Genomic DNA, 144,179 nt, shown 5'->3' on the forward strand with positions numbered 1-144,179 from the left:
TCCCACGTGACCTCATCTCAACCAGATTCCGTGGGCAAGACCTTGTTTCCAAAAAAGATCACAGTCGCAAGAACCAGGGCAGGGGACTTCAGCCCATCTCTTTGGAGGACACAGTCTAACACACAACATTGCCCATTGTTACATGTGAATATCCTTTGATGGAATTGTACGTTAACCCATTTTCAGTCAATCGTACCTCATCATAAAAGAAGAGACAGAGCTCCCAGTGATCTCAGGAGGGTTCATTCTGCCTTCCAGCTGACCTCGTTCTGCACATTTCTCTGCTGCTGAGATAAGTTACGCAGGCTGCCCACACCCACACGGTGAGCAGCTTCCTGAACTCGGGTCTGGAGACCCCAGGCTCCCACCCGGTTCCCTTACGGCACCTGTCCACAGTGAGCCTCGTGGACACGCGGGAGGAGAGCACAGGCAAGCAGGGGGGAGGAGGAGAGAGACCCAAGAACACCATTGATCCACTTCATTAAACTTGCAAACAGCGAGGTGGGCAAAGTGTCTGCAAAAATACGACAAACGAAGTGTTCTAGACTTAATTTATAAAGAGCTTGTGCAAATCAAGAAGAGGGGAGGCCCCACAGGTCGACGTTCAAAGGACGTTCACAAAACAAGACATGTAACTAAGCATGGTGTTTTAGATGCTGTATTTTACTACCAAAGTGAAAATGTAAAAGTATTATCGTATATGTTGCATAATAACTGTTATATAATAGCTTGCATATATTATATAACAATTATTATATAATATATATTATATGCGTTAAGTGCATATATGAAACAGGGGACCAGTCCGAGGCATAAACACTCTCAGTGAAACTGTAAATTGGTACAAACTCCCTCAAAAACAAGCAAAATGCATAATGAAAAAAGTAAAAAGTGTTCAGTTCACAGTCACTGAAGGAAATCGTCTGAGTCCTGCTACCATCAAGAGAATAAATCATGCTCGCGTGTTAAGCTTTCAGCGGTGAGTAAATATATGGAAAGCAAGCCTACTCAAATAGCAGAACAGAGGGGCAGAGTATGGGAGAAGTTTCAGAATGATTCCCACCTTTGAGTCCACTTCCAAAAAAAAATCTGGAAGTCTCTTCCAGGAGGGTCATCGGCAACATGTACCCAAAAGAAAAGATGCTCAAGAAAATTCGCTTATGGCACATTATTTGCAAAATAGAAACAATGAGAAACAAAGCAGGAGCGATAGAAATGGTGGCGTGGTCACGTGGCACAGTCTCACACCCATGGGCTAACTGCACACCCAAGAATTTGCGTGATGTGGGAAAATGCCAAAGTGATAATGTGAGGCGGAAAACCTCAGAACACAAGATTGTGCAGACAGCGTTAGCTTATCTACATAAACAACGCTCAGAAAAAAGATTAGAGGGGCGCCTGGGTGGCACAGCGGTTAAGTGTCTGCCTTCGGCTCAGGGCGTGATCCCAGTGTTGTGGGATCGAGCCCCACATCAGGCTCCTCTGCTAGGAGCCGCTTCTTCCTCTCCCACTCCCCCTGCTTGTGTTCCCTCTCTCGCTGGCTGTCTCTATCTCTGTCAAATAAATAAATAAAATCTTTAAAAAATAAAAAAAAGATTAGGAAGAAACAAAGACACAATACAATAGCATGTATTTTAGGTTTTGGCTTACAATTGATTTTTATAACTTTTTTAAATGTTCAAATATATATATAAATCTAAATAACTCACATAAAAATAAATTTGTACTCAGTATTTTTGTTGAAGCTGGGCTCTGGAAGGGGAGCGGCGGTTGGGGGCGCAGGGCTGCGACAGGTAGCAGACAAGGGCAGAGGTGGCCGGCTTCTGGTTCTGCGGGGTGGGTCCCGGATGTGACACGGGTGGACGGAGGCTGGGAAGCACAGGGGCAGCCTCCCTCCCTCCCCATGCAAGCAGGACTCAGTTGTCACCAGCTTTGCCAGTGTCAGCTCTCCCCTCTCCAGCTCGGACCAATGCCCAGGCTGGCCAGGAGCCCAGCACGGCCAACCAAGCCCCGAAAGGTAGTGTCACAGAGGCGCCCAGGGGCCTGTCTCCTGGATCGAGAGTTGGCTCGTTCTTTAAATTGGGGCGAAATATGCATAACATAAAATTTACTCTTTTTACCATTTTTCAGTGTCTAATTCAGGGACCTTAAGCACACTCCCTGTTGCGTAAACTGCCACCACGTCCATCTTGATAACTTTTCATCTCCTAACACTGAAACTTGGACCCGTTAAACACTCACTGGTCATTCCCCTCCCCAGCCCTGGGTCCTCACCATCCTGCTGTGTGTTCCTGTGAATGTGGTTCCTCTGGGACCTCGCAGACGTGGCCTCAGCCAGGATTATCTGCTGGGTCTGCCTCATTTCACTCAGCATCGTGTCGTTGAGTTTCATGCATGTGGCAGCAGGTGTCAGAATTCCTTCCTTTTTAAGGCTGAGTGATATTCCAGTGCCTGCCTGTCTGTCTGTGTCAGGTATTTATCTGTTCATCCATCAGTGGGCACTTGGGGTACTTCCAACCTTTCTCACGATTGTGAATGATGCTGCCGTGAACATGGGTGAGCAAATAAGACCCCACTTTCAGTTCTTTGTGGACCTGCTGGGTTCTGTGGCCATGTGTTAAATGTTTTGAGGAACCACCATACTGGTTTTCACAGCGGCCATATCATTTTATATTCTCACCCGTGGGGCACAAGGGTTCAAATTTCTCCACATCTTTACCAACGCCTGTTATTGCCTGGGTTGTCTGTGTGTTTGGTTTGGGGTTGTTTTAAAGATTTTATTTATTTGGGCAAGAGAGAAGAGAGAGAGCACAAGCAGGGGGAGCAGCAGGCAGAGGGAGAAGCAGACTCCCCGCTGAGCTGGGAGCCTGACATGGGGCTCGATCTCAGGACCCCGGGATCATGACCTGAGCTGAAGGCAGGTGCTTAGCTGACTGAGCCACCCAGGTGCTCCCGGTTTTTTCTTTTTTTGTAATAGCCATCCTAATGGGTATGAAGTGGTCAGTCATTGTGGTTTTGACTTGTATTTTGAGGGGCTTGGCTTTTATGAGCGCTTGTCTCCAGCTCACAAAAATCCCACGAGCCTTTGCCAGGTGATGTGATGGGATAGATGCAGGGGGCAAAAACAGAGGCAGGGAGCCCAGTGAGGAGGCCACGGTCCAGGTGGGAAAGAAGACAGCAGTGGACGTGGAGAAACCGATTGGATTCGAGAATGATTTGGGAAGTGGGACTGATGAGATTGCCAACAGGTCAGATAGGGTGTTTAAAAAGAAAGAATGAAGGAAAACTTCTAGGTTTTGTGCCTGAGGCAGTGGGTGGGTGGTTGGACCACCGACAGAAATGGAGGTGGGGGGAGGTAGGAAGAAGAGTTTGATGGGGACGGAGAATTTTGTTTGGCTGTGTTGAGTTAACCGTCCCAGGGGGATGGTGAGTGATAGCATACACGTAAGGACACAGGCTATTCTGAGAAAGGAAAGGTTACACCAACCCGAACAGCCATCAGGATGCCTCCGTCTCACGCCCAAACCAGCCCTAACCCGGTGGAAGAGACTCACACAAACACAGGATGAGGTCGGATGGGACGGTTCCGCCCAATCGCACCCGCAGCTCGCACACCTGCTTGACAGGTAGTTACTCAACTGGATCTGAGCAGGCAGACAGGCCCCAGGAGCTCAGAAAGATAGAATTCCTTGTTAGCTTCAGACCCCCGGCTCATCGTAGCCACTTCATAAATGGCTTTCTCGCCGGCAGGTGGACCCCACCTGCAAGGTCCTCCTCCAGATGGAGTCTCTGGACATGGCGGGAAGGAATCCTTCAGGCTCCACCCCCACGGGGACGTCTGGAAGGGTCTGCAAGAAAAATCCCGAGGGAATGCTGGTCGTGATCCCTATCTGCCGTCTACACTGCCGTCCCACTCCCTGGCTGGAGCCCGAGGAGTCCGTCCCGACAGGTAAGTGAGCTGAGGCTCGAATTTCTGGTAACTCTCAGGGTTGTATCATCATGGAATTTTTTCTCTTATTGTGAGGTAACATTTACATGCAGTGAGATGCCCTGGTCATAAGTGCGCACGTGATAAACACAGACACCAATGCGATCGTCACACCAGCGAGACATGGAATATTTCCATCACCCCAGAAGTTTCCTCGTGCCCCTGCCAAGGTGGTCTGCGCCCGCCGTAGGGCACCGTGTCCTGGGTTCTGTGACTATAGATTAGTCTTGCTGGCTGCCGCATTTCATCCAATGGAATCGTCCAGTATATGCTTTTTCTGTTTTTTGTTCCTTTTTGTTACTGAGCAATAGTCCACGCGAGCTGGGTCTACCGAAGTCTGCTTATTCTCTGACCTGGCAACAGACACTTCGGGTGTCTCCAGCTTGGGGCTAAAACCAATAATGCCACTATTCCCATTCTTGGCAAACCTCTCACGACTGTGTCTTCATGTCTCTTGGGTGGATCCCTAAAGGTGGGCACGTCGTGGAATTTCTGAAAGGACCTTAGAAGTGTCGCTTCCCATCCGATCCCAGATGCCCTCCACCCATTCTGTGTTGACACCATCGTAAAAACATAATCCGAACGTTCGCCTGGACGCGTCCAACCCACTCTCTCCAGTCAAGGAGTTTTACAGCCTCTGTGTGCACACTGCACTCTGAATTTAATTAACTGTATTGAGGAAAGTGACACCAGGACCAGCTTATAGTGGCTGTAACACTAAGGGGTTTATGGCCACATATTAAAACCAAAGCCACAGGGACATTGGCTTGGAGCCAGGCGAATCAGCCGCAAGAAGGGTAAAGATGTGTTGAAAATAAAATTTAATTTTCCAGCTGTGGTTATGAGCAAGCCCTATTCTGGCTTCACCGTGGGGTCACAGCCTGACAAACGAGGCAGGCACGGAGGCCGCAGAAGCCTGGGCGTGCGGCGGGCCGAGGAAGATTTGGCAGCCCCTGTGTGGGCTACATCCCTAACGAGTTCAGCCGCAGAGAAGGGTATGACGTTGGCGTCCTTTTTGCATAAATCCTCATGGTCACAATCAGGGGAATCACCTGAAACCTGTTTTACTAAATCGCTTTGCACAACACGTCAGGCCCAGCGGGAATTAATTCTGTTCTCAACGTGGAGTGAGGATGTCACCATCCAGGCAGGCCCCGCGTCTGCGGCAGAGCCCGTCCCTGGTCAGAGCAGCCGTGTGGCTGATTATGTGGCTGCTGCAAGCCTGGCTGCTGGACTCATGGTCCCCCCACCTGTGGCCAGGACATGTCCGTCTTCTGCAGATGGTCCTGCACCCCCCACCGTGGCTTCTCAGCCCCACTGGCCTTTCCCTCCTCCCTGCCTGCCATGCACCACTGTCCTTCCAGGTCTGCCTGAGATGCCAGCTCTTCCACGTGACCCTGCCGGCCCCCCCCCCCCGCCTCCCCCACACACCCAACGACTCCCTCTCCCCATTGCCGTCGGCCCTGTATTAGTGCACAGCTCGCCCGCCGTGCCCCTCATCCGTCTCCATTCTGCACTGCATGAGTTTGCCGGGCCTGCCGTCACAAGGTACCACCCGCCAGGCGGCCTGACCATCAGAAATACTGTCTCACTGTCTGAAGGCCAGAGTCTGAGACCAAGGTGTCAGCAGAGTCACGCTCCTCTGCAGGCGCTGGGGGACGATCCCGACGGCTCCTCGGCTGGTGGTGACCTGACTCCAGCCTTCCCATGGCGTTCTCCATGTGTCTGTCTCTTCATGTGGCGGTCTTCTTATGAGGACCCCAGTCACACTGGATGGGAACCCACCTGATTCCATCATGGCCTCATCTTAACTAAGGAACTATATCTGAACAACCCGGTTTCCAAACACGAACACATTGTGAGGCACGGGGGGTTAAGACTTCAACAGATGAGTCTCGGGGGGGGAGGGGGGACACAATCCATGAAACCTGGAACAGTTCCTACACACGGCAGGTGCCCTATAATGAAGTGTGTTAATCGTACACCGATGGGGCACCCAGGACGTGCCAGGTACGGGGAGAGCAATGAACAAAGTGCTCAATGACCTTCTTCAATCATCTGAATTTATATGAATGTCCAAGAGCAGAGATGCTCCGTGCTCTCACGGTCCTCACTGTCTCCTTGCCTGGACCTTGGCTCAGCACAGACGACAGGGAACGTCTGTAGCCCTACGCGCCCCTCCCTGCAGCACTGTGCTGGGTGAGGTGTGCGCACCTCTCCAAGAGGTCAGTCCTCGGATCATTCCCCTGGAACCTTGCAGAGAGACCGCAGAGACACAGCCCTCTCTACTTTGAGTCGGGTTTGATTCGGAAGTCCCATGGGCTTTGGGTTGTACCGGTGAGAAGCGGGGCTGGTTTGAGAATGCACTCTCAGGGAACGGTCCATAAGGCCGCCCTCACTTGATACCACCTACAAGTTCAGGGGCCCCTCAAGCCACCCTTAGGTTGAATGATCTGCTGAAGGACTCAGAGAACTCCTAGAAAGCTGTTCCGCTGATGGTAATGGTTTCGTGCAGTGAAAGGATGCAGGTGGAAATCGGCCCAGGGCAGAGTCCAGGAAGGTTCCAAGCACAGAGCTTCTGGTGCAGAACATGGCTAGCCAGGGAAGCGCCTCTGAGCCAGGGATTTCACGGGGCGCCATCACGTAAGCTTGACCAACTGCCTGGTGGCTGACCCCAGTCTCCAGCCCCCCTGGAGGTCCGGCTGAAGTCGCAAGACCCACAGCTCCCACCCTAATTCATAACTACTATTTGGTGTGACCCAAGGCCCCTGGGGAAACAAATACACGTTGATCAGGCATGACATTCCGGGGGCTTTGAGATCACCTCCCAGACCTGAGGTACAAGGGCCAGACTTCTTACTGGGCAGTTACATTTTTTTAATGACACAGTGAGGGATCCATAGATCCATTGGACAGGGGATTTTAGCGAATTACATCATTTCTATTGGGTGGGACAGGGGGACGGAGGAGCCCGCGTGAATGGGTGGTGGTGGTACGGACTGAAGCAGCCAGTCTGGGGAGCACTGGCCGTGATCACCACCACTATGTAGCAGTCCTGCCCCAGGAAATCTGTCCCACGGCGCTTCTCTCATAGTCCGCAGGGCACGTACGGGAGGATGCTGCAGGATTACTGATGATGCCTGGGAGATGGAAGCCACCTGTGTCGCCACCACGGGCGGGTGGACGGGTGAAACAGCGGAGCGCGCGGTATGGCGCAACACACCCATTAGGGGTTGGCGGGTTCGATGCATCAACACAAACACGGGTGATCGGCATATGTTCATGGTGCCCAGTGAAAAACATAGAACAAGAAAAAGTGGTAATAGGGCACAAAACAATCACATAAATTAAAAACCCAGGCACACAAAACAAAATGCATTTCACAAAAAGATACACATTGAGAGAATATTGGCCCATGGTGGGGTGGGAGGAAGGCGATGGGAGTGGGACGCGGCATTAAGATGGACTGAACACATGAGCGCGAACACAGACCGGGAACGACCGTGCGCCACGACCAACTTCACTCCACCTGAACTTAGAATCTCTCCCTTACTACACTGGACATTCAGGTGAAATAAATAACGTCTTAGGTAACCATGAACAACCAAAGTTAACTTCAGAACATTTAGAATATCCCATGCCAGAGTCGTACGCACCATTCTGTTGTGTCATGTGAGTGTCTCATTTCATTTCACTATATTATTTTATTTCATTTTTTAAACATTTACATTATACTTACTATGTGCCAGACACCTGCTGGTTAAAATATTAACTAATTTAGCAGCAGATTTCCAAGATACAAGACCAATCAATCAAAAAATTCAGTTAAAATTCTATATATGAGCAATGAACCATCCAGAAATAAACAATCCCATTTACAATAGTGCCAAAGAGAATTTAAAACATCAGAATAAAATTAAAGAAGTGAAAAAAAAAATTTACACTTTATACTACAAACCCTTGTTGAAGGAAATTAAAGATCTAAATAAATGGAAAGATATCCCATATTGATGGAACTAAAGACTTAATATTTTTAAGGGGGCAGTGCTCCTCGGAGTGACTTACAGACTCAGCACAGTCCCTGTCGAAATTCCTCCTGAATCCCTTCTTTGAAGAAATTGACAAGATGATCTTAAAACGCACGTGGGAATTCAAGGCACACAGTATTGCGAAAACAGTCCTGAAAAAGAGCAAAATTGGAGAACTCACTTGTCCTGATTTCAAAACTTACAACAAAGCCGCGACAATCAGGAAAGCTTGGTGCCGGCGTGGCGTCAACAGAAAGATCAGCAGTAGGACTGAGAGTCCAGAAATAAACTCGTACGTCTGTGGGCAGTTGATTTTGGACAAGGCCACTAAGACCATTCAGTGGGAAAAAAATAGTCTCTTCAACAAATGGTGCTGAGCGTATTGGACCCTTCCAGCACACCAATCACAGAAATCAACCCCAGACGGATCAGAGACCTAACTGCAAGAGCTCAAAGAGTAACACTCTTAGAATAACACAACGTTGTCAATTTTTGTGACTTTATATTAGGACGGATTCTTAGTTATGACACCAAAACAGTAAACAACAAAAGAACAAATAGATAAACTAAAGCGTCATCAAAATTCAAAACTTTTGTGATTCCAAGGACACCATGAAGAAATTGAAAAGAAAATCCACAGAATGGGAGGGGGAAAAAAGTGCTGATCCTATATTGAACTGGGTCTGCCCTCGGATATAAATCTAGATCTGATAAGGGACAATATCTAGAACACTTGAAGAACTATTACAACCCAATAATAAGCAAAGGACCCAATTTAAAATGGGCAAAGGATATGGTTGTCTATACATTCTATATTTTTCCCCCAAAGGAGATCTATAAATGGCCAATAAGCACATGAAAAAAATGCTTCATTAGTCATCAGGGAAATGCAAATCAAAACCATAAGGAGGTAACATTTCACATCAGGTAGGATGGCTGTCAACAAGAAGTCAGACAAATAACAAAGGTGGGAACGTAAAGTGGTACAGCCACTTTGAGCAGCGGGCTGGCCATTCGTCTAACAGTCAGACGTGGAGTTACTGTAGGACCCAGCAATTCCACTCCTAGGTGTATGCCCACAAGACACGGAAGTATATGGTGATGCAAAAAGTCATCAGGAACATTCACAGCAGCGTGACTCATAACAGCCGAAAAGTAGGAACGGCTCAAACGTCCATCCGCTGGAGAATGGATAGGTAAGATATGGCAGACCCACGGGGTTGAGTTGAGTTCGGACACGAACAGGAATCAAGTACAGGCACATGCAGGGGCCTTGAAAACATGCCGAGTGGCGGAAACTTACCACAAAGGACCACCTGTGGTGTGATTCCATCCATATGAAATATCTGAAAGAGGCTTTTTGGTTAACAAAAACGTTCTAAAATTGATTATGGTATTGGACGCACAAACAACTGAATGATACAGGGGCGCCTGGGGGGCTCAGGCAGTTGAGCATCCGACTCTTGATTTCGGCTCAGGTCATGATCTCGGGGTCCTGAGACTGAGCCCCAAGACATACTCTGCGCTTGGTGGGGAGTCTGCCTGAGATTCTCTCCCTCTGTCCCTCCCGCTCATGCTTGCACGCTCTCATTCTCTCAATAAATAATAAATACTTTTTAAAAAAATAAATTAAAAAATAAAAACCATTGAATTATACACTTTGAATCAGTGAATTCATAGGTATGTGAATTACATCTCAAAGTAGATCTATTTAGAAATAGTAATTTAATGCTTCAAGCAAGCCCACCATGCTCTGCGCTTTAAGGATCACACAGACAGGCTGAGGGGCATGAAGCCCATCGGCGCGGGCCCCGCTCCTGCGTCTTTATTCCCGTATCTGCTAGCGCAGCTCACACCGCCCACCACTCACTGACGAAATGCAGCAAGATAGGTAATGAATGGATGAAAGTGGTCCGTTTCCTTCCTTGTATCATATACCATATAAATGATGGATGGTCTAAAGAGTTCAATATAAAAACCGAGCCAACATCAAGAAAGAATTACAGGGGGAGTCTCGAGGGAGAAAGGACTTCTCAGGCATAACAACACAAAACAAACGGCACCAGAGATGAATGGGATTATACCAACATACTGAAATTAGGAGGAAAAAAAAAACATGAACACAATTAAAAGTGGAAAGACAGAGTGGGAAGAAACATTTGCAGTGTGCATGAAAAACAATGGCTTTAAAGGCAGTTCTAAAACTAGAAAAGTACCAAACATGTACGATATTTGATGTCTTCATTAAAAATATAAAGCAATGCAAAGTGAAGTGTTAAAATTGAAATTTCAGGGCACCTGGGTGGCTCAGTTGGTTGGACATCCAACTCTTGATTTTGGCTCAGGTCACGATCTCACGGTTCTGAGATCGAGCCCTGCGCTGGGCTCTCTGCCCGTCCCCCTGCTCACGCTCTCTCAAGTAAATAAATAAATCTTTTTTTAAAAATTGAAATTTCGAGGCTCTCCAAAAGGTAGCACCCCCTGTGAGTATAAGTGCAATGACTCGGACATTGTCATTCAACTGCTCACAGAACAGAAAGCCCCGTAGGATTTCTGGAGCAGCTCTGGGGCAGAAGCATTGACAGCGCACACAGTGTTTACGGCTTGGACTAGGAATCTCACTAAGCAACTTATACCCAAGTAGCAAATCAGTAAACACACAAAGGTGTAGATACAGATACAAGTTACAACCAGAAACGAGAAAACTCCTAAATATGTAAACATAAGTATACAGTTAAACAGACCGAGAGAAGCTCGTCTGACAATTCTACGTACCAGGTAAAACGCTACTGAATGGCCTCGGGAAATGCAAGCAATAAAACATTACGGGGCAGAAAGCAGGAGCCGAATCTGAAATAAGTAAATACAGAGACAAATACGCAGAGGGAGAAAAAAAAAATACCGAAAGAAGCAGCGTCTGGTGCCCGGCAGGCCCTCGACAACCGTGCGTGGTGGGGGAAAATGACACAACAGACACGCTAAGATGGGAATGCCGGCTTAGTGGAGGTGCGATGGGGGGCAGTCTCTGTTTTGTCCACAGTTTTGTGCATTTCCTCGATTTTCTGCCATCAACACGAACTGACCTGATCAGAACATCACGTAATTCGATTTTAAAAGTCTGTAGAGATGTCGGGTGGAATAAAGACTGAGAGCTGCCTGTATTCTCAGAAGGAGGTGAGAACAATCAAATACAAGTCCAGACTAAGCAGAAGCGGAACAGTCAGGTGTCGGGACTGGACGAGGAAATAGGCTCTTGGTCTCTAAGGAAGGAGGTTAAGGTTCACTTTCACCCCTGTGCGGCTGTGCGGACCCACAGCAAAACGTTTCGGTGGGTTTTCTTTCTTGTTTGATTCCCAGTCAGTAGTTTCTGTCCCTCCTGTTGGAAGAGATTATGGCTCCTGGCTCATGGCAGGTGTTTCATCCGAAACCAGGGGAGCACCTCAGAGGCCAGCGCACCCCCGTGGACCCCAGCGGCAGGTGCCGGCCCTTCAAGGCCATGGGCCTTCAATGGAAAACACTCCTGCTCCACGTTTGAATTAGGCTGTGCGCAATCCTGGATTATTTCATTCATGGTGAAAAGTCCTTAACGATGCAGAGAGGGACCCAAATTCCTAGAGAGCAAAAATGTGTTAAATGTAACCCTGAAATCAAACACCCTCTCAGCTCGGAGAGCCAGGCCATGTCATAATCTGTTGACGACAGTAACCAGAACGTGCCTGGAGAACGGCTGGGGCATGGATAATAACGAAGATTTAGGATCATGTTTGAGCCAAACGAAATAACGTGATTCGTATTAACCAGCGGCGTGATGCGCCCAGTCGCTCTGTCCGGCTTCTCCCACCACATACTCCAGAGTCTCTTCTTTCGCTCAGATGTAGTTGTGGTCCTAAAACTATGGTTTCAAAGTCTAGATGTTTGGGGAACCATAAAGCAGTGCAGCCACTTCCCCCTCTTACTCCCCCCCGAGGGCGCCCCCAGTAACCCCCCATGTAGCTTCCTGTAGGGTGGCATTTTCCTAGGACTCCGGATGTTTGTTCCCGCCCCCGAAGAGCAGGACCTTAGACCAGAGCTGACACGAATATTGGTGCTGAAGTGGGGGTTCCCTGCTTTGCTTTGCACGTGCCCCCCCAAGAGGAGCCCTGTGTGACATGTGACGCTTTGCAAACTCGCAACCCGGGGGGCAGCAGGCACTGGAGATGAGCCTCAACCACTCTCCCCCCAACACCTTGTCTTCTATCTGCCGTGACCATCAGTCTGTCCGGCCCCGAAGGCCTTGGCAGGAGACGCCACTCAGGGACCGGAGCTCCCACAACGGGAAATGTATTCAGTATGTGTCCTGCTCTCCGATATTCTTCCCGAAGGGGTCGCAAGCACGGCGGGGTGGCAGCAACCTGAGGCTGCAGGAGTCAGAAACTCACGGAGGTTTCCGAGCATCAGTATCATAGCCGGTCGTCTTTGCTTCACTGTCAAAACGGCCACAGGAATATCGAGGAAGAAGTAAACATCCCCTGGTGGCGATTGTGGGCTTCGAGAATTCACAGAGAAGATGTAAGAACACAGCTTGTGAGCTTTATGCCCCACAGCAGTCCAGGTGCCACTGTTCGCGTGAGAGGTCACCCCTACGCAGATGGCAATGTCAGCAGTGCCCCCGGAGTTGTGCGCCAGGACAGCCCTAAGATGTGACCTCTGCCTTGTAGCAGGCTTTTCCCACGGCCCCTTGAGGGGTAGGGTTTGGGTTGCTTGGGGCCTGACAACACGCATCACAGACCTGCCGGCTATCACCCCAAGTAATGGAGGCTTCCATCATGAGGGGTAGGGCCAAAGCCCAGTGCCATTACAAAGTAGGAGCTGACCAGTAAGACCTCAGCCCAGAAAATCGTGATATTTTAACGCTCACAAACTGATGTCAACGGTAGAGGTCCTAAGGATCAGCCAGAATCATGTGCAGATTCTTTCAGTATATATGTATGCATATGGCGACAGAGAGAGAGAGAATTCAGATGCCATACAATTCGCCAGTTAAAGTGTACAATTCAGTGGTTTTCAGTATATTCAGTTTTGCGTCCATCTCAAGTCAAATTTTAGAACAGTTTCATCACCCCCAACAGAGACCCTGTACCTTGGGCTTCACCCCCCACATTACCTCCACCCCTGCCCCAGGCAAACACTAATTTACTTTCAATAGATCCGCCTGCTGGGCACTCGAGACAGAGGGCATCATACAGTAGGTGGTATTTTGTGACTATTTCTTTCTTGTACTTTGGAAGTTTAGCAGGTTTCAGTAACTCATTCTGTGTTATCGTTGAAAAGGAGTCCACTGCATGGATAGAGCACAGACGACAATTTCATCAGTAGACGGACACTTGGCTTGCTACCACTTTGGAGGGATGTGCATTTATGTACAGAGTTTCTGTGTGTTCATTTCTGTTGGGTGCAAACCCAGGAGCAGAACTTCCAGGCTAGAAGATAACTCTATGTCTACCGTTTTGAGGAACTGCCATAGTGCTTTCCAAAGCGGCTGATCCATCCCACGCTTCCACCAGCGCTGCATGAGGGTTCCGATTTCTCCCTGTCTTTGCCAACGCTCTGTGTCATCCGTCTTGGTGAACGTGGCCATCTTGGAGGATGGGACGTGCTTGCTCATTGAGGTTTTGATACCCATTTCCCTAATGGTTATGATGTTAGGCATCTTTTCGTGTGCTTTTTGGCCATCTACGTATCTTCTGTGGAGAAATATCTGTTCAGATCCTTTCCCCACATTTTTTAATTTGGGTCATTTTTTTTTAAATCAATTATTACTGAGTTGTAAGAGGTTTTATGTTCCTGTCAGATACAAATCTGCAAACATTTTGTCCCGGTCTGTGGTTTGTCTTGTCCCTTTCTTGATGTTTTCATTTAAATTTCCAAAGTTTTTGATTTTGATAAAGTCAGATATATCTTTTATTCTTTTCTTGCTTATGCTTTTGGTGTCATATCTACGGAACCCTTGGCTAATCCCAGGTCATGAAGATTTGCTCCTGTGTTTTCTTCTAGTTGTGGTTTTAGCTCTCACAGGTAGGTTTATAATCCCTTTGAATTAATACCTGTGGATCATGTGAGGAAGGGGTCCACTTTGTTCCTTTGGCTATTTACTTGTTCCAGCATCGTTTACTGAAAAGACTGTTGTTTCCCACTGAATTGTCTTGGCAGCCTTTTCTAAATCAATTGACCATAAATATAACCGTTTATTTCTGGACTCTCAGTTCCATTTCCTTGATCCAAATGTCACTCCTTATGCCAGTACAACATTATCTTGATTACTATAACTTTGTCATAAGCTTTCAAATGAGAAAGTGTTAGTACCCATTTTTATTCTTCTTTTTGAAGAGCATTTTGCTATTCTGGGTCCCTTGCATGTCCATATGCATTTTAGGACTTCCGGGGTGTGGGGGGGGAGGTAGGGATTGCATTGAATATGTAGACAGTATGAGTCTTCTAATCCATGAATATGGGATGTCTTTCCATTCTTTAGTCTTTTGAACTTTTTTTTTCAACGTTTCATGGTTTAATGTGTATGAGTTTTGAACTTCCTTTATTAAATGTACTCCTAATTATTTTACCCTTCTGATCCTATTATAAAAGGAATTGTTTTCTTTATTTTAGGATGGTTCATTGATAGTGTAGAGAAATACATGTGATTTCTGTGTGTGGATCTTTCATCCTGAAACCTTACTTAACCTCATCATTTGTCCTAATAGGTTTTTTTAAGTGTATTTTTTTAAATTTTCTAAATACAAAATCATATCTCTGCAAATAGAGTTGGTTTTATTTCTTCTTTTCAAACAAAACTTTTTTTTTCTTTCTTAACTACCCTGCCTAAAGCATCCAGTACAACATAGGACAAAAGTGGTAAAAGCGGCCATAATGGTCTTTTTACTGATCCTAGTGGGAATTTTTTACCAATAACTGTCATAAGTAGAGGTTTTTCGTAGATGTTCAATATCAGGTTGAGGAAGTTCACTTCTATTCCTAGATTGTTGAATGTTTATATTATGAAAGAATATTGGATTTTGTCAAATGCTTTTCCTGTGTCCACTGAGATGAGCATATGGTCTATGTCCTTTATTCTCTTAATGTTTTTATTATATTGATTTGTTTTCATATATTAAACCAACCTTACTTTCCATCGTAGTTGGTCATAGCCTATCTTTTTAATATGTTGCTGGACTTCATTTATTAAGATTTTGTTAAGGATTTTTCATCTCTATCCATAAAGGACATTTCTGTTTTTGTGATATCTTTGTCTAGTTTTGGTATCAGGGCAATTCTGGCCTCATAGTATTAGTTAGTAAATGTCTTCCTCTTCTTATTTTTTGCAAGAGTTTGTTAGGCATTAGTGTTAATTCTTCTTTCAATGTTTGACAGAATTGACCGGTGAAGCTATTTGGTTGTGGGCTTTCCTTCATGGGAAGTTTTATTGCCAATCAATCTCTTTACTTGCTATAGACCTATTCAGATTTTCTATTTTTTCCTGAGATGGTTTTGGTGGTTTGCAAATTTCTAGGAATTGGTCTCTCTCATCTGTTATCTTGATTATCTCTATAATTATTCACAGAATTCCCTTGTGATCTTTTTTATTTTTGTGAAGTCACTAAGCACACCTTCTCTTTCAGTCTTGATTTCAGTAATTTGACTCTTCTGGTTTTTTCTCTTGGGCAGTCTGTGTAAGGTTTGTCAGTTTTGTTGATCTTTTCAAGAACCCATTTTTGTTCTGTTGATATTCTATATTGATTTTCTATTCTCTATTTTATCATATTTCTTTTCTATTCTTTATGATTTCCTTCTTTCTGCTTGCTTTGGGTTTTGCTTGCTTTTCTTTTTCTTGTTTGTTAAAGTGGAAAGGCTGTATTGGTTTGAATCATTCCTCTTCTTTCTTTGTTTTTTACTACTATAAATTCCCCCTAAGCACTCTTCAGCGGGATTCTTTAAGTTCTGGTATGTTGCATTTTCTTCTCACTCATGTTAATATACGTTTGATTCTGTTTGTGATTTCTTTTTTTTGCCCTACATTATTTAGAAGTGTGTTTTTTATTTCATGTCTCTCTGAGTTTCCTAAATTTTCTCCTGTCATTAATCACTCATTGAATTCTACTGCTGTTAGAAAGTGTACTTGGTATGGTTTCAACCTTAAATGTATTGAGGCATTCCAGTTCCCTGAGGCCCCCCTTTACAATCCTCTGGCCAGAGCTTAAGGCTTTGGTCACTGCGGTCTGCTGGCCACCTCTGCAATCAGGACTGCATGTGGGTCCATGTGGACAGAGGACAGGAAGAGAAAAGTCCCCAGGGACAGTGCCCTTTTGAGGGTCATAGTTTCACTGACTATAGAAGGAAGCTCCCTCTCTGAGTTTGGGCTTCTGCTGGCCCCTTCACCAGTCACCACCTCTAGGATTGTCCGAGGGCCAGGATATGAGAGAATGGGGAAAACAAGAAGGAAGAAGAAAAGGAAGCCCAGGGCTCTGCTGTGCTTTCTGGGAATTAGGAGTCCCATTTTTCAACTTTGAGCCAGAGCTAGCAGCTTCCCCTGAGCGCTCTCTGCCTGTGCCCCCACAGCTCACAGGTGGGAAATTTCCAGCTACAGCCAATCCAGGCTGTGACACTGGAGGGGGAAATGGCAAACTCACTCACCACTGAAGGTCCTTTAAATCCTGATCTTCTGCCCCAATCTGCCCAGCACTTTTTTCTTCTGAGGGTCCTCCGGTAGCTGCCCCGTGCATTCTGTCCAGGTTTTGTAATTAGATACAGCGAATAATACAGGTGAAGTGTTATTCCATCTTATCCAGAACTGGAACCTGAGGTGGATGTTAGAAACCAGAAGTAAAAGAGAAACACAGAGTAGTGCGAATCCAGTATTTTTACTGGAAAGATAATGAAACCCACTGTCTACTGCTAGTGGGGGAGCCATGTTTCTTCATCTACAAATGATGGCTTCATTACCCTCATCTAAATTGTATGCCCAGGCATATCTTTATCTAATTCTGCTTGATTTGAAAGAAGTATTCATAATTATTGGAATTTTCATCTGGTTCTAGACTAGATTGAATGACTAAACAAATGACTCTTAGGGACGTGTTCACTTTTTAAAGATGTTTCATGACCCAAATACTCCAAAATCCTGCTGATTCTACAGCCGAGGTCCTTCGAGGATTATCTCAAACCCACAGTCTTAGATATTAACTTCCATTTTTGACAAGAAAGTTCATGGCAATGCCAACTCTAAGAACGTTGATTAAAGGACACTAGATCACATCTTTAGAGGCACACGCACTGATTCTCCCTATTGCTTCTTTAAGAGCTGGCCTACCAAGACACAAGGAGAGATCAGAGAACAGAGATGCCACAGCCCCACTTCACTGAAGTGCAGAGTTCAGGCAGTGGATCCTGTTGATTCCATCAGCCTCAGAAGATTTGGTGCAGGAAGGGAGTCAGGAAGTGCTTTTTCTTCTTTTTTTAAAGATTTTATTCATCTATTCGACAGAGACAGCCAGCGAGAGAGGGAACACAAACGGGGAGTGGGAGAGGAAGAAGCAGGCTCATAGCGGAGGAGCCTGATGTGGGGCTTGATCCCATAACGCCGGGATCACGCCCTGAGCCGAAGGCAGACGCTTAACTGCTGTGCCACCCAGGCGCCCCATTGTCAGATACTTCTTTCCCAACCTGGTTTGGTTTCAAAGGCTTATGCTCGTTGGGAACATAGAGTTTGAAGAGAGCTCTTGAGGGAAATGTGGAGACAGAGTTTCTCTCAGATAAAAAAGGAACATCTTTTGGGTGTGTGGGGTAGAGGCTGCAGGGCAGGCAGGGATGCTCCAGATTGTGCCCCGACCTCAGAGACACTGGCCACGTGATGTCCCACGGATGTGGATCCCAACCCAAACCTAGTTCAGAGGCAGCAAGAGAGCTTCAGATCTGAAGGGTCCGCGGGAGCTGGCAAGGGGGTGTCTCTGCCATCAGCTGTCTTTGCCCCACCTGGAACTCCAAAGGCGAGACTCAATTTCTAGAAAAAGCTGCAGTGGGAGAGTGCCAGAAAAATGCCTCTTGTATTCCCACCAGCCAAGTGGAGATAAAATTAAGTTGATTTAAAGACACTGAAGACATAAAACATTTCTGGCACACCCAAGTTGTGGACCGAGTTTCCTGTCCATCACCCCCCACCACTGCCACCAGCCAGCCACACGTGCGCAATAATAAATAGTAAACAGAGACATAACCTTTGTGGAAAGGAGGATTTTCAGCAAACATAGGAGGCTGCCAAAGCCAGGGAGTCTTATTCAGCCAAATGATTACAGCTTGGATTTTATTTCTAAGCATCTTTTTAGCATTATGTTGTCACCTATAATAAGTAGCCTTCTTGCACAAGGGGTAGAAGACCCTAATTGGCCCTGGCGAAGGGATTTTTCATACGTTTCAGGAGGGAAAGGATGAGCAGCATACGCAGTTACGCTAATGGTTCCATTTTTTAAGACGCTGAGTATTGTTTCTGTGCTGTTCTTATTTTATTGCGTGCAGATTAACAATTGTTCATCCCAAGCAGAGGGCTATGTTGGGCGGGGGCGGGGAGGGTGCATTTCATTTACTGGCAGCTAGGAGCCTCCATGATAGGTTTTTCTCTCCCCTGCTGAGGTCAGTAACCAGCTCCGATATGATTTCTGCGGAATCAGTTTGCTGTGATTTGTCTTGTCCTCCTGCCCAACGTTAATGATACCCCCCAGTGAGTGCTGGGCTAGAGTACAGAGCTTATCTCAATAGAGGAAAAATGTATTTCTCCTTATTTGATGGCCCTTCATTTTGACGTTCAGCTCCCTCTCCGCCTTTCCAGGGTCTGTAATCAATAGTCACGTGGTTCCAGGTCCTTTATCTGGGAGAAATGGGGAAACCTTGGAGGTACTTTCTTTTCAGACTTCAGAATCCAGGGTTAATGTAGGGACAAAAAGGACTTTATTCTCCTTCCCTTTCCAGTGAGATTTTCCAGTGAGATGCACTCTCAACCCCTTATTTTAAAATAGTCCTTCCTGGGGCACCTGGGTGGCACAGCGGTTGGGCGTCTGCCTTCGGCTCAGGGCGTGATCCCGGCGTTATGGGATCGGAGCCCCACGTCAGGCTCCTCTGCTGTGAGCCTGCTTCTTCCTCTCCCACTCCGCGCTTGTGTTCCCTCTCTCGCTGGCTGTCTCTATCTCTGTCAAATAAATAAATAAAATCTTTAAAAAAAATAAAATAAAAAATAAAAAAATAAAATAAATAAAATAGTCCTTCCTTCTAGAAATCTGCTGGATTTCTCTCGCCTATCTTCTGAGGAATTTATATGGTTCATCTTATGGAAAGATAGCTCTGCCCGCAGGTTACCAAAAGTAAAAGCTAAGTTCAAGCAAATAACTAAAACAAAAACAACAGAACTTTTCTCCAAGAGCAACTAATTTGTTGTCCAATTCAGAATGTGGATAGTTGCCCGGTGCCCCCAGCTCGCCAGAACTGAAGGATTGCACAAACCCACTGTGTGGGCTTGGGCTTGCGGCCATACACACGTGAAGACGTCCTGGCCTCTAGCCTGGCACAGACTATATTCTGTAGTAATGGTCATCAATATAAAATCAGGGTCAGTACGTGAGCCTGTTGTCAAAAATGCTGATATTGGGACTGCACTATGTGGAAAGAAAATTAAGTTATCGCCTCTGTTGACCAAAACAATGGAAAAGAATGGGCACACTGAGGTCGGCACATGTGGAAATGGCCATCTTCTCCCCATGGCTTCACGTCACCCTCTCTCTGTGCGTGTCTGGATGCTGATTTCCTCTTCTTACAAGGACACCAGTCAGACTGGATGAGGGCCCGCCCCTGTGACCTCAGTTTACCTTAATGACCTTTCTCACGGCCCCACCTGCAGATGCAGTCCTGTTCAAGACCACGAAGTGTGACTTCGGGAAAGGCACAGTTCAGTCGGTAAGAGTCCCATCCCTCAAGCCCCTGCTAAGCCACCTGGATTTACTATCTCCATTCAGGATGTCAGGATCTTAAATATTTCCTGTCTCGGAGTCCCTGTGTTGAATTTTAAGTGCGAGCAGGAAAGGCTTTCTTCTAATCAGAGCTGGGATCAGGCTACCAGGGTTAGGCCCATGACGAAGACGAAGATACAGAGCAGAGCAGACAGAGGTGTCGGTCACCCTGTCCCACGAACGTCAGTTACTCGGGGTCCATGGTGGGAGCAGAACAAGGCTCACCTCCGTAGGAATCCTGGACCCTGAGTCCTTGGGGAGCCGGCAGGTGATGGCTGCTCAGCCTGTCCTGCTGACCTTTATTTGTCTGATTTCCTCCCAGGAGCCTCATAACTGGGCTGGGGGTAGAGCACCTATGGAGACGCTGTCAGCCCAGCCTCCGACCACGAGGAACAGAGGAGCACCACGCTCAGGGAACGAAGGTAGACTTCAGCCTTGCACTCACGTTCCCAAACCAACCCCACGGACACCCTGACTTCAGACTCTTGGCCTCTGGAACTGGGAGACAGTACACTTCTGTTGTTCAAGCCACACCGTTTGTGGTGTTTTGTTATGGTGGCCCCAGCAAACTAAAACACACAGAGAAATTGTTTTTAAATTGGATCCTTTCTCCACTCTGCTTAAAATTCACCATCACACTTAGGATAAAATCCACCCTCCTTACCAAGGCAGACAAGCCCTGTGTAGCCCGGCCTTTGATGACATCTACCCCACTTTATGCTTCTTCCTGAAATGCAATGCACTCCAGGCTCACTGGACCCCCTTGTCGTCTGCAGACATACCAGATCCTCTGCTACCTCAGGGCCTTTGCACCAGCTGTTCTTGCCCCAAGCCTTCTTATCATTTTGGTTTCAGTGGAAACACCACCCCCTCTGAGAGGCCACCCTGACAAGCACATATGAGACGGTAATTCCCCAGTCCCCCAGGCCTGTCCCAGCCCCATCCTGTTTCATTTCTTGCACAGAAGTAAATGTGGTCTGAGATTATCTTGGGGATAAAAGAACTGAAAGGAAACATGCCAGAATGTTACCAGCGGTTCTATCTCAAGTGAGATTATGTGTGGCATGATTCTGACTTGTGGCTTTTCAGAGCTTCCACAATTAACACGTATTATTTTCTGATCAGAAAAGAGACAACGGCTGCTCGAAAACATGGTCTACAATTTCTGGGCATCTCTGCTTTCAGCACAGTGCTGTTGGCCAACAGAACGTTTCCCTTCTACGTCGCTCACCAGCAGAATCTCCTTCTGGATGCTTGTGCTTGGTTGCACAAACACTTGCTTAGAATTCTTTGATTCCACATCCCTCCAGCCAGAGCGAGGCTGACCTTAGTGAGCTGTCTGTGACCAACAGGTTGAACTAGAAGTGATGCTGTGTGACTCCCAAGGTCAGATCAGAAAGAGCCTTTTCTCTTTGGACGCTTGCTCTGAAGGTTTCTGGAGGAGACCAGATGCCATGTTAGAAATAGAGCGGCTCTGAGACCACCATGCTGGAGGGGCCACCTGCAGGTGCTCCGACCCCCAGCTCCATCAACCACCAGCCTGAGGAGTGACGCCGCTGGATACTCCATCCTGGATGTCCGTCCCCACCCAGTCCTCCGAGCATCAGCCACCATCTGGAGGCAACAGCATGAGTGACTCAAGTGAGAACTGCCTGCCAAACCCTCCTCCCCACCTTGTCCTCCAACATCATGAGCAAAATAAAACGAGTGCTGTTTTACACCCCTGAGTTTTGGGGTAAATTGTTTTTGCAGAAACAAGCCATTTCTCCACAGAAAAATATTGATTTCCCAGTCGATTCAGCGGACCTGGTAATGCCCGGTGCTGCAGGAACACCAAGGTGGCACACCCAGGGTTCCTGGAGCTGTGACGGGAAAGACTCCTCTAGGACGACCAAGTAGGGTAGGTCCTGCTGGATTCCCTGCCTCAGTCAAAGCTACAGCCCCCGCCCCCCACGCTCAGACCGCACTCATGGAGCAGGCTCGGCCTCAATCCAGAGGACTTGGGGCCGAGTGAGGCAGGAAGGACTTAGGTGACTCTCACCCAGCAAGGTGAGACTCAGCAACGTGTGTGTGGCTCCTTCAGCCTGACCTTGCTGCATGACATTTTTGCTTTGTTCCATTGGATTCTGAGAATCTGCTGAGGAGTCTTTTGCCAAGCAGCTACCACGGCAGAGTGAAAACCACAAGGACTTTGTGGTCAGACAGCTCTAAAGACAGTTCAACTCTGCTACTTTACTGGGTGTGCATTTGGCTGCAATTAAGAGAAAATGTGAACAACGTGGGCTCTTTAAAGAGAGGATTATTTTACTCACAGAAATCTGGAGTAGGCAGTTGTCAGCATTGCTTTAGCTGCTTTAATAATCCCATCAGGGACCCAGGCTGTGTGAAGTCGGAGGCTCATGATTTTCCTTCTTTCCCTCCCTCCCTCCCTGCCTGCCTTCCTTCCTTTCTCTCTTCATGGTCACAAGATGGCTGCAGCAGCACCAGATATCACATCTGCTAACAAGGCAATGAGAAGAAGTGTGAGAAGTCACGTGAGCCACATTCCCCCCACCTTCTTTTCCCCAAAAAGCAAAAGGCTTTTCAGAGCCACATGGAGCAGTGTTTTCATTAGGTTTCATGGGTCCAAATTGGATCACATGGCTCCCTCTAACTACAGGAGGGGCTGAGGAATTGGGAAGCAGCTTTGTCTTGTCTTAATCATGAGTCATCACTTGGGGCTGGGTGCATTGCGGCCTTAAACTCGAGTTCCTGTCAGCAAGGAAGAAGAAGATGAGAGTTTTAGAGACAGTTAAAAGTATCTACCCAAGCCACATGACCACTTTCATGTCTAGTGACTCTCAAGGCCTGTGAGTCTGTAAAATGGAACACCCGGTTCTCAGCATCCGGCAGGCGCCTGGCTTACTGAGGATGTCCTGCATGGAGGCATTCCTGGAAGAAAGCCATGCTGCCTTATCGAAATGCATCACAAAATGTCTAGAGTTAGCCTGGCGGTGTTTTACATCGTGACAACAGAAGTGTTCACAGTTCTGGCCCTGAGACCAGCAATCTGCTTCAGAAGGAAATCATGACAAATCTGCATACTGCGGAGAAAATTTCATGCTGCAAACCACGACCACGCGGAGCTGAGTGGGCTGGGGACAGCAGACGGGATTGCAGCCCCAACAGTGCGTCTCCCAGATCTCTGCTCTCTGCGTCTCTATGGCCCGTAGTTGCTGCGCCCAGCAAGGGCTACCGAGCCCCACAGAGATCTCTCTGCATTTACTCAGTGCCACTTACACATTCCCTTCCTGGAGTTTTTTCTACTTTTTTTGTAGGATCGCTATCTATGATCCTAGGAAAGGTGCATCTAGACCAATTTCCGTGCTGAAAAACCAGCTCACATTTTGCCCAGAGCAATGTTATCAGAGTTGTTTCACTTCCAACCCTAACTCAGATGCATTCTCCCCTCCTTGTCGGATCTTGTCATTAATCAAGCCGATTTTCTGCCGCCAGCCTTAAATTGCTACTTGCTGCGGTCTCTTTGCCCCACAGAGAAATCCCTTTTACCACCGTCTCCCGAGAGGCTAAGTCCTTGACTCCTAACCAGAATAAAGTGACTCGTTAAACTAGTCCACTGCCTTTCAGAATGAACATGGCCACATAAGACCGTTTTTCTATGTCTCCTCCTAGAAATCATGCATAAAAAATAAGGAGAACTTAAAAACCCCATAAACTCCATTTTCGGGGAAACCAGAAAACAGATATAGTCCACAGACTTCGGAGTATGTGCTCAGACTGACAACCAGCCAGGACGGAGCAGAACTAACCGTGGGGGATGGAGGAAGTGGGGACTGAGGGGGTGCTGGTGGGGGCTGAGGAGCACATCAGCTAGCCTGCACGTCCTAAGATGAGGGGTTTGCCCGGAAACTGGACAGACAGACGCGGGCACCAGGCTGCGAACAGTGCTCTTTCATCTGGGAGGTCCGTAAAGAATGGAGCTCATGTTTATGAGAAGTAGCCTAACTCTGGCAGAGGGGAAGGAAAACCCACCCCGACTGATGAATTAATTCTGCCATCCCTCAAGCACTTCCTGCTGACTGTCCTCCCAAATCCTTCCTCTCCTTTTTCCAAGTTAACGGAGTTTCAGCCGGCACAGGGCCACCCATGTGGAAACTACACCTCCCAGAGTCCCTTTCAGCTTCATGTGGTCATGTGACTCTTAGAGGCCAATTAGAGGGTTGTGAGCAGAAAGGAATCTCCCTGCCTCCCTTGTGGTCATGTGACTATTAGGGGCCAATGGGAAGTGAGCAGAAGGGACTGTCCCAGCCTCCCTCTCAGCCCCTGTGGTCATGTGACTATTAGGGGGCCAATGGGAAGTGAGCAGAAGGAAAGTGCGTCGCGTCTGGTGTGAGGGCGAGCCACTTATTTCAGACGTCTCCCTTTTTCCAGTCTTTTCCAGAGGCTGGAATGCAGGTGCGGTAGCAGTGCCGCTTCCAGTGTGTTTGCGGCGGGCAGGAGTCTAGGGGATGAGGGAGCAGCAGGAGGGAAGGAACGTGGTCTGGGGTGACTTCATGTAGTATGGGGCACCCCCGCCTCAGCCGGGACGGAGAACCGCGGACTGGTGTGGGAGAGGTGAGCCTGGGTCCTGCTGGGGCTGTCGGTCTCTACGTCCTTAACCCGCAGGCTGTATATGTATATACGTACACGGAAGCTGGAGTGGCAACCGTGAGGGGTTCCGTGGGAGTCCTCGCCCCAGCCCGAGGGCTGTCAGTCACTCCTGGTGCACCCCACGGGAAGACCGGTGTCCCGGTCCGGGCCCCTCCCCCACCTCAGAATTAGACAGTCTCTCTGGAATCCTCCCACTACGCAGTTGCCAGTCACCTTCCAAAGTTGTTCCTCATGCAGGAATCTCAAGTGTCAGGAGCACGTGCCCAGAAAGCCCCGGCTGTGCAGAAACAGGAATGTCTCGGCAGCAACCCCACCGTGAGCTTATCCCGCGTGTGCCCCGCCTCTAATCTAGTCCTTGTACCTCACAGGGCGCAGCGAGGGCCTTTCAGGCTCCCTGGCTTTCTGCGAGCACCGCGCCCTCTGATACGCGACCATGTCTTGCTCACTGTGGGAACGCAGCAAGAGCTCCTGACCAGCGTTGTTTCTCATCTCGCCAGTGAGGCCCTGGACCACTGCAGGTAGGGTCTTGAGGTCTGGGGAATCTTCCAGAGTCGCGCACGATGGGTAGCCAAATGTGTGTTCACTGACTTTCTGAAAATCTCACACTCACATGACTGTGAAAATGGTTTCTATCTGGAGGGTGCGCTCAGTTCAGAGAACAGGCACTCGGCGCTTACCTAAGGTGACCAGCCTGTGGTCCCCCAAACGATGTTTAGGGAAGAAAGTCGTCTTTTCATCCCCAAACAAAGCTTTATCCAAATCATCAGTGTAAAAAGAGACAAAATCGGGCCTGACTGTGGTGTTTCCAAGGTGGTTCTGAACCCATGTTACCCACTTTCCTTCTTCCTCAGCAAAAGTGGGGAACTGAAAGTGATGGAGGTCCCAGCTGCCCTACGGTCTGCCAGGGCCCACTTCATCCTGTCCCCTGAGCAGAACCCCTAGGCTAACTGCTAACACACACAACAGTGTGGATGAGTGTCACAAACGTTTTGTCAGTGAAAGAAGTTGGACGTGATAGAAGGACATACTGTTTTATTCCGTGGGCGTGAAATTCTAGAACAGCCAAATCTGTAGTGACAGAAAGCAAATCAGTAGCTGTTTCTGGGGACTGACTGGGGAGGGGACATGAGAGAATGATCCGGGTAATTGAAAAGTCTGTATCTTGCTAGGGGTTTGGCTGACATAGGTGTTTGCACTTGTCTGCACTCGTCAGATCAGAACGCTTAAGGCTCTTGCATTTGACTGTGTGAATAGTTTACTTACAATAAAAAAAAGAAACCAACAAACAGTGAAGGCGGGGTGAATAAGTGGCCTGTTGTAGCCAAGCAGAGGGAGGGTGTGGGGCTCCGCTGAGAGCTAGCCTGGACAGGTAGGCTGGAGCCGACCACGGAGCCGTGACCAGGTGACCAGACTGTTTTGCCAGTAAATGGGATGCACTGGAAGTTGTCGTGTAAGAGTGTGATGTGACCAGAACTGTGTGTGGGGAGGATTGATTATTTTGTCACGACCTCGGGTAGGCACATCCCAGCTTCTTGCTCTGAACCTTGCTGCTCGTTCTGGCCAGCACACATCTGAACATCTTTTCTGTGTTTGGGGAATCAGGCAGAGCTGCCCTTCAGCCTCCCCCCAGACAAGCTGAAAGTGCCAGCTCCTTGTTTTCATACCTCCCAGGCTGCCGGGCCAGGGCTCGTGGCTCCAGTTGCAATCAGAGCCAGTAGGCAAAGGAGCAGGGACCTCCTGGGAACAGTCTGCCAAGAGTGGCCACCACAGAGCAGCTTGTCCAGTGTCCAAAGCCCCTGTGTTAGGGCCCAGAGAGGCCAGTGGGAGAAGCAGACCTGTCAGTGCCCCGAGGTGGGGGCCGCAGCATCTTCCAGCCAGTGTGAACTGGGGTACTGTTCACAGCAAAGCAGCCCCAACACCTGCCTCTTAAGCCTCACGGAGATCTGTGGGCTCCCTAAAATCCTCTTTATAAATTCCTTTTCTGCTTTAATTAACTAGATTCCGTTTCTGTTGCTTGGAACTAAAAACCCTAACCAAAAACAGTCCTCTGCTCTGAGTGTTAGTTCCTTGGATCTGTGGGTAGCCATGGCAGAGATGAAACGGGGAGGACAAAAGTTGGGATCTGAAACCCAGCCCTCTCATTAGTGCCCTGGATAAGCGCAGTGAGATTTTTACTCCTGTCCCTGGGGCTCCTCGCCTAAGAATGCATAAGCATTACAGCAAATGACTTGAAGACCTCATCTAGCTCCAGAGACATGGTGGCGTGGTAGCTGACAGGTAATATCTGATATGACTTGGTGTCTCTACCTGGAGGACTGTCCCGTGTGGAAAGGTGGTGCCGCTGTCCCCCTGCCGCAGTACCCCTACCCTGGGGCATGTGGAGCCCCTGGTAGAAGCAGTATCCACCAAGAATTCCAGCAGCAGACACAGCAGAGGCTCTCTACCGTCGGCTTTCTCCTTTGTAACATCCCTTCACTCCAAGACTTTGGCCCAGAGGCGAGAGGTCAGGATATTCATCTTGCCCTGTGGAGAGCTGGGTCCAGCTTCACTAAGCACTCAGCTTAATTTTCAGAACTGGGAACTGGGAATTCTTGCTCAGACACATGTGGCTGTAATTCAGTGAAGGACTTCACCCCTTGTTTGAGGAACTTCATCAAAATCAGCTTACCTGAACAATAGATTTCCCAAAAAGATCCTTCCAACTGGGCAATGCATTTGCTTGTCAAGCAACTGTGTATTTATCCAAACTCCTTCTAGACCCTTGTGTTTTTTTTATTTAAATTGAATTAATTAACATATAGTGTATTATTAGTTTCAGAGGCAGAGTTCAGTGATGCATCAGTTGCATATAACGCCCAGTACTCTTTATATCAAGTGCCCTCCGGGCCACCTCAGTGGCTCAGTCGTTAAGCATCTGCCTTTGGCTCAGGGCGTGATCCCAGTATCCTGGGATTGAGCCCTGCATCGGGCTCCCTGCTTCACTGGGAGCCTGCTTCTTCCTCTCCCACTTCCCTTGCTTGTGTTCCCTCTCTCGCTGGCTGTCAAATAAATAAATATATCAAGTGCCCTCCTTACTGCCCATCACCCAGTTACCCCATTCCCCCCACCTCCCCTCCAGCAACCTTCAGTTTGTTCCCTAGAGTTAAGAGTCTCTTATGGTTTGTCTCCTTCTCTGATTTCATCTTATTTTATTTTTCCCTCCTTTCCCCTATGCTCCTCTGTTTTGTTTCTTAAATTCCATATATAAGTGAAATTATATGATAATTGTCTTTCTCTGATTGACTTATTTCACTTAGCATAATACCCTCCAGTTCCATCCATATTGTTGCAAATGATAAGACTTCTTTTTTGATGCCTGCGTAATATCCCATTGTATATATATATATACCACCTTTTTATCCATTCATCTGTCGATGGACATCTGGGCTCTTTCCATCGTTTGGCTATTGTGGACATTGCTGGTATAAACATTGGGGTGCAGGTGCCCCTTCGGATCACTATGTTTGTAAAAAGACAGTCTCTTCAACAAGTGGTGTTGGGAAATTGGACAGCCACATGTAGAAGAATGAAACCAGACCACTTCTTTGCACCTTACAAAAAAATAAACTCAAAATGGTTGAAAGACCTAAACATGAGACAGGAATCCATCAAAATCCTAGAGGAGAACACAGACAGCAACCTCTTTGACCTCAGCCATAGCAACTTCTTGCTAAACACACCTCCAACGGCAAGGGAAACAACAGCAAAAAATGAACTATTGGGACCTCGAGATAAAATGCTTTTGCACAGCAAAGGAAACAGTCGACAAAACCAAAAGACAACCAACAGAATGGGAGAAGATATTTGCAAATGTCTTATCAGATAAAGGGCTAGTATCTAAAATCTATGAAGAACTTAGCAAACTCAGCACCCAAAGAACAAATAATCCAGTCAAGAAATGGGCAGAAGCCACGAACAGACATTTCTCCAAAGAAGACCTACAAATGGCCAACAGACACATGAAAAAATGCTCCACATCACTTGGCATCAGGGAAATACACATCAAAACCACAATGAGATGCCACCTTTCACTGGTCAGAATGGCTAAAATTAACAAGCCAGGAAACAGCAGGTGTTGGTGAGGATGCGGAGAAAGGGGAACCCTCTTAACACTGTTGGTGGGAATGCAAGCTGGTGCAGCCACTCTGGAAAACAGTATGGAGGTTCCTGAAAAAGTTGAATATAGAGCTACCCTACGACCCAGCAATTGCGCTACTAAGTATTTACCCCAAGGATCGGTCCTTGTCTTATTGTGCAAACCGAACCTTAACTATCACATCAGGAACTCTGAGCCATCCCAGTGTGGTCTCCCCATCGAAAAACCCACCCTAAACCACTGAAGACACATAGTGGGCTATATGGTGGCCCCCAAAAGATATTTCATGTGCTAATCCCTCAAATTTGTGAATGTGACCTTATTTAGAAAAAAAGGGTTTGTTGATGTAATTGAGGGACTTTGAGATGAGGAGATCATCTTGAATTATCTCAGTGGGCTCTAAATCCAATGCCAAGCACCCTTATAAAAGACACACAGAAGAGGAGAAAGCGTTGCAACCACAGGGAGGAGGACTAGCGTGGTACCATCACAAGGCCAGAAACACTGATCACCCCAAAGCTGGAAGAGGCCAGAAACAGATTCTCCCCGGGCGCCCCCTGCTGGATTTTGGACTTCTAGTCCTCAGAACTGTGAGAGAAGAAATTTCTGTTATTTTTAAACGACATAGTTCATGGGAATTTGTTACGGCAGCCATGGGAACCAGCGCGGGGGCTAAGAGTCATCTCTCAGTTGACGTATCTGAACCTGAGCTCCGGGTTCCTCCTGAGGCCACTGCACTCAGGATCTTACCTGAGTCGGTTACCTCCTTCCTTCCAGCTGCTCAGGCTAAAACCTTGGACACATTCTTGCTTTCTCTGTCTCTCTCACATTTCATAGTCAAACCGTCAAGAAATCTGGTAGCCTCCACCTTAAAAGTAGGAACCCAGAATCTGCGCTCCCCCCATCAGCTCCCCTGCTTCCATATGCTGGATCACTACAGGGTCCTCCAACTGATCTCTCTCCGTTCTTTTCTGTTTCTCACTCACACATTCTCGTACATTCCATTCCATCCTCCTCATTGTCCGTTTAATACCCCAGGGCCTTCGCACAGACTGCTTCATCTCCCTAGAGCACACTCCCCTGACAGCCGTATGGCTCAGCATTTCTCTACCTTCAAATTTTGCTCAAAGGTTACTTTCTCAATAAGTTCTCTCTTGACCACTCATCTAAAGTACCAACACTTCCCCCAGCGTTCCCGATCTTTCTTATCCTGCTCTGTTTTTTCCCTATAGCCCTCAACACCTTCTGTCATGCTGTGCCCTGTATTTCTGCACCATGTGTGTTTATTGTCCATGTCTCCCCACTAGAATGTAAACTATAGGCCGACAGGCATTTTTACTTCCTTTATTCCCTGATCTATCACCCAGCCAAGTGCCAGACTCTGAGTAGGTGCTCAATAAATACTTGTTGAATAAATAAGTGAAATAAAGAAAGTGCCGGCTATTTCTTTCATAATAGAGAGCATTTGTTGAGATCACAAAATAAATGAAGTTGTGTGGTCATCAAAACTTATTGTCTGTGCTGTAGCATTTTGAAATATGAAGATATTCCACTTTACGAAAATGGTTGTCATTTTTTTCATCTTATCAGCTGCATTTAGAAGCCTCCCTACTCTAGATGCCGTGGAAGACTTAGTGCTGGCAACAGCAGCATTTTTCTCCCTAGTCTGGACCAAGATAATAATTGTCACAGGGCACGCTGAGGACATCCGTAACACTCAGAAAGGCTAGGTGATGCTGTGCAACAAACAGCCCCCGGATTTCAGTGCTTAGAACAGGAAGGGTTTACGTCTTGCTCCCGTGAAGTCCCTGGTGGAACTCAGTGACGTCCCGGCAGCTGCTCCCGTGTAAGGGTTCATTTCTGCTCCTCCATCGTGAATGTGCTCCCAGGACCGTTTTGGCAGCAGGGGAGATGACCCGAGCCTCTTCTGCAGGCGTTGAATGCTTCCACCTGCAAGGGACTTGTTTCTCTTCTGCTGCATGCCATTGGCCAGAGCCAGTCACGTGACCTCAAAGGCACAGGGTCCAGAAACGAAGGGAAGCAGAAATCCTGACGAGCTCCGTCATGGATACCCCTGCAAGTGGAGCGAAGTATCTTTAATATATTTTTGAACTCTTTGTTCCTATCTTTTGTCTGTTTGTAATAAACTGTTGGCGGTTTTTATTAATTTGAAGAAACTCGTCAATGTTTTGCTTCTAATATAAGTTGCCAACCCAGGGTTGCAATTTGTCTTTTGACTTTTGATGTTTTTATGGTGGTTTGTGCCATGCAGAGTTAGGCATTTTTAAAACCTTTTTATTATAAAATAAAATTCTATGCATGGGTACAGAAAAGCACACAAAAGAGATGTATAGCTTAATGAGTGATTTTAAACCAAACACCCTTGTAAACAACACCCAGGACAGGAATAACCTCCTTAGAAACCATCCCCATCTATCCCATTGCCCCTTCTCTCTCTTCACAAAGTGACCACTCTCCTGAGCTGTTGGGTCATCACCTCCTTGCATTTCTGAATAAATTGGTCACCCAGTGCCTGTCCTAGGACACTATGGTTCAGTCTTGCCCATTTTTTAAAAATCTTGCTAAGCCTCTTAAGTCTCATTTAATGTCACGATTACCCTTCCATCCTTTCTTTTCTTGCAATTTACCTGTGGAAAGTTCTGGGGTATTTTTGGCTGATTGCAACCCCACAGCACAATTCAGCATGACCGTCTGGTCTCTGTGTTTCCTGCAAATTGACAGCTGGATCCAGAGGCTTGATTAGGTCCACGTTTCATCCTTTTGGCAAGACTCTAGGTGGTGTCTCTTGTCTGCTTGCATAGGCTAGACTCTCCAGTACAATGTTAACTAATAATAGTAAAGGCAAGCATCATTATCACATTATTGATTTTAGTGAAAGCAATTCTAGGGGGCTGCCATTAGGAATGACGCCGGATTTTGCGCTAGGATAAATATGTTTTATTACGTATCCATGGTGGATAAGGTAGGATGTATCTATCCCTGTTTCTTTGAGTACTTTGTTTTAATTGGAATGGATATTGAAATTTTTCAAATGCCTTCTTAGCCTAAAGTAAAGATGATCTTTTCATTTCCTTTGAATTATATTATTTTATTAGATTCCCTCAAATTGAATTGTTCATATATTCCTCACATAATAACATACTTGGTCATGATGGATTTGAAAATGTTACTAGGTTAGTTCATTAATATATTTTTATTGAAGTTTAATTAACATTACTCAGCCATAAAAAAGAATGAGATCTTGCCATAAATGTATTTTATTTAGAATTTTTGCATTTGCATTCGTGAGTGAGAGTTTATTGTTACCGTTACCATGTCTGCTCCCACTGCCGTCCAGCGGGTATTAATGTCAAGGTTATGCTCTTTTCATCAAAAGAATTTGAAACATTTCCTTCTTTTTCTGGGTGTATGCTGCATGGCTGGAGAGATCCTCTAGGAATTGCCCCAAGAAGGACTCATAGAATGATGTTTTTGTAGTTCTTCCATGTTAGAGGTATTTCTGTGGGTAGCCTTTCTACTTTCAGGACAGTTTGCAGGGATGTAAAATCATGGCTTTCATCCTCTTTCCGTAAGACTGTTGTAAGGATTTCTCTGTTCCACCCTCTTGTCTCTCTCTCTCTCTCTCTCTTTTTGCTTTAAGCATTACTATAAAAACATCTGAGATCTGCTTGGATTTCTTTCTTCCACATGTCTTCCTTTTCTTGCGTGGCTGCCCAAAGGAGGCTTTTCTGTATCTTGGAAGTTTAGTGACCAGGCAGGAACGTTCATGACCTGCTCCAGGGACTGTAGTGTGCACTGTCATCACAGAGGCTCAAGCCTTGTTTTCAAATGTTTCAAATGTTTCAAAGGCATTTTCTAGAGGTGTATCTTCAAATATTTCTTCTCTGCCTTTCGGTTTCCTTCTTCAGGGACTCCAGTTACAAAGTATATAATTTCTTCTCTCATAGCTTTTTTATCATCCACTCTGTGCCCCATTTTAAAACTGTTCTAGATTTTTTTCTTTTTGTTTCTGTCCTCTACTCGTGAGGTAGGCTACCACTTTGCTATTTTTTTTAAGATTTTATTTATTTATTCGACAGAGATAGAGACAGCCAGCAAGAGAGGGAACACAAGCAGGGGGAGTGGGAGAGGAAGAAGCAGGCTCATAGCGGAGGAGCCTGATGTGGGGCTCGATCCCGTAACGCCGGGATCATGCCCTGAGCCGAAGGCAGACGCTTAACCGCTGTGCCACCCAGGTGCCCCCCACTTTGCTATTTTATATTAGTTTTAGCTTTGGTAGTATCCCTTTTGCTCCCTCCAGCTCCACCTGCATTCCTGAGATGGTTTTCTTTCTTCAACCTTTCTCCTGAGTTCTGTCAGCTTTCGCTTTACCTTCCTTCTCTATTTTGGACATTTTATTTTCCATCTCCTTTATTTGAGATTGTGTCCTTCAGTTTTTAAAAACTTATGGTGAGATGTTTGTTTGCAGATACAGTTTTCACGTGAATGCTGTGATGCTGGAGGCAGGGTAACGTCATTTCCCCACCCCCAAGATAACCCCATCCTGAGTGGGCCCTGTGAATACACTGTGTTATGTAGCAAAGGGGAGGGAATGTTGCAAACGGAATTAAGTTCGCTAATCAGATTACCTTAACTGTAGGGATATTTCCCTGGATTTTCTGGGTGTGCTTAATGCAATCACAAGCACCCTTAAATGTGGGAGAGAGAAATCGAAGTGATCAAATACAACAAAAAGTCAACTGGCTATTGCTGACTTGGCAGCTAGAGGAAGAGGCCATGAGCCAAGAAATGCGGGTTCCTCCAAAAGCTGGAAAAGACAAGAAAACAGCCCCCCCCACCGGTCCTCCAGATGGAACGCAGCCCAGTGACTCCCATCTCAGACATCTGACCTCCAGAACTATAAAGATAATAAATTTGTGTTGTTTAAAGCCACTGATTTTGTGGCGATTTTTTATAGCAGCAATAGGAAACTAATACACATTGCAAAATGCCTTGAGCATTCTTTGTAAATGTTTGCTGCTGTTTTTTTCTTTTAGTTCACGTACGTAGACGTGTGTGTTTATATAGACATATATATACACACGTGCATACAATTTACATATATGTGTGTGTGTGTGTGTATTATTACTGAATGAGTTAAGGCAGAGAGGTCCTGGCAGCATCAAAGCCCCACAGGCGTTCACAGTGCCAGGTCTTGCTCGGGCACTACCCCAAGAACAGAATGCTTCCTGTGACGTGACACATCTTCATAATTCTTCGTGCAGACGTCTCCAGACCCGAGCGGTTCTAGTGGGGGCATTTGTCCATCTGTTTCCTTCCTGCCCACAACAGAGCCGCCGACAAGAGGACCTGTCCGTCAGGGTGTGTCTCTGGCCCTCCAGAACTGTGTTTCTGCTGGTGTTCTCCGAGCTCTGTAGCATCTGGGCCGCCACCACTCAGATCGGTCCTCAGCGGGTCTCCATGTGCTTCCGGCAGCTCTTGTCACAGTGCAGCTGCTTTCAGGGGTATCTGCCTTCATGTTGAAGTTCACCTTCAATGCTGAAAATGAAGTTTTGCATTTTTTACTAGTTATTATTATTATTATATACGTTCATAAGAGAATTCTAATCTGAATTCTTAACAAGTGTCCCAGTTGACCAAAAAAAATCTTTGGGCCACACTTTGAGAAACACCTAGAAAATTTTCATTACTGAATGAAGAGACCTGACCCTGAATCAAAGACAAGCTCAGGGGTCCAGCCAGATGAGTACCTTACATCATGCTTGGCAAATGCTAATGGCTCCATAAGCATACTGCGTGGGGTTTTTTCTAGGTCTTCTGCTAAGGAAAATCCTAGAGGCCAAGTATTTTTTGTTTTTCAAAAACTAGCAAAGATGTTAAGTTTAGCCCCAGCCCCTAGCCAGTTGATGCAGTGTGGGGACTGTCAGTGAGAAAAGACCCAGGGAAGGTCCACAGGCTCTGTTTGCCTAAAAATATCTCTTAACCAATCTGCACTGCTTGAAAAATCTCAACAGCCAGTGGGCTGAAAAATGAGATGGGAGGAATTGTCTCCAAAGGCATGTGAAGATGCCCAGTCAAAGAGAATAGGACTGTATCCCGCCCTGCCATCAAACGAGAAACAGCCTTTGTTTATGATAGCAACAAACCAACCGCTGATGAAAGGTCTTTGATTAATTCTTTAAACATTTGCTACAATCTGTGTTGTACCAGTGACTATATTGTCACATTCACCAAAACTGTGGAGGCTCCTCTCAAATTTATTTAGATAATAAGTACACACGTCATAACTGATAAAAGTATGTGTCCTGTGAGTAATGGCATGTTTTCTGTACTTTTGATCCAAGTATCACTCAAAAAATATCCTGCCATTACTACGCTGGAAAGAGTTATATGTATGCTTGGGTCCTCTCTGACCTTGTCCGTTGGTTATTCACTTAGATGGTGCAATGGGCTGAACTGTGTCCCTCCCCCAAAATTCAGGTGTTGGAGCCTTAACCTCCAGTACCTCAGAATGTGCTTGCATTTGGAGACAGGGTCTCTTAAAAGGTAAATGAGTTAGAATTATGTTCTTAGTGTGGGCCCTGACCCATTAGGAATGGTGAGGACACAGACACGCACAGAGGGACGACCAGGTGAGGACACAGGAGAAGACGGCCATTTACACGATTAGGAGAGATGCCTCAGGAGCCACCCACCCTGCCGACACCTCAGTCTCAGACTTTAAAACGAGTGGCTGTTGCTGCAGCCCTAGCGTGTGGGCTTTGTTACGGTGGCCAGCGCAGACTGATACGGGCTGGTGGTTGGACAGAAGCTGGGCTCCGTCAGAGAATATGTCTGCAAAGTGTTGTTTGACTTTATCCTTGGAAAATTTGTTGCCCTGACCGCAATCCCCCATTCTCATGCTTTTCTGTGACTTCTTTGTAACAGACTCTTAGGAAATAATATCTTGAAACCTAAGACTGACATGAGTGAATAAGTCTGACAAGTTCACGTCAGGATCCCAACAGAGGCCCGCCTTTCAGATGGGCTAATGAAGGGGGTACTTCCAGGTTCTGGCTTGGGTTTCTGTAAAATTCCCAGCCTAAGCACCCGTCCTTCCCTTCCCTCAGCAACGGAGTCTATGGACGCAAAGGTCAGCTCGGATTATGGGCCGGTTAGCCTAATACAATCAATGATTGTGTCTCTTCCAAACTTATTTCCAGCTCAAAAGATGGGTAATTATAAGAAATTTATTCTTAGCTAAGAAGGAGGAAAGCAATTATAATGATTTTTGCACACATTTGGAGAATATCAATGCATTCCCCCCAGGTGTGTGGAAGTAAATTAGCATTTCCATTAATATTAGTTAATGTGTTTAGTATTTATCGAGCGCCTTCTCTGCTGTGCCGGGCAGTGTGCTTGGTGCTGCAGATAGGAGAGCTGGTGCCTGGCTCAGTGGAACTTAGGTTCTCGGGAGAGAACCAGGCACTCATGAAACAAAAACAGAGACATTTCACAGACTGCGACAGGCACAGTCCAGGAGAAGACACAGGACCCCGAGAGAGGGAGGCAGCTGGGCCAGGCCGAGTGGGGGCCCAGGACGCGACAGCGTCGGAGAAGGCGTGAGAGCAGGATGGAGTCTAGCCCAGCCTCACTGCATGGGCTGTCACAGACACCTAGCCTGATAGCTAAAAGCAATGAGGGAACCTTCGAGTGTTTCTTTTTGAACAGCTCCACTGAGCTACAGTTGGTCCGTTGAAAGGGTACCGTTTCCGTGGCTCTTCTATATTCATGAATCTGTGCAGCCATCACCATGGTCAATTTTAGGTCACTTTCCTCATTTCAACAAGTCCTGTCCACCCCAGCAGTCACCCCGCTACCCCCACCCCACTCCAGTCCAACCCCCGTCCTGTCTCTATGGGTGTGCTGACTCTGGACATTCCCCTTAAACAGGATCCCACGGCGCGTGCTCCTTTGGGTCTGGGTCCTCTCGCCCAGCCTCACGTTTTCCATGTCCGTCTGTGCTGCAGCGTGGGTCACTGCGCCATCGCTTGTGGCTGAGTGACACTCCACTGTGTGAGTGGACCCAGCACATTTTGTCCACCGTGCATCGACGGACGCCTGGGTTATTTCCACCGCTCGGCCGTGGTAGACAGTGTGTGAGCAGGGGGTGTGCGCGTCCATGTGCAGGTGCACTTCTCGTGGGCATCGAGGAAGGGAACTGCTGAGTCAGACCCTAACTGTTTCATCGTTTGGAGAGCCACCAGCCTATTTTCCGCACAGAAGCGCGAGGCTTCCAACTTTGGCACATCCTTTGCTGACCCTTGTTACCATCTGACTGTTTGAGTCTGTCTGCTCTGGGGGGCGGGAGGGGGTGTCACGTTGTCTTTGGGTGGATTTAAGCCAGGACGTGCAGGGACAGCCCAGGGCTGCTTGTCTAGGGGTGTCGTCCTCAAACCTGGACGCCCATCAACATCAGCAGGGAGATCCTGAAAACACAGAAGCCCGGGCCTGCCCCACTGTCTGATTTGGGGGGTCTGAGACTGCATTTCTGGCAGGTTCTCGGCTGCCGCTGCTCCAGGGACCACGCTCTGAGAACCGCAGTGGTGAAGCACCGAGAAAGGCGGCAGGACTGGGCCGGCCTGAGAAGTGAGTTGGAGATGAGGGAAGAAAGGCAGAAGGACACACAGGGAGGGGAGGGGAGAAGGAGCCGCAGGAAGGGCAATGAGGAGTCGGCGCTCGTCCGTGTGGACGTCCAACCGGACAAACACCTGCGACAGGTGTTCACAGCAGCTTTGTTCCAGGTCGCCCCAAAACCAGAAGCAAGCGAGATGCCCCTCAGTCGGTGCTGGACACACAGGCTGTGGAATATTATACAGCAGCGAGAAGAAACAAGCCATGGAGCCACGACAAGCCGTGGAGGAACCTTAAATGCGTACGGCTCCGTGAAAGAAGCCAACCCGAGAAGGCTGCACATGGTATGGCTCCAGCGACCCAACCTTTGGAAAAGGCAAAACTATGGGGACAGTAGATGATCGGTGGTTGCCGGGGGTGGGGGGAAGGAGGGATAGAGCAGCTGAGCCCAGAGGGCTTTTAGGACAGAAAAATCACTCCGCGTGGTACAGTGCAGCGGATGCATGTCGTTACACACCGGCCGAAACCCGCGGAGCCCTGGGGTGTACGACTCCAGGAGGGAGCCCCGTTGTGGGCTTCAGTTACTGACCACGTAGCGATACCGGTTCATCAGCTGTAACAAACGTACCCCGCTGAGGGATATGTGAAGCACAGACTGTGGGGGGGCTCAGGGGAGCTGCCCACCCCGGCCTCCGCATAGCAGGGGGAAGGAGGGGACATGCGGACACAGACTGGGACGTCAGAGGACTTGGAAACGGGTGGCTTCCATTCCCTCAGTGGTGAAGGACACAAAGTCATTTTCTGAAAACAAGGGTGGGAGTGGAGTGGGCTCTGGGTACGGGGTTGGAAGACAGATCAGAAACAATCATGGGGCAGTGGGCGAAGGAGCAGATGAGAGGAGCCTAAGGGAAGGACATGCCAAAGTGCAGAGAGCCTTCCCCTTCGCCGGCGCCTGCCAGGAAAACCTCATTCCACTGCCGCCTCCGGCTCAAACTGGGTGCTTCTGTCAGCCCCGCGGGTGCCTCGGGCTCTCCCCTGCCGAGCCCCCGCCCCCAACAGAGCTGAATAGCCACCTCGGGAGTTTCCTTCTCTTTGAAGCTTCCAAGGGAGGTGAGAATTCCCTTCTTTGTGTTTTTCCTAAATGGGAAGCATCCTTGGGCACTCCACTTACCACGTGATTATTCGTGATTATTCGTGTTGGTGACTGTTTCTACTCAGGGTAGGGCTGGGGCAGCGCCTTCGCCATGTTTTTCAACCAAGCGTTGGGCAAAGTTGAGTTATTACCTTGGTGTTTTGTCAGGAATCCAAGTATTTGCCTTTCGTTAATTAACACAGTGAAAATTTCCCTGTGTCCTTGACAACAAACATGAACTCCGTGAAGGGTTCCCTCTGAGCTCTGGTGTTACAGAAGAGTCACTTGGGCTCTTTCCCTCATTAGTTCTCAGAATAAGTGGTGCCGACTTTTTTTTCTTAATTTATTTTTATTGAGATTAAATTCGCATAACAAAATTAATCGTGTTAAAGTCAACAGCTCTGGCATTTAGCACGTCCGCAGTGTTAGGCAACCACAGCTCTATCTAGTTCTAGAACTTTTTCATCAGCCCGAAAGGAGACCCCAGCCCCATTAGCAGTTATTCCCCACTCCACCCGCCCCAGCAACCACCGGTCGGCTTTCTGCCTCTATGGACTTGCCTCCTCTGGACATTTCATATAAATGGACTCCTAGGACATGTGGCCTCTGGTGTCCGGCTCCTTCCCCTGAGCATCATGTTTCCAAGGCTCATCCATGTCGTAGCGGGTGTCATGTTTGTTTCTTTCTATGGCTGAGTAGTATCCACTGGATGGATTCCATTTTGTTTATTCATTCACCCATCGGTGGACACCTGGGTTGTTTCCACCTCTTGGCTCTTGTGAATAATGCTGCCGTGAACACACATGTGTGATTCCCTGCTTTTTGCACAAACGCTGCCCTGCACTGTCTCCCCAAATACGTCCCCTTCCCCCTGCTCTCTCTCCCCAGAGCACCTCTCCCTCTGCTGCTTCAGCGGCTGCCAAGGCTCTGAAAGGCAGGCTCTCAAGGCCTCGCTTCATCCTCAACTAACCCCCCACCCCCATCCTTCTCCTTCCAGACTCACCACCAAAAGCCCTCACCAATCCCTACGAGAAAGGAGATGGCGGTCATGGTGGCCCTGCCGCTCCCAGTGTTTCCACATCTTTTTCTACATTTTCCTATTTACACACCCAAACATGCAGCCGAGGAAGATGGGGTGTTTGTGTGTGAGAGCAAGTACCTTTCACTTGGTAACTTGCTTTTTATTTCTTAATGCTGCGTCTCAATGTTCCATCACGTTAGTACACACAGATGCACCTAATTATTTTTAGCTGCTGCAAAATAGTCCAGAGCACCGGTCACAGTGGCATAATTAGCCACTGATCTGTGGACGGACACGTAGGCTTTCCATTTTTCACTATAGCAAGTAATTTTGCAGTGAACATTGTTTAAATGCTTCCTCATCTAAAGCGTTGCTGTTTCTTCTGGGTCGATACTGGAAGGAGGTCTCCCGTCATTGGATATGTGCGTTTTTAATTTTAACAGAAGCTACCAACTGCACCCCCCCCACATACCTGTTCCAACACTCCTGCCGGAAGTCACCTGTGTCCCTGACTTCTGCCGACATTCTACATCATCCAGCTTGATGTGCTTGCAAACCTAGTGGGGCAAATAGTATTTAATTCCTCTTTTAATTTGCATGTGCCTGATTACCAGCCACATAATTGTTTTTAGATTGGACTAGAGTAGTGGTCCTCAACCAGAGGTGACTCTGCCCCTGCAAGGAACAACTTGGCAATGTCTGGAGACATTTTTGGTTGTCACCCTGGGGGAGCAGAGCTCCTGGCATCAGGTGGGCAGAGACCAGGGATGCTGCTACACGTCCCGCTGTGCACGGAGGGCCACGCAACAAGGAAGGCCAGCAGTGCCCGAGCTGAGCATCTCTTGTTGAGAATGCCTGCCCAAATGCTGTGTTTTACAAAACCGAGCAGAGCAGCTGTGCCATGACAGTGAGAAAGATTGCTGAAAACAGATCATGTGGCTTTTATAGAAATGATGATAATGAGACGTTTCCCAGCAAAACCTCATCTCCTTCCCCAAGTATTGAAACATCGCCTTCTAGAATGAAGTACACGAGACACGCGGGCGGGCAGGACCTCCCAACCCTGGTAATTAGTGTATGACCACACGTTACTTCTCGTCTCCAGCTTCAGGTGGTGGGGACTGAATCGGTAGGTTTGGTAGTTTTTGAGTCACTCCCTGTTGCCATCCCTTCTGTCCCTGCCTGTCCCTGTCCGACCATCAGGACTGGGCAGATTCCCGCATCTGGACAACCCCCAGCATCCCTCCCTTTATGCGCCTCACCTTTATTTCATAGGCAGGTCTTTGAAAACACCTATTAAATTATTCAACATTTCCTGCTACATAATGAAAATTTATTCCCCTCAACTTTCCAAAAGCATTTTTGGAGTAAGAATTAACTGTTTAGGAAATAAATATTTATGCATATGATTCCTGACCTCTGCCTCTCTACAAATCGCGAAGGAAAATTCTGCACAAACTCGACAAAAATGAACCTGGAAAACAAATTTCACTGCATAAAAGTCCCTAGGATTAACGTCAATGGGCTGGGAGCTGCAAAGGGCCCATCTCCCTTGGTTTTCTTTAATAGAATTTCACAAATAATCAGATAAACAAACATTAAGAAAAGAACAATAAAGAGCCAAAATATTTGCTCTTTTGTAAGCTTCTGTTAAGAATGCCATGCATATGCCAAAACTCATCTTGCAGTGATGGTCTAATAAAATACAACGGCCTCCAAAAATTTAATATGGTTTCGGCTTTTTGCTCCCATTTGATGCATGCAGGAATGTTAGTAGAGAAAGCAGGAGGGCTGAACATAGGGTTACCCAGATGGCGCTCGGTTGTGTGGCCTCAGTCAAGACTGTTGACAGTTTACAATGCTGAGTCCTGGAGTGCTGACCCTCCAGGTTGAGTTGAGACCATCAGTGCTGCTTTAGAAATGGATGGGGGGCACTTGGGGACACATTGGAAGCAGCTTCCCAAAGTTTGGTCTTACACGTGTGTCAATTTGCAGTTGAGGAATTTTCCTGAATGTCTTAAATATTTCTTATTTGTTGATGCAAGACATAAGTGCCCTGGGTTAGACTGCATCATGGTGTGAATTCTTTACTCCTGTGTAATCGTATATCCACATCCTTGCTGTGGCACCCTGACAGGCAGAAGATCTCTCCATGACCGGACACAGGGCTTGGCCATACATCCTGTTGTGGTCAACACGGTGAGGTGCAAAGGCTCAAAATGGTCTCATCCAGTCAGACTTGCCCTCTTGCACTTAGCCATCCCCATGTGGAGAATGTGCCTCAGGTATCCCTGAAGAATAAGAGACACCAGAGCGACTGGAACTGAGCACATACTCAGAACCAAGCAGAGCCAGACCGAGCCTGGATCAAATCCCAGCCAAGCCGCAGACATGTGAGCCAGAAATAAAAGCTGTCACTGAATGCCAGAGAGTTTGGGGATGATTTGTCACGCAGCGTTATTGTGGAAGTAGCTGACCAGTACACACCTATAGTATTCTCAAACTCGAGGGGTGCAGAGATTTTAAAAGTTTAATAAAAGAAGGTCCCAGTGTTTAAGGAGCTCACAGTCGAGTGGGGGAGCAGACTTGTACACAGATGCACAACACGCACAGATGCTGTTACAAATGTGTGAGCCATCGAGACCCAGAGATGGGGTGCAGGGCTGTGCTCCTCCTGGGAGACCAGAGAACCCTTCCCTGGGCAGTGACTCGGACTGAGAGTCAACAGGCCAATCAGGGAGGGGAAGGGCCTTTTAAGCAAAAAGGAAGTGTGTGCAGTGTCCATGAATCTGCTCCCATTCAGCCTGACTGGAGCATGGGACGTTAGGGGAAAGAATACTGGGAATGGAGTTAGAATTGGGGGGTCGCGCCACCCTGCACCCCATTGTAACCACAGCATCACCCGCCCCCACCATCCCTGCAAAAAAACCTGATGTAAAAAACCTGAAAATGATTAAAAGACTTTGAAGCAGTGGAAGAAAAATTTGACCTGAAATCCGTATAATAATAAATGAAATCCCAACCTTAAAAAATGCTGGAACCTCCAGATGAAGCCTGCTCGTTAGGCTCTGCCTGCTAGAGACAGACCAAGGATCTCAGAAGCAGCATCACCCAGACTGACAGGCTCTGAAAGTCAAGAAAGAATTGGAAAGAAAACCCAAAAGGATAAAAATCTCGTAAGTGGGCTGAGGTCTCCCAAGCAGGGAAAAAAAAAAAAGAAATGACAAATGTCAGTTGACCAAAATGTAAGCTTCTGCACTCAGGGCAAGGTTCCCGCTCGCCCTGTCTCATGCACGACAACAGCTCCTGAGGGGCTCCGTGGTCAGGTGGCAGGACTGAGAGGCAAGGGCTTCCAGCATATTCTGAACCACAGGAACCACCTTGGGAATTTTAACCATTTCACGTTTTTTTCTTAGTGTATCTGTTAGGGCTCAGCCAGGGGAGCAGAGCCACTGTAAGTGTGATGGGACAGGGGTTTACTGCAGGCGTAGGACCTTATGCGCATGTGGGTGAGCTGGGGAGATGAACAGATGGAGGGCAGAGGTGGGAGATCAAAGGAAAGTCATTCTGTGGTCCCCCAAAGCACAGAGCAGACAAATGGCTCCTTGGGGAAAATTCAGGAAGTCACGTATGAGCTGCAAGTTGAGTGGGCTGCACTGGGCAGGCTGTGGAGAGGACTGGGACCGCGGGCCCGTGTGGCTGCTGTTACTCCAGACCCGCGGCCAGGAGTCTGCAGGTGGTGAGAGTGGAGGGTCGGTCACGTGGAGCCCCAGGCAGTGACTACAAGGATGAACAGAGGCTCATGCCTGGGTCACCGGGGAAGCTTTTGGTGCAGAAGCCGAAGTGCTCAAGTCAAACTGGCTTCAGGGGTAGAGCTCATCCCAGTCCAGGGGTTCAACCCTGTCCTCAGGCCCGGCCCCATCGCCAAGCTCTGCTTTCACCACGTGGTCCTCTCTCTTGGTTGGGTTTGTCTTGGCAAACAAGAAACATGACCAACCGTGGCCGCACATCACAGGAAGAGCCACAGAGGACACTTCTGGCAAAAGAGGGCCCTGGCTTGTTTGCAGCTACGGGAACCCAGACCGGCCCTGGAGACAGAAGTTCCGCAGGGAGGGGAGGGTGAGTGCTGAGGCCTACGGAGGAGGTGGGGCGAAACGGGAATTAGAGCAGAAGCGAGACCTGCGCTTGTGTGAGACCACGGGCAAGAAAAGGGAAAGAAACAACATTAATATATAAAAACTGATCTGACATCTATGAAACAACTAATTAGAATTCGTAGCAGAAGGACTAACCCTGACAGAGCAGTAACAGCGACACCAGAGCAGCTCGGAGCTTTGCTGGGCCTCAGCTGGGAAACGCAGAAGTGGAGAGACCGATTTCTCCCTGTCCTGTCAGCAGCTGCAAACGCGCCAGGCGCACCGTGAGCACTGGCGTGGGGGTTACAGATAGATTTTAGCAGGAAGGCAAAGTCCCAAAGACAGAATCTGCAAATGATGAGAGCGGGCCGAGTGGTCAAGCTGGGGACGCATATGTGCTACGGTAGACGTGTACCTGCTGAGGAGGCCGGTGTTACGAGGTTGGGAGATCATGAGAAGTAGCGCTCACCCCTCCCAGTCAGTCTTGAAATCCCAGCCAGTGACCTGCGGTCGCTGGTTAAGGGTGCAGATGCAGCCGTGTCAATCAGTAGTCCCTGCCAGGACACAACAGAGGGTGCCTCCATGTGGCTGCGGGTCAGGCTGTCGCGGCTGTCAGTGCTCAGTGCACGGTGCTGCGGCCGCCAGGGGTCCATGCCCAGGCATCCATCCACGTGGTGTCGCTGCACAGGAGAAAGCCTTCACACCCCTGGGGTTCAGGTTGTCCTATGGCTTCAGTCGGGCTCTAGACCCCTAAAATATGTTCAGTTCAAAAGAAGTAAATTTGAACTATAACTGAGTTGAGAAACAACAGACTCCACAGAGCACGAACTGATCTGGGCTTTTGGTGAGAAATCCTCTCTCCTTCAGGCCCCGTTTTACCCACTCACGCCTCTGAGATCCTGGCCTGTTGTCTGAGAGGGGCTGTGATTCAGTCAAAGCCCGGGTGCCTGATTGGGGCAGCGCGGAACATTCCCAGCACTGGACTCGGGCAGGCCAGCCGACCCTCCCCGTTCGTGGACTTGGCATTCAGGGATCTGCATACTCACTAAGATTGATTTGAAACCCCCCATCAGTGCTCACAGCACCTCTGTGCTCGCCCAGGAACACATAGGCCAGCAATGTAATGGGGTACCCGTCAGTCCGCTGGCATCACCGTGTGGGGTCACCACACATGGGTGCTTACAGAGCAGACATTTGTTGCAGTCTCGAGGCTGCAAGTCTGAGATCAAGGTGTCGCAGGGTTGGCCTCTCCTCGGCTTGCAGTCACCACCTTCCCGCCAGTCCCTGCGTGGCCTTCCCTCTGCACACAAGCGCCACTGCTTTCCCTGTGCATCCCAGTCTCCCCTGAGGACACCAGTCAGGTTGGACTGCGGCCCATCTCGGTGACCTCAGTTTAGCCCAATCGCATCTGTAAAGGCCTGTCTCCCATACAGTTACTTCTGGGGTGCTCAGGGTTAGGACATCGGTGCGTGAACTTGCAGAGGGGACACGGCCCGGCCCCTCCCGTGGCTCCTCATGGTCACGTGGCGCACACGTTTCCAGCCGAGGCTGAACAAGGCCACGCTCTGCCTGCTCGCGGCAGCTCTCTCTCTGTAAACGAGTGTCCTTTTCACGGGCTCTTTAGTGCACCTGATTCACATTTTTGTGCTTTCTGCTGGGAATTTTGCTATTAAAACGGTCCTCGGGGTCGGTGCTGAGGTGCTGACTCGTGTTTCCAACCTCAGCAGGCTGCCCCGCGCCTTACAGACAAAACACAGGTGTGAGGTGAGCGTCGTTCAGGCCGTGTTGTGATGCCATTGTCCTGAGGTCAAGCTAACGCATCCACAGTGTGCCCTAACTAAGGTGTCCGTAAACACAAACACACATATGTAGCTATTGACAAACACACACAATGTAACTATTGACTGGCTGACAAAAATGGGACCAGAGGCTCGCAGGAACTTGACCCTGTATTTCCCCAGGAAAAAGTCCCAAATTTGCTAATTCGGTGCTCACGGTCACCTCATGGGACACCACTCTGAGTAACTTAGAACCGACTGAAGCTTGATGCCCATTCAGGCTGAAGGAGACGCGTTGAACTGCCTTTCGGCTTAACTTATTTCACTCGTTGCCTACCCTCCCCCGCCCCAAACCCCTCAGAGCCTGAATGTCCACATATTTCCATAACCTCCCTCGTGGAGGATGCAGAGCCTCCCCTAAAATCAGTATTGGACAGTCTGTTTCTTTAGAAGACGGAGCATTGGGGCGCCTGGGTGGCACAGAGGTTAAGCGTCTGCCTTCGGCTCAGGGCGTGATCCCCGTGTTATGGGATTGAGCCCCACATCAGGCTCCTCCGCTATGAGCCTGCTTCTTCCTCTCCCACTCCCCCTGCTTGTGTTCCCTCTCTCTCTGGCTGTCTCTATCTCTGTCGAATAAATAAATAAAATCTTAAAAAAAGAAAAAAGACGACGGAGCACTAAGTGAAGAAAGACTTTGATCACAGGTGTCCGGGAAGCTGCTCATGAGCTCCTTCTATTCGTGCATCAACTTGTCATTCAAATGCGAACCTTCTGTGTTTATGTATTGTTTCTTCCCCATAAAAGAAGTAGGAAGCACATGATGTATTCGAGAAGAAGAAAGGGAGGGAGGGGAAGGAAGGGACTCTACACGCAGTAAGTCACCCACGACCAAGCCCCACTGTGGCTGACGCAGCCCTGAATGAGGTGTGTCGGGGCAGGGCACTCCTGGCCAGTCTTCCTGAAAGAAGGAGAGCTAACCCTTACCCACGATGCCTCAGTTGATCAGGACAATGATGCAGAGAGCAGGTTACTGTCCCTGTCTTAGGTTGGGTTGTCCGTAAAGCAAAGCCTGAGACAAAGATTTGGGTGCAAGTATTTTATCTGCGAGTGGCCCCAGGGAGGGGGGAAGCGAGACAGAAGGAAGACAGATAACCAGGTGTGTGAATGTGAAGGTTCTTGCCGTGAGAACTCTCGGAGAGGCTGTGCTCAACATCCAGAAGTGCCCTCCCCCCAGTAGCCAGGGAGCTGGGGTGTTCATGCAACACCCCCTTTCTGCACTGGCTGAGGGTCCCTCCAGGGACCCTCCTGTGGCACGAGAGTGGACTCAGGTAGGGGACACAGGAAGCTGCTAGTGAGTGTAAGACCTACCCGTGGGGACCCCTGGTAGGGCCACGGGGATGTGGATGGGGTACTGATGTTAAAGTTTCCATTTTATGGATGAAAAATGGGAGGCAGCATGTTCAAGTTTACCCAACGGTAACCGATTAAAGAGGATTTCTTCCAAGTTGAAAGGAGGGCGTGCATCCCCTCTACCCTCAGATCCTAGAACTTTCCAGAAGATTCTCTCCTTCTTGTCCACCTGGTGGAGGATGTGGGTTGCAGAAATCTCCCCAGCATCTAAACTTCTGCTCTCTTACCAACTGCCTGCCCCCCACCATTCAGGGATTTATTTCCTCCAGAGCGACATGAAGTTTGGGGATGTTGACTCCACAATATTTATACCAAATTTCTCTACCTTCTATCTAGTCTTTAATTCTTTAAAACCCGAAGCTTGGTGATTTGATTTGATTTGATTTGATATTCCAGTTTCCCATGGGCTAGGGGCCTCAAGGGAGGTTGTTGGGTTATAAGTGACAACGTTTGGGGACTAACAGAGAAGACAAACATGGGTGACTTCTCCTCACAATCATCCCTAAACACGAGTGACCTCATGTACCCCTTACCAGCTACCATCCTTCTCTGCAGATTAAGAAACAGATTTGGGGCAACGTAGAGTGGCCCAAAGTCACAGGTAGCATAGTGTCGGAGTCCAAAATCTGTGACTTTCCACTTGGTGTCACTTGGATATTTCTTGAAAAGACCAAAGGATCATTCTCCCAGGTAACTGGGCTTCTTCCTGTAGCCCGGTGCTCAAATTACAACACAGAATCCGACCCAAAGATGAGCATTTGAAAACCGGACTGTCATGGGGAGTCTGGGCGTGCGGGTGCCGCACAGATCGTTGTCAATTCCGACACAATAGCAGGTCTTGAAGCATCCACGTCCTTAAATCCACGTTTCCGTCCCTTTCTATGTGTTTTTCAGCGTGCTGTAATTCTGCTGTTGTTGGCTGTGGTTGAGGTGACTCTGTCCTGGGGGAAGCACCAATAATTCCAACGCAACAGTGGGCCGCGAAGCATCCGTGATGCACATTTTGGATGTGTATTTTCTTCCCACTTGATCTGTTTCCTCTAAGTATTCTCTACACACTACTATCTACTTTTTTGTACCGACCCCAGTTTCCCAAGGGTCTTGGTAAAGTGTTATGTTAACAAAAAAATACGTCCAGTAAACATATAACAAATAAACTAATTCATCAGTTTTCTGGACCGAGATGCCTCCGAGCAAATGCGGCGTGTCCCACAGCGAGACTCCTTATGTGAAGGGTGCTCTCGGCGCTTTTCTCTTTATCGCGTACATCCGCACACTCGTGTGGGTGTGTTCTGCGTGGGGCCTCGGGAGCCCCTGCAACCCCGCGCTGAAGACAGAGCGTGCGACCTGAGGGCAGAGAGCGATTGCCCATCGACTCCCCAGAAGCCCACGCACAGGTATCGACCAAGCAGAGCTGAGTTCACGACCCCCCAGGCGCTTGGCCATCACCCTTCCTCAGCAGTCGGCTGTGCCCCAGATGAGGGGTCAGGGGTCGACACAGATGGGGTCTTGGTGTTGAGGCTTGTATCCATTTCCTGTAGCTGCTGTAAGAAATTACCACACACTGGGTGGCTTGAAAAGAAAACAGGGGCGCCTGGGTGGCACAGCGGTTGGGCGCCTGCCTTCGGCTCAGGGCGTGATCCCGGCGTTATGGGATCGAGCCCCAACATCAGGCTCCTCCGCTATGAGCCTGCTTCTTCCTCTCCCGCTCCCCCTGCTTGTGTTCTCTCTCGCTGGCTGTCTCTATCTCTGTCGAATAAATAAATAAAATCTTTAAAAAAAAAAAAGAAAAGAAAAGAAAACAAATTTCTTCTGCCACAGTTCTAGAGGCCACAAGTCTAAAATTAAATGTCAGGAGGACTGCACTCGTGCCAAGCGCTCTGGAGGGGAATCTGTCCTTGGTCCCCCGGCTTCTGGTGGCCGCTGGTGCTCCTGGGCCTGTGACCACCCTGCTCCAGTCTCTGCTTACACGGCCACCGTGCTTCCTCCTCTCCTATCTCTGTGTTTCTTGTAAGGACACTGGTCACTGGACTCAGGTGCCACCAAGATAACCCAGGACGATCTCCTCATCTCAAGACCCTTAATTACATCTGCGAAGACCCTTTTCCCAAATAAGGCCACAATCACACATTACAGGGATTAGGACATGGACATATATTTTAGGGGCTATCATCCAGCCCACTGCACGTCTTCAGTGGTTTATGGTGGGTTTTTCAATTGGGAGACCACAATGGGATCGTGCCGAGTTCTCGACATAATAGTTGAGGTTTGGCGGGCACAGCAAGGCAAGGATTGAGAAGGATTTTGATAAATACAGTTGTTTGATAAGCAAATGTTTGCCCAGTTGAACCATCTGTCTTAGAAAGAGTGTGTTTGGGAAATCTGTGGGTCAGAGAAGTTGGTTTTGGAGAAGTTCACCTGATGCAAGTGATACCAAAGTGAGACACTACTGGACTCCACGAGATGGGGGTCTCAGCACCAACCCCACCGAGGAGCAACCCTCCTGGGAATGGCACTGGCCAGGCTTCCTGGAAGCATGGCGAGAAAACAGACCATAGATGACCCTAGCTGGGAATCAGTTCAGATACCAGCCGAATCCTGGGAGTGGGACAGGGAGTGGGACAGGGAGCATAGCTTCCCAGTGGACACCAGCCGGAGAACACACACAGGGCAGAGCAGCCCCTCTTACTAGAGACTAGCAGGTAGGAGGCCAGGGGTGCTCCCTGACCCAGTGTGCTGGGTGGGGAAGCTCCTGTACCCACAAATGCCTCCCTGGGAGAGCAGGAATGCTGGGAGATTGAATACGCACCCAGAAGATGGTATTTAGGATGGCGGAGGCTGGTTGGACAAATGTAAAGTCTTCCTCCCACACTCGATTCCAGCCATGTGGGGCCCTACCGAGGAAACTCAGACCCAAGGTAGGAAACAAACCATGTTTCATGGGCGCATCTGTGCGGGTGATCATCTGAGAGGCTGCACTAGGACTGTGAGCGAGGTGGAAGGAAGGGATTTGGGAGTCCCAGAGGAAGGGACAGCTGGCACTGTCAGAATGATGAACAGGGTGTTGGCAGGTCATCGAAGCCAGCTTGCCACAGAGATTGCTCGAGTCCTGCCTCCGGGGCTTTGGTGCTCGTTGTGCAGCAGGGATGGCCAGAGAAGCCTGCTGTGTAGCCTGCCTCCTCCTACACCTTGGGGGGGTTTTTTGGTGGGATACCTGCAGGGAACTGCACACCTAGAACAGGGAGAAAAGAGACCCAGGCCCAGTCCCCAGGAACACCAACTCCTGAGGAGGAGGCAGGGAAGTCAAGAGCACGGGGAGGTGGAGGCACGGGGTAAGTCCCGTGAAAGTGAGGCTGAGAAGCCCACAGACAATCCTCAGGGCTGCCAGAAGGCGCCACAGGGCATCGGCCACCTGCTCAGCCAGCAGTGGCCGGGGCTGTATGGAGTAGGCCCTCCCACTCCACAGGGGGTGTGGAACACCCCGAGGCCAGCCCATGACGCCGGCCCTGCATCTGCCCTCTCTCTGCTTTCCCCGAGAGTCTCTGCCTTTGTCCTCTTGGACAGTAAAGATCCAGCCCAAGAGGCCCTTTGTCTTGGGAGCATTCGAGTTTCTCTAGCCTTTATGAGTCCATTGTCTCCAGCTCACCAGCCAGAGGGGTTTCTTTCTGGAAACAAAACAGCATCACCACTGCCCACTTAGCTTTCTCTTAAGAAACGGGGTTACGGTGTGGCCCTGAGTGCTACTGGAGCCCAGAGGTACAAAAGGGCAGGGTTGATGACATCCCTTTATCCCTTGTCTGTGGCTGGAGTGGGCCTGCATATCGAGTAAGACTGTGCTGAGAGAAGAGGTCACTGCCCTGCCCCTGAGTCACTTTATGTCTCCCCAAAAACAGCATCCCGAAGGGAAAGGAGAGCATCTGCCTGGCCACTCACCTGTGTAGCTGAGAAATGCAAAATCATTACAGTCCATCAAAGTACTATTTATGGGTACGGGACTTACAAGTTCCCCTGGGTGGAGGGATGGGAAAGGAGTCAGCAGTTTCAGGGCCCCGGAGGTTCCAGATTCCACCAGATTCATTCATCATCTCTGGTTACTTTGATTTGTGACGGTCCGCGGCACCCCTGGCGGTTCCTCGCGGGTTTGCTGACAGATGTGTTGAATCCTGTCTCCCCGAGTTGCTCACTCCCTGCCGAGGGGCTCCCCTTCTGGCAGGGGGAGGGGGCGCAGAGCCTTCACAGCATTGCTTGGATTCTGTACCCCCAGACATTCCAACACCTGCAGGACAAATCGGACAATACACCTCGTCTTACCTGAGGCAACTGTAGGGTTTCCCCTTTGATTCACGCCTCCTGATGTTCCCAGTCCCCCAACAGCGATTGCCTTACCACCACACGGCGTTGCTCACGGGAATGAGTGTTCCGCACAGAGGACACCCAAAGGAGCAATGCTGTGATCTCCAAACATCCGATTTGGTACAGGTTTCAAGGTACTTATCTTGTTCTTAAGGGGCTGGGTGGTCTCTAATGTAAACTTACGTTTTGAATGTACCACTTGGTCCGGAGCCTCAATCTTCACAGCAGCACTGTTCACAATAGACAAAAGGTGGAAACAACCCAAGTGCCCAGGAACAGAGGAATGGGTAATTCAAATGTGCCCTCTACATTTTCTATATGGCGTTCTACAAATAGCATATTCCACTTGTACATGTTTTTACACCTAAATGGAATATTATCCAGCCTTAATAAGCAGGGAGAGTCTGGGTCCTGCTCCAACAGGGATGAACCTTGACAATGTTCTGGTCCATGAAATAAGCCGGTCACAAAACAGGAATCCTGTATGTTTGCACTTCTCTGAGGTCCCAGGAGTCATTGATTCACAGAGACAGAAAGTAGAATGGTAGTTGTGAGGGGCTGGGGAGGGAGTGGGGGTCAGTGTAATCAGGACAGAGTCTCAGTGTGGGGAGATGAAAGTGTTCTGGAGAGAGATGGTGACAAAGGCTGGACAACAGTGTATCTTGCCATAATAAAAACGTTGTGAGCGGTTATCTCTGAGGAGTAGGACTTGGGATGGAGGACTGGGTTTCGATATAAGCCTTGTGATACTGTTTGATTTTTTTAATTACGTGCACATAATACTTGGATAAATATTTTAATTTTAAAAATCAAACACAGGGGCGCCTGGGTGGCACAGCGGTTAAGCATCTGCCTTTGGCTCAGGGCGTGATCCCGGCGTTATGGGATCGAGGCCCCACATCAGGCTCCTCTGCTATGAGCCTGCTTCTTCCTCTCCCACTCCCTGCTTGTGTTCCCTCTCTCGCTGGCTGTCTCTATCTCTGTCGAATAAATAAAATCTTTTTTAAAAATTTAAAAATTTAAAAAAAAAAAAATAAACACAGGGCTTCTGGGTGGCTGGTCAGTTACGTATCCGACTCTTGGTTTCGGTTCAGGTCATGATCTCAGGGCTTGGGATTGAGCCCCTCATGGGGCTCGCTGCTCAGCGGGGAGTCTTCTTCTCCCTCTACCCTTACGCCCTGCTCCTGATTGCTCTCTTTAATGCTCTCTCTCTCAAATAAATAAAATATTTTTTAAAAAAAGAAGAAGAACTGGCAGAGATGTGGACGCGGTTTGGAATGACTGAGCTCTTACATCAGACGTCCTTCTTGTAGGAAAAGGGAAGGCTCTTTCACATTTTTCAAGCACGCTCATACACATCATCTCATTCGATATCACACCTTCCTATTATGAGGAAGTGCATCTTATCTTCATTTTTAAAATAAGGAAGCTAAAATTCGGGTTCACAATAAATTCCTAGTGCAGGATCTTCCTCAGTGGGGTCCAACCACACACGTCACGACAGTGCGAATGCGCCAGACCCCTGTGGCCAGCGGGAGCACAGTTGGCTCTAGAAGTCATTGACAATTAGCAAAACTGTCTGTCATCTGTCCTCTGTGCAGTCTGTGTATTATCTGTGTGTTTACTGGTCACCTGAAGCAGTACCAGCTTACGTCCTCTGGCCTAGGTTGGAGTTCGCCCAGGACTCCTCACGTCTAACAACACAGTGCTACGACCGCTGCATTCGAAGCAACCCACTTGGAAAGCACACGGTGTGTACTGGAAACTGTCATCCGGCTGCATGTGAGACAAGCATGCAACGCTCAGAGTGATAATCCCCACCCTTGTGTCCCAGGCATTTTCAGCACAAACTGATACGTCTCTTCCAGGGACAGCATGTGGGGGACTCACTGGTGAAATGAAGCAGGCTTGCCAATAAAATGGAGTGAGCTTGGACAGCAGAGGCTAGACACCACTAACTCCTTCCAGTCTGGGGGTGAGGGGAAGAATCCGGCCCAGCTGCCAGTGCTTTGGCTGCAGAACGTACTAACTGCCAGGCCCCCTTTGGCGAGGCCAGTGAGAAACGCAGAGATGCAGGAGACATTTATGTGGGAAATACAGAAAGGGCCGCCCTGCCGGCAGGGGCGTTAGAAGAACCTGACTGCTCCTGCTCTGTTCGCGTGGACGTCTAGTGCGCGGAGTAAATCAGTGAGTCGTGTATGGTCTTGTGTGGTCCTTTTTTATTTAGCAGCAAACTCTTAAAGTGGTAATAAACTGAAAATGAAAAGCCAAAGTGCGTGTTTAATGCAGATTAAGGGCTGGGCTTCCATGTCTCTGGATGCTGATGACGAAGACATCACTGACACTCCATGCTTGTGGACGTTGAGCACCCACCACAGGGGCCTTAGGGTGACCCCCGCCCACATTCAAGCCCGGAAAAGGCCAGCCAGCTGCAGAGGGTCAGCCACTGCTTCAGAAGTTCACTGCCATTGAGCTCTGCTCAGAGACACAGTGTAACCCCACGTGCAGGTGCATTTACACAGTAATCTCGGAAGCATGACTTTCCCCTTAGATCACGTGATTGTTCTGAATTCACGTTGCTCGTTTTTCCTCCCGAGTTTCATCACATGTGCACAGAAGTGCAGCAAAAACTGCTGATATGCTCCCTTCTTCCACCAGAGGTTTTCACCAGCATCTACGTGACGCTGGTGCTGTGTCCGGGCCATGAGGTGTGTCCAACAGAACCTCAGTTCATTCCAGCTGGAGTTTGATTTTTTTTTCCATCCCCTTTGGAAATGCATGCTGTTGAGGATAAAACACCTAAAACTGTGAGGAATGCCATGAAACTTCAATGAGAAAGTTCAACACTGGAGACCAATACTGAGGGCTGTGATAACACAACACACTTGATGGAGAATGCTCGCAAGGTGAAAACAACATTCGTACTAAATTTTAAGATCTGTGGGGCAAAACGTATTTGGAACTTGTTTGTGCTGCAGACATAATTATTTCCGAACATATGGCAGTATTCTGCCAATGCACACAGGAACTGTGCCTGTCACATTTTACAATATTTTATTCATCCACAGAGTAACTGAACTACAAAAATACTGAAATAAAACTGATGACAAACTGTTTTAAAAATTCAGCACTTTCTCTCCTCCTTTTCCATAGATGCATTTTTAGAAATGCTTGAACCTTTAGAGAAAACTTTTTTTTTTAAGATTTTATTTATTTATTTGAGACAGAGAGGACAAGCGGGGGGAGAAGCAGAGGGAGAGGGAGAAGCAGACTCCCCGCTAAGCAGGGAGCCTTACACGGGGCTCGACCCAGGGACTCTGGAATCATGACTTGAGCCAAAGACAGACACATTTTAACCAACTGAACCACCCAGGCGCCCCTAGAGAAAACTATTTAAGTATCCTGCAATGGTAAGTGACTTGTAAATATATGAATCCTCCAAGTCTTGGGTGCATTTATAAAAAAGAAATCAGGGGCACCCAGGTGGCTCAGTCGTGAAGCGTCTGCCTTCGGCTCAGGGCGTGATCCCGGCATTCTGGGATCGAGCCCCACATCAGGCTCCTCCGCTGGGAAGCCTGCTTCTTCCTCTCCCGCTCCCCCTGCCTGTGTTCCCTCTCTCACTGGCTGTCTCTCTCTCTGTCAAATAAATAAATAAAATCTTCTTTAAAAAAATAAAAATAAAATAAAAAAGAAATCAGTTGGAAATATTTAATTAAAGTAATCAAGGAGTTCCAAAAGATTGTCAGCACTTAAAGATCTTAGCAAAATGCAATTATTGAGAATAAAGTCAGCAATCAGGAAGGTATTGAATGTGTTCCCACAAAAGCAAGCGTGGAAGTAAACAACTGAAATCATGTGAGTTTAAACCGTGACAAGATTGCATTTTAAAATTCTAAACTTGTGTCTGGGAATACCTAGGCTTGCAGGAAGCCTCTTTTGATGAAGCTCCTGTTTTTAATTGGATACATTGGTACTTAGTACATACAATTTCCCCACATCTTTGATCAGCAAAAACCTCAAAAGAATCTTAGAGTAAACTCACTTCATGAATTTTGATTCATAAAAATATTTGTCAACAGAACATATTCTGAATGGAAGCAAAAAGACAGGATCTGTAAAAATTTGGACCGAAATGTTTACACATTTTAACACAAAAGTCGTAGAATTGACCATGGCCTCCGTTCACTGGCATCGTCCCGAGCTCACCAGACACCCCCGCACCTGCACAGGAGAGTGAGAGCTTGCAATCGACAGTATTACAAATAACGGAGAATTGACTGAAGGTGATGAGAATTTCAAATTCATGAAACACAAAAAACACTTTGAAGAAGTCTGCAAGCAATCTGATGAAAAATAACATAGAACATCGAAAAACTTTGTTTTTCAGAAAAATATCAGTGATGTCACATTAGAGAAGATCTGGCTAAAAACTGAGAGAAATATGTGACTAACTGCCGGGGACAATGACTCTTCCCACGCGATTACCCCGTGTTCAGCTAAAGATGACCTTAAATGTATTGTAGCTATGTCCTTAAATACAAAAAGAATTTAACATTGTTTTTCCTTTAATGCACATAGATTTTTGTTGTTTTTTTTAACATTTATGTTTTGGAAATAATTTTTAAAAAGAATTTTTGTTATAATCCCACCAAGATAAACTAATTTGTCACCCAAAAAAATAAATATTTTAAAAATTATTTATATTTTAATATCGCTCTTTCATTTCAGAATTTTCCCAGTTGATACACAACAAAAAAAAAAAAGAATTTTGTGGTTTTCCCATTTTATAATCCTTCCTCTTCCAGAAGAGATTGAGGCAACATAAAAACAGGGAACATCCCAGCTCTCAGCCTCACTCACTCAGTCATATGTTGGGGGCTCAAAGTCCTTTTCAGGCTTTGTCCTGTGTTTAGTTAAAATGACCAGTTTCAGGGCACCTGGGCAGCTTAGTCAGTGACGCATCTGCCTTCAGCTCAGGTCATGATCTCAGGGTCCTGAGATCAAGCCCCACATCAGGCTCCCTGCTCAGCGGGGAGTCTGCTTCTCCCTCGCTCTCTGCCACTCCCCCTGCTTGTGCAGGCGCGCGGTCTCTCTCTCTCTCTCTCTCAAATAAATAAAATGACCAGTTTCAAGCTAGAATGACATTAGCTGGATTAGCTGCTACTGTACATAAAATTAGGATCGCTAGTTTTTATTTTATTTCATCCTTAATAACTTATCTGACTTGTCCTGACTACCAAGATGCGAATTACAGATACAGTGTTGCGGACACGAGCTTCAGGGGCCATCATGCAGGTACTTGCTTACACATGTAATTTGAAAATCAGTCACCCCGGCAGGGACACCCCTCCCCAGTCTGTGGGGTAGCAGGACTCTAGAATATGAGCATGAAGGGACACAGGTGAACAACAAGATTCTTTATCAGAACATTTGGGTAGAACCACGTGCTTTTGTTTGGATGGAAGTCTAGCTTGTACTAAAGTATCTGAACATCCAAGAACAGAAAAGATATTTTTGCAATAAGAGCTGTAGAGATTGCACAGAGGCATTTTAAGGAGATAAACTTGCCTTCGGTGTGTAGTTAGCAAGTTAGCCGAGCTGACGGCCACAGGGGCTCCTGTCTGGAGACAGATGAGGGCATATCTGGGAGGTCAGAGCCCTCCTCTCCTGGCCGAGGGCTACGGAGAAGAGGGTACAGGGGTCAGCTGAGAGAGCCGAGTGAAGTAGAGACATTTAATGCTTCTTGCTCGCAGTGGAGCCTATGGGACATCTGCAAAGGATTGCTGGAATGTTCCCAGAGATGGCTTGTTGCCAGCTAGGTCTTAGCCTGTGTTTCCCCCAAAGGCCAACCCTGAGACAAGGATGAGGGGCTGTGTCATTTATCTGGAGGGAAATTAAAAAATAGTAATAAATGGTAACTATTAATAATAGATCTCCTCCCTCCTCCCCACCTCTTTGGATCACCTCCAAATAAAGGGAAAGGCACGCGGCTTGGTACAGATGCTGGGGCTCCACCCCAGGTGGGGGGGCTCTCAGAGACACACAGGACAGCCCCGTGAGTTCTGTGGCCGCCAGCTTCCACAGCCCTTATGGGAGGATGGCTCTCGGGGGCTACTAACACCCCAAACTTCCAGCCTTGCTGCACGAGGGAGGACAGGTTGGGTGGGCCCCCATCTCAGGTGCATGCAATTGGAAGCAAGGTCCACACCCACAGGAACCACCTGTGGTATACATTGTGTGGCCACAACAGCGCATTTGCCCCATCTCCTGGTGACCGACACTTAGGTTCTTCCCATCATTTTGCCTTTGTAGACACCGCTGATACGTACGTTCTCAGACAGGTCCCTGCAGACGGTGCCAGGCCCTGGAGTGGCTCTCCAGCTCTCGGGCAGGGGATGGGCGACCCCCAGCACCAGATGTCGGCAGATCGCCTTCAAGGTCATTGGCGGTTCATGAATATTCCTACTGATTCGTGTCCTCACCAGTGTTTCCTACTCAGTCTCTCCAAGTGTTGCCAACCGGTAAGTGAGGCTCTCATTTGCATTTCCGTCATCTTTAATGAGGACATGCTTGTCGTCTACTGAATGCTCTAACAAAAAAGTCTGGTATTGAGTGCTTAACTCCTTAGGCCCATGTGTGTGGCATGGGAAGGGTGTGTGCGTGCGTGTGTGCGTGTGTGTGTGTTCTTTGTTCACCTTGAGGACTTCCTCAAGCAGAATTCTTCAAGCCACCTAGGGAAAATACTTGTGACAATTATTAAAAATGTCTTTTATGGAGATCGTCATAATGACTTGAACCACTAGAACAGTAAAGGTATAAACGATAACCTCCTGATAAAAATAGAGTCCTGTTCCCCAGTACCACATCACAGTCCCTTCACGTTGATCTCCCTTGTACTACGGCCTACATTTGTATTCATTAAACCGCGCGAGTACCCGGGAAGGCTAAACCCTTCCAGTTCTGCATAGTTCCAAGAGATTCTGAATAGCTCCCTCGTGTTTTGACTGCCGTCCAAGCTGTGGTTCTGTTTAGCCAGCATTCCCTGTTTCAGCCGGCGACTCTGCCTATCAACATACCAGGTAGAGAGTCCCCACCTGCCAAAAAATTCCCTTCTTAGTTTCTGAATTAGATTCAAGAGCAAGATAAGAGAAGCTGCTGAGCAGGAGGGAATCCCTGTCAGGTCACCCTTCGTCTGTCATCTCAGCCCTGGGACGAGCGTCAAGTCTAGGGTGGGGGCGGCACGGGAGGAGCCTCAGCATAGTGCAAATGGACAGGGAACCCCTGCCGTGGACGGTGAAGCTGCAGGTCCCGGTCCCCTAAACCCTGCACGTTGAAGGTTTGCCCTTGACCGGCCCCTGGGACGCCCCTGCTAAAGCTCTAAGAGTGTCCTGCCTGCTAAGCTGTCTCTGTTTCCCCGGGGGCCCTGCGCCCTGCCGGATGGTCTACACTAACAGCATGATTTATGGCGGCATCCTTGGGCCGCACGGTATCAGCTCGGTCTCTGGAGGGGCTGGAGACTGACTGCAGCCACATGGATGGTCAGCCATGCCTTTGTCACGGCCCCCAACGAGAGCTCTTGACACCGAGGCATGAGTGAGCGTCCCCGGGGCGGGGGGGCGTGGGCAGTATTGTCACGCCGTCGTTGCTGGAGAAATCGGTGCTGTCTGCGTGGCTTCACTGCGCGGGGACGACAGGAAACTCTGCCGTACGCGCCTCTTCCCTTTGCTGACTTCCGCCAGCTCCCTTCCACTGCAGTGAACCCTACCTAACTAGAAGAGTCCCTGAGCCCTTCTAGTGGCCACGGACCGAAGGTGGTCTGGGAGGCCCCCGGACGGCAGCAGCACAAGGGGCACACTTAGAGTGCTCGAGCCCAAGGCGCCTCAGCCTCAGCCTCTGTTCACCCGTCTGACTCGGTCCAGGCTGCTGCCACAGCCTGGAACCCCACACTGGCCGCTGAAACCACACATTTATTGCTCACTCTTCTGGAGGCTGGCAGTCTGAGAGTGGGGTCCCTGCAGAGTCAGCTTCCTGATGAGGGTCCTTACTGGCTTGCAGATAGACGCCTTCCTGCTGTGTCCTCCTTGCGGCAGAGAGAGGTGGAGGAAGGAGGCCACCTCCTGTTCTCTTCTCAGGGCACTGATCCCCTCAGGAGGGCCCACCCTCTGGACCTAGTTCCCTCCCAAGGCCTCTCCTAAAACCCTCACATTCGGGATTCCAGCACAGGATTTCGGAGGAGACACAAGTAGTCCAGAGCAGCCACTCATCACGGGTGAGGGCCTTAACCCCGTGGAGGCAGCCAGAATTACCCGAATTTTAATGAAGAGATCCTGGAGAGAACATTTACTACAGACCGCCCTCTTGCTTCCATTGGCTAAATTCAGTACTCTGGGTTGGCATCTGAAAGAGTTGTTTTAGAACTGACCCAGCCACACAGACGGCATCCTTTAGAGACACATAGTGTCAGTTTCTTTTCTCGCTGAACCTATTTAAATCCTCCAGTTAATAATATCTTTTCAGGTAATGCGTTTGTATCCTGTGACCCTTACCCAAGAGACCATATCTTTAAAATTTCAACCAGCAAATAAGCATAAAAAAGCATTGATTATTCATCCTGTTCTCCTCGACTCGGGTTAGAAAGTTCGTTTGATTGCAAAGAAAATTGCATGGAAAAAGAATGTATTTTTAAGTGAAAGAAACGGATCAGAGCATCACATAGTAGTGTAATCCTGAGGTCGTAAACACCGCACGCACATTTGCGTGGAAATAAGTAGAGAAGAGAACACCTTCAGATGCCAACGGTGGGCTCCGGTGGCGGGGACAGAATTCTGGCAACTTTCCTTCCATGTCTCTCTGTTGAGTTTATTGTGTGATTTTTCTACCACAAACATGGACTCATCAAGAAAGAAAGGAGGAAAGAGCGATAAAGTGCATTATCTCAATGGTCCTGGTTTGTTTTCCTAGCCAGCCTTCTCTCTGAAGGAAGGAGGTCACAGTAGTCATGATGCTGCCGGTGAAGGCCGGCTGTGCTGTGTTGCCAGAGTGTGGGGCCGACCCCAGAGTGGGCGAGGGGCACGTGAGTGGAGCTGGAACATCTTCCGTGGGCAGGGCTTGGTCTCTGCCTCCCAGGACCCGGACCAGCACCTGTGTGTGGAATTGAATGGCATTCCCTCCGTGTCCTTTACTAAACCTTTCCCATACTAGATTGGGGGCTGGAGGGAGCAGAGGAAGAAGAAGGGGAGAAGAATTACCTTTTGTTTTATTCAGGAACCTCAAGGGATGGGGTGAGACTCACCCACACTGGGGAGGGCCCTCTGCTTTCCAGAATTCATGGACTCAAATGCTCATCTCATCCAGAAATATCCTCATGGACACACCCAGGAACCACATTCAATCTGGACGCCCCATGGCCAGTCACGTTGACATAAAATTAACCACCATGGTATTTAGATAGATACAGATATATTCAAAACTCCTTCTCTGTTTGATGTCTTCTCAACCAAACCTATGAACAGAATGTGCGTGAAACACAAGCTTTTTGTCGTCCCTGTTCACACACACACTATGCTTCCCCCCCCTCACCGTGAGCTTCGCCCCATGTTCTAGATGACCGTAAAAGAAAGGAGCGGAAATACAGCCACTCTCCCTTGGGCCAGTCACTCAGCCAGCTTCAGTGGTCCTGTGACTCACCTTTCTGGACACGGCAGAGAATGTGGTCCAAGGGCTGCACACCACCGTGTTCAGATACCGCCATCGCCATGTCTGGACACCTCACAGGTGGGAGGAAACTCAGAAAAATAGCTGCCAAAGACGTAGTTATAATAGAAACTTTGTCTCCTGCACTTTAAACGTTACTGCACATCAGCAGCTTTGCGTACTCCACTCTGCACCCTCTTTACCGATTTTTACTCCAAATGACAGATTGTCTGATAGGATGCATCATAGAGAAAAAAAAAACCCATTCAAACACATTCGCTTTTATTGCCCAAAAAAACACCTCGGTCATAGCAACTGTCTTCCTATTTATAAAATATATGTGATTTTTATTACACCCAAGGTGAAATTTATATATGTATTTTTTATTATTGTCCAGAAGTCACCAAAAAACTAACCTCTCTTAGTGGCAAACAGGGGAATAAAATGGAGTGGAGGCAAACCAATTTGTCCACAGGACGACCCCTCTTCGGTGACCCAGCCACTGATGATTCACCAAGAGGCCTCCAAGGCCGTACCCAAAACAAGGCCGGACTGCAAACTTTCCAATAACCGGCATCCAAGAACAGGACGTTTCACACAGGAGCAACCGTAACCCTGGCCGTGTGATTCTTGTCCCTTCCAGGTCCTGCACAGATGCGCCAGGCTGCCGGGACGGGGTGCCTGCCCCGGGGCACTGCCTATGCACGTCCAGCTGTGCCCATCCCAGCACGCCCTTTCATGGGGTTCCAGCATGCAACCCCAAAATGTAGAGGCAGAAAGTGAGCATTTTATTATGATCCCAGGTTCCGTGGGCCAGCAATCCAGACACGGGTCACCTGGGACAGCTTGTCTCCCATCTCTGCTCCTCCAGCTGGTCTCTGGCCTCAGCTGGGCAAATTTGAAAGCTGGGTGTTCAGTGGCCTTTGAGCATTTTTTGAAACGGGGCAAGTTAACATATGCCGAGGAGCTGGATTTGAAACTATTAATTTCAGTCATGAAGTTTAAATGGCCACATGTGGCTGACGGCTACACATGGACAGCAGAGAGAGAGTGAACTTCACTCCCACATCTGGCAGCTGGTGCTGGCCTCCACTGGATCCCCTGCTGGGCCGGTGGCTGGGATGCCTACCTGTGACCTCTCCATGCCGTCTCTCGGCAGGGGCTAGTTGGGCTTCCTTGTCTCATGGCAGCTGGTTCCAGGAGTGAGCCCCCCAGAGAACCAGGGGAGGTAAGCTCACTTTGGCTCCTCCACATCTGTTCTAGACCACCCACACCCGACCCACTAGGCTGGCACTACCTTCATCGGTTACCTCCAGTGGGTGCAAAGCGCACAGGAAATTGGAATTGATCGGAACACAGATTTGAGGCCAAGTTCTGGTGGCCCAGTCCTCACTAGGTGAACCTAAACAAGTTAGTAAACTCTTCGGTGCCTCAGTGTCCTCAGTGGGACACTTAGCTTAAAAGAGTTGTCAGAGATCCAAGATCACACCATTCTTTTGCTTGTTCATCTCTAAGAAGTGAGATTTGATCTCATGCTTGTTGCTTAATGGTCACAAGGTGGCTGCTGCAGCTCCAGGCATCATGACCTCAGAAGCAGGAAACAGTGGGGGTGTTGCCTCAGAAGCAGAAACAGTGGCAAGAGGTCATTTCCTCTGATGGTTCTCTCTTATTATCACCAGAGGAAAAACTTTTGTTGAAGCCCATCAGTGTGTTCCCTGAGGATTATGATATATGACAATCCCTGTAGCATAAATAAATAAATAAATAAATGGAAAGCCAACAGCTGGACATTTTCCATTCTTGAAAGTGGAAGGTAAACAAGAGAAAGGAGCTGGGAGTGGTTGTTGTCTGGCAGAGAACTTCTGGGCCCATCCGAGGGCTCCACCTACCTCCAACCCTGGAAAAGTAGGTCGTTCTCATAGTCTGAACCACATAAAATCAAATTTAGTTAACAAATTGATGTTGAGCATCTATTAAATGCCACCCCATATACAAGACAGAGAAGGTTTTTAAGTTTCCTCGTGGAACTTACATTTTAGGGAGGATCCGTAGGCAAGAAACACATAGGCATGAAGGAAATGTGAGCATTTTAAATTGTGATATAGGCCTTCTAGGAAATAAAAGGGCATAATGGGGTGGCGATGCCAGAAACATGAATAATTCAGGCCAAAATATAAAAATAATATTTGCGAAAAACGATACGAACACAGAGCCAATTTTTCGGAACTCCAGCCGCCTTCTAATTGAAAGTGACGGTGTGACTCTGCCTCCCTCCCGAGAGGGCTCTCGCTGCTCCCGGAAATCGTCCTTCTGCTGAACCAAAGTTTCCTCGGCCCTTTGTGCTCCGCCTGTGAGCACCCCATGTGGCACCATGTGAGAACGAGTTTCATTCTCATTATTCATTTAAGAACATTTGTTTCCCCTCCACTGGGAGCCCTGCTTACTGTGCAGCTTTCTTTCTGACGCTTTTCTTTCCATTTTGCTTATTGATCCTGTGAAGAATTCTTGTCCTTCTTTGGGGAGTTGGATTACACTCAGCAGTTTAAGAAGAAGAGCTGGGAACGTAAATACATTTGTAGAAAGTGAAAGAACACGCGGCGGAAACAGAGGCTTCCTGCAAGAGCATCTGTCTGCCTTGATGTTATCACCGGGATGAGATGTACTCGCCCCCAAGGATTGTGGGGCCACTTTCACAGAGCCCGTGACAAAAGGAATGATGGAATCTTGGAGCTGTAAGTGACCTTATCAATCGCCCCATGCCGCCTTCCACGTGCTGGAGAAATCCCGCCACCATGGTCCTGATCGATGTGTGCATTGGTTTCCTTTGGACCAGGTCCAAACAGGGAGGTCCCTGTTGAGAAGGGTCCATCATGGGCAACCCTAGCAGGCGTCCGCTCTTTCTTACAAACGTCACCCGCCGGTCCTGAGGTTGCTTCTGGACCCGCGGCCGGTTCCCCTTCTGCCACCTCTCTAGCTGATTTCATCTCACCGGCTCTTTGTCGACTCCAGCAAGAATTGCACGCCATGAAATCCAACGCTCAGTTTTCAGCCTGCATCTTACTGGTTCCAGTAGCAACATGTGACACACCATGTGGTCACCCTTACCTTGTCCAGCCACTTTCTCCACCTGGCTTCCAGGACACAGACCCTCTGTGTTTCCCTCCCCCCTCCCCCACCAGTGGCTCCTTCTCAGACCCCTAGGTTGCTTCCTGCTATCCCTCTCTCCCTGGAGTCTTGCGGCACACACAGGCCCCAGCTCCTCTCCAGCTCCGCTTGCTCCCTTAGTGGTCACCTGGGCTTGGGGCTTTCAGTTCCATCTCTGTGTTGTGCTGAAGACCCTGAAAGGCCCCCCAGCCCAGCCCTCCCCAACCCTCAGACTCAGAATCCCACTTCTTTCCCTCCCATTCCAGCAGGCGTCCCCCCCTTGTGTGCCCAAGCACTCCCTGTGCTCTCGGCTCAGTGAGTACAGCTCCGGCCTTCCGCTGCTCAGCAGCAGACACTGTCCCTTTGTCCTCAAGGCCCCTTCAGACTGGCCCCTTCCTCACCACTTCCACCGCTGGACCCAGCCCGTCTCCCCTTTCTGCTGGTTTAGCCTCCCGTTCCGGCCCCCACACTGACCACATCCTCTGAGGTCCCAGCTCAGCAGGCAGGTCAGTGTTTCACGAGGAGCCCCTTGACCCAGGCCGCATCCCTCCCCCTCCCGCTGACCCCACTTGCTCCACTGCTGTGGGTCAGGCGCACTGTGACCTCAGAAGCAGTGTCTCGGGCCTTTGCTCTAGCTGTCCCTCCGCTTGGCGTGCTCATCCTACATCACCCATGTGGCACCCTCGTTTACCTCTTGGAGGCCCATTCCAGTGTCACATTTATCAGTGGGTCGTCCCTGACCCTTTCATTTCAAATTGCATCCTCACTCCACCCCCACAGGCCATATCCCGCTTCCCTACGATCCAGCATACTGCTTAATGGTTTGTTCTGTTCTATTTTGTGCCCCCCTCCCTCACCTCCTCCCCCAGAATGCCAGCTACCTGATGGTGGGTATCCTGTCCATTTGGTTCTTGCTGTATCCTGGCATCCAGAGCAGAGCTGAGCATACAGTAGGTGTTTCCTGGACATTTGTTGAATAAACTCTCCTGTACCAAATCACTTCCTGCGGGCACTTTAGCCTTTACCACAAATATCTCCAGTTCCTTCATCCCTTTCCCATATGACGTGCTTTCCAGACCCACCCCCCACATCACCTTTCTCTTTGTCAGTGTCTCTCTTGAAATGTAAAGCAGAAATGGAACTCCACCTCAAATGCATTCCGGAAAATGGGCATTTTACTGGTGGTATCAGTTCCTGTGATTAGGGACCGATTTATCCATCTGTTTACAGCAACTAGTATTGCTGCTTGGGTGTTAAATAGCAGTTTGGCTCACATTAAGCTTGTGATTAACAGAAACTCACAGATCTTTTCCACAAAAAGTGTTGCCAAGCAGCATCTGTCTCTCCTAACCTGCATAGCTGGCTGCTTTCAGGTTCTTGAAAGGGATGGACATCAGACACCGGCCTTCTCCAGCTTCCCTCCAGAGCCTGCATCTCCAGCTGCCCGGCCAGCAGAGGGCTCAGGGCTCAGCCAGGACGAGGGCTCTGGGAAGCTCGTTGTGAGCGGGGCTGGTTTCCCGCACGGCTGCTCCGGCCCTGCGCTCCCCTCTCAAATAAGACATATTACGATCACAGTCACGGATGCGGAAGTCGTCAGTGGGGTGCCTGACACAGGCCCTGCGACCCGCTGACCTGTAAACATCAGTCTCCCTCCTTCTCCGCAGCAGCACAGCAGTGATAGAGCCCCGTTTCTAAGAACGATAACTGACACACAAATGAGTTTTTCATCCAATGCTTGGATCATTCAAGAGATCGATATTCACCGCCGGGCACACGTGGGTCATTGTGTCTATAGGCACCGCAGGTTCCGGCAACAGTGAAGCAAAACCACCAAGTTCCCTTCCTTCTGAGCCCCCAGACGACTCCACCCCATGCACTGAGAATCCTGATAAATTCATGATCAAGGGGGTCGGGCGAAGGCTTATGATGTTCCGCGCCATACTTCAGGTCAGACTTCAGAACCGTGAGTGCGTATCAACAGTGTTGGTTGAAAGTTTCTCATTTCCATACCAGCGACAGTTCTGTGAAACTTATGGACCTGAAACTTACTGAGTAAGGGAATAAAAGCAGTTGCACGTACCCTATAGCCGGGCCCGGACTCCCCAGCTGCTGCCGATGACATGCGGCTTACTTGGACACGACCTGATACATACTGGCCCCCCGCCCCGTCCTCCACCCCTGCGGGGTACTCTTGCACCAGCGCCTCCACAGAGCCCTGTGCAGGGTGAGGCCGGTTGCCCAGGGCAGAGCTCCACGCACTTGTGCCCACTGCGTCAAAGTTGCCAAGGAAAACACAACGCAGTCAGCTGCTGGATGGAACGCCGTGCCCACCTAGAGAAGAGGCTTCTCAAGATCAGCTTCAGAAGTGGGCATCTGGCCCCCGTGGCCCCGGGTCCCCCCTGGCAGCCAGCGCCGAGCCACGGCCTGCACGCGCTCCCCCTTGTGCCGAAACAGGAGGGCCCTGTCCCCTCACCCCAAAAGGACAGATGCAGCAGTGGGGTTGGCCCAGTGCCGAATGACGCACGGATGACACACTCAGAGCAGAGGACAGGCGCCGAGTCTGCGGGAGAGGATATACTCCCACTCAAGGCCGTCAGCAGGCGCAGGCAGAGCTCTCTGACCCTGGTGAGGACGTGCCCCAGACCCAAGTCTATGCTCATGAGGCAGAGCAGGGTTGGGAATGCTACCCACAGGAGACTGCCCTTCCTAATGGAAACATCTAGAAGATACAATTCTCTTCAAGACTGTAGAGAAAGATGGTATTTTATAAAGTGCCACCTGACAATAAAGAAAATACTTCTTGTTACTTCAGCGTAGTTGAAGTTCATCTCCCAAAGAGATTAAATTAAGAATGGGGGGAAAAAGTGGAGAAACCAAAGATGCTTAGATTTCAAGTCGGCTCTGCTCACAGGCGCATTCTTATAATTTCTGATTTTCAAAAAAGATAGTTTATCACCCCACTAGTGTGTGTAGCAAGGACACAGAAACTCCTCTCAATGTCCGTCATCAGTGATAAGATAGAAGAAGCCGGCCCCCACGGGCTAAAGCTCTGGGAAGTAAGAATAAGACTCAGTTTAAACTTTTCCAGTGAATGAGCATTTTTCAAACCTGGGATCTTCACTTAACCATTATGTAGGACACAGAGATTCCCGTCACATGATAAGGGGTGACTGAAGGAATGGCTAGAGGAACCACGCGCATGTGCTCACATTCCTGAGTCCTGATGAGGGCCAGTCGCCTCCAGACACACAAATCCTGTACGTGGCTGGAGGTCAGCGCTGCCTTCCCAGGCATCCGCAACACTTACAGATGTCCTATAATGATTGTCCCGCGCCACCTCATATAATAGTTATTTGCGGGCATGCCTTATCTTCCCTAGGAACATACAGCGCCCTTGAAGACAGAGGATGTTTTCCGCCTCTGTTCAGCCTCCATAGTGTGTCATTTGTGATCGGGCCCTGCAAGTGTTTCCTAAAGAAATGAGTAGGATTCCTAGCAATAGGAACTCAGTCTTAAATACCAAAACCGACAGGTCACTTGGGAAGGGCACTGCCAGTTCTGTCATGAGCCGTAATGGGAAGAGACTGGACCCATGATGAGCGCCATGAGGTGAAGACCATTAGAGAGTCCATGGAGAGAGAGGTGTGCAGCCAAGTAGCCCTGCGTTGACTCCAAAGTCAGTGTAGTGGGGCACCTGGGTGGCTCAGTTAGTTAGGTATCTGACTCTTGATTCCAGAGCAGCTCTTGATCTCAGGGTCATGAGTTCAAACCCTGTGTTGGGCTCCATGCTGAGTATGGAGCCTACTTTAAAAAGTCAGTGTAGAGTTCTCAAATCCCATTTTCTAAATTGTTCCCTATGACCCTTTCTCTGCTAGGACAGGGCCATTTCTTGCTGGATAAACAATGAATAAACATGAGCGGTTCTTTGCAAAATGTGATGTCAGTTTTTCCAGTGGGTTCCAGTTTACTCCATATCCAGTAAGGAGACTGCAGACTCCCAGACTACAGTTTTGTACTTCTCCTTTTAAATGAACATACACATTTTATAAAAATCAAAGGCAAAGTTAAATTCTATTTTTTCCTGTCAGTTGGTTCTTAAACATTAGAAGCTGTTTGCACCATTAAATATGCTTAGGAAACTAATGCCATCCTATTCATATTTTTAGAATACACTCAATTTTTCCAGATTGAATCAAAAGTTGAAAGTGGACAAGAGGGATTGTTTCTAATACTTAAATGCAGACCCAGTGAGAACGAGTGGGCTTTCTCAAAAGCAGAAAGCTGAACAGGTGGTGACCTAGCTCTCAAGCAAACCGTCCAGAAAACATTCTAATTGGGGAAAACAGCCGCGAAGGCATGACATTCCCGGCACGAAGCTCCCTGACAGCTGAGCCCCTGTCTCCTTGCTGCCCCCAGCCTGGCGAGGGATGAAGGTGCAGCTGGCGGCGTGGAGGGTGAAAAGGCAAATAGCCAACAGTCCTCCGGGTGGTTCGAGCCTTATCCTGCAGGAGACACCATTGGTGAAGGTGAAACCTGTCACTGGCGAGACGAGTCGAGGAGGGCCGGTCTGGGGGCCGGTGTGATCAGGGGAAACCCTGGATTCCCGACACGCAGAGCGGAGCAGGTCGGCACTCGAAGGAGCCATGGGTGCCTCTTCCTGTCTCTCTGTTTAGTGTTCTCCGTATTCTTCTGCTTGTGCTCCGGAACTTGAGAAATTGAGATGGGGAAATTCTGGAAGTTCTAACAGTGCGTCTCTCATGAGAAGGGTACTGATCCGAACCTCAGATGTGGAGCTCTAAAAACCTGGGCTCCTTCTGAAGTCGTGTTCATAGCACATTCGAGATGAGCTGCTTGTAGCCCTGAACCTGGGCTATCTCAATAGTGGGGAAACGTGCCCACCTGATGCTCTGAGCAGGGGAGCAGACCAGGGAAGGGAGACAACCACTCTTGAGGGCTTGGTTTCAATGATCCTGAAAGATGGGAGACACCCTCTGTGGTGGACCCGGGCTGTGCCCACGGGAGCCCCAGCTGCAGAGTCCGTCCCTCCTGGGGGCTCTGCCTCTGGTGAAGGAGCTCCAGGGGGCCACCCGGGCCACCTCAGCCCGGGAGAGGGTGCTCCGACAGACACACTCATGCCAGGGCCCCTGGGCTTGCATGGCAGCCTACCTCTCCCTCCTTCCTCCCGTTCCCTTCCCAGGTACTGGGCTCCAGTGGCCGTCCTCACCCACAGCTTTGTCTCCGTGTCTGCTTCTGGAGACCCCAGGCTGTTCCCCTGGCCACTGGCGTGGGACTTTTGTCCCGTTCAGCTCAAATGGCTCATGGGGCTAAAAGATCTACCTTTTGTAGGTTGGAGACCCTTGTCAAGTGACAAAAGTAAAACAGTTGAGTAGCGACTTTGATGTTTTTCATTCCGGGGAAAGCAGTCCATGGGATGGGGGAGTGCAGTGCCTCACAAACAACACAGCTCCCAGGGGATTTCGTGCAAGAGCGAGCTTTATAGAGTTTTACAGAGCATTAGTGCGATGAGGAAACAGGACCTGACTGACTAGGAGGTCGGGGATTTCCTTATAAGGCTAGCAGGTCAACCCAGGGAATAAGGAACACGCATGTGGCTTAAGCTGATTGGCTGAGGTTGCCTATCTGACCTTATTTAGAACAAGGAAATGGCGAGTTCCGCAGCAGCTGGGGCCTGGCTGGCTCGTATGCTGCATTTCTGGTCAAGCGGAGCATTTCTAGACACCGGAGTGCTCTTCAGCTTGTGGTCGGCTGACACGGCATCCCAGGCAGGAGTGGCTCCATCTTGGACTAGAAATTTATGTCAACACCGTTTCAAGAAAAAGGTGGAAGACTACATTTTCCCCCAGAAAATGTGCATAAGCACATACAATTTTTGCCTGAAGTTTTAGGGAGTCCGGAGAACCTCTGAAACCTGCCTGTGAAACCCTGAGAGATACGGCCACAAGTGCGAAAATCCCTGCCCTAACCCTCGCTTGCATAAAACTCTCATAAATTCCTCAGACTCTGGGTGTCACGAGCCGTGTGTACTGGTAAAATTTGCCTCTTAAGGTAGATGTTTACGAAGCCAGAATAAGCCACGAATTCTGGATAAGCCTGAAAGGGATGGTGACTCTTGAATTAGGAAAATGAATTCCTCACTTGGCTTATGCTCTCCTGTCCTTCTGAAAAACCCATGTAAGAGACTGACGGCCAGAGCTGGCTCAGAGTGGCAGATGGAAGCACCTTTACTCTTTGCTCCTACTGGCTCTTCAGACTCCTTTTCTCCTCACCCCTTAATGAAGTCTCAGGCAGATCACACAGATGTTTGGGTCACTTCCAGAAACTATGAACAAGCAACATTTTTTCCCAAGGATAAAGTATGAAAATGTTCTAATGTCATTGACTCTAAAATGTTTTTTGTCCATCAGCTGACCTGCCTTTAGGATCAAAAAATGTCTATGGGAAGGAGAAGGGCCCTTTGCTTCCTCTTCCTTGCTCGGCCTCCATGCACACTCACCAGCTGTTCCTGTCGGTCTCCCATGGTCAGGCTCCGTGTGGAGAAGGAGAGGGACGGGGAAGGAAGCTGACACTTGGCTGGGACAGTCATGACCTGAATTGGAGCTCCCTACATGTGGCATATGCTCTGAGGGGTGTTTTTGGGGTTCCCCTAGATATTCCTGCAGGAAATCTCACGACACATTCCCGACCCAGGCAGTGCCTCTTCCGACTGCTTCCAACAACCCCAGACTCCCTGAAGTCCACCTGTCTGCTGAGTCACGTTGCCTCCCAGGCAGCCTTCCGAGGATGGGAGTCACCTTCCAGGTGGCCCACTGTTTGAGTCCACATTTGGTCAATGCCCGCTCACCACTACCACCAGCCTTTGGTCCCGTCCAGTTGAGGTGGGTGCAGCCTGTTCCCAAGGCACCTTCATTCCCCGCCCTGCCACCAGGGGGCGTCCCACAGCGCCATCACCTTGCTGTTCTCCGGAGGGACTCTGATACCCACCCACTCCACAGGCTCACGTCAGGTTTTTGCAAAGGCACACCAACCCTCTCCCGCTCCAAAGAACCCCTCCCCTGCCCATCTCCTCGACCCACATGTGAATTCTCTCCCTTCTCTCGCCCGGGCTGATGCTGACAGAACCCCCAGATGGCATCTGCGTGTCCTGGCAAAACTCTAAGACCGAAGATTTCCATGTTCGCGTCCTGTGACAACTCTGTGATTTATTCTTTAGAATGAAGTCCGCCGATATCCTTTCTTCTCCTCTGAATCGTGAGCCATGTGGAAACGGGCAACGATTCCTCTCTGTTAGAAATCCTAGCATCTAGAACTATGTAACTGTGAGCACCTATTAAATATTTTTGGCTGATTAGGAATAGTTTGAAATGCTAAAGGAATCTGCCCATCGGCGCCAAGACCCCAGACAGAGTCTGCGTTAAGAGAATATCCGTTCCGAGGACAAAACTGTCCAGAGCAGCATGACTGCGTTTCTTTGAAGGAGGCCCTGCATCCGAAGGCAGCTGTCTGCGACTCTGGGAAGCAGCGCAGTGAAACTATTTTTGGAAAACCTAAAATCACAGAACCCCAAACTTCCAGAGAAAGACCATGAGTTACCTAAAACAGATGTTCCGGGGCGCCTGGGTGGCTCAGGGCGTGATCCCAGGGTCCTGAGATCAAGCCCTGGGTCGGACTCCCTGCTTAGTGGGGAGTCTGCTTCTCCCTCGCCCTCTGCCCCTCCCCCGTTCATGTGCACACTCGCTCACTCACTCACTCTCTTTCTCTCTCGCAAATAAATAAAATCTCTTACAAAATGCAAAAACCATTCTTGGCTCACGGCCTGTCCAGGTTTCAGGTCAGGTTTGGCCAACAGGCCCCATCACGCTGTGAGGGAAGCTGTCCCCTCCTCAATGAAGAAACTGAGGCATGAAGAGTTTGAGTGACTTCTGAAGGTCAGCCGGCCACGAACGGCAGAGCAGTGGTTGGGTCTGCCTGTGGAGCCCAGCTTCTGCCACAGCATCAGATTGGCCTCTGGCTACTGTGTATGTTGTGTGTCTATCGATCGCTTCGCCACCTCCAGCATGATGTCATTAATTCATATGAAATTCTCTTCCAAGTGCTGTGTTTTATTCCTGATGCCTCCAAAGCTTTCTGTTACTGGACTTACTAACAGCAAAGCAGTGGTTTGCGGTCAGTCGAGCAAATTGCCCAAAACAGTTGATGGTTTATTTTTAATGACCCCAGGCTCAGAAGACACGGTCATTGTAATTATTTTCATATTTATTCCCATCCTACAGTGTCTCTACAAGAGTTTTAGGTAACTAACAGCACTGCAACCTCATAAATTAATGAAGCTGTTATAAATGGGTGTTGTTAAATCTTTAAATATAAACCGTAAGGCCCGGGCATGCGCTTGTAAGGGTTATTAACTTACTTCCTTCTCTTCCCAACATGGGAACAAGAAAAATAATTCACCCACAGGAAAAGCCAAGGGTGGGCTTGTCAGCCTTCCAGGCAACACACCCCGAGTTCTGGAAGGTGCTGACAACTCCTTTCCATGAATATTTACTCACTGCCGCTCTGTGCTCTCTCTGATCTAGCAATTTGAGAAATTCCAAAAAATTGCTGAATACAACCCGTTATTCTCAGGGAACTTAAGGACCACTGAAGAAATCTATTCTAGATGAATCCATCACCTAAGAAATGTCACTGCAGCCACATTTGCTTCTGTCTTTACTTTCCGGAACACGTCCGGCAGCAATGTGCCACAGGACCTTTGCAGCTGCTTCTCCCCCTGCTCAGAACAGTCTTTCCTTTGTAAGGCAAGCTCCTTCTCTCCCAGGTCTTGGCTTGAGAAACCCGCCCTCAGCTCTTACACAAGGTGTTTTCCATCTCCTGGTCTGTTTCACTGTCTTTTCTCCTTTGTAGCTGTTCACAGTCTGTAATCACATGATTTATTCATGGTTTACAGGGGCTTTCTCTGTCCTCCTCTAGCTGCAAGCCTGGAGGGCATCACGCCTGCTTCTGGCACAGCCCTGTTTCCCCAGCACTCACAGGGTGGCATCTTAGAAACACTGGAGGGAGACACAGGAGAGGAGGTTAGCGAAGGCACCCATGTTGGCAGATTGGGCCTCTGGGAGGGTCCCCCAGAGGCCACCAATGGAGGCAATGTTTGCAGGAGGTGAGGGGCTCTGGAATAGAGAGCAACTTTCACAAGGCAGGAACTTGGCTTCCTCTTTCTTCCCTCCGTCAAGATACCTTCTTGGATTCTTTTCTCCTTTGTCCCCATGAGTCAGAATCCTGCCATCTGGGGAATGCCGTTGGGGTGCATTTCCCAACTCTTCCACCTCATGTGGGCACCCTTGTGTCCCCGTCCAGTCTGCCCATTTGCTCTGGATTCCCCGCATTCAATCTGAGCTAAGGTGCGAAAGTTAGAAGAAAAAAAAAACAGCTAATGGTTTGAGGAATATATTTACTCTTGTGCTCTCCTGGAGATGGGCTGAAAGGTCATTTCAAAGAATTATCGCACTGATAATTGAGCAGATGGCAATCACCGAATCAGGCAGTTGCCTGCCAGTCAGCGTCTCTGTAGCTAATTCACCTTCATGCCTGGGCAATTTGTTCTAAGTAGATTATATTTCATGATAGTAACTTGTATTCTGTGCTTTTCGGGGCACCCCAGAAACTGACATTCCAAGAGCTTTGGTGCCACACAAAAAGCTTTTCCTACAGAAGCTAGGAGAACGGGCATGGGCCCAGAGAGCTGGCATCGGCCGCCTGAGGCACTTGTAATGATAGTCCATCACGCCTCTTTCCAGGGCTGCCTCTGTCTGTGCTGGAGCCGTGCCTCCCCCTGGACTGTCCTCCTCAGCGGTGTCACCCAGTGTCCCCTGACGCCTCCTGCTTCACACAGGATGTGCACTCAGACGGTCTCTCCCCTCGTTCTAATGAATCGAATCCAAAGAGAAAAGCAACCCGATCATGGCCACCATGCTTCTTAATTTGTCATCCTGGCAACCAACTCTTCCCTTTACCCTTTTCTGCCTTTCAGTTTGGTCCCTCTTTACAAGAATTCTGAGGGAGTTTCCTACCTGTGCAAATTCACCTCTCCCCGGGAAGCCAATCACCCACCCTGGCAGGTGCTCCCTCCGTGAATGGGTGGTCACTTTGAGGCAGGGATCTGAATAGTCCATTTACTTGGAGGAAATTAGAGGTGAGGATCGAGGCAACAATGTATAATCACTTAATTTGGAGCAGATCCAGGACTGAATATAAGCACCTTTGATTTAAAGGGAAAAAAGCAATTAAAGGCAGTTGGCAGAAAGTTCTTTCAAGTCAATGAAGTCATTCAATCAGTCCATAAAAAATGACTAACTTTTGAAAGCATAATTTGCTCCCAAGTGAGAAAAGGAGAAAAGAAAAGATTGGCACCCACAAGAGGGAAGAACCAAACATTAGTGGATGATCTCATTGGTTTTCTGGTTCCATCTTGTTTTCCTGTCATCCTGCTTCCCCAGCACACGCCACGTCTGTCGTTCCTCCTGCTTAGCCAGCGTCTCAGCCCCTCGGAGAGCATTCAGCGAGGTCCCCCTTTCACGGCGGGGTGGGAAGGGGCAAAAACTGCAGAGCTGGGCGCTCGCTTTCCCTGCCCACCCACAGCTCCGGCTCAGCCCTGGACACGCTGCCCACACTGACTCCCGGGCTAGTGACGTCAGGAGCAAGGGGGGGAGGGTTCTCTGCCACTGCAGGGGCACGGAGTCCTCGCAGACCCCGTCCTGAAGTGTGGTTAGCTGTCTGCAAGAGGGATTATGAGCAAAAACACCAGTGCTGTAAAAACGTCACAACTTCCTGGAAAAGTCAGCAGTTTCCTTCCAGCACAACTGCCCCATCCTTCCTTTGTCTCGTCCCAAACTGCTTTGAGTTCCATCCTTGTGCTCACAGCCCAGGCTCAGCTGCCAGGTGCCCACCAAGTGCTGCTTCCCTGAGACCCCCCCACGCCCCACCTTCACGGGACTGTCCTCCTTCTCGAAGCTGAGCCCTGACTGCAACTGAATTATAACCATATCATGTCATGTTGCCATTAGAGGCCCACGTGCCTTCTCTGAAACCCTTGGGCCAGGTGTGTTTTGGAATTCAGAACTTGGCAGCTTTCAAACGATAATGCACCGCATATGCTCTATGTTACACTAAGAACCCTGAAGCCTCTGAGGGCAGTGCCCTGTAATCAAATCCATTAATATTTCCGCAGGAAAACACAGGAATATTCAGACTAAGTGGGGAAAATAATTATTATAAATAGTCTCTCATCAGTTCAGGTCAGGTTTTGCAACCAAAAGAGTTCCAAAAAACTTTCAGCGTGCAGAATTTTTGAATTTCGGAGTTCCATGTGAGGATAGTGGACCCGTATTTACATATCTTCCTACCCCGTCAGACTGAACACCAGCAGGGAGATGCGGGCTCCCTCGCCGTCCGTAGAATCTGAAGTCTCGGTGCAGCGTGTGACTAAACCAGGGATACGTAAAGTAAAAGCAAGTGTTGAGGAATCGAAATAGGTGTCCCAGCCCTTCTGCAGAGTGCTGCCCCTCCTCGGGCCACGGCTGATCCGACAGATAGTCCGAGGCTGCCTCAACTTCCATAAAGGGCCAGATGGTCGTTCTCAGCTTTCGGAGCCAGCCAGCCTCCCTCGCAGTAGGCCACCCCGCCCTCATCGTGCCAAAGCAGCCATAGGGACATGGACGTAAGTGGGTGTGTCTGTATTCCCATAAAACTTTATCTATAAAGGCAAACTGAGGTCCACAGTTGGCCTACAGGCCACATTTGCTGACTCTTGAACAAACCCACGAAGGCCTTCTGTATGGATCAAGACTCATTCAGCAGATAGGGCTTCTGTCATGTGATGAGCACGGTCCTCTGGGCTAGAAATTCAGCAGCAACTTAAACACGAGTTTTCGCCCTCATTGAGATGATAGTCTAGCTGAGTCCAGGAATTCAATTCTTCAGACCGTCTCAGCTCTGTGCTTCACTTCACCTTTATAAAAGTGGACCTTGGCCAAAGATCTTAGCCGACACCTCAGCAAAATATTTACAGATGGCAAATAAGCATATAAAAGATGCTCCACATTCTGTGTCATCAGGGAAATGCGAGTTAAAACAGCAGTGAGATTCCATTGCATGTCTAGCAGAACGGCCCAGATCCAGAACACGGACAACACCAAACGCTGTGGAGGAGTGGAGCAGTTGGAGCTCCCACCCATGGCCAGCGGGAATGCAAAACAGCATAGCTGCTCTGGAAGACAGTCTGGTGGTTTCTTAGGAAACCAAACACACCCTAGCCAGAGGGTCAGCAACGGCGCTCCTGGGCCATTTACCCAGACGGACTGGAAACTTCTGTCCCTCCAAAAACCTGCTCATAGAGGTTTATGGCAGCCTTATCCAGAATTGTCCAAACTTGGAAGCAGCCAGGATGTCCAGTAGGTGATGGATAAACTGCGGTCCATCTAGACAGGGATATTATTCAGTGTAAAAGAGAAATGAGCTATCAGACCGTGCAAAGAGATGGAGGAAACCTCAATGCAGATTTTTAAGCCAAAGAAGCCAGTCTGAAAAGTCTTCACCGTGTATGATTCCAACCATAGGACATTCTGGAAAAGGCAAAACTATGGAGACAGTAGAAAGACCAGTGTTTCTTGGGTGGGGGATGAGGGAGAGAAGAATAAGCAGAGCACAGAGGGAAACGCTGTGTTTCTCATACAATGGTGGATACACGTCATTATCCTTCCGTCCAACCCACAGAACGTACAGCAGCAAGAGCGAACCTTAAGGCAAACCGTGGGTGATGAAGACGGGTCAGTGTAGATCCAGCCTCGGTAAGGACGTGCCGTCCTGGTGAGTGATGCTGATAGTGGGGAGGCTGTGCTGGGGGCGGGGCAGGGAGCGAATGAGAAACCTCTGCATCTCCCTCTGTTTCACTTTGAACCTAAAACTGCTCTAAAGAAAGTCGTCTTCAAAACAAATAGATGCACGTAGAGTCAGTCCTCCTTATCCACAGATTGCAGATTTCCAACTTTGCCTGCACACTGAAACCTATTTGTGACCTCAGAATAAACCCCCGCAGAGCTTCAGGTGTGCAGGACACAGACGCGTATGGAGCAGTGAAGGACGGGGTCGACACAACGCATGCATTCTCGGGCGTGGCCGAGCGAGCCGGCCCTCTCTCTGCCTCCAATTCGGTTCTCATGGTACAAACAAGTGACCTTCCTTCCTGCATCTAGCTGGTGTCACGTTTTGCATTTTTGAGCTCTTGGCTGTTTAAAATGTCCCCAAAGCACAGTGCTAACTGGCATTGCTACGTGTCTAGGGGCTGTTTGCAGAGAAGACACGTAAGTTAGTTAAGTTTCATTCAGGCATGAGTTATAGCGCTGTTGGCTGTGGGTTTGCTATTAATGAATCAACAATATATATTAAATAAGGTGTCTTTAAACAGAAATACACATAAAACACGGTGATGTATTGATTAGTTGATGAAAACGTTGTGACCAGAGGCTGGCAGCGACGCAGGCCAACTTTCCCCAGGGAACAGCGGTTCGGCGTTCACTAACGCAGAGTTCACGGTGACTTAATAAAACACAGACGCCGGAAGAACCCAAATCAGCTGTATTTGTTAGTAGCATTCTTTCATTGTTTAAATCTTGCCCTCATCCATAATTGTAATTCTCCATTTGTAACACGACCATTGTTAACAGTCTTGCCAGAAGTTTGTCTATAATGGTTAGTTCAGGGTGGTTTTATTTTTCCCCCTAAGAATCAACTTTTGGCTTATTTTATACTTCCAAACAGATTTCTTCTCTAACCCACAAGTTATTTAGCCGTGTGTTACTAAATTCCCAACCAGTGTGCATTTTTTAATTTGTCTTTTTGCATTAGCTTCTGGCTTACTAGCGACGTGGCTGGAGGACGTGGGCTGTGTGAAAGCCATCCCGTCGGCCGGGGGGAGGCTGCTCTCCTACGGCCCTGCCACTGAATGCGGAATTCCACGCGGGTGTGCGAGGCCAGAGCTGAGATCTGTACAGCTCTCCCATACCCTTGCTTATTTTTGTCTGATTAATTTCCAGCCATGGGAATCATGGTCAAAGGGGATTTATCCATTTCCCCTGCCGCTCTGTCCAGCCTTGGCTTCCTCCGTGTGGGGGCCGTTCTGTTAAGTGCTCCAAATCTTCTTGTTGAACGGAACCTGTGGCCTTTACTCAGAGACGGGCTCCGGGCCGTACCATGCATTCCAGCTCTAACTCTACTCCGTCTGCTGTTTACCTGAGCATGGCAGTCTTTGGGGGGTGTATCACTAATGAGTCTTTTCCTCCTTCCTTTTATTTTCAACCTCTGTGGGCCTCATGCCTTAGACGTGCCTCTTAAATACAGGAGACGGGGCGGGAAAGAGTGGGAAGCCTGAGAACAACCTCCCCCACCCCCGCCCGCACCCCCAGGGCGAGCTCTAAAGCCCCCGGCTGCTGCAGACACCGCCTGGATTGGAGGAGGGGGGTCCGTGTCCTGCGCCAGCCCCCCCACCCCGCCATGACTCCCCAGATGGAGTCACAGGTGCCATGGGGAAGAGCATGTTTGACTTACTCCATTGGAAGGGCCAGAGGAAGCCATCTGTCACACCCTCCCTCTGCCTTTACCTCTTTTCTGTATGCCATCTCTGTTTGAGTTGCCTCCACTTTGTAGGGGGTCACACACCGGACTTGGGGACCAGGGGCTGAAGGGGACCTGTGAAGAAAGTATAACTCAGAAACGCAGTGGAAAGACCTCCCCATTGGGGCAGAAAGTGCTTCCTTGCCAGACCCGTTGATCCTACAAGGCTCTGTGAAATCCAGTGCACACATAACTCACTTTACGAGTTCCTCATTTGCTTATAATACCCTCTCTTTCCAACCCTGAAGAAAGGAGATCTAGAATGACCCTCACGTGCCCGCAGAAACAAGGCAGGAACGAAAGTGGGTGAAGAAGCAGCTGTAACCGTGCGGCACAGTGGGAGATGTGTGAGTCTACAGGCTGCCCGTTTGCAGCCCCGAGAATTTCCCAGCTGTTCAGAGGAGATCAATGCTGGTTTGCTGAAAACACCACTATCTTGGGTCAGTGGGCTGGAGGAGATGCCTGAGGTGTGCAGAGCAAGTTTGAGCCAAAGTCTTGGGAGAGACCCAGTAGCACCTGTGCCCTTCCCCCTGCATTTCTATGGCTGTCCCTCCCAGGGCGGACCAGAGCTTACAACAGGGAAGGGAAGGACTGCCGGACATTAGCTGAAAGGACCAAAACTCACAGTTTTTGATGGAGTCCTGAGGACATCAACCTTTTAGAACCAACTTACACACTTGAACAGCCTTGGACATGGAGGGACTCAGATCCATTATGTATTTGAATTGTGACATAATCATCTAATCAAAATAACGCACAGTGTTTAGAGAAGACATTTACCACTGAGCCTTTGGAAGTCAGTGTGCCCAGATATGTCCAGGGCTTGATACAAAAAGGCTTACGTTTGACCTAAACTTTCCACACCCGGCAGTTTGTCTTCAGGTCGTAAGGGGGCCGTTGGACATACACAAATGTATGAGGATGTTAACTGCATTGCTCTTCATAACCAGAAAATCAGAAAATAATCTAAATTGATAGAAAACTGATGAAGCAAATCAGGAATACTTCTCAGCCACTGAAATTATGCCACAGATCAGCAGTTACTGACCGGCAAAGTTGGCCATGTTACATTAAGTGAAAAAAGCAATATGATACCTTAAAAAAAAAAAAAAAAGGCAGTGCGTATACAAAATTACCTAGTATGTGCGGTGAAAAAAATGTCTGCGAAGTTATTCATCAAAATGTTAACAACGGTTATTTGAATGTTAGGATTACTGGCAATCTGTATTTTCTTTGTGCCTTTTTATATTTGGTTAAGTTATTTAAAATAAACACAAATCATTATAATGGTTTATAAAAAGAAAGTTCCTAAAGAGCCCATTGTGAAAGCTCTCTCAGCATTTTAAATGAATAATTGATCTCTTCAGCAGCTCAGGTTTACTCTAAGTTCCCGAAGAGCAGGGAGCATTTTCGCTTCCGTTCCTCCCCCAGCGCCACGCACAGCCCTGCGCGTGAGCCGAGCTCCCTGACAGCCATCGACTGACTAGGTATTTAGGGTGTCAAGTACTGAGAAGATACTAGTGAAAATCGCTAAGGACTAAATTGCATAGCTGAGCCTTTGGCACTAGAACTTTTATAATTGAAAACTAAAACCTCCGAGTCATTTCATTTTATTACAAATGAACCCACCTTACAACTCCCCTTCAGTTTTGAAATCTCGCCAAAGTGTTGGTTATGAACCCATCACTTGGCTAATGTGAAAGTTTTAAAAGCTGTTTAATGACATCATTATCCTGCAAATCATAATGAGGGAGGCAAAAGCGAGTCTGGTGTTTGAAAAATCCATGCACGGACCTGTGGTTTCTGATGTTTGAGCAGGCCCATCTAGGTAAATTTGAGGTGATGAAATTTTATTATTTTGCATCTCAACTTCTCCATCAGTGCCTTTGCCTCTGTACCAGTCAGCTCTTGCTGCGTAACGAACAGCCACAACATCTCCGCGGCAAAGGAAAATGGCGTGTGTTTCTTGAGGTAACACTGGGCTCGTCAAGGGGTCTCTGAGTCTGGCTGGCCTCTTTCCCATCTACCTCTAGGATTCAGACTCTAGTCTGCACCACATGTATTCTCTTGGGGTCCAGATGAAAGGGCAGAAGCAATTTAGGGGAAGCTCTTCTTCTGTCAGGGTAGAAGGTCAAGGTCAAGAGTGCATGCGCAATCATACCATCACACTTCAAGTTCCTGCACATGTCATGCCTTCTCACGTCCCTTTGGCCAAAGCAAATGCCCAACAACAGTGGGGCCGGGAAGCCCACAGAAGGGAGCATTCGAGGAAAGTGAGGAATCGTGACCAGTGATTGGACCTGCCATACCCTCCGCTGGCACAGGGGTTCGTCCCCACTTCCTGTCCTCCTGATCAACCAGTGTTTCCCTGTAGCCCTGTATAGCCCCCCGTTCCGCCTGGAGGAAAAGCCAGCCGTGCCTGCAGGGTAAATTGGGTGTCCTTTTTGGGTAAAAAAACACAGATTTGATGTTTTGTTGATCAAGCTCTTATCCTGTTACGAAGTTCTTTAGAGAGGACGGGCCTTCCGCCAGTTGGGGCAAGCTTTCATCCTCTAATCCTAGCGGCCAGGAGGGGGACAGAACACTGGTCGGAGGCACAAAGGGACTTGCCGGCCCCGCGTACAGCCAGAGTGCTGCGGGCTGAAGAAGAGCAGAGCCCACTTCCCCTCCGTTTGAGAAGACGCGTTGCAGTGGGATGTGGCTGGCAGCCGGCAGGGGGCCGGTCATGGAGCTGTCACACCAGTCACCAGCGAAGAAGCAGTGTTCCTGTTTCCCTCACACGCTGAAGACCAACAGCACTTGAACTAATGACTCCTTACTTCAGATCTGGGAAAAGCAAGTGCAATTTTACTTCCTAACGTCGTCAATTAGGCCGGGTTCTCGGGAACCGCGGTGAGGCACGTCCGGATGTATATAAGCGTGATCAATGCTGTGGACGTTGAAAGGAAAGATGTCTTGGGTAAAAGGGTCCGTCTGCTGATGCACAAACCGCAGAGAGGCTTTCAGCTTTTTCCTTCCAAATCTAGACACCAATTGGCAATTTGCGCATCTATTGTGTTCTAAACGAGGCTGGCTACGCTCAGCTCCCCGAGGCTTAGCCGTGGCTGAGATGGGAAGAGAGGAAAATCTAAGCAGTCACACGAGCTGGTGAATGGTAGGACTTGGAGCTCAGTATCCCAAATGAGACAGGCTTGGGGACAGTATGGCTCAGGCAGGGCTTCTCAAAGCACGGTCCTCAGAGCGGCAGGGGCAGCGTGGCCTGGGTACTTGTCAGGGGTGCACATGCTCGCCAGGCCACCGGGAAGCAGACACTCGGGCAGGGGCCCAGCTACCCGGGTTCTTAACTGGCCCCGGGGACTCCAGCTGGAGGATCAGCAGTGTGGTGGGCATCTCTCCCCTGGGCCGCTTGAAGGAGCTGGGGCAGTCTGCAGGGGAGAGAAGGAAGGGCAGCCCCAGGGTGGTCGTGGGGCTGGGCACAGAGCAGGGGACTCTGCAGTTTGGTGGGCCTGGCCGTACCCTGCAGCTTTCTTTTCCTATGGCCGCTATAATGAAGTCCACAGACCTCACCACTTAACCCGCGTGCATGTCCTGTCACTGTCTGGAGGCTGGGCGTCCAAGGGCTCAGGAGGTGGCATGGTGGCTCCTCTGAGGCTGCAAGGGAGGGTCTGTTCCGGCCTCTCCCGGCGTCGGGCAGTTTGTCCTCGATCTTGGTCGTTCTTTGCCTTGGGGAGGCATCACCCCCTTCTCTGCCTTCTCTCCCTGTGCGCCCTTCTATCCCTGTGCCCAAATTTCTCCTTTTATGAGGACAGTAGTCATACTGGGTTAGGGCCTCCCCTCAAGACCTGGTCTTGACTAATTATACCTGAAAAGACCCTATTTCCAAATAAGGTCACATTTACAAGTACTGGGTGTTAGGGCTTCAACAACTTTTGGGGGGACACAATTCAATCACAATTTAATTTCTGACAGTTGTGATTCATACAGGCACGGGCAGCTGTGACCAGCAGGAGCCAGTCAGGTACAAGACACTACTAAGATTCTGGGTTGGAACCCGGAGGACATTAAGGTCCGACACAGCCCAGCCGTCTGAGGCTTGTCAGGGAAGGATGGGAGTCCGTGAACACGTGGACGCAAGTGGGCCAGCTCCCTCCTGGTAGTGAGTGGAATGAGGAGAATGTAGTGAAACACTGGCTCCAGGTGACATCACTTAAATGCTTAAAGTCAGCCCTATTTCCAGATGTTCCAGATGCATGAACCAATGTCTCCTTTTCATCAAAATCACTTCAGATTGTGGTTTTCTGTCCCTTGCAATCTAAAGAATGTGACAATAAATATGGTCCCGTGTCCCTAAAGTCAAAGCTCATTCTTAGCCCGGTGTGGCGCGCAGAGAAAAACCGAGCGGCTGGAGTACAAGCGCGGGCTGCTCTTGGCTCAAGAGGGGCCATGCAGGGGCTCCCGCTGCCCCAGGGTCTGTGCAGAGAGAGATCTCAACCCAAGGGACCACGGCCGGCACACCAGGGTCTCCAGGCCGGCCACAGGGAGGCCCCAGGCCCGTGCTCAGAATGCGGTGTGCGGTCCAGTGGCCCCCCTGGCCCCCCGGGAGCTGGTCAGGAACGCAGGTTCTCAGGGCCCACCCCAGACGTTCAGAGCCAGACTCCGCATTTTAAACAGGATCACCATCGATTTATGTGCTCATTAAAGCTCAAGACGCAAAGTTCCAACCAAATTAGTGACCAAAGTTTTGGTGGATTAAATCCCAGCTATTTAACAATCAAATTGGATTTCTGCTCTTTCAATCTGATTTAAAGCTATTCCTCCAAGGACTGAGATGACCAAACAACAAAGTCATCCTATGAATGTTATATTATTCTGTGATATCATTATATTATAAACACAACCCATCAATACTAATTTATATTAGAGAGCAGCATCGTATATAAATTGCACTTTGAAGTACACGAGGCATTGGACAGTATGTTTCATGTTCAATCTCTGTCTTTACTGACTGGCGGGATAGAATACTGCAGACCGTGAAGACGAAGTTTGCGCCCCCGGTGATACTACGCTGACCGACATCTTCAGCATCATGAGCAGAAGTTGCTCAGTCATGCCTCAGCTCTCGGCTCCCTGCGCTTGCACACCCGGGCCGTCCCGAGAAGCCAAGCAGACTCTGGATCAGCACCAGAACAACCCAGAAACCCAGGCAGCCGAAGCCCCATTGCAAACCTCTGGCAGTTCGTCTGCTACAGAAAGTCAGTTGTCTCTTGCTTCTGAGTTTCATGGAGATGTTTTGCTGGCCTTGCACTGGGTTAAAGACCTGCTCGGAAAACCTTTTGGGAGTTAGTTTCCGCTGATGGTCATCGCTCGTGGCACAACGGCCGGGTGAGGACGCCGGGCCACCACATTCCAGCAGGGATCGGCGGCAGGAACGAAGAACAGTTAGAGGCCACAGGCAACAAAGAAACCAAAATTAAACTCATCCTCACACATGCAAGGCTTTGCAGATAAATAAAAATTAATTTTGGCCTCTTCAGATCTTTGACTCTTTGTGTCTGTATTTTATTTCTATCAGAATGGATACCATCAAAACATAAAACAAAGACTGCCAGAGCTTAAACAAAGTGTGCAAAGCAGAGCCTGTTCACACGCAGAGCAGGAGCACGTGCGCGAGCGGAAGTGCAAGGCCTGGATTCCGGACAGGAGAGTGCTAATTAATCATCAACAGCTTCTGTTGTGGGCAGAACAGAAGGAGCCCGTACGTGTGTGCACCGTCGGTTAAAACAAGCCCTGTTGCTCCCTGGTCTGGAAAGCGCTGTCGGTTTGGTCCAGGCGGGCTCTGGGGTCTGTCCAAATCCACGGCTCTCCGTCCATGGCCACTGGCTGGAGCCAGTCGTGTGGCATGTCCGGGACACGTGCTGCTGTAAGGGGGGGGGATTTTTTATAGACAATGTACATTCACTCAGTCAATATCCATTGATCCTCTGATATTGACTACTTCTTTTTGATTGTTGCTCAAATGGCACCGCATTAGAGGAAACTGTGCCCCCTGCCCCCCTCCACTCCCCACCCTCTGGATCAGTTCTACTTCCCCTCCTAGCACCCGCCACCACCTCTGCGGCTGCCGGGCTGCGGACTCGCCCCACTCCCGGCGGAAGCTCCACGGGAAAGGGGCTTTGCTTTGCTTCCAGCTGCATTTTCACATCTAGGACAGCACCCGGCTGAGAGTAGGTGCTCCGAAAATATTTCTGAGTGAAAAGCAGTGCATCAGGTGCTAGACTTCCTAGAGCTTTTCAAATAAAAACAGGATTATAAAACATAAGCCAGGTGCTCTATATTTTAGTAAAATATATTTTAAACCCTATACTAAAAAGCACAAGGGGGAGAAAAACATTTGTATCCCTCTTTGGAAGGCAATTTATCAGCATCTATAAACATTTTAAATTCTCATCCCCTCCAACCCCAGAGCTCTGTCTCTCTGGATCTACACCTCTTCTCGTGCACAAAGAGGCGTGCCCTTGGATGTTCACACGGCTCTGTTTGTGAAAAATTGAAAACAAGTCTCAGGCCCCACCTGCCTCGTGCTTCCTGTAGGTCTGGTTGGAGAACACAGCAAGTGCCCAGGGAACGCAGACCTTACCATCCACGGCAGGAATCCGGTCCCTCCCCTGTCATGGTCCTGCCACCTCCAGAAGGGATCCAGCCAGTTCAGTCAGCAGCCACGATGTTTCCACATTCATGACCCCAGGTTGGGGTGTCCTTGATCTACCCTGGTCTGACAGCCTAAGCTGCCCTCGCTGGTGGAGCAGGCCTGTCTGTTCACAGCCCACACCGCCCAGCAGACACTGTCAGGTGTTGGCTCAGCCGGGCCCCGGTATTCAGGGGAAATTTTGTGAATGAAGGACCCCAGAAGAGCCAGCAACTTATGCTTGGCTTCGGGCAGCAGAGTGGGAGACAAAGCTTCCCTTACAAAGAGGCTCCACTTTCTCATACGAAGCGGAGACATGTCTGGGGCCAGGCCGTCTGCAGCTTCAGTGCTCCATATCCACTGAGTGAGGAACGCTCGCTCCACTGGCCGGTCATAGAGTTCCACTGACCCACTCCCCAAAAATGGAATATCAGCCAGAGAATCCCAGACATCTAGGGGTCAGGCATTCAGTTTCCACAAGAGCTCAGGTGCACGTTAATAGCTGCTTTTCAAAAGTCACGTTATCTAGTAGCTTCGTCCAAACTGCAAGTCCCAACCGCACAGGGTACCTGGCGGGTACTCTCCTGGGGGAGGCTGCCTCCCCTTGGAGCCCAGAGGCTGCAGTTAGCAAGATCTTCATGCTTGTTCTGTCCACGGCAGCTGAACACTTGACTCGTGCCGGCCATTCCCGCAGGATTCTGACCCATCACTGGAAGAGAATGGCAGTGGGTTAACGCGCTGCAGTTCCATACAGCTTTCCCCCGTTATGGAGGGCGGTCTGCTTACTCAGAGTTCACCACTTGCAGTGTAATCTCACCCAAAAACAGCCTTTAAGGTGACCCATAAAATAAACCATCACAGTGTCTTTGCCCCTCCCCCACCACGCCCAGGGCCCCTTCCCCAGGGGACCAGGGTGGGTGGTGACCCGGGAACCCATATCCAACAGAGAAAAGAGAAGTTGAGATCATCTCCTCACAGCATATTCAGGCAGTTCCGTAGGGTCTCAGACAGAGAGACCTCGCCCCAATCCTGAGTCCTGAAAGCAGCGGAGGGGCAGAGGGCAAGATGGACAGAGTGTCTCTGGCATCCAGGCTTTAGCGGCATGACGACCACTTGTGGCTCAATCAGCCAGTCTTCCAATGCCAACAATCCCCCCAAAGCCCTCTGCCAACTCTGGGACGACTAACACTTTCCTCTACCTGGAGGAAAGGGCAAAACCCAAAAGCACCATATGGACTCCTTGCCTCAACCCTGCAGCCACCACCAAACCATTAACGGGCAACAAAGTGGAGGGGACACCGTTTTACCAGCTGACCATACCGGTCAGTCAGCGTGTCAAGACCGATTCTCGTGAACTTCCCTCAGGTCCCATTAATTGGTCTTCAGAGCCCTTGTCCACCAAAGTCAGAATCTGGGAAGGGCCTGTGATTTTACCCTGCATGCATGCTAATTGCTTAGTTTGCCGCAGTTTTAGATACAGATCCCGACAGAAGGACACAAGACCCCTGGGGCAGAGACAGGGAGGGTTTATTACAGCAAACAGATAAACAGAGCAGCAACATGTAGAGTCCCCCCATACCCTAATCCCCGCAGGGCTAGGCACCGAGAGCTAGATGTTACCTGTACGTGCAGTGGGGTGCACCGCGGGACCCTAAAACTAAAAGACTGACTTTTTATGTGGCTGCTTAGCTGTTTGTCCTTGCCTCTGAACAGAAAGATTATTCATTACCCTGGAATGTAAGCAAATATCTCAAGAAGACGAAGGAGATTGTATCTTTCCTATCCAGAGATCTCACGAGGGAGGTATGTCTCTAAATTTCTCGGCTGGCAAATTCTCTTTAGCTTCCAGTACAGGCTTGCTCTTCAAGCCCGTTCTTTGTTCAGAAGGCCTAGACCATGCAGGAACACAAGAACTCCATGGAGAATTGTCTTCCAACAATAACACCTTTTGTGAATTGTCTTTTCAAATATTTGGCCCATTTTTTTATTTGGCAATCCACCTTCTCGTTGAGTTGTAAGAATGTTTATTCAATTCAAGTCCTTTGTAAGATATGCATATTACAGATATTGCAAGCAACAACGAAACAAAAACCTCCAATTATGTGACTTGACCTGTTGTTTACTTCATGATGTTTTCGAGTAGAAAGCTTTAAATGTCTTATCAAGTCCAATTTATCAATTTTTTAAAATTTCATAATTTGCTTTTCATATCCTGTTTTAAAAATGCTTGCATGCTTTCTGCATTCTTCTAGAACCTTTATAGTTTTAGCCTTCCCATTTAGGTCTGTGATCCATTCGGAGTTCATATCGTCTGTGGTAAGATGCTTTCTGGAGTCCCGTACGGATATTCCATTACTGTAGTGCCATTTGTTGGGAAGACTGTTTCCCCCACTGGCTTGCCTTGGCATCTCTGTCAAAAAGTTATTTAGTCATATATGTATGGGTCTGTTTCTGTATTCTCTATTTTAGCACAATCCGATGTAAATATAATGCAGGATGTAAATGTAAGCTATGTACGTGATTTTAAATTTTCTAGTCGCCACACTTTCAAAGGTGGATACATGTGGGACTGCCGTCTTAGTGACCCACAGTTTAGTCAGCCATGGACATTTACCTACTGGTCCTGTTTTTTTTAATGAATAGGTCCAAGCTGGCCAACACAAGGGATGGCCCATCATGAAATACGTGCCAAGTAAAACAAAATTTGATGTAGTAAGATTAAATCGGTCCATAAGCTGGAGCCTCAGCCAAAAGCAGAGCCCACAAGTTGTGACTTTTAATGTGATGTTGCATAATCAATGCTTCACATTTCCTCCTGGCCAAGCTACACGGAGCAAAGAGCAAGATTCTATAATCATTACCATGAGTAATATCAAGTTTATTTAACTCAAAGAGGAAAGAAATTATTAAAGACTGAAAGAAATCTTACAGTTTAGTTAGAAATAGCATACACCATTCTGTGCCCAGCTTCGTGGGTTAAGTCTCTAGAAACAATTGGTGAGGCTTCGCAGTGAAAAAACAAAGATTTGTAGGAGAATTACCATTAGAAGAACAAAGACTGTGAACAAGCCTGCCTTTATAATCCCTGACTAGTCCACGAAAAATAAACAACAGAGACAAAGCAAAATGCTGTACTAAGCATTGCTTTCCTCTGATTCCAAATCCCATAAAATGGCAGAAAATGCAATTTTAAAGAAGATAAGTACATGATAGTACTAGACTAGAACTTGAGAAGATTTTTTGAAGTATAGAAAGTACCCAGGATAAGATCTACTGAGGGGGAAAAGACAACAAAGAATAGCCCAAAGGCAACACGAAAGCTAAAGCACTTCAGGGACTCTCCAAACTCAGAGCAGAACCCGGAACTACAGGCTGGCCACTGACTCCTCCGTCATATTCCCTGTCTCCGCTAAACGTTCTCCTAAATAATGTAGTATTTTAGAAGTACTCCCAGATTATAAAATTTTGGCTTTTTTTAATCAATTAACATGTAGCGTATTATTAGTTTCAGAGGTGGAGTCAGTAATTCATCAGTTGCACGTAACACCCAGTGCCCTCCTTACTGTCCAGCACCCAGTTACCCCTTCTCCCTTTTCGACCTCAGCCACAGCAACTACTTGCTAGACACATCTCCGAAGGCAAGGGAGACAAAAGCAGAAATGAACTATTGGGACCTCATCAAGATAAAAATCTTCTGCACAGCAAAGGAAAGTGTCAACAAAGCCAAAAAACAACCAACAGAACAGGAGAAGATATTTGCAAATGTCTTATCAGATAAAGGGCTAGTATCCAAAATCTATAAAGAACTTACCAAACTCAACACCCAAAAAGAAATAATCAAGAAATGGGCAGAAGCCATGAACAGACATTTCTCCAAAGAAGACCTACAAATGGCCAACAGACACATGAAAAAATGCTCCACATCGACTTGGCATCAGGGAAATACACATCAAAACCACAGTGCGATACCACCTCACACTGGTCAGAATGGTTAAAATTAACAAGTCAGGAAACGACAGATGTTGGCAAGAGAAAGGGGAACCCTCTTACACTGTTGGTGGGAATGCAAGCTGGTGCAGCCACTCTGGAAAACAGCATGGAGGTTCGTCAAAAAATTGAAAATAGAGCTACCCTACGACCCAGCAATTGTGCTACTAAGGATTCACCCCAAAGATACAAATGGAGTGATCCAAAGGGGCAACCCACACCCTAATGTTGATAGCAGCAATGTCCACAATACCCAAACTATGGAAAGAGCCCAGATGTCCATCGACAGATGAATGGATAAAGAAGATGTGGTTCATATATACAATGGAATATTATTCAGCCGTCAAAAAAATGAAATCTTACCGTTTGCAATGACTTGGATGGAACTAGAGGGTATTATGTGAAGCGAAGTAAGTCAGTCAAAGAAAGAAATATATGATTTCACTCATATGTGGAATTTAAGAAAACAGATGAACATAGGGGGAAGGGAGGGCAAAATTTTGGCTTTAAAAAGGAAGCAAGGGGGGGCGCCTGGGTGGCACAGCGGTTAAGCGTCTGCCTTCGGCTCAGGGCGTGATCCTGCCGTTGTGGGATCGAGCCCCACATCAGGCTCTTCTGCTATGAGCCCTTCTTCCTCTCCCAATCCCCCTGCTTGTGTTCCCTCTCTCGCTGGCTGTCTCTATCTCTGTCGAATAAATAAAAAAATAAAATCTTTAAAAAGGAAGCAAGGGGCACATGGCTGGCTCAGTCGGTAGAGCATACAACTCTTGATCTCAGGGTTATGAGTTCGAGTTCCATGTTGGGTGTGGTGATTGCTTACAAATAAAATCTTTAAAAATAAATAAATAAAAGGCAAACAAAAAATTCCCTCATAAAAAAGCATACCAATTCGTTACCTTTTCTATTTTATGTTTCTTTTATATTTTCTTATTTTCAAGTGTATTTACATACACATAATTATAACAGTGGTGCACATACAATTTTGTGTCCCGTTCTTCATTTAACCTTATAGAAGTAGTTCCCATCTTGCCACTGAATCTTTGTAGCTATCATTTTTGATATCTACATAATATACTTTGATTGAATGTACCATGGTCTATTTTCTGCTTTCCTTCTTTTTGACCACTTGGGTTGTTTCCAATGTGTGTTATTATAAATAATGCTGTAATTAACATCTTTATTTCCTCGGCTAAATTTAAATCTGTTTTATGAATTAAAAGCAGCTGAACTGACTTCTGTGTCATTCCTTTTTGAACAAAAACAGAATGTCCTGGTTTCATAACAAGGAACAATCTAAATTTAGGTGTCCAGATAGAGCTGTGTGACAAGTCAGAATCGCAGTGGCAGAGTTCCTAAAGCTTTTTAGACAGTGTCTATTTAGCTTACTTGTCCCTCTTCGGGGAATAGAATAAATCCCAGGGTGCTTCAGTTTAAAGTGAATCTCAAGATTGGTAACATTAGCCTTGACAGGAGTAATTTTTTTTTTTAAACAGTAGCACTTCTGGCTGTGTTACTTTCTTCAGATCTTTCCCCACTTGACCAAGTTGAAGGTCAACCGTGAATACATAATTTTCAAGCTATTTGAAATCCTGAAACTGACACTGAAAAGGTTTCCATTTTTTCATAAACTATTTTGCTGCCCCAGATAAAGCAGTGCCTGGTGAGAGTAAAGCAGATATGTGTGTGTGCAGGCTGGAGTGGGGTGGGGGGCATGCATTTTATAAAAGGACCAATTACAAGTTGAAGAAATGTAAAATATGACATTAAAACTTTTAAACTCAACTGAGCAGATGACCAGTAGATTGACGCAGCTACAAATGAATTACTTCCTGGACAATTAAACCACTCCAAGAGCCACCTAATCGGAATTTCATATGTAGAGAATTGTGGGAATGAAGGAGAGAAAAAATTAATAATAAAATTATCCAGAGTTAAATAAAGACACAAGTATTGAAGTGGAGTGAGTTCATTGAAAGTTGGTGAGAATGCATGAAACACACAAGCACCTACAGAGAACCCCTGGGAAATTTCACATCAAAGATGAAGGAGAAAGTCTTAAAAGATTACAAAGCAGGCAGGAAAAAAAAAAAAGCAGAAAGAGAAAACAGATTGCCTACAAAGGACCAAACATCAAACTGGGTTCTACCCTCTTACCGGCAACAATGCTGCTAGAAGACGGTGGACCAACCACCTCGAAAGTCTGCTTCTCCTACTACAAAATGATCCCCACAACCAGGTCGGTTAGCATATCCATCCCATCATGACAATTTTATTTTGGGGGGAGAACATTGAAGATCTACTCTTCTAGCAACTTTCAAGTATATAATACACCATTGTAAAGTATAGTCACCATGCTGAATATGAGATTCCCCAGGACATTTCTATCTTATCATTGGTATTTGTGCCCTTTGGCCAACATCTGCCCATTTCCCCCACCCCCAGCCCTGATCACCGCCATTCTACTCTCTGTTTCTATGAGTTGGACTCTTTTTTTTTATTCCACATGTGAGATCATAGTATATTTGTCTTTCTCTAACTTATTTCATTTAGCGTAATGGCCTCATGTCCATCCATGTCACAAATAACAGGGTTTTCTTCTTTTTTAAGGCTGAATCATACTCTGTTGTGTACATACCACATATTCTTTATCCAGTTATCCATGATGGACACTTAGGTTGTTTCCATGTCTTGGCTATTGTGAATAATGCTACAATGAACATGGAGGTGCAGACATCCCTTTCAGATAGTGCTTTCATTTCCTTCTGATACGTACCCAGAAGTGGGATTGATGGGTCATGTGGTAGTTCTGGTGTTAATTATTGAGGAACCTCCCTACTGCCTTCTCTAGGGGCTGCACCAATTTACCTTCCCTCCAACAGTGCACGAGGGTTCCGTTTTCTCCACATTCTCGTGGACACTTGCTACCTCTTGCCTTTCTGATGACACCCATTCTCACAGGTGTGAGGTGACCTCACTGTGGTTTTGATTTGCATTTCCCTGATGATGAGTGATGTTGAGTACCTTTTTGTGTACCTGTTATTCGTATGTCTTTTTTGGAAAAATGTCTGTCCGGGTTCTTTGTATTTTATTTAATGAGATTATTGCTATTAGGATTATTTTGCTATTGAGTTATGTGAGTTCTTTATGTATTTTGGACATTAACTCTTTATCAGATATATGGTTTGCAAACATTTTCTCCCATTCTGCAGGTTGCCTCTTCTTTTTGTTGATTGTTTCTTTTGCTGTGCAGAAGCTTTTTAGTTTGATGTAGTCCCATGTGTTTATTTTTCCTTTTTTTTTGTTTTTTTTGTTTGTTTGTTTGTTTATGCTTTTGGTTTTGTATCCAAAACATCATTGCCAAGACGATGTCAAGGGGATTTTCCCTGTTTTCTTCTAGGAGTTTTAAAGTTTCAGGTTTTACAATCAAGTCCTTAATGCCTTTTTAGTTCATTCTTGGGAGTGGTGTGACATAGGGGTCCAGTTTCAGTCTTTTGCATGTGAATATCCAGTTTTCCCAACACTATTTATTGAAAATACTGTCTTTCCCCATTAAGGATTTTTGGCATTTCTGTCAAATATTAGTTGCCCATATGTGCATGGGTTTGTTTCTGGGCTCTCAGTTCTGTTCCGTCAGTCCACATGTCTGTTTTTATGCCAGTGCCATGCTGTTTGACTACTATAGCTTTGCAGTATATTTTTAAATCAAAAAGTGTGATGCCTCCAGCTTACTTCCTCAAGATTGCTTTTGCTGCTTGGGCTCTTTTGTGGATCTCCATGAATTTTAGGATTGTTTTATCTATTTCTGGAACCCAGTAAAGGGGCACTTTCAGAATCTACAGTGTGACCAAGGTTGGTGGGCTTCCCTCCAGGGGCCTCCAGACAGCAGCCAAGAGGGTCTGGAGCCAGTTCACAAACCACTTCGAAGTCCACGGCCAGTACTGGGTCTGCGTGCCTGCTACCCCACACATGGGTGGGCATGACCCCTCTCGGGCCCCTTGGCACTTGGTACCTATGACAGGACAAAGTCCAATGGGGTGTGCCAAGTTCTCAGGGGCATGGAGCTATTTCTGGGGCTGTAGCCAAGACCACAGTTGGTGAACCAGCTGCCTGGGTTCGAACCCGTCCTTCTCAACATCCTCTCCTTGGTCTTGGACTGCGTTGAGGCTTCCGTCTCCTACCTGGACTCCCACAAAGACACTTTTGTCCACGGACTGATGCCCCATCGTTGTTAGAGGCAGGGGGATGTCTTATTCAACTGTCTTGCTGGCATCACCCCAGGATTTTAGTTCTTACACTGATTTCTGGACCCCCTCATCATCCTGGATCCTCTTATCTGATCACATTTCAAGTTTGTCTGGGATTTTTTTTCCTCTTAATACAGAACACTCAGGGCAGTAGACTTACCCTGAGAATCGCCGCCTTTCAAAGTCTCTCTGAGACTTGTTACTGTTATCCACCAGTGGACTTTGCTTCCCAGCATTTTGGAGGGATTTAATTCTCCAGGAGATGAGGACAATGACCATCTCCAGGCCCCTGGAGGGACACACACACACCCCAAAATCAGACATTCCCCAAATCTGTTCAATGTTGCTCACAAATCCCCAAAGAGATTGTTGGTGGGTTTCACGCTTGCCCTCCTCGAGCGGGTTCTCGGTTCACAGCAGAGCTGCAGTTCAAATCCCCAGAGTGAGCTAGGCAGGTGGGGAAAGGACCTTTGTTAGTAGGTAGAAGGAGCCATCCCAAGGTGGCCCTGTCTTCTCGTTTTTCCCAAAAAGTCAGAAACCTAGATTTTTGGTTTTTGGCTGGGGACTCTCCTGACTTCTGTAGTTTGCCAACAAAATAAAATAATTTTTAAACATTCTATGAGCCAAGCAAAACAAATACATGCACCTGATTCAGAATAGACTAGAAACCTCTATTGCAGCGAAGTCTAATGGGAAATAGTTCACAGAGGTGATTGAATTTCCGGGGCCAGAACTTTGGATCGAGCAGAGACAGGGAGGTGTGGTGGGGCGAGGAGAGCCACAGCCATCTCTTTGCCATGGACACCCCATGGGAGGAGGCTTATTTTTTTCCTGTATTAAGAGATCCATGGGAGATTAATAATAATCCCATACATTGATGTAGCACTTCAAACCTGACTGCTTGCTCATGTGCGATCTCATTTGATCCTTATCACAGGGCCATGAGCTTGTCAAGAACATCCAACACTCTCTCACCTGATTAAAGGGAGCCAAGGACTCGCACAATTCCACTCACAGAAAGAAAGAGGAGAGACAGAAAGGTGACCTTTCCCAGCTTTCAGTAGAAATGCTCAGAAATAAGTTCATTTTTCCCTAACTTTCATCTGTTCTCTCTTATCCTCCCTCTGTTCAATCTGCTCCCCTGTTCTCTTGCTGCAGAAGGAGGAGGAGTGTGTTGACAGAGCTTGGGGCTCGGCGGCCGCAGGAGTCAGAGTTCCGGCCAGTGAAAGAGAACATACCTGGCAAGGTTTGTAATGAAAATACCCCCTGGTGTTTGAGGATCCAGAAATGACCCTCACTGACTTGTTGCTGTCCAAAGAACCAAGTCTTGACTGACCTCGGTCAAGTCCTTGGTCATTAAAAAAAAAAAAATCTGGAGCCAATATTTAGAACCCAGTGGCTCAGAGATAAATGAGTCTCTTATCAAAAGTGGGGTGAACATACCCATTGGGATGGCTTACAGCCAAAGGGGGGGGACAGAAAATAACCAGTGTTGGCGAGGATGTGGAGAAATCGGAGCCCTCATGCTCTGCAGGTGGGAATGTAAAAAGTATAGTATTTCTTCAAAATGTTAAAAATAGAATTCCACCTCTGGGTATTCACCCACAAGAGTTGAAATCATGGTCCGGAAGAGGTATTTGCACACCCATGCTCACAGCAGTGTTGCTTGCCATAGCCGAAGGTGAAAGCAGCTCAGTGTCTGTTGATGGATGAACGGATAAGCAAAATATGGCCTATACGTACAAAGAATATCACTCAGCCTCAAAAAGGAAGGGAATTCTGACACCTGCTCCAACACAGATGAACCCTGAGGACATTGTGCTAAGTGAAAGGTCGGCCCCGAAAAGACAAATGCCATGTGATTCTATCACAGAGCATCCCTTCATTCAGAGTCATCAAGTGCACACAGGCAGAGAGTAAAAGGTGGGTCCTGGGGCTGGGGAGGGGGAGTCAGGGTTTAATGGGAGCAGAACTCCTGTTTTTACAAGACGAAGAGTTCCAGGATAGGGCAGGACTGTTGTGGGGAAGGCACATGAAGGTTGATGGTAACTGGGCAGTTTCTCTGCCACCCAGGGCAGAGAGCAAAGACCCAAACATTTGGAGATGGAGTATAATTCAAATGGGATTATATTGGCCATAAATATGCGTACTTCGGGACTTTGTGGGACATCTCCTACCTCCCTATATTGTAAGTGTAGCAGAGGCTCTAGGCTGGTGTCATTGCAATTTTAGGCATCTCCAGGGTCTCAGGAGGGCTCCATAGAAAGACAGAACCCACGGGAGATGGCTGGGTTCCTGGCCTGGCTCAGGATTCAGATTCCTGGTAAACTGTGTCTGGTGGTGCAGGAGTCCACTGGGATTGGGGGCAGTGGGCTGAATAATGAAAATGCTTTCAAAGCACAGCCCTGGACACCTATGCACACCTCATCTTGCCCAACCCTTAAAGGTTCTTGGGCTAGATTTCCTGGAAGAGGAGAGACTACAGTAAACAGTAAGAGACCAATTTAAAAAAAAAAAAGTGATGCCCCCAAAGGTTACGTAAAAGCCTATTAAAAGGAGAGAGATACATAGAAGGAAGAAATGAATTATGAAATAGACCACATACAGTAGTCCACTGATTATTACAAAAGTGCCAAGGTCACACACAGAGAAAGAAATAAACAGTGCAGGCACAGGTGAATACCCGAAAAGGGAAAACAGAGTTATCCCTTACCTCACACCATGTACAAAATTAACTCACAATGGATCATAGGCCTTAATGTAAGAATGAAATTCCTAAAACATCTAGAAGAAAAGCATTGAAGAAAAACTTTGTGACTCTGGGTTAGGCAGAAATTTCTTACGTCTGACAACAAAATTACAATCCTTGTAAACAGGAATAAATTCGACTCTATTGAAATTAAAAACCATTGCTCTCCAGAAGGCACCATTAAGACAACAAAAAGACAACCCACAGGCTAAGAGAAGGTATTTTCAAATCGTGTATCTGATAAAGAACTTGCATCCAGAATGTATAAGGACCTCCGTAACTCAGTAAGAAGACGACAAACAACCCAAGTAAAAATGAATGAAACTCTTGAAAAGATATTTCACCAAAAAGTTACACCAATAGTTAATAAGCACAAGAAAAAATGCTTGGTATCCTTCGTCATTAGGGGATGCAAATTAAAACCACTGAGGGATCCCATTACACCTGCTAGGACAGCTATAATCCAAAGGCCTGTCAGGTGGCAAGGACTCAGAGGGACGGCACATGCCGTCAGTACGAATGTAAAACCAGAAAACACTTGGCAGTTTCTTGACATGTTAAGCATACATTTACCCTATAAGCCAGCAATCCCACTCCTACCTCTCTGCCCAAGAGAAATGAAAACACATGTCCACCCAAAGACTCGTACACGAACGTTTCATTACACTATTATTCGTAATAGCCCCAAGCTGGAGACAAGCCAAGTGTCCATCAGCTGGTGGATGGATAAGCAAAATGTGATATATCCACAGTGGAATATGACCCAATAATAGAAAGGAAGATACTGCTGATACATTAAACAGCACAGGGGTAACTCAGAAGCATTATGCTAAATGAACGAGGCTCAAGACAAAAGTCAACATATTGTATAATTTCATTTATAGGAAATCTCTAGGAAGGATAGAGCTTCAGAGAAGGTAAGCAGATCAATAATTGTCGGGGCACCTAGGTGGCTCAGTCGTTAAGCGTCTGCCTTCGGCTCAGGTCATGGCCCCAGTGTTCTGGGATCGAGCCCCATGTTGGGCTCCCTGCTGGGCAGGAGGCCTGCTTCCCCCTCTCCCACTCCCCCTGCTTGTGTTCCCTCTCTCTCTCTGCCTCTCTCTCTGTCAAATAAATAAATAAAATCTTTTTAAAAAATTAATTCAAAAAATAATAATTGTCTGACTTTGAGGTTAGGAATGGGCACAAGCAAATTTGAGGGGTGATGGAATTGTTCTAAGATCAGATAACAGTGATGGGTGCAGAATGTATAAATTTACTAAAAATCATTGAACCTGCCACTTAACAGTGGTTGAATTTTATGGCATATAAATTATACTTCAATAAAGCCATTTCCCAAAAAAAGTGTTCTATACGTTACCCAGAAATTCTACACCCAAGAATCTATCCTTAATATGCCTTAGTGAAAATGCAAAATGGCCTATGCAGTAATCTATTTATTGTAGCGTTTTTTAGATAAGCAAAAGATGGGAAACCCCCCAAATGCCCATCGGTTGAGGACGGATTAGCTGTGGTATATCCATGAAATGGATACTCAGCACCTATGAAAAGGCATGAAGCAGATTATGGTATAACCTGTACAACAGATTCCCAAAAATACTGGTAAATGAGAGAAATAAAGCCGCAAAAGAGTTCGCTAGTAAAGGAGTTTAAGTACAGCGGTACTAATGTATTTAAATATGTGTTTGCATATCCTTTCAATAAAGAGACCATTGCGGTCTATATTGATTTTAAACTTTGCTTCCAGAAGAGCCTCTCGCTGGTGTCCCCTTCAGTCCGGAACAACGGTATGGCCGAGACCATGTTTAATTCGGTGACAATAACAGCTGCCACAACCACACCATGTTAAGACTCACAGCAGCAACAGGCGGAATCTCTTCAGTCTGATAACCCGGGAGTCAAGAAGACGGGGTTCAGGGTGGAAAGTGGACCTTGGAGCCATGTTGGTCAACGCTCACTGCCTCTCCAGGAGGAAAATCCTGATTCGCAGCTTTTGCTGGTTTCCATGGTGCAAATATTCCCATCAGGGCCAATTTCAAGCACAGGGTGACGTCCCAGAACCCAGCGCTGGGGAAGGCTCCATACAATCAGCTGCCCTGAGTGTCCAGACCAGTTCAGCCCACAGCTGGCAACGAGCTACCGCTTCTCTGCCGGCACCAAGTGTTTCATCGGAAGAGGCCCTGCCATGTTCCGCTGTGTAGACGGGCTCCGGAGAGCCGCGCGGCATTATCTCGTGAGGCGCTCAGGCTGCATCCAGAAATGTTTGCAGTACCCCCTCCCCCGGAGCTGTGGGAACAGTGCTTTCTGCACTATTGTTGGTCAGAGCAGAGGAGTGGAAACAATTTAAATGTCCATCGGTAGGAAAAAATTATGAATAAATCAAAGAACAGTCATTCACTAGAAGAACACCATCTAGCCTTTGAAATCAATAAGCTAATATATGTATCAAGATGGCTGTGCCTTGGGGCGCCTGGGTGGCACAGCGGTTAAAGCGTCTGCCTTCAGCTCAGGGTGTGATCCCGGCGTTCTGGGATCGAGTCCCACATCAGGCTCCTCCAACTATGAGCCTGCTTCTTCCTCTCCCACTCCCCCTGCTTGTGTTCCCTCTTTCGCTGGCTGTCTCTATCTTTGTCAAATAAATAAATAAAATCTTTAAAAAAAAAAAAAAGATGGCTGTGCCTTGGAAAACACAGTGTTGTATTAAAAATTAAGCTTTAGGATGTACATTATGCATAACAGAACTTCTGTGAAAGTGGAAAATGCATGAAATACCCTGTGCGATACAGCATAGAAATGTACATTCATTGAAACGTGATGAAATCATTTTAAACAGGGTAGGCAAATGCGTACCGAATCTATGATGATAGTGCCTCTGGGGAGAGAAAGGAGAGACTGAAACTGGAGAGGGTGCGGAGCGTACTTCGTCTTTATTGTATTATTCTAGCTCCTTTAAATATTGAAAAATATTGATCTGAAATTAAAGTAGCAACCCGCTAACGGTTTACAATCTGGACTCTTGAGTCATAGCGCCTGGGGCTGGCTACCGCTGCCTGTATGTTTCTCAGTGTTTCAGAAGCTCGCTCGAAACACTGAGGCACTATGTTCTGTGACAGAGGTTGTCGATCCGTCACTGTTCGCTGGTAAATCCCACAGGCCACGTGCCCTGGCAGCAAAGTACCACTAAAGCATGATCATCTGGGCACTTTCCACGCAGGTGGCATGGGACCCCCTCTCCTGACTTCTTCCTCTGAAACCCGGCGGTGTCTCATGATTGTGCCTACCGTGACATTGGTCACACAGTATGTACAGTAATGACATTGCCGTCTCTCCCATCACACTGTGCGTCCCTCGTGGGGAGGATCCACGGTTTGCTCATCTCTGCATTCCCAGGCCCTGAGGGCGCCACGGTGGCCACAGGGGTTTGAACGAATCCATGAATGAAGGAATCATCTCTGTTTGGCACCGCCACCTTCTGAATTCAGGGGGAATGCTTGCGGTCCTCCCAAATTCACAAGTTGAAATGCTAACCCCCACGTTGGCAGTCCTCAGAGGAGGGGCCTTGAGGAGGGGTTGGGGCCGCGAGAGTGGAGCCCTGAAGACTGGGATTTGCGGTCTTATGAAGGAGACTCCAGCGAGCTTCCTCACCGCTTCTGCCCCCTGACGTCCCAGGGAATGGGCCTGGAAGCAGCTTCCCCACACACTGAAACTGCTGGAGCCTTGGTCCTGGATGTTGACCTCCAGGACTGAAGAGAGAAATGTCTGTGGCGTCTAAGCTTCCCCGTCCATGGTATCTTGTTACAGTGGCCAGAGTGGGCCAAGACAGACGCAGAATGCAGAGGTCACACTCCTCCGAAAACAGACCAATCAAATCACCAGTACCAGCCCTTGCGGCATTTACACACACAGCCGTGGGGCACGATGATGGAAGCCTCTTGGAAGTCACTGGAATGGGGGGGTCAAGATCTGGCCACTGTGGCCATGGCCACGACCACATTGACACCTGGAGCAGCTGGCTTTGGGCCCATACCTGGCTCTTAATTCAAGATAAGTCAATTCACCAAACCATAGGACAATAAGACCCAGAATATTCTGTCACTCTCATTTCTCTGTTAGAGACAGGGACATAACTCCACAAAAATAGAGAAAACGGGCTCCTGAGTGGCTCGGTCGGTTAAGTGTCTGCCTTCAGGTCATGATCCCACGGTCCTGGGATTGAGTCCTGCGTCGGGCTCCCTGCTCAGCGGGGAGTCTGCCTCTCCCTCCCCATCTCATGCTCTCTGTCTCTCTCAAATAAATAAAATCTTTTTTAAAAATCGAGAAAACAATAAAGTGGGGTTATGGGAAAGCCCACCAGAGCGCCGTTGTGCCCGCAGAATGGGGGCGGTGGAGTAGGACAAAGAAAGGACAGTGCAGGGGATGGGCAGGTGTCAAGGCAGGACATATGTCCTGATCTGAAAGAGTAGGAACACCCACTTCTTCACATCACAGAGGTGGGGGCTGGGGAATAACTGAAACCTCAGAAAGTATCCTCAGGAATCCAGTGACTGAGTCATTCAGCAAACTGTGCTGAGCCGGCTGACTTCTGTCGCTTCTCTAGCTCGCGAGAGCCTGCTCGGGAAGCGTGGATCTCCGTGACCACGGCCCGCAGCGTCGGAGGCTCGCTCGTGCCTGCAGTTCCGTCAGAGCACCACCTGCGTTATCGCCCTCAGTCCTCACGGAACATCCCCAGGTCAGTGCTCTTATCATTGCTGCATCACAGATGGGGAAACTGAGGCTCCCCAGGGTTGAATAACTAGATCCCCCAGCTTGTAGGAGCCAGAGCTGGCTGATGAATCGAGGCAGTCTGCCCCTCACCCAGCACCACCTCGTGGCGGCAGGAATCTTCAGCCTCCCAGCAGAACAGCTGCGGGACCCGAATCCTTCACATGAGTTAGACGTGGCCCCCAGACGTCCACACACACACCCCTGCACATACAGACACACCTGTATACATAAACAGACACACACACACACCCGTACTCATGCACACACACCTGTATACATAAACGGACACACACACACACCCCTGTACTCGTGCACACACACCTGTATACATAAGTGGACACACCCACCTCTGGACACAAATGCACGCCAGGTGACACATGGAACCCCGGGAAGCAGAGTTTCCAGAAGCTTTACTATAGCGGGCCACATCCCAAGGGGCTCTCAACTGAGACTGTCCACACCACAGGGGCCTCATCATAACAAGCCTGTCTGATGGAAGTTTCCAGAATACTCACCCCCACATCCTACCATACTTCCTAAAACATTTCTCATCAAAACCACAAAAACCCTGCAAAAAACAAAACCTCTTACTAACCTAAAGGTCCAGAGCCTTACTTCTAACGGGGACAAAAATGACTCAGATCCCATGAAATGCGGCTTACTGCCTCTCACTGCAGTTAGAGGGGAGCTCTTATTCACAGGCGACTTACGGGAAAGGAGAGAAAACAGAGGAAATATTGAAACAATTTCAAGTCCCTCTTGAATTCTCCCCGAGTATTGTAGATACTGGGCGGCTTGGCCCGCCTGTCAGGACTGCGTAACCCCCGTCTGTCCATTTGACCTGTGCCTGTGTTGTCTCTAAATCTCAGAACCCCCTGAGTTACTACCTCCAGGGCCACGTGGGAAACCGGAGCTGCGGGAAAGTCTGAACCCTCAGTTAGCATCGTTGTCATTGATCTAATGAGCCCGACTAGAATCCCAGTGGATTCAGGAAATTAAGACACCAGTGATCTCTTTTAGTCTGGCAGATTTACATAAGTCTAAGGCATACTTGTTGGGTGAATAAATGCGAGATGAATGAATGAATGACAAGGTGGACTTGCCTTCCAGTCTTGCAGCTCTACACGGAAAGGGGGGGACCGTGTCACCACCCCACAAAGAACAGAGCCAGTTAAAACATTTTCCCTGAGGGGCACCTGGGTGGCTCAGTCAGTTGGGCGTCTGACTCTTGATCTCAGCTCAGGTCATGACCTCAGGGTCATGAGATCGAGCCCCACGTTGGGTTACGCACGAGGTGTGGAGCCTACTAAAAAAAAAAAAGAAAAAGAAAAAAAAACACTTGCTCTGAATTTTCACTTCTGTCACTTAAAAAAAAAACAAAAAACCCCAGAACTTCCCATCGCTGAGTTTCAGCTGTGATTTTGATAGTTTAACTGTGCAAAACAGTGTCCCAGAAATGTGGTCTTGGGTGCATCTACTAAGGAATTGATCCAGAAAAAGTGGAAAGGAAATTATTGCTTTTTCAGAGGGAAAAAGTCCAGGAGTTCTTAAACAGTAATTGAGCACCAAGGGTGTCAGTAGGGAGGAGCGGAATCGGAGAAACAAGCCTCAGTCAGGTCCGGGGGAAAGGAAGTCGGAGGCAGAGAGCAGCCTGCACGTGGGACTCTGCCTGTGGCCTTCTGTTGTGAGCTCCTAACCTTCTGTTCAGGGGCCGGGCCTCGGACAAGCCATCAGAGCCAGGTGAGCCACAAGGGGCTCCATCTCCATCAGTCTGTGTGTCCGCTAGTACGTTCCATTCAGTACCTTAGTTTCTCAATAATATTGTCAATGCATCTCTTTTTGAGTGTATAAGTGATTCTACCTTTGTATAAACACACACACCTCGTTCAGAGGTTAAAATCTGAAGTCGATAGACAAGCACCATCTCCCCTCAGCAAAGCTCCCTCCCTGCTCAACTCACCCAGAAGGTGCCTACAATGAGGGTAGAGAAGGAAAGCAGAGAGCTCTGGGGCGACCTCTCAAATCCCAAGGCATGGCGCCATTAGCAACAGGTGAGGTACAGCTTGGAAATAACTGCAGGGGGTTGGCAATTCTTGAGAGAATTCAAGTACGTGCACATTCCCCAAAGGTGAAGTTGGGCTGCCCAATAAACTGAAGTTCCAGAGCTATCCAGCAAAACAGAAGGCTACCCAGAGCTCGTACTATAACAGAAAAGTCTGACTCTACCATTCACAGCTAACCCTAACCCTTGATGCTATTCTCCTAATACTGAACATGATGATGTCTTCCTGGGAATCCGCACCTGCCAGAAACAAAAGCCTCTTCTCGATGCTAGAACATCCAGCCCTGGGTTGAAGCAGCCAGAGAGCTGGGCTGCCCACTGAGGCAAACCCCGAGGCTCCTACCAGCTGACAGCAGAGCCCTGGGGTAGACCTGGCCACGTGCCGGGTGGGGCCTGTGACACCATTTCTGGAAAGTCTCAAACCTAAGCACTTCCCCCACGGAGGAGCCTTTTTACAATGAAACTAAGCTGGGATTTGCAACCGTGAGAAGCAAAAAGGGGGGCTCAAGCAATACTTCTCTGATGGTAGCCCAGCGCAGTTCCAATAAAGGCAGAAGTGTTGACTCTTCCAACATTTAGGGGAGTTCTCTGCTAGGTTGGGGGGGTGTCTTTTTGTTCCTGGGATGGTGAATTTGATGGGTCAACTTGGCCAAGCTGCCGTGTCTAGTTTGTGGTCAACTGGCTGGATGAGGCCCCCCACATTATGGACAGTAATACGCTTCATTCAAACCACTGACGTAAATGTGAATCACATCTCAAAAATACCATCACAGCAAGAGTCTGTGTCTTCAAATTCAGAGAAAATTCTGGCCTGCCTAGAATTCTATGCTTACACTACCCATCAAGCAGAATTATATTCAGGCATGCAAGTTCTTAAAAGAAAAAAAAAATTTACTCCTATGCATCAGTTCTCAGAAAGCTCTAGATGTAAGGTGAAGGGTGTGTCAACCAACCTCCTTGTGGGAAGCGTTTTGCAACATAGACACGCATCGAATTGTCATGTTGTACACTTTATGTTTTCACAATGTTATTTATGAATTGTATCTCAATAAAGATGGGGAGGGAAAAAAAAATAAGGAGGTGCCCTCTACCAAGGCAAAGGAAGAAACCAAGAAGGGGAAAGCCCTGGGGCCCACGAACAGGTAAACAAGGTGAGCCTGGGGTTGGCTGATGTGCCGCAGACAGCAGCAGCAGTATTTCTGATGACCTCCTTGGGGCCAGGCAGCGACTGGGGGCCAAGCGGAAGAGCCCGAGTTGTAAGACTGCATGACATAGAAAGCAGGATAAGGTGTGTGGAGAAACCCACCTGCTGCTCCTTTCCCAGGTAAAATTAATGAACTCGTCTTATCATCAGGAACCCAGAGCGGCTCCAGGGAGCATTCGGCCCGGAACCCGCCCCACGCTGTGCAAGCAGCAAGCAGAGGCTGCACAGAGAGCAGCATCTATGCAGGAGCTCAACGTCTATGCAGGAGCTCGGCTGGTGCTGCCCCGCAAGGAAACGGGCTCTTCCGTCCTCTCTGCTCAGGCGGGCAACCCATCCAGTCCCATGGGGGGCGTTCTCGGGGAGTCACACAACAGTGTCCCCGAGGAGGGAATGTCCCAGGCCTGGTGGGGCAGGGGGAATCTTTCAGGTCAAGATCATCTCTGTCTTGCGTATTATGTTGCTCAATATCCTTTGTGTGACCACCATTGAGAAAATCCTTTTATAGTTTAAAACCAGAAAATGACAAATGGGCAGCTTTATTCCCCATTAAATAATGTGACTCACACGATGCTCCTTCCCTTATTGCCCCGACCAATAGGATTTCCGGTGCCAGATTTAAAATTTAATCACAGTAACTTAGTCCTTGAGGGAGCTTATTTGTTCCTTTCCGTGGCTTTGATTTATTTTTCTTTTCCCATAATCTTATTGGATATGTCTTTTATTCTAAGCAGCCTTAATATCTCTCTGGGAATCTCCACACCCGGCCCCATGAACTCCTCACCACCAACGGCTCTGGGAGCCAGTTAGTAAAATTTACAAGAAAGCGAACCATCAAGACCTGTCTAGAAAAACAGTTTTAGGAGGCTTATTTAAGGGGAAACAGGAGAAGGAAGAAGGATGTTCAGAGCATCGTGGCCACAAGCAGCCCTGCTGTGCTAACTCCTGAGAGATTGAAGAGGACACCGAACATGAGTCGAGGCGTAAGACAAGAAACAGAAAGAAAGAAGGGGGAAATGTGGGAAATACAATGTGCGGTGCATCTGTGTGATCCTAGGAAATACGTGAACGTTTGTGGGCATCTCAGGGAAGCGGGAGCGATTGCCGATGCAGATAGGAAGCTGATTATAAATGTGGATATTGTTCTGATGCAGAGAATGTCGTATTTTCATACTGCACATGTTTTTAGATTTGCAACCTGAAAAATACTCCACAGAGTCGGGGGTTTCGATAAAGCCTTGCAAAAACAGATGACAGGCCTGCTCAAGGTCACCACCCTTGAACGGGGAGTAGGGATGTCCAAATCTGATGTTTGATCAAGAATTTCCAGACGTCTCGTGCAGGGCCCGAGCGCTGAGAGCCGGGATCTGCAGCCCACTCCCTCTGTTGATGCATCAGACAGTAAATCCACGCCGAGTGGGGCAGAACCAGGTAGCTTATGAACTATCCAGGCTTCCAAACCCCAGATGAAATCCAAAGGGGATAAATTTCAATGGCAGATAGCAGCCATCCCTAGAGGCCTTCCTTAGTGAATGATGTTACCATAAAGAATGGAAACTTTCGTGACATTTAAACAGGAAAATCAGTCTGGGGGCGCCTGGGGGGCTCAGGGGGTTAAGCATCCAACTCTTGATTTCGGCTCAGGTCATGATCTCAGGGTTGTGAAATCGAGCCCCATATCGGGTTCTATGGTCATTGTGGAACCTACGTGGGATTCTCTCTCCCTCTGCCCCTCCCCCCACTCTAAAAAAAAAGTATTAAAAGGAAAATCAGTCTGATTTAGAAGCAGGTTAGGGAGGGAAGGAGTCTCTTGCTTTCTAACAACTTTTTAGCCAAAGAGGGGAATGGATAAATATTTCTTCTTGCAACATCTGTCCCCCAGGCTCTCTCTCATTCCTGGATACATGTCCTCTACCGTCCCTTCATCCCCACCAGATGGTGTTCCACATGTGGGTGATAGAAATCCTGGATCTCCTGGTGCAGCTCTGTTTTTCATGTCACATTCAGAGTCATCACTAAGAATTTAATGCTTGCCCACTGCACACGAGGCCTTGACACACACTTCCAGGCACTGGGTGCAACCCAACCTTGCCCTTCTCTCTCCTAACTTCTCTGGCCAGCTGATGGGATATCCAACCACCCAGTCTCCAGCCAGGAGCCTGGAGCTGGCACGTTAGATGTTTCTCTGTAAAGGTGTGTAAGTTCATAAATAGGACAGTGAAGGTTGGAAGAAAGACCACATTAGGGGACAGCGGTCACTGGCGTAATCTTAAGTGGAAAGAGTTGACCTGTTCTCCCCGGCTATAGGACCCAGCTGCCTGCCAGGCACCGAAAGAGGAATGAGTTCAAGTGCTTCTCTCGTCCTCGGCAACCAGAGTGACCTAGTGTGTAGGATAGTGTCCCCCATGAAGAGGCGCCCAAGTCCTGACTCCAAGGACCTGTGAATCTCACTTTCGTCGGAAACCGAGTCCGTGAGGATGTAATCAAGGATCTTGGGACGAGCTCATCCTGGGTTGTGGGTGGCTCCTGTACCCTAAGACAGGTGTCCTTGTAAGAGAAGGCGGGGAGATTTGAGACGTGGGGCGCCCCACGGAGGAAGGCCATGTGAGGATGGCGGAGGAGAGTGGGGGACAGAGAGTGGAGTGATGTGGACACGGGCTGAGGGACACCAGTAACCCCCAGAAGCTGGAAGAGGAGGGAGAGGACCCTCTGCTAGAGCCCTCCTAGGGAATGTGGCTGGGCTGACACCTGGATTGTGAACCTGTGTGCGAATACATTTCTGTTTTAAGCCACCCAGCTTCTATTTCAGCACCTGGTAATTTATAAGAGCATCACTGTGACATACGAAGACAACGTGCAATTAAATTGTTCAAATAATTGAGCAAACAAGACCTGCTGATCAGAAAATGAGGGTGGGGTGGCCCGTACTGACCCGGCGGGGCCCTGGCAGGCAGCAGGTCAAATCATCCTTCTCCTGGGTGACAGATGGGTCACCATAAAGAGGGAGGTCTGTTAGGGTGGCCACTGAGTCATGCACAAAAGTAGGATTCTGCTGAAGTCAGAGGTACATACAGAAATGGCAGGAGGAGCTGGAGACAGCGTCGTCAGCAAGTGGAAGGTGACGGCGTGTGCCTCCCCCCCCCCGCCGACTGCTTCCCCAGTCTGGTCCTGCTGGGCCACCAGCCTTATCTTCTTGGGAGGTTCTCTGGCCTCAGGGGCTCACGGCCATGGGTTTACTGCAGCCTCAGCCACACACACTGGTCCACACTGGCGCCTCAGAGCTCTGCAGTGCCAGGAGGCCGCCAGTCAGCAATCGCTGCACACCCCACCGAGGCAGGCCCTCGGCCAGCCTTCCCGTCCTGCCGGGATCCCAGGGTAAGGAGCGACTCCCGCTGCAAGGGTCGTGATGAGCCATCCAGCCCCGCAGGTCTGCCAGCTCTGCGGATGGGTCCACAACCCGCGAGCCCGTCGGAATTGCTGGCTTCCTTGAGCTGCTTCAGACAAAGCTGGCCGGTCCCACCCACCCTGTGCTGTCCAGAGTCCCCGAGAGCATCGGTGCCTTTACACCCACCAGGCTCAACTCCCAGGAAATATTTCTCTCCAACCACAAAGTAACACTCATCAAAATCTTCTCTATTCAAGGAGTCAAATGAGTGTCCATGATGTGGCCATTCATCCAGGGAACATGTTCTGGGAGCCTCCTGGGTGCTCTGCTGGGTCCTACGAGGAGGTCACAGAGAATTCGAGAACTGGAGCAGCAGAAGGATGTGGCACAACCTCACACTCCAGAGATCAAAGCACAGACTTTTTGGGGTTTTGAATATTAATACAATTCATTCCGTTACTCACTGAACTGTTTATCGAGGGCCAGGCATGCAATTCAAAGCTGAGTCTATAACGTGGAAGAAAACAAGCAGTTTTCTGCCCTCACTGAACTCACTCAGAACCGGCAGGTGAATTAACAGTAGTAAGAATTGCAAGAAGAGCAGCCAAGCTCACCGCTGCAGGGTTGGGCATCGAACACCCCCGGGCCATCACGCCCGCACCAAGACAAGTCGGGTTATCACTCCCGATTCTCCAATAAAGAAACAGAAGCACAAAGAATTTCAGGATCTGTGACTCCCAGAAGCGTTTTTAGTTGCCCGTTGGTTCATTTTTTTTTTTTTTAACATTTGGCACCATTTGGGGGATGTTATGACTTCTGATTATCCTCTTTCTTCTTGGCCGTTTCGTGGCCAGATCTGCCATTTCCTAGGGGGAAAGTTCATGAGACGTTAAAAGTTAAACACAGGCTATGGGAGAAGAGTCAGGCATTCCCTCTCGGGCCGCTGATAATAAATGAACAATTTTTTTTTAATCAGAAATCTTGCCAAGGTCACAGAACTTGTAAGTGGCAGAGCCGAGCCTCGACCCCATTCAGTATGCTCCACAGCTTGTCCTCTTGACCATGACATTTGCTAAATTAATCACATAAAGTCGGTTTGCCACAGCCAGAAGTCTGAGCTCACCGCAATTAGCGAGGATAGATTTAAAGGTGCTGGGTTCACTCCCTGCACCTGGCTCGGAGATCGTGCCATAATGCAGATCGATACTGTTTTTGAATTATTAACGAACACCCTTTGTTTCTTTTTTCTTATTGGGGTGAAATCCATACCACGTGAAATGAATTTTTTTAGACCATACAGTTCGGTGGCATTTGGTAACATTCATAGTGGGGTCTAGCCATCACCTCCACCTGATTCCAGAACATAACTGGTACTTTTATCATCCCTGATACTTCCTTCGACCCTGCTGGTAGTGCTTCAATAAACAAATGGCAAAACAGAAATGCAGAAAGAGAGCAAGCCATAATTACGCTCTGAGGGTGGCTCCCAAAATTCGTATGTTGAAATCCGAACCCCCAGAGGGGATGGTGTCAGGAGGTGGGGCCCTTGGGAGGTGCTTGGGGCATGAAGGTGGAGAGTTCTTATAGAATGGGATTCACAAATGGGGTTTGCGTTCTCATAAAGGAGGCCCCACAGAGCTCCCCGCCCCCTCCACCCTATGAGGACACAGCGAGACCACTGCTATCTATGAACCAGGAAAGCCTTCACCAGAACACAAGCGTGCTGGAGGCTTGACCTTGGACTTCCAGCCTGCAGGATGGCGAGAAATAATGTCTGTTGTTTATAAGCCTTCCCTCCCCCCAGTCTGCAGCAGGACAGTCTGAACAGACTGAGTTTCAAAAGTCTATGCCCGGAGGCCTAGAATGTTCTCTCCTATGTAATGAGATTGGAGAAGCAAGATGAATAGGGTAAGAAGGCATCCCACCTGTGAGAGCAGAAAGGCTTCCCAGCTGGGGGGAGGAGGAGAGAAGAAGAGGGTGTGAAGGGCGAGAGGACAGAACATGGAGGAACCACATGGATCAGAAAATGTCCACGACGGACGGCTGCTGGGAGCTGCTTGGAGGCCGAGGCCATGCCCAAGGCTGCCAGTCTGTTCTGGGCAGAAGGCTTCTGAGGGACAGGTCACTAGCTGTCCTTCCTTTGGAAAGCAGTGAAGCCCTGCCACCTTGCCCTCACCCCCATGTTTCAAACCCTTTTGCCGAGACATCACCTACGTGCAGAGGTGCACAGATGATAAGCATAAGCTCAGTGTCTTTTCACAACCCGAACGCAGCGACGTACTCGGATTAAGGAGAAGAATGTGACCAGAGCCCCAAAAGCCCCCTGGGCCCACTTCTAGTCAACTGACCCCCACCCCAGATAGTACTCTCTCTCTGGACTCCAACAGCACAGATGAATTGGGGCTGGTTTGTCTTTTATATACAAGCAGTCACACAGGATGGACCCTCCCCCATCTGCCTTCGTTCGTTCGCTGAACGTTCCATTTGTGAGATGAGTCTGCGTGTGGCGGTGATTCCTTCCGTTTTCACAGCCGTGTAGCCTTCCGAGGTGGGACCATGCACAGCGCACTCACCCGTCCCCCTGCCTGCAGAAGGCAGCTTCGGGCTTGGGGCCTCTCTCTATGCATTTCACTGGAGCAGATGCCTCGGCTGGGATTTCCCGGCTCGAAGCGTAAACAGGCTCAGCTTGAGTAGCTACTGCCCAACAGTTTTCTCAAAGAAGTTACTAAAATTCACAGGGAAATGCAGAGGGCCAGGAAGGGACGGGGCAATGCTGGAGAAGGGGAGAGAAGTCAGGAGGAGCAAGTTGGAGGGTAGGACTCTCCTATGGGACTTATTTTAAAGCCACAGTAGCTTAGACGGTGTGGAAATGACTCGGGGACAAGCAGAGGCTGAGAAACCTCTCAGAAGAAAAACAAAAGCCTTAAGCTGGGACTTTTCATCTCACTGGGAAATTAAAATGTCTGCAACGTTATAAAATATTTGAAAGGGTAACCAAGGACTCTCATGAAGGGGGGCTGGACAGAGAGGCACCTGAGTGCCCAGCCGGGGCTTGAGGCACAGCCCCCCCCCCACCGAGGGGAGGAGTGGGGCTAGAACCCAGCCAGCACTAGGCTTGCAGTACTGGGCCCCCTGGGACTGGGTCTGCCCCAAGGGCCCTTTCCCCCAACATTTTATCATGAAATGTTTCAAACAAGTAGCAAAGTTGAAGGAATTTTACAGTGAATACCCATCTACCCAACACCTCGGTTCCAACATGAACACTCAGCCGCACTTTCTTTATCACGTTTCTGTCGGTCACTTCACCCAACCCCCTTATTTTTTTGATGCATTCCTAAGAAATTGCAAACATCAATACACTTTTTCCTAAATACGTTGGCATGCATATCATTATTTAGCGTCCAAGGCTGTTTCCTGTCCTTCCTGTAAAATTTGCATACAGTGACATGCACAGATTTTAAATGAATGTTCGTTGAGTTTGGACAAAAGCATACCCTGGGGCGCCTGGGTGGCACAGCAGTTAAGCGCCTGCCTTCAGCTCAGGGCGTGATCCCAGCGTTATGGGATCGAGCCCCACATCAGGCTCTCCTCTGCTATGAGCCTGCTTCTTCCTCTCCCACTCCCCCTGCTTGTGTTCCCTCTCTCGCTGGCTGTCTCTATCACTGTCAAATAAATAAAATCTTAAAAAAGGAAAAAAAGCATACCCCGTGTAGCCCCACCCCCTTCAATATGTAGAATATTGTTTTTAAATTAACACAAAGTGACCTGTGGTTCTGGACAGAAGATTCTAAAAGCTTAGTAGCCAGGAGCTCCTCAGTGTGGCTTCATCTCTGGAAACTGTGACCTCAGGATAATTATTATGTTTGAAATACATACATTTTTCTAAGATTTTATTTATGTAGAGAGAGAACGTGCATAAGCAGGGGGAGAGACAGAGAAGAGCGAGAGAGAGAACCTCAAGCAGACTCCCCACGGAGCAGGAGCCTGAAGCCCGACGCGGGGCTTGATATCGGGACCAGAGCCAAAACCAAGAGTCCGACACTCAACTGACGGAGCCAGCCAGGCGCTATTTTCACTTAAATCTTCACTTGCCCAGCAGAGCCCAAGTCTGATTCTGGACCAATTTTGCTCATGTCCCATGAACATTTAGACAAGGAGAGGCCATGGAAAAAGGAAACAAGTGTTGATGGGCCCCCCTCCTCATAGAAGAAAAGTACTTTCTAGAAAACTTCTTTTAAAAAATCCAAAGAGGTGACACTGTGTAAAGGAAGATTCCTTCTCTGTGTAAAATGTTCCCCCAAACTGCTCTGTGGTGAAAAGCTCGGGCTCTGAGGGCAAACCTCCTGGATTCAGATCCGGGCTCCCCCAGAACCCATTGGGAGGCAGGCTGGTCACCTCTGGACCCAAAGTTCCCCGCCCCGGCCCCGTCCAATGGCTTACAGTAGTGTCAGCTCCATGGAGACGTTGTGCCTGTTTTTGTTGATGCTGCGGTCGTTTACGGAGGTGGGATTCACGTCACCTAAAGTGAACCATTTTCAGACGAACCATTCAAGGGCATCTAGTGCCCCCCCAGGGTTCAGCCCCCTACCTCCGGCGTGGAACGAGCTCACGCGTGTGATGGGTCAGGACCACGGGGGCCCTGCAGACACAGGAGGGACGCCCCTTCTCAGGACCTTTTCTAACTGCGTCACAGCAAGGGTAACATCGTGGCCTCGTCTGGGCCAACTTTCCCTCCATCTAACAGATGGGCCGGTCATCAGCCTCAAGAAGCAGGAGCAGGGACCTCACGCACATGGCGTGGTGGAGCATTCCAGAACCTTGACGCTGAGGAAGCAGCAGGGGCCCTCACCGGAAACAGCCGCGTCGCCAACAGGAGGGGCTCCGCTGGTGGAGCAGCCCCCGGCCCTCTGTCTCAGGCCTGACTGCCATCGCTCCTCTCTATGTACGCTGCTTTTCAGATCAGTTTCCTTCTGTTTGTAATTAATTTGGAGCTTAATTAGTTTGAGTTCTAGAGGGTGTGCAACAGCTCCGAAGGCTCTCTTGGGACAAAACCACGTAAGGCTCAACCTAACCAAACCAAGCCATTCACGGCGGCCACCCGCACAGGCTCCCTCGCCCAGGGAAGGCAGCGGGGAGGTGAGGCTTCGCATAGCCGACCAAGAGGCGGGGGCATCCCAGAAGGCCCCGTCCCCTCAAAACCTGAGAGCTACAGTGGTGTCGGTCTGTGCATGGATGCTGTGAGTCTGGAATTGGGCAGGGCACAGCAGGGCCAGAAGGATCTGGGGCTCCACGGTGTGGGGGCCTCGGCTGGAGTCCCCCGAGGGCGGTCTTGGCTTGTGCATCTGGTGGCTGGCCCATTGGCTCAGACGTCCCCAGGCCGCCAGAGCACAATACTCAGCATCCCTGTGTGTCTCTGTGTGGCTGCTTGGGCCTGCTCACAGCACGGTGGCGCATCCGAGAGCAGGTGTCACACAAAAACAAGGCGGAAGTGCGCCATACGTTTACGACCTCGCTTCAGAAGCCACATGGCATTCCTTCTGCAGACTGTGTTGCTTGAGGCAGTCTTGAAGGGCTGCTCAGTTTCAGAAGGTGAGGGGGAGCATGATGAAGGGAGGCAAGGTTCTGGAAGAACACACGGAACTAGAGATATCACTATGACCATCTTTGGCATCTGCCACCCCAGCGTCCACTGAAGGAACACCTTGCCCCACCTCGGCATGCCCAAGGCAGGCGCCCTGTCTCTCAGCAGAGCTGCCCCCCATCAAGGAACCTGGCAGTGACTCCAGAAAGCCCAGCCAATATCCATCTGTGACCTGAAGGAGAAGTTAACTCTATCGAGGTGGCATGGCGATGTGGAGAGTGTCTGCGGCAGCAGCTAGGCATGCTTGTGCTGACGAACAAAACCATCACCCCAAAGAAGATGGAAACACTCATCTGAAAAGTCATACGCACCCCATGTTTATCGCAGCATTATTTGGAATAGCCACGTATCCACTGACAGATGAATGGATACAGAAGACGTGGTATATACACACAATGGAATAGTCTTCAGCCATAAAAAAGAATGAGATCTTGCCATTTGCAACAACATGGATGGAGCTAGAGGGATAATGCTAAGGGAAATAAGTCAGAGGCAGACGAATACCATGTGATTTCACTCGTACGTGGAATTGAAGAAACAAAACAAATGAACAAAGAGACCAAAAAAAAAAAAAAAACCAGACTCTGAAATGCAGAGAGCACACTGGCCGTTCCCAGCAGGTGCGGAGATGGGTGAAACAGATAAAGGAGAATAAAAGTACACTTACCGCATTGAGCCCCGAGTGTTGCATAGAATTGTGGAGCCCTATATTGTACACCTGACACTAATACAACACTGTATGTTAACTGCACTTCAATAAAATGACAAAAAATAAAACCATCTAAAAATGGAAGCCATACCTGCCTTTCTCACCAAGTTCTAGAAAAGGGACACAGCCCTGCCAGAGTCATCATCCAAGACACTCCTTCAGCGCTCTTCAGAACTAACGTGCTCTCAGCTCAGTTTCTCCATCTACAAAGCACTTTCGTGGTCTTCTCCCTTAATCGGGGTAACCAAACCCAACCCGAGACCTGCCAATTTCACCTCCCAAAGTCCTCCAGACTCCACCGACTTCCCTCCGCCTCCGCCCCATGTCTAAGCCCGAGCTGTCCTCCTCCTCTCCCTCCTGGCCCTCTGCGCTGGGCTCTGCACTCGCATCCTGTTCCCACACCATCCTTCTGGTCGCCCTCTTACAACCGTCAATGGCTTCTGCTTTTCTTAAGACCAAGCCCAAAATCCTAACCGTGGCCACTGGGCCCCAACTGCTCTGAGCAGCGCCACGCTCTCCAACTTTACCCCTGCCTCCCCACCCCTATGCTCCAGTCCCCACAGAGGCTCCTTGGTGACACGTGCTCATAAGCCGTGTGTGGCCAACGGCCCCTGGAGTGGACGCCCGTGTCCCCACGTTGCTCTCTCTGTTTCCTCTTCGCTCCACAGGCAGCTCTTCATCAGGGTCACGCTCTATTCCGCTGGTCCCCCTGAGGTTGATTTTTATGTATGTATGTGTTCCTATTTTTAGTACACATTATTCTTCTAAGCCACCTAAAACCGTGCGTAGACCCAATTGTCAGCTTTGTTCCTTTGAATGGCTGTGTGTGGCTCCATGGCTGGGCCACAGGATCGTGTCTTTTTAATCATCTCATTACAGAATCTGCGGTCTTCAATTCTGCATCTCATAAACTCACAGAGAACATCTTACTCTGTTGTGTTTTATTTATTAGCAGCAAAATACTTTTGTCAAAAGAAATGTCCCTATGGATGCAATCAGAGACCCCCCCCCATATGAAAAGTCACAGGGAGTCAGAGCTGCTATGATTGAAGTGGACAAGGACAGGAAACACTCCCACCTGCCCCCCTCACTCTCCATCTGTGCCGGGAGGGCCCCAGGGCACCCCAGCTCCAAGGAACGAAGTTTGAGAACCAATGATTCAAGTCACGACAACACATAAAGCTCCTGTATGAATTCCAGCATCGTTTGCATATAAAATGTATATTAAAGTCTGGCGAGATTGCTTAGGCTCTTCAAAGTTATTAAAAGATCATTTTAGAAGTGAAAATCGCCTTAGAGATAACTTCTGGAGAATTTTAATTTGTCTGTGAGTTAAAGGCAGCTGAGATATAGTGAAAGAAAATGTTGGTTAAAGTCAGAGGACCTGGCGAGGAATTCTAACTCCAGGTACAAAAAACACATAGCTTCACAAAGCTTCTGTTAGCCATGTTTCCTGCAAAATGGCAGGAAGCCTTCCTTGGCAGGTGTCTTGGGAGCTAAAGGAGACAGAAATTGGGAACATGCCCAAGGATAGAAAGAAGGCACAAGAAACTTCCCCTTAAAAAAATAATTGGACAGGGGCACCTGGGTGGCTCAGTTGGTTAAGCATCTGCCTTCAGCTCAGGTCATGATCCCAGGGTCCTGGGTTCAAGTCCCGCATTGAGCTCCCTGCTCAGCAGGGAAGCCTGCTTCTCCCTCTGCCTCTGCTGCTCCCCCTGCTTGTGCTCTCTCTCGCTCTCCCACTCTGTCAAATTAATAAATAAAGTCTTTAAAAAATAGTAATAATCGGACAATTAGCACAATATAGCTGTAGAAATTAATGTTGAGGAAAAGGTATTTATGATGCAAAGAAGTTCGTAATCTATTGCAGAAAGGAAAAAAGGACACATCCAAATGTGCTGATGAGTATGCCAGTAGTTTGGTAAACATGTGCTCTTTGTAATTTTATACAAATGTATAATTTTATAATTATCCAGAAATCATCCTATGAGTACATACAGTGGATGTGTGGTGTATATATATTTAAAAACCAAAGGATTACTATTGAAATATTAGTAGTGGTTATCTCTGGTTGGCAGGCTGCATGAGGGATATTCAATCTTTGTGTTTTCTCTGGGTTGGTTGAGGGGTTTTGTTTGTTTTTCGTTTTGTTTTCTTTCAAGTTGTTTTGCATCGGGTTTGAACTGTTTGTAATCAGAAGGCAGGGTTGCCCGTTCCCCTGTGTGAGCAGAGTTGTGAGCTCCTGGATCTCCCTTCATCCGGACAATTGGTACAGCATTCTCGAGTCTGCCGAAACTACCCTGGAGTTTAGTATTTTGAATTACAAATCAACTGAACAATCTGTTTTAAACTGAGTAGAGAACTTTCCTGGATTAGGTCGTCTGGCTGTGAAAATGGCTGAACAAAACAGCTCTATCCTTCCAGACGCGCAGGCAAGGAGAGTTGCCACTCGAGTCCGATTTACAGGAAGTTGCTTTGTTTGGTTTGTCGGTTTGATTCAGGTTGGCCTGACCTGATTTGAATGAGGCCCGAAGAGACAGCTCTGTCTTGACCTTGGATCTTCGACCCAACCAGCCACCAGACACCTGGTGGACTCTTGCTGAGGTGGCTGGGAGAGCGCCCAAAGCTGAGGAAGGTGCCAATGTCAGCAAAGATCTGCCTGGAAGGGGGTGTGGCAGTGCCCCTGGAGGGGGCTGGGCACAGATGGATGGTGGACAGGTGTGCCAGTGACACTAGAGAAGACCGGGGCCCAGGTGGGCGTGCACAGGTGTGACAGTGTCATGGAGGGGAGCAAGGGCATGGGGGGAGCCACGGGCCAGGCAGACTGTCCAGGGTGTTCTCAGGAACCTGTTGTGCAAGCTCACACTCAGATCTGGAAACAGAAGTCACTAGAAGTCTTCTTGTCAGAGCAGGATGCACACGTCCACCATCCCAGGTGCTAGGACAGGTGCAGAGGGAATCTAATTGGACTGTCTGCTCAAGGTGAATTTGAGCAGGAAACAAAAGACTTGTAGACAGGTGCTTGGGAAGATGGGAGTCCTGTTCCTGCTCTTCCCACGGTACCAAGAAAGTGCCTGGTGACAGATAGCTTGTGGGCGGAGCTGACGCAGCACAGCATCTGCCTCCATCCCCTCCCCCGCCCCCCGCCCCCCCCNCCCCCCCCGCCTGTGTCCCCTGCAGCATTCCCAGGCACTCAGCCCTGCTGCTGCGTACTTGACCTTGTGCTCCTTCCCTTCACCATTCCCTCTCCTCAACAGGAGACCAGTTCCAGTGTCCCACAGTGTGACCTCCCCTCCCCTTCCTCCTGATCCTTCCCAGCTTTCCCCACCCTCCCCACACCTTATCCAAAGCCCCTCATCACTCAGATGGGGCAGCCTGGCCTGGCAGCCTGGCCTCTCCCTTCAAGGGGATTAGGACACTGAGGTCTGAATTCGTTCATGTCTCCTCTCCAACCCTCCTGCACCTGCGCCCATTCTGTGCACACCTGCTTCCTTGCCCCACTCAGCTGAATAAACAGCTAACCCATCCCAAAGACATCGCCTGGATTTGGTCATCAAGAAGTCATTCCCGGCCTTGAGCAGGACATCTCCAGATGTGAGGGGACCTTATAAGGCAGATTGTGGTAGACTGAGGAGGGGGTAAAAAGGAGGAGGTACAGATGAAGCTTTGGGGGATGATGGAATGTTCTAGATCTCCATTGAGGGGGAGGGTCCATGACATTATCTATTTGTCAAAATTCATAGAACTGCACACTAACGAGGGCAAATTTCACTAAATGTAAATTACACCTCAATGAAACTGACTTCAATGTAAACACATAAATCATTCTTACTCAGCAATGATCCCTTCCCTCCTTAAACGACTCCGTTCCTTTCCGCACATCACATCTCGGATGGTGCTAACAGAAAAGACAACGCACATAAATATTTCTCTCCTGCTCCATTTTCCACTTTCTCCGTTCACCAGTTTTCTTCCCATTTTCCCCTCAGCGCAGACTTTCCTCTGTTCCCTTTAATAGTCCCCGTTCTATAATTAGTAGCTCTGATAATTCTTTTATCATGTATGTTTTATTTCTAAAATATTCACTGCCGTGGCTGTCCCATAATACCTTAATTCTCAATTCCCTGATCACCATTTTTACAATCGTGCAGTATTAATAATATCTTCTATTTCAGTAGTGCCTTTTTTTTTTCTTTTTGTCTGATGAACAAAAAAGTACTTTGCAGGCATTTTATATCCCTGTGAGGTAGTTAGGGAAGGAAGAGAGATCCTGCAGATGGAAATACACGGGCACAAAACGTCCGCCGTGTGCTGCCACGGACGATGGCACCAGACGTTGGCCCAAGCTCAATTCAGAGCTTCGCAGCCCAAGAAAGGTGTGGGCCCCCCACTCCATGGCGCCCTCCTCCACTCCCTCCACACCTGGGGCAACCTAGAGTAGCCCAAACCCAGCCTCTGGGTGGGAGCCTCCCTTTACAAGGCACCTCCCTCTACAAGGCGGAATACGGAATCTGCCCCATCCTGACCCTGACCCAGAGACTCACTGGAGGTTGGCGTGGGAGACACGGTGCTCACCTGGAGAGAATTGTGGAATTTCTCTAACTCCAGAGACCAAATCCCCTGACTCTGATTTTGTAAGCATGCAGCACAGCCCACCCAGGGCAGCAGGTCCCCAGCCAAGACCCACCCCCCCGGGGTTCCCTCTAGCATTTTTTCCCTGGGTTCCCCGGGTCCAAGCCATTCTCTCAGCAAATGTCCTCTGGGTCATTGGACGCTCCCCAGTGTTCCCCCTCTGGCAATACTCTGCCACAGAGGGGCGCCTGGGGGGCTCCATCAGTGAAGCATCTGCCTTCCGCTCAGGTCATGATCCCGGGGTCCTGGGATGGAGTCCTGTGTTGGGCTCCTTGCTCCACAGGGAGCCTGCTTCTCCCTCTGCCTCTGCCTCTCTCTCTCTCTCTCTCTGTCTCTCTGTTTCTCATGAATAAATAAATAAAATCTTTAAAAAAAAAATACACTGCCACAGAATCCGCCCCTCCCAACAAATTCAGTGCTAGACAGCATCAGTCTTCACGACAGCACAGGGCATGTCACATACAGACCATACACTCGGCAGTTAACACGTGCAAGGGGCCTCGCCACAGACTTGACCAACCATGACTAGTAGCGGTGACCCTAACAGGCACTCTGGCCACCGCTCATCGCGCGAGCCAGCTGTTACGGATGCAGGGAGGTGCAGGTCGAAGGTCACTCTGGGAGTAAGTGAATGAGCTGAGTTTGGACCACAGACCACGCTCCTTCTCCTGCATTTCTCTTATGTAAACCGTAAACACGGGCCGTGGGTGGGATTGGCAGGGGATTCTTCCAAACCTCTGATTCCCTAGTGTTACTGTCCCCCTCCAGTCTCAGGAAGCTTGTGTTTTCCGAAAGTGACCACAGCCGTATCTCGCATCCCACCTGCTCTTTTGAAAATATTAACTTGACACTCCTTCTGTGGAGTGACAGGACCTGCGTCCCCTCCCCTTGAATCCAGGCAGCTTTGGAAGACTAGACTTCATTCACTCATTCATTTATTTTATATGTATGTATTCAGCATGACCTCTGTGCCCAGCACCCTCGCTCAGACTTCAAAGACTTAAGACTCCACATTTGCATTTCAGGAAAGAAACTGCTCCCTCAAGGGCTGCTCCTTGGTTGGTTTACTTGGAGGAAGACGACCATGAGGAGCCAAGGTGGTGTCTCTGCAAGGTACCAGGCAGACCCAGTACTGAATCCGCACCCCGTCCCAACCCTGTTCCCTGGGAAGCTGTGCTGCGTGCGGAGCAGGGAGGAAATGTCCCACGTTAGACTCCCTCTCTGGTTGTAGAGGATCCAACGTCACTCTTGAAACCTTACATGTAGCCCGGAGCAATCAGCGTGACCACCCGTCCCCTCCCTTGTTTGTTTGTGCGTTCTGTAGTTAATGCACGCCAGTCCCCTCGCTTTGTAACATCGGCTTCCTCTTAAATCATATCCCAATACCGTAAAGCGTCAGGCTGACAGGGAGCTTGGGAAATGCACCACTTTGATTAATTGTGTTTCTGGTTGACAGAGTCGAGCTGAAGCCATTCTGCCCTGATTCTGGGTGTTGTAAAGCTTTCTACTCTCCAGACTTGGTAAGTGTCAGCTAATAAACCTAATCGGATCCCACTTTGATGACAAGCCTTTTTGGACACCGGGGAGCCTCTGTTTCCATGTGAGGTAGGACTTCCTTGGCTCTGGGTTCCAACCAACCGCAGACGGGATTTGCGTACTGAGGTTGCAGGAGTCACGAGTGTAGGCTCCAGAACAGACCACAGCCAGGAACTGGAGCCCTTGAAGGAACCCAGGCATTAGTCTGCCTTCCTGGCATGCCTGGCCCCCCAGGAGAAGATGTCCTCTGCCGGAGGCACACGGGGCTTCTCTCCCTGAGGTCCAGACAGCCATGCTCAACTCCAGCCGACCTGGAGTCTCTGGTTGGACCGACTGTGGTCAGAACGCCCCCCCGCCCGGGCAAAGGCCTGAGCCCGTGGCAGCTGCTGAGCAGGCATGGCGGCTCCCACTGGGACCATCAGTTGGACGTTGGAGGCACAGGCTGGGGAGAAAGGGCAGTTTCCAAAACTGGAAACCTGAGTAGATAAGATCGCAGGTGTCCACTGCACTTCCAAGATCTGTGGTTGATGTATAGCCCCGGACCTGGAAGCACAGTTCTAACTAAGCCCCCGATGGCATGTGTTTTCTGTGTCCGGTGTAAACGGCGATCACAGTGGGCTCTCTCGGTCTGGGTTCTCCCAGAGGCAGGACTGAGATGTCGATTTGAGTACAAGGGGTTTATCCGGGGCGTGTGTGGTGCGGTGTCTACGATCACTTTGACACGTTCAAGTTTTGTCTGGAGACGGAATGCAACCACCGACAAAGAAATCACGTATTTTATGCGAATAGGAGAGACAACATGGTGTCCGTCAGCATGTGCAAACCCCAATAATCTATTTTCAAGTTTTAGGGAAGTACATTACTGACTGTTACCTTCTTTGAAAAATACAAAACTTGTAGATTAGAGGCAATACTGGAATTCGTTTTCCATGGCGGGGTGTGTGTGTGTGTTGTTTTTACCTAAAGCTTAGAGTTTCAGAGACTTTGGATGCATCGTGTGCAACAGCGCCCCCTAGTGGTCGGTATGTTGTATCCTGTGTGTTGGCGTGTTGGGGGCTACACTGCATATCCCCCAGGGAAGGAGTCTCTTTCATGTGTAGATTCTGTTCCTCTCCTCTTGCCTGCACTTTTTTCTCCCAACACCTCATTTATCAACCCCAGGCTAGCTGCTGTAACGAACCAACCCCAGATGTGCTGGGGCTTAAAGCAGAAAGAATGTGCTTCTCGTTTGTGGACCAGACCGAGGCCAGGGTGTCCCCGATGGGTTGGGGGCTCTGCTTTACCCAGGCATTACAGGAGTCTCCCCGGGAGCTTCACTGCTGTGGATGGGTCTGGGTCTCCCTGGCAGACCTCCCCCGCTCTCCACACGGAAGATCGTGGGGGAGGGGGCACGGGGCGGGCAGGCATGCTGTGCCTCTGAGGACACTAGGGACACTCTGGTGGTGGGCAAACAGGGCTGACAAAGAAAGAAGAAAGCACACATTGGCAGTGGCTTTCGGCCCAAGCTACCTATCCGAGAAGCCACCCTCCTTCTGCAAGGGAGCAAATTCCCCTTCCAACGGTGCTATGCGCTCTGAGAGGAAGCCTCCTTTCCCTGGAAATATGAGGCATGGAGCCCCCACCCAGCATCGGAGGCTCTCCACAGCCTGATTTGGGCTCTCCCCTTCTCCCCAAGTGCCTTATGCTCCAGCCACCCCAGGTGAGCCCCAATACTGCCTGCGCTTCCCAGCCTCAGGGCCTTGGCTCGTGCTATTCCTCCACCATAGATGCCTGTCCCTTCTTTGTCTAATGGGGAAAATCTTATGCATCCTTTAAGACCTAGAGCAAACGTTACCTCATTTCCAGAAGATTCCCTTACACCCACCTCCCCAGCAGCATTGACGTTTCCCCCATCGGTGCCCCTCCAGTACTTTGTCACCTGTATGGGTATCCATTTCTGCCTACACTTTGGGCCCCGAGGGCTGGGTCCATACATAACACAAGGCATGTATTCAATACATTATTTTTTAATGAGGAAATAAACGGATGAACACGTCCAACCCGTTTTGACTCCTGCCCATGGAAGGACTCCACACGCGCCACCGCCCCCTGCCGGTCCCCAGCACCCTCCCTGCAAAGGTGAAGAATGCTCCATGAGTGGTGGAATTGACAGGAATCAGGCAACGTCTCTTTATTTCCTTCTCAGGGGGAAATTTCTCGTTCCCCTGGATGGCTACTCCTACATAATGCAAAATAATCACCTCTCCGTGGCCTAAAAAGAGCTTTTCTTGGATCTAGCTGGCAGATGTCTCAGGAGGAAGTCTCCAGTGCAGCTGAGCGTGCAGAGCCAGGGAGGCAGGGAGTCCGGCACCCCCTCCACTTGCTCGCACGGAGCCCGGTGAGCCCTGAAATGTCAGAGGGATGGCAGACAAGTGCCGGCTCCGGCCCCGACTCCAGAGGAGAAGCCGCAACACCCTCCCATCCGCCTCCTGCCCGCTTTCCCACCCACTGCAATCACACTGCTGTGTTCGCCCAGCACAGCATAATTTTGCCAAAAGCTTGCATGCCTGTTTCTCGTGGGATCCTTACCACACCCCTGCAAGGGCCTAACACGGGCCTGGTTACCCCCCACGCTCTCCAGCAGAGCCCTGGCAGCAAGGGCAAGACGGAGCTCACTGGAGCAGGAGTGCCGGCGGGGGCTGCCTCTGCGCGGCTGGAATCAGAGATGAGCTGCGGTCCCCGAGCCAGACGACCACTCGGAAAAGCCACGCGTGGATCAAGGCTGCTGACATCTGTCAATGTGAGAAAGGCCTCTCCAGGAGAGGGGGCAGCCCGCGTCGTCCTGCCGATGAGAATGTAAATTGGCTCATCTTTCTAAAGAGCAGTGGGCTCCAATGCCTGCCGGATTTGGAAACTCTGAGGCTCGACATTGGGTGGAGCAAATCAATGAGTCAGGACCCACGCTTCTAATTCCCGTTCTGCCACAGGCCAGCCGTGTGACTCCGTGCAAAGCATCAGGTCACTCTGGGAGGCCCTGTAAGAAGAAGATAAGGGTAGGCCTCCCGTGGTTTTCAACCCATAGGCTCTCAAAGGTCATAACATCCAAAATCAAAAAGAGCCACACTTCCCAGAGTGCAACAGTACCGTACCAGCACATTTGTAATTATTACAAAGCTCTGGCTGCCACCCCGTGCCACCAGCAAAGAGGTCCTGCTTCTGAATCAGTATCTGAGCGGAAGAGCGGAGGCATCTGGAGCGGGAGCCCGGCAGTCAGCAAGGTCTGGGTTCACACCCACCCTCCCACCACCACTGAGTGTGACCCTGGGCCCCAGGCTTCAGTTTGCTGATCGGTAAAACGAGTCTACACAACAGCGGGGCTTCTGATAGTGTGCACAGCAGGGCAGACAGCATCGAGCGGAGGGCTAACCGAGGTGACGCAGTGCCCGCACAGAGTAAGTGCCCAAGAAACACACGTAAGAGTCCAATCACTCATATTTCACAGAAATGATGAAGACCGTTACTTCACAGTTAGTTGACTCAGCCACAGATGCCAATATATAGATAGGTAGGTAGACAGATATAGATTGATACTGAAAAATTATTGAGTTAATAAAGAGACTAGCTTAGAACAATGTCACAGAAGGACATGACATGTTGAATTCTGTCTCAGCCCCACAACAGGTTAAGCGGCTGCTCCCCCCAGCCCTGATCCCTGAGACACCAGGTTCCCTCCGAGCAAGTTCCAGATGCAAACCCCTCCCCCTCCCCTGCTCGCCCAGCCTTTCTGCCATATTCTCCCACCTTCACCATTACTTGGCCACCAGTGTGTGAGGTGCCAACCCCTTTGGGCAGAGCCTGCCAGTAAACTGCAGCCTTTCGACCCCATAGTTCCATAGAAACCCTGTCCGATGGGATTTTCACTCCCGCACAAAGAAGATGGGAGTTACTTTATCTCACAATCTGATGAGCAACTTGGGGTGGGTTTTTTTTTTCCTTGTCAGTGTCAAGACTAGTGATCACGAATTTATATGCCTGTAGCAGCAGTTACCATAAATAAGTGAAGACTCGGGGAAGGAATCTGGCACGAGCATGAGCGTGATATTTCCATTTTGCTACAGCCATTGACAGAGGCCCTGGGCTTGGGGGACAATATGGTGTGGCGAAAATTGAGGCTAATTGGAGATACATGCAGAACAGCCCCTGTGTTATAATTTGGGAGTGAGGGCCCAATTTCTCTACTTTCTCCATTTCCCGGATTTTTAGACAAAATCTGCCAAATTTTAAAATACCAGCTCGATTTTGTTTCCTGTGTGGGTCAAATAACACTGCAAGCCAGATTCAGCCTCTGGGCCATCATTTTGTGAGCTTTCATTGGGCCACCTCTACCCCATCCTCACCATCACCTCCAGTGTGTGTGGACAAGAGTGAAGAGTGTCAGGGTCACCATGTCTGGTTGTCCAGGGTGTGCACTGCCCAAGGGTACCACACCTAACGGGCTGTGGTTCCAGCTCTGGTATTCAAGGTCTGTGCTATGAATTTCAACAGTTTTCCAGCAGAGGGCAGTCACACGTCATGCTCTAACAAAATCAGCTTTTACCACAAACATTTTCATCAGATACAAGTGTCTTAAGGCAGGGGTGTCCTTTTTTTAATTCCCACAAAGATGTTGTAAGAATCAGTCGCAGTCCTGAGGGTGGAGAATATTTTTTTAAAGTTTTTATTTATTTATTTATTTATTTATTTAAGAGGGAGGGAGAGCGAAAGGGCACGAGCCAAGGGGGAGATAGAGAAGCAGACTCCTCGCTGAGCAGGGGGCCTGATGCAGGGCTTGATTCCAGGACCCTGAGATCATGACGTGAGCTAAAGGCAGACACTTCATGGACTGAGCCACCCAGGCGCCCCCTGAGGGTGGAGAGTAATCAAGTGTATGATCCCATCCATTCTAACTGGATTGCAAAATGGAGATTCCAAATACCAAGTGCTGGTGAGGTTCTGGAGGAAGCAGAACTGCTGCACGGCTCTGAGGATGTAAATGAGTATACCCCCACTTTGCAAACTGGCAGCGCCTGATCAAGCTGAACGTGCAAATTCCCGTGAGCCAGCAATTCCGCCAGATGTATGCCCAACAGCACACATACATACGTGCACCCAGAAACACGTTCTAGAACGTCCACAGGCACGCCGTTTCTAAGAGCCCAGACCGGAAAGAGCTGTGATGCCCATCGACAACCAGAAGGATCAATAAGTGGCAGCGTAGTAGACAGCCATGTAAAGAGCAAACCACTATGACATACCAAATACAGACAATCTCATAAAGCTTATGTTGAAAAAACTAATCCAGCCACGGAAGAGCACATCCCATGAGACTCCACCTGTACAAGCCATAAACGGCAAGCAAAGCTCACCTCTGGCGTCCAATGTCCGGACAGTGCTTTCCCAGGGCAGGCCGGGGGTGGGGGCACACAGGGAATCTCCTGCGGTGCTGGGAAGTTCTGCTTCTTGAGCTGGGTGGTGGTCACATGGACAGGTTCACTCTGGGGAAATCCACCCATCCATTCACACTCATGCTTTTTGCACTTTTCCATAAGTATGCGTTAGCCCAGTAAACAGTGTCACAGTTTGATGTGCATTGGGCAGGGAAGGCTTTGGAGGAGAGAGGGAGGAAAAACCAGCAGACCACTGGAAAGCATTGCTGGCGTCTTGTTTCCTGGAGGAAACAAAAATGTTACAAGGTAACGCACACATTTAACAACTTATCACACCCCTGGAGCCTGATGAAGGTGATTTGTGATTTGTGAGCAAGATGGAAAGCCACCCATCCCCCCAGTTCCAAAACGGAGATGCTCAGGCAGGAAAAGCCAGGAGGGCAAGTCTAGACCCAGAATCCCCCCCATGTCCCAGTAGGATGACCGTGTGTACTATCTGAACTCCCCCAAAGTCTCGTAGTTCTTCTCAGCCTCCCGTGGCTTTGGGGTGCTTTGCTTCTGATGGCCTGCACCTGCAGATATGGAGGGGTGCCTGGAGGGTGCACCCCCAGGTGAGCCCTTGGTCAGTGACACATAGGTACTTGAATATGAGAGCCCAGCAACTTGGCGGGAGCCTGGACAAACCCTCTGGGGGACTTTGCCAAAAACGCTGACCCCACTTGGCTTCTTGGTCTCCTCCCCCCTTGACCTGGGACCGCGACCCTAAAGGATGACTTGCACACCCGTCTCTATCTCAGGGTTTGCTCCTGGGGAGCCTTACCTAGAAGAGAAGGGAAAATGGATTCTAGCATCTCGGAGATTTCAAAATCTGAGACGGACTCCTGCCTCCCACACACATGCCTGAATATCAGGTTTCCGCAAAGGCCAGCCAGTGGCTTGCAACCAGCTTGCAAGCAGCTGTCATCATTTCCAGGACTTGCTATTACTCAAGTTGTAATGTTTTCTTTGGGTACACAGACATGCTCCCACGGGCGGTGCACCAGGGCTCATTCTGACATCCCTGGCTTGGAACCCGGAACACGCTTTCCCGTAAAAGTCACAGCAACAGCGAACATCGGGTAGCGCGCCATAACTGACAAAGGCTGCTCCCCACAGACCTTCTTAACCCATGTGTTGCCTAGCTGTAATGATTAAAGTGCTCATCTGAAAAAATAAACGAAGTGCAACGCTGAGTTCTCGCGGTCTTCCTCCAGTTTGGGGGGAAAAGAAATTGTTCCTCTCCTCGAACTTTTGCAGTCCTGCGGGCAAGTGTACGCGCTCTGTCATCGGAATAGACCCGGGATCCACCATGTACCAGCTGCTCATCTTCGGACAAGCCACGGGCCCCTCCTGCCCTCCGAGTGTCCCCATCTGTCCACAGGAACGCCAACCTCTCAGGATTACAGTGAGCATTACTCAGAGATAATATTAAGTGGGATACCGGCCTATGACAAGGTGTTCCACATTATTAACCATCCAAGAAATACAAAGAAAAAATACAGCTCCATCACAGGTTGGGCAAAAGTCAAGTCTCTCCCATTCCGTGGGAGCACAGTGGGTACCCCAACTTCAGAAATGTGCCCGGGAGCTTCTGCCAAAGCCATCTACACGCACCCCACATCTGGGCAATCTCACCCATTCCCAAGAGAAATCAGGGCCCGGATGCACCCAACGGCAAGTTCAAGAATGTCCGCCACAGCCTTATTTTGACCGGCAAAAGCTGGACACAACCCCCATGTCCCTCAATGGGTCATAGCGTGTAGAATATTCTGGTGATGAAATCTGATACAGCAACAAGAAGGAGCCACCCACCTCCCCCAACAACATGCCTGAGTCCCACAGACGCTGCCGAGCAAGGAAGCCCAATCAAGTTCGAGAACGGGCAAAACTGTCGCCGTTCGGGCCACTACAACAAAGTTCTGCAGACTGGGTGGCTTGTGCAACAGAAACTTATTCCCTGCAGCGCTGACAGCTGCAAGTCCCGGATCAGGGTGCCAGCATGGTCAGGTTCTGGCAGGGACCCTCTTCGGGGCTGCAGACCCCTTTGCCTACAATGATCCAGCAATTCCTCTCCCAGGTAAATAGCCAGAAGAGCAGAGAACAGGCATTCAAACCAAGACTTGTGCATGAATGTTCGTTAGCAGCGTGAGTCACGAGAGCCGGAAGGTGGAAACAGCCCAGTGTCCATCAGTGGATGAACGGGTAAGCAAAATGAAGTCTATCCGGAGAGTAAAACAGTATTCCTCCATAAAAGGAACACAGTACTTACTGCTACATGCCAGAATGTGGTTGAACTTCAAAATGTGAGTGGAAGAAGCCAAACGCAAAAGGACATGGATGGTAGAATTCCATTTAAATGAAATACTTGGGATCACAAAGCCATGGGAAAGAAAGCAGATGAGTGATTTGCAGGGGCTGAGGGGAAATGGAGTGGGGAGTGGGTACAGGGTTTCAGTTGAGGGACAACGTTCTGGAAGTAGATCATGGGGATGGTTGCCCAATTTGCGAATTACTTAGTGCCACTGAACTGTGTGCTTTAAAATGGTTCAAATGATAGATCTCATGTTCTGTGCATTTTACTGCACACACACACACACACACACACAGCCAAAGCTAAACACAGAGCTGCCATATGACTCAGCAATTCCCCTCCTAAGTGTAGAGCCAGACGAAGTGAAAACATATGTCCGCACGGAAACCTGTCCATGAGTGTTCGCAGCAGCGTGATTCCTAACAGCCAATGGGTAGAAACAATCCAGATGTCCCTCAAACCGTGAGCTTCCTGGGGCTGCCGAAACGAATCACCTCACACGGTGACTTGGAACCGTGCAAATGCACCGTCTCACAGCTCTGGAGACCAGATGTCTGAAATCGAGGCGTCGGCAGGGCCATGCTCCTCCGGGAGCTGGAGGGGACTCCTTCCTTGCCCCTTCCAGTCTCGGTGGCGGCCCACCGTGCTCGGCGTTTCTTGGCATGTGGCTGTGTCACTTCACTTTCTGCCTCTGCTGTCACAGGGCCCTCTTCTCTCTGCGTATCTTATCAGGACCCCAGTCATAAGGGCTCACTCTCAGTATGGCTTTATTCAACTGGTTACGTCTGTAACCATCCCACTTCCAAATAAGGTCACATTCTGAGGTACGAAGGGTTAGGATTTCAACATCTCCTTCTGGGAGGACCCAGTTCAGCTCATAACAATGGATACATGCAACGTGGCCTGTCCATACAAGGGAATACTATTCAGTCAGAAAGGCGAATAAAACACCAACACTTGCTATGACGCGCAACGCCCGAAAACATGATGCTGAGGTAAAAGAAGCCGGACACACAAGGTCCCATTTACGTGACATACCTAGAACAGGCGAATCCAGACAGAGTAGATTCGGAGGCTGGAGGGAAAGAGAGAGTGAGGAGGGCCTGCTAGTGGGTCTGGAGTTTATTTTTGGAGTGACGGAAGTGCTCAGGAATTTAGTAGTGAGAACGGTGGTAAAATATTGTGAATGCATTTGGGGCGCCTGGGTGGCTCAGTCGTTAAGCGTCTGCCTTCGGCTCAGGGCGTGATCCCGGCGTTCTGGGATCGAGTCCCACATCGGGCTCCTCCGCTGGGAGCCTGCTTCTTCCTCTCCCACTCCCCTGCTGTGTTCCCTCTCTCGCTGACTGTCTCTCTGTCACATAAATAAATAAAATCTTTAAAAAAAAATATTGTGAATACACAAAACTAGTGGGTTGTGCACTTTAAAAGGGTGAATTTATGGGTATGTCAATTATACCTCAACAGGAACAAAAAAAAAAGACCCTGTTAAGGGGATAAAAAACAAGTTACACACTAGGAGAGAATATCTGCAAACCACTTATTTAGCAAAGGACTTGTATTTAGAATCTATTTTTTTAAAAAAAAAGAACGCTTAAAAATCCATTGGAAAAAAAATCTAATTGGAAAATGGGCAAAAGAAACAAAAAGACATTTCACTGAAAAAGATAAACAGATGGCAAATAAGCACACGAGGAGAGTTCAACAGTATTAGCCACTGGAGAAATGCAAATTAAAACCACCATGAAATGTCACTACACACCTACCAGGTTGGCTAAAATAAGGCACAGGGACAGCTCCCAGCGCTGGTGAGGATGTGGAGACACCGAAGGTGCACACGCTGCCAGCAGAAACGAAAAACGGGCCAGCCACTCTGGAAAACGCTCTCTCACGAAACTAAGTCTGCACTTAACTATACAACCCAGAAATTACACTCTTGGGCATCCGCCCGGCAATGAAAACTTAGGTGCACCCAAAAACCTGTGCAGGACTGTTCGCAGCAGCTTTATCCGTAATCGCCCCAGACTGGACACAGACCCGGTCCCCTTCCACAAAACGGTTACCGCCACCACTGGAAATGCTACTTAGCAATAAAAGGGAGCAAACCTTGATACACATAATAACTTCTATGAATCTCAAAGGAATTATGCTGAGTGGGGGGGAAAAGCCAATCTTCAAAGGTTATGTGCGCTAGGATTCCTGTTATAGAACATTCTTTAAATGATGAAATGATAGAGAAAACAGATGAGTGGTTTCCTGGGGGCAAGAATGGAGGTGGGTGGTCTTCCAGCATAAAGGGGCAGCATAAGGGGGATCTTCGTGTTGGTGGCGCGGTTCTGTACCTTGACTGTGGCGATGGTTACCCAGAGCTACACGTGAGATAAAATTACACAAAACTGCACACACACCCCATCGAAGCGGTGAAATTGAGTTCCGCAGCTTTGCACAAATGTCAGTTTCCTGGGTAGGCTACTGGGCTATCATTACCCACGTTAGCCATTGAGAAAAACTGATACAGTACATAGGATCTCCTGGATATATATATATATTTTTTTGCAACTTCTTGAGAACCTACAATTTGTTCAAAATAAAAAGCGTTTTAAAAATAGATCATTTATTTACACATCGGACAGCCAGTACTGCCTGGGCACTAACGGGTCGGAACAGAGCCGGGCGTGCACACGCCGTGTGGCCGGCCCCATTATGGCGGCCCATCAGCCACGCACAGATCCCAGAGTGAAACCAAACGAGGCAGCAAATGTGTCATGGAAGGCTGCATCCCTTTAAGATTCTGTTTATTTTTCAGAAAGCTAGAAAACCAGGAGTTGGTAGACTATTTATTGTTATGAATACATTATCAATGACGTTTATCTCTGGGTAGTGGGATTACAGGTGATTTTGCTCTATTTTTTTCTTTCCTGTATTTTCCCTTTTTCCCCCACAGTAAATCTGAGTGCATTGTTTTTATAAGAAGAAAAAAAAATAAGTGTCAGTCTTCTTTGGTTGAAAGTCACAGAAAGTAATTCAAATGAATCTAAGCAAAAACGAGTCCTGGGAAGGATGTTGGGGCTGAGGTAAAGAGTTAGACTTCCCCCCCGCCAACATTCCACTCACTCTTTCTTCCTAACAGAAGCCTGGTTTTAGTCAGGGTGGGAACATGTCCACTTAAACTGCCCCTCCCAGCTTCCCTAAAAATTCGGGCTGGCTGTGTAATATTGTTACGCCAGAGCAGATATAAATGGAAATCCACTGGGTTCAAATCCTGGGAAAGATTTTTTTTTTTTAAGTGGCTGACTGCTGGCAATGCCCTTTTGTCCCTCCTCCCTCTTCATTTCTCCCGTATGGAATATCAACATGATGGCTGGTGCTGCAGCAGCAGTCTTGACATTGTGTGACCTTGAGGATGGAAGCCACACGCTGAGGCTGGTTGGAAGAGAAAGACAGGAAGAGTCTGGGACAGTAGTGACTCCGTGGAGACACACGCTAGACCAGCTGCCTATCGGATATTTAAGCCACTCTTTTTCCATGGCCTGCAAATTCCTCCCTGAGCAATTCTGGGCTCACAGGACCCACCAGAAGCTGGAGAACCAGGCTTGAAAACAGGTCAGAATGAAAGCAACTCAAGAGTTAAGAAGCAAGAACCACACCCACAAGGCTATGGGTGACCTCTTCGCCTGCATGTGACAATCCTCCTTCTCTAGGGAGCGGCTGGGTTCGTAAACAGTCACCTGTGTCTGAAAGCAAACCACATCCTTTCCTGGAAGCCAAGCTACAGGCTGGGAAAAGGAGAAAAACACGCAAGTCTGTACAGTTGGCCTTCCAAAAGTCCCTCCTCGGGGATTCTACTTGCTTATTGTTACAGTGTTTCCAGGGAGAAACTCACCTTCTCAGGGTCTCAAATAAAGCCTAAGTTATGAGTAGATGTGCCCGCCGGTCTCCATCACGAGAGACTTCCCCACGTGCTCAACAGTAAGCTGTGAGCAGCTGCCTGCACCCACACCCCCACCAGATAAGCGTTGCCCCCTCAGACGCCCAGGAAAAGTGATGAGACCTGCCTCCAGCTGAGAGCTGGAAAATGGTGTCCCGTGGCATTCCCTAAGGCAGAAGAGGAGTATAGCAAAGCCGTTAGGAGCTCTAGAAATTCTAGAAATTCCATCTCATTGTAATTATCAAAAACCTAAGCGTCCCCTAACCCCACAGGGGGCGGGCCCTCATTTGGCCATCCTAAGATGAAAGGCCCATCAGAAGGGGCACGAAAAAGAGCCCCATTCATTTTGTAGCCTCTTTGTTCTTTTGCCCTGGGCTGGGTTTCCAGAGGAAGAAGCATCAGCTGGGGCTGGCTTGGGTCGTGTGACCCCCTGTGGCTCCGGGAGGGTGGGTGACTGACTATAAACCCCCTCACCCCCCCACCCCCGCCACTGAACTGTCTCCAGTGGGAAGAGACAGGTGATTTCTCAAGCAAAATGGGAGGGAATGGGTACTTGGGAAATACACCTTTTCTTAACTTTTAAATAGATAATAAGTAGATGTTCAAAAGACAAATTAATCTGAAACTGTCACTTAAAATGTTTTAAAAGAGGGGCGCCTGGGTGGCACAGCGGTTAAGCGTCTGCCTTCGGCTCAGGGCGTGATCCCGGCGTTATGGGATCGGAGCCCCACATCAGGCTCCTCTGCTATGAGCCTGCTTCTTCCTCTCCCACTCCCCCTGCTTGTGTTCCCTCTCTCGCTGGCTGTCTCTATCTCTGNGTGTTCCCTCTCTCGCTGGCTGTCTCTGTCTCTGTCAAGTAAATAAATAAGATCTTTAAAAATAAATAAATAAAATAAAAAAAAATAAAATGTTTTAAAAGAGAAAACCAAAGTTCCAGGGAGGTGAGGTGATACTCAGATGGCGTGTCTGTGCTTTACGAGTTCAAGTTTCTCTGCCCAGAAGAATCCTGTGCTGCCATCAGCCTGAACAAAGCTGTGAGTCTCTCGGTCACACGAAGATGAGTGAAGGCATCCCTGACGTGGACAAGTCCTCAGTCCAGAGAGGGAGCAAGAGATAGAAGCGACAAACCATAACGTGATGGGTAAGACCTGTTAAAGGTACCTGGCAGAAGCGCCACGGGAGAACAGAGGAACGGGCGTGTTCATTTTGACCCTCGAGATCAGAGAAGGCTTCCTGGTGGAGGTGACCCTTGAGTAGAAGATGAGGATGAAGACCGAGACTTGGACCAAAGGATGGGGAGTTTTGAATGTCATGCTGCATTTTCCTGTGGCAAATGGAGTGTCTCTGAAGGTTTTTGAGCGGAGGGATAGAATACGATCTTATCTCAGCAGGAGGGTAGAGATTAGATTGCCCCAGCAGGAGAGGTTAAAGGTCAGGAGACCAGCAAGAATGTGGCTGCAGTCATTGGGATGGGCCATGATAAGGGTCTGTTTCAGAGGCCAGGGAAGCTGTGGTAATGATGAGAAACCGCATTCCAGGGAGCAAGACTGGGCAAGTCCTGATGAATAATTGGACATCCTGGGGGGTCAAGTGGAAGATAATGCAAGATTTCTGTCTTGGGTGATCTGGTGAATAGCGATGCCATTAACCAATCTAGGGAACTTGGGAGCAGTGTGAAGGGGAAGATGGTGAGGCTGACTGGGGTCAGGTAGGGTTTGAGGTGTTAGAGACACCCCGGCGGAACTGTTCTACAGGTAGCTGGAAATCCGAGTGGAAAACTCGGAAAAAACGTTGGTAGTCATTACCTTGAGCACCGAAGTATGGACTGCCTTTTGTTTATTTTTAGGATCCTTAGTAGGCATGTGTGACTCTTACAGTCAGTCACAAAAAGAATATGCTGTGTTTTCAAGAGTGCTAACGCGGGAGCCAGGTGGGGATCCGGGACGCCGGGAGAATCAGACGGAAGGGCAGAATTGGAGTCAGTTCAATTCAGGGCCGGTTGACACAGTTACTGAGCATGTCCTCTCTGCCAGGCTCTGGGGGTGCCGTGGCACACAGGACAATGACCATGACAGATGTAGCCCCCATCCTCAGACGGCCCTGAGGAGCGGGAAGGTGCCAGGAGAGGAGAGATGAACATCTGTCCCTCTTTGCAAAAACAACTAAAGGCAGATTCTAGAAGCTGCAGAACTCAACGTCTGGTTGGGCAAAAATGCTAAAGTCTTGTAAACCCTAGGACAAGAAGGGGCAAGCAGATGGTCCTTGGGGGGCCGCCTCGATCCACAGGGACCACTCACACCGGAGGATGCTCATCTCCCTTCCTGGGAGGAGGGACGGAAGAGGCCACATGTCTGGGGCTCAGCAGACAGGTGACAGAGGTCCTCAGGAGTCTCCTGTGGGCAGGGTGGACAAACACGAGCCGAGGTGAGTCAAGTGAGACAGATTCAGAAGAGGCCGAAGGACCAAATGCAAAGTTTTGATTAATGGGCCGATGTCAGGCTAGAGAAAGGTCTTGAGACCCACAGTTCCCCTGGCTCTGTCCTGTTTATCACTGTTTTTACAAAACTAGGCAAATAAATATCAGCTTGCGGCAACGAAGAACTTAAGCAATCTGAAAAAAAGCAACGGGAGACCCTTCGTGGTGGGAACAGCCCCACGACTGCCCTCCATGAACGTGAAGTCCTGATGAAGGGCGTAGCGGTGTCCTTTCCAAATCGAGCATCCTTCCCGTCTGTAAGCAGCCTCTGGACATGACGCCCAGGACCGCCTGCCCCACCCACCCTCTCAGCAAACTCAACAGGCCCTTGAGTGCGTCTCCCCTGCTCTGAAGGCGGCTGGGCTTTGTGGGAGGCACGTTCTGGCAGCCACCGCAGCCGCCGCTGTCCAAATGCGCATGTGGGGGACACAGCACTCGCTCCTGCCCTCGCTCAGCCTCGGGCTCTGCGGCTGCCACAGGCAGACATCACCTCCCTCCCTGTTTTGAAGGTTCAGTGAGGACCGCTGTGCCCTTCAAGGGCCCGGATCCACTATCAATTTGTGCCAAGTCCTGTGTGAGAGGCCGGGTATCCCACAGAGGGGCCGCACACGGACAATTAGAAGGGGCAACTGATGACAGAGAAAGCGACAGACCTGGGGAAGAGGGGCAGGTGGGGGGGATCCGAACACACCTCTCTGAGCTTAAGAAACAATCATCTGTGCAGAGCCTTTCGAGCCCGGCACACAGTAGGTATCTAACAAGCGATGGTCCCCTCCCCGCACCAGCTGGGCTCTGCGGGGTGTACGATTCCACTCCCGCTGCTGTCACCAAGCATCGCAGACCCAGGACTCCGACCACAGAGGCCCGTTCCCTGCACAATTCGGGCGGCTGGAGCCCGAGGTCCAATCCGGCAGAGACTGTTTCTGGGGAGACCTCTCGCCCCGGCCTGCCGACGGCCACCTCCTCGCCGTGGACCTCACGTGACAGAGAGACGCTCTCTAACAAGGACACTCGTCAACCGGGATCAGGGCCCACCGTCCTCCGAGGCCCCATGTCCAGATGCAGCCACACTGAGGGGCCAGCTTCAACGGACGGATTTCAGAGAGACACAGCATCCCCCCCGCCCGTCACCAGTGGGCAGCTGCACCTCACAAATGCCCGAGCAAGTCCCAGGGCACGTGAGCAAGGGGCCGCTCCCTCGTCTTTGCAGCTGGGGAATCTGGTGGTGTGTTAAGGCTTCCCCTCAACGTTTCCCCAAAGGCCAATGGCAACCAGATCCTCATGCCTTAGACCCTGCCCGTTCACCCCGCCGGCCCCCAAATTCACAACCATTCAACTCTTAGGACCTCCACTGCCCACCCCAGACCTGGACACACTTCTTGAAGTGTGAACCATTCAAGACACCCCCTGACCTGTCAATGACACCGAAAACCATAACGTCTGCCACTTACTAACTGACTTGGATCATAATAGCGAACGCTCACCGGCTAACTGTTGGCTACGGGCCCTGCTAAGGATTTTCTGTGTATTCACCCCTTCAGTACTCACCCAACCCTGCAAGGTGGGTCCTGTGACTCCTCCCCTTCCAGGGAGCCCAGGCACGAACGAACGGAGAAGGCTCTCCCCCACCAGGTCACGTGGGAAGGTCACCCGAAATTTGAACCCAGGCCATCAGGCCCCGATGCACCCAGGGCAGTAGCTCTGCCCCACCCACCTGCTCAGCCGAGGAGGGGCTCAGTGAAATGCCTGCCTTCCCAAAACCTCAGTTTGTCTTGAAGTGTTAAGGAAGAAAATTCTAATAATTTAGCTAGTAATTCAAAACATTATTTTTATGCTAAACATGCCTCTGGCAGGGAGTAGAATGCAAAATGTCTGAGCATTTTTAAGATAAAGCTGGGTGCTTCAGGAGAATTTCAGCAAGGTGGACCCTGGAGGCCTTCCTTCTCTTCCCCCTCAGGGTAGCACAGTGGATGTGCGGGGGAGCCCTGGCTCCCCGCACCCAGCATCAGCCTTGCCACCCACCCCACCTCAGGACACTGGTCCACGCTGCCCTCATCTGCCCCCCTGCACCCCTCAGTGGCCTGGACCACCCCCAGTCCTCCCCAGCACCCCACCCTCTTCCCTCTGAACTCCCTGGCACTCCCCACACTCCTCCCCTCCAGCACCTGTTCCTAAACCACACTGGCCCGTTCTTTTCCTTCTCCTGCATGGTTTCCAGTCTTTTCCATAAAATCAGTGGTTCTTTGCAGACAAGAGCCGGGCTGTTGCTTCTCAACATGACTTCGGACCACGTCTCTCATGTGGTACACATCCAGGGGACACGTGCTCATTATTTCGGGGGTGGCTATTTCCTCAAAAATTGAGGCGTTGCTGCAGGAGAGCTTATGCGCATTCTGAGTGACAGGATGTCCCATGAATTCTAGCTCTGATTGGCTGAGGCTAGTCTGAACCAGCCATCGGGGGAAACTATAGGGAAATCTGTCCTGTGTAGACGCCATAGGGTTTGTCTCAAAGTCACTGCGTGTGCTTCCTGCCCACCCGCTCCACCCGCCCTGGGAGCTGCTTATCTATCCCTCAGATCTCGCCTCCCAGATGAGGTCACAGCCCTCTGCAATCTGCCCCGAGCACTAGGAAGCTCTCCTCCGAGCACTTATGGTTCACAGCGCAACTCACAGTTGCGCACGGTTTGTTTCCTTTGCCTTGGATCTACATCCCCAGCACTTAGCAGGCTGCTGGTCACACAGCAGGCAATCCAGTAATTATTGCTGGTCGAATATTGAACGCTCCCCCATTCTGGCCAATCAGCACGACCCTCCTGCCCCGTCCACCCAAACTGTCCTGTCGGAGGGTGGCTCAGGGAGGGGTGCTTGCCTCACACGCCCCACGTGGCCAGGAACCCCGGGCTCGGGGATACAAGCCCGGGGAGAACCCCAGGCCAGTGCTGGGAGGAGCCACTGCGGTTTGCAGCTGCGGCCTCATTCAATCCCCGGCCTGCACTGCCATCTCCAGGGCACTGGGGCGCTCTCCAGGACCAATGGAGCAGCACACTAGACCAGCAAACACAAAATCACCCTCCTAATAGGGGCTTTCAATCCAACAAAGGTCGGGGCCCTTGCGAAGCATTCACTCATCATTACTCTCTCTGGAGGGGAGCAGGCAGTTGTTCAAAGCTACCAGGGACAGAAGCCAGAAGCCCCGACATCCAGCGCCCATCCCCTCCACTATGAGCTGGGGAGACCACAGGGCCAAGACAAGGAGTCACACCCTAGCCCAGGGCTTATCCCAGGGTAACGTGCCCGGCAAGCACCTGGGGCCTTATCAAATGCTACTTCCCAGGCAGTGGGCTGGGGTGGAGCCTGGAGAGTCTGTCTTTCTTGCAAACCCCAGATGCTGCTGGTCTGATGCTAGTCGATCCTTGAGATTCAAAATGGTCCAAGGACCAGCAGCATCCGCATCAGCATCACCTGGAAGATGTTTGCTACTCAAAACACAGTCCTGTTTTGGCAGCACCTGCATCACCGGAGCGCTCGTTAAAAACAGAGTCTGGGCCCCGCCCCCAGACTTCCTGGATCAGAATCTGCATTTGAACCAGTCCTCCCCCCCGCCCCCCCCCCGTGAGTCCCAGACACAGTGAAGTGTGAGATGCTCTGTTCTAGAATGCTGGTCCTTGAGCCCATCCACACGTTACAGGTGTGGGAATTCCTGGAGACCCTAATTCAGTCTCTATTGGGTGCAACCTGCCTCAGGATACTTGAGACACTTCCCCTCTTATTCCAACATAAAGCAAAGTTTGAGGGCTTTCCTTTATATTCGAATAGTTTCTCAATATTTTATTTTTTAAAAAGTCAAGTTCTGGGTGCTAGATATGTTCACCATTGCTGGAGTGTTGTAGATTCTAGGCCCTTCTTTGTCTGTCTTGCATGTTAAGTATTTATCTTGGTTCCTGTTATCTTTTGATACTGTTTATAATGTTTGCTATAATACATGTTGAATTATCATTGTTGGGCTGTCATTAAAAAATAGAAAAAAATCTTTTATTAAATTTTACTAATTTTTTTCTTAATATTTATAGGCACTTCTTTTCTCCAAGGAGGACATATAAATGTCCAACCAGCACATGAAAAGATACTCAGCATCATTAATCATTAGGGAAGCGCAAATCAAAATACAGTGAGATACCACCTCGCACCTACAAGGATGGATATAATTTTTAAAATGGAAACTAGCAAGTGCTAAGGAGGACGTCCAGAAATTGGAACCCTCCGTACGTTGCTGCTGGGAATGTAGGAAGGTGTGGCCAGTGTGGGAAACAGCCTGGCAGTTTCTCAGCAAGTTGAAATGGAATTTCCATGTGACCCAGCGGTTGGCAGTCCCAGCTGCATACTCGAAAGAATTGCACACAGGGCCTCAGATACTTGTAGGTACATGTTCGCAGAGGCATTATTCTTGAGAGCCAAAAGGAAGACACAACCCAAGTGTTCATCAGCAGACACACAAGGTAGCAAAATGTGGTCTCTCCATACAATGGAATATTACCCGGCTATGGAGAGGAATAAGTGTTGACTCACGCCAGAACACGGGTGAACCCTGAAAACGTGATGCTTGGTGAAAGGAGCCAGACAGACACAAAAGAACCCTGTATGATTCGCCTACAGGAAGTCTCTAGAATAGGCAGGTTAGACCCTCACCGCGGCTCTCTTAGATGTCCTCTAGGTCTCATGTGAAGTGAGTTGGGGTCCTTCGTAACCTTGACTTTGTCAAGAAAACTCGCAGTGTCTTCCAGTTCTCAAAGAGAGCAAGTCATTCATACAGATTGTGCACATTTGCGTTTATTCCTGGGTGTTATTTATTTTGCATGGAAAAAGGGATCGTTTCTTCCGTTCTGTTTTCCGAGGAGCTGCTACTTGTATATAGGAATATTACTTTTTTTAAAAAAATCTCCATCTATTGTATGGTAATTTTCCAGTTGTTGTCTTGGGTTTCTAGGTATGGCTAAGGCCATGCCCAAAAGTTTTAGGTGTTCCTTCTTCCAGTCCTTCCCAAGCTACATGCAGTGAAAGTCCAGGCTTTGGGCCTCTTCCCGTGCATTGTGTAAAACAGATGACAAGTCCATGGGATCCAGTCTCAGCTGTCATTAAAATGTCAAATTCCTAAAGAAGTTTCTAAACGTGTATTTCCAATGTCTGTACTTTCCAGTCACAGACCTATAAACAGTTGGCAGACCACGAGAAGTCCACATCCTCACTCTGCATGTCATTGCTTTGCCCTGTTCTCTAACGTGATGAGATCCTGGAATTCCACTGCTGGAGCTTGCTCTCCATGCCCAGGGACCAAATTCTGTTCCCCGCTGCAAAGTCTTCCGAAGTGATTTTGCAAAGTATGGGAACCTGGATCACTAAGTTCCTTAGTACCTGGGGTGTGTATGTGTGTGTGTGTGTGTGTGTGTGTAACAGACTTTTTATGTCTAAAACCAGGAAAAAAGGAGGAAGAACGGACAGTATTCTAGGGATAAATATACAGAGATATTGATACTGAAAGATATATATATATATAGATACAGATATTGATAGAGATTTTCTCCAAATTTGGAGGATTGGGACGAAGTAAGATAAAGTTTAGCCAAAACTTAAGGTTTTAAAATTCTGAATATGGGGCGTCTGGGTGGCTCAGTCAGTTAAGCAACTGCCTTGGGCTCAGGTCATGATCTCAGGGTCCTGGGATCAAGCCCCACATCCGGCACCCTGTTCAGTCGGGAGTCTGCTTGTCCCTCTGCCCCTCTCCACACTCGTGCTCTCTCTCGCACTCTCTGTTTCAAATAAATAAAATCTTTTTTAAAAATAAAATAAAATTCTGAACAAATTACAATTTGGTGGGAGGGGAAAACCATGTTTTTAAAAATAGGCCCTTCAGTGACGATGTCTTGCCTTAGTATTGCTTCGTGGAACAAGAGGCATTAATGGCCCAATTGCTCCTGCCGCAGCAGAACTGCCCCCATGTCTGGGATCCCGTGACTACACATCCCCCCACATCTTACGAGATCCTTGAGGCACCCTCAAGACCAGTGGCATCTGGGACTCCAGCAGTCCCATGGCTCTGCTGGTGGGGGGACGGGTCACATGAAGTATGGATGTCTTCCTGGATCATCAGGACCTTCTGCCCAGCTGGGCTTCCCCACCCTGCCGGCCAGCAGCCAGAGACCACATGTGGGCACCCTGCTCTATACTCTTCATTCTAAAACCCACCACTGCTCTTATTAGAAGCAGCTGCCACCAAAGGGTCTGGCCAGCCTGTCCCCATCTGTCCTTTAAGGGATGAGGTGTGATGTAAACACATATTTTCATAAGAAGTCCTCACCAGGTACCAGTGGGACAACACAGCTGGCACTTACCACCCCTTTAACCCATGAGGAGCTTGCGTGAACCCCGCATTGAATCCACCGATTCCTTCCACAGGATTTACTGAGCGCTTCCGGTGGGTAAGGCCGGGCTGGATGCGGCTCTCGGAAGTGGGCAAGGCACAGTAAGTAAACCATCATCCAAGGCTCTGAAGGCTGTGAGACAGGATCACGAAACAGAGGACTGTGTGCTCCTTTAGGAGGGGATGGTTCTCTGAGGCGACATCTCAGCCAAAACTAGGTCCTGAGGACTTGGACCCCGAAGCCCTTTCCGTGTGTCTGGAGCAGAGGCCGTGGGATGAATGGGGGAGAGGGCCCAGCTCCAGGCCCCACTCTGCCCTGCAACCTTGGCCCCATTACTTCACTTAACGCAGCATTTTCTTCACCTGAAAAAAGAGCTAAGATCAGCTATAGTGATTTTGAAACATGGCTCCAAAAATCGTGGATGCTCCCCCCCAAAGGTGGATCGGTGTCCCCTGCCCTTGAATCTGGGCAGGGTTCGGATTGCTCCACCCAACAGAGTACGACAGAAGTGAGACTACGTGACTTCTGAGGGTACGTCCTAAGAGGCCATGGGGTTTCTGCCTGGTTCTCTTGGGAGCCTCTCCACACGAGAAGTCCAGCTACCCCAAGCCCACCGAGCTAAAGGAGCCACAGGTGGGCATGCCCAAGGCGGCTCTCCCTGAGCTCCCAGCCACGTGAACCAGCCATAATGTCTAGCAGAAAATAAGGATGGGTCTGTGTCTGTTGAATGAATGAATCCACAAGAAGGGAACAGCTGTGCGCAGAGGGGAAAGCATTTCTATCAGAACAGCAAGGAGCAGTGAGGATGGTGTGTTCTAGGTAAGGCGGCCAGTTGGGGCTGGAGGGGTTCGGGACGCTGTGAGCAGGGATGAGACAGGTGGGGTAGAACATAGAAAGGATATCAGACAGAACGCGGTGTGATGTTGAGTAGGGAGGATGTGGTAAAACATACGCCACACACAATTTGTCATTTTAACCGTTCTTCAGTGCAGGGTTCAGGGGCATGAAGCAGCTGCCACCACCATCCGTCTCCAGAACCTTTTCATCGTCCCAAACTGAGCCTCTGTCCCCATCAAAGAATTCCCATCCCCTAGGAACCTCTATTCTCCTCTGTCCTTTTGAATGTGGCTCTTCTGGGTCCCTCCTGTTAGTGGACTCCTACGGTAGTCGTCCTTCCGTCTCTGGCTTCTGTCACTCAGCCTAATGTCCCCTAGGTCCACCTAGCCCTTGGCTTGGGTCAGAGCGGTCCTCCTTTTTTATTGTGATGAAATACACCTAACACAAAATTTCCTTCCTTGATTTCTAAGGTTGAGCAGTATCCCACTGCGTAAACGCCACATTTTGTTCACACATTCATCAGCATGGGGGGCTGCTGTGTTTAAAGGCTCTCTGGGGCGGCCACGTGGGCCAGGGAAGGCAGCGGGGCAGGTCTGGAGCTCACCTGCCCGACCTGCCACCTGTGGCCCCCTTCACAGATGAGGCCTGGGCTCAGGGCACCCGGGCAGCCTCCTGCAGGGCGCAGCCTGGGAAGGACCAGGCAGGGCCTGGCAAGGCTGCAGCCTTAGAACCTAGCTCTTCCCGAGCCACCACCCACCCCCTCCCGGACACACGTCCCCCCACCCCCCGGCACAGAGGCGCGCCCTGTCTGCCAGTGCGCATGCGCAGAAAGAGCGCCGGGGAAGGCCCAGGGAGCATGCGCGGGAGGCTCCGCTCCCCGGGAGTCAATCCGCAATCCGGGGTTTGGGCCCCGCCGGGATCTCTGTTTATAAACACACGGCGGGGCCACCGGCAAGGGGGAACCCTAAAGGTAGTGGGGTTGGAGGTCAGAGGTCAGCAGGGGTGCCAGCGGGGAGATCAATCCCTTCGCCTTCGCTGGCTGCTGGTTGCGTGTTGTGGCCGGCAGGCCGCCCTACCGGGTCCGGGGCTGCCGGGTGCGCCACGTGGTGCGCACGTGGTCCGGTTGGGCGCTGCACCGCCCTTCCCCCACGGCTTCCGCGGCTGGCAGCGCCCCCTGCTGGCGGCCCCGCATGCCGCGCTACTCGTCGCGCCTGCGCACAACGCGTCACGACGTGCCTTCCGGTCTGCGCAGGAGCCCGGCGTGGGTCCGTTACGTCCTCACGACAACTGCGCGACCGCCCGTCCCGGTCTGGCGGGAGGGGGGGCGGCGACCCGCCCAAGGTCACACGCGCGGCGCCGGGGAGGCCCTGGGACCCCGCGGCAGTCGGGGGCGGGGCCTCCAGCGTCCACGTGGCCCTGGAGGCGGAGTGCTCTGGCAGGGTCGCCACTGCTGCCCGCCCAGCCCGGGTTTGCGCTCCTGTGCGGCGGCCCCGCGGGTGCTCGTGGGGTACCCCGTGCGCGGTTAATGCCAGCGGGGCCGCGGGCCCAGGTGACGGGGAGAGTGGAGAATTGACGTGTCTGGCTTCCCGTCACCTGCCGGGCGCACGCTGAGCACCGGGCTGTGCTGCTGTTAGGGCTGTTGCTTCCCCTCCCCCCAGCCCCGCCTTTGATTTTATACCCTACTGATGGCCAAGATGTGAGGAGGCTTACCGAGATGAGAAAGCAAACTTCCCCTGACTTCTTTTTTTTTCCCTTTTTACCGTTTTCTCGTAAGGGTTCACGATGGCCTTGCCGCTGCTGCTTCCCCTGTTAAAATCAGTATTCCTCTGAAGTTTGCCCTCTTCAGCAACATCTATTAAGTGCCTACTGTGTGCCAGACGCTGCTCCGGGCTCTAAGGTGCCTGGGTGACATGTGGGAAAGAGGCGACACTAAACCTGGTTATCAGGAAAAGCCAGGAAGTACTCACGCTCAAGTTCAGGCTGGTGGTACTGTATACATGCATATGTTTATTATGAATGTCACTGATAGCAAGCATGGACAGTGCACCATCTGCAAAGAATGATAAGACAAACAGCAGACTTGCCCGTAAATCTCTTAGAGCCCACTGATTCTCAGAGAATGATTTGCTTACTTTGACTGGACTCTTGTACCCTGGCCAACCTGTAGTTGAAATTCTCCCCGTGATCTGCAAATTGGCCAACCTACTATTTTCCCAACAAACTTGTCATTAAATGTATTCTGTGATGTGAACATGGTTGATGGTAGGTTAATAAGACAGAAATGAAGCCAAAAAGACATTAGAATTTCATCAGTGACGTGAGCAACTTCTTAGCGGAATTCGATCGTGGTTCACAAATACAGTTTT

At 49.1% G+C, this 144,179-nt stretch overlaps 1 protein-coding gene and 1 long non-coding RNA gene across 3 annotated transcripts; one reads left to right on the top strand and one right to left on the bottom strand.

Moving 5' to 3' along the window:
* Positions 1 to 2,552: 2,552 nt before the first annotated feature.
* Positions 2,553 to 98,944, top strand: LOC105236368. The gene is made up of 6 exons (XM_034669523.1): positions 2,553 to 2,556; positions 3,751 to 3,949; positions 25,058 to 25,207; positions 57,626 to 57,809; positions 94,882 to 94,969; positions 98,220 to 98,944. Exons 1-6 carry the CDS (start codon positions 2,553 to 2,555, stop codon positions 98,279 to 98,281), a joined length of 687 nt encoding a protein of 228 aa, XP_034525414.1. The 3' UTR covers positions 98,282 to 98,944.
* Positions 98,945 to 125,084: 26,140 nt separating this feature from the next.
* LOC117804109 lies at positions 125,085 to 129,235 on the bottom strand. Of its 2 annotated transcripts, none has more exons than XR_004628311.1 (2): positions 129,196 to 129,235; positions 125,085 to 126,088 (listed from the first exon to the last, which is right to left on the bottom strand). It is a non-coding gene; the product is annotated as an uncharacterized LOC117804109 (long non-coding RNA). The 2 variants fall into 2 exon arrangements; XR_004628310.1 differs by lacking the exon at positions 129,196 to 129,235 and adding an exon at positions 126,628 to 129,188.
* Between the last annotated feature and the right edge of the window lie 14,944 nt (positions 129,236 to 144,179).

This window comes from Ailuropoda melanoleuca, chromosome 10, assembly GCF_002007445.2.
Source record: "Ailuropoda melanoleuca isolate Jingjing chromosome 10, ASM200744v2, whole genome shotgun sequence".
NCBI lineage: Eukaryota > Metazoa > Chordata > Mammalia > Carnivora > Ursidae > Ailuropoda > Ailuropoda melanoleuca.

What these genes read in the sequence shown, in the direction of transcription:
- LOC105236368 (XM_034669523.1), top strand. An exon ending in CGAGGAGTCCGTCCCGACAG is followed by an intron (nt 3,950 to 25,057) that starts GTAAGTGAGCTG and finishes TGTACCTCACAG; the next exon opens with GGCGCAGCGAGGGCCTTTCA. An exon ending in TCTCCAAGTGTTGCCAACCG is followed by an intron (nt 57,810 to 94,881) that starts GTAAGTGAGGCT and finishes CTCTTGCTGCAG; the next exon opens with AAGGAGGAGGAGTGTGTTGA.